General features: G+C 45.5%; 6 protein-coding genes and 1 non-coding gene across 15 annotated transcripts in view; 4 read left to right on the top strand and 3 right to left on the bottom strand.

Moving 5' to 3' along the window:
* The window catches only part of MAPK1IP1L (mitogen-activated protein kinase 1 interacting protein 1 like), a 16,294-nt gene extending 4,351 nt beyond the window's left edge, over positions 1–11,943 (top strand). The window contains exons 2-5 of one of the 3 annotated variants that reach the window (XR_009274822.1): positions 6,987–7,014; positions 7,954–8,667; positions 9,396–9,534; positions 9,814–11,943. Coding sequence is in view for 2 of the 3 variants with exons in the window: in XM_058806336.1 (XP_058662319.1) it covers positions 6,991–7,014; positions 7,954–8,667; positions 9,396–9,407 (750 nt within the window). In the remaining variant the exon portion in view is untranslated. Of the gene's footprint in view, positions 1–4,826; positions 4,957–6,986; positions 7,015–7,953; positions 8,668–9,395 lie in introns of those variants that run through there. The other 2 variants (XM_058806337.1, XM_058806336.1) reach the window with 2 other exon arrangements.
* A 10,608-nt stretch (positions 11,944–22,551) lies between these two features.
* On the top strand, positions 22,552–27,616 carry LGALS3 (galectin 3). The gene is made up of 7 exons (XM_058807491.1): positions 22,552–22,599; positions 25,129–25,176; positions 25,313–25,335; positions 25,599–26,042; positions 26,191–26,279; positions 26,612–26,780; positions 27,374–27,616. Exons 3-7 carry the CDS (start codon positions 25,318–25,320, stop codon positions 27,527–27,529), a joined length of 876 nt encoding a protein of 291 aa, XP_058663474.1. The 5' UTR covers positions 22,552–22,599; positions 25,129–25,176; positions 25,313–25,317; the 3' UTR covers positions 27,530–27,616.
* A 929-nt stretch (positions 27,617–28,545) lies between these two features.
* On the bottom strand, positions 28,546–45,181 carry DLGAP5 (DLG associated protein 5). 2 transcript variants are annotated; one of them, XM_058807280.1, is made up of 18 exons: positions 44,938–45,181; positions 43,631–43,833; positions 43,110–43,202; positions 42,607–42,691; positions 40,856–40,954; positions 40,052–40,125; positions 38,125–38,417; positions 37,575–37,693; positions 37,375–37,495; positions 36,861–36,946; positions 36,157–36,317; positions 35,339–35,431; positions 33,748–33,952; positions 32,526–32,736; positions 32,113–32,170; positions 30,825–30,978; positions 30,425–30,474; positions 28,546–29,761 (listed from the first exon to the last, which is right to left on the bottom strand). In XM_058807280.1, the coding sequence occupies exons 1-18, from the start codon at positions 45,176–45,178 to the stop codon at positions 29,639–29,641; spliced, it is 2,469 nt and encodes an 822-aa protein (XP_058663263.1). In that variant the 5' UTR covers positions 45,179–45,181; the 3' UTR covers positions 28,546–29,638. The 2 variants fall into 2 exon arrangements, with proteins under 2 accessions (XP_058663263.1, XP_058663262.1); XM_058807279.1 differs by having other exon boundaries at positions 33,748–33,949; positions 44,938–45,178.
* Positions 45,182–56,034: 10,853 nt separating this feature from the next.
* On the top strand, positions 56,035–96,582 carry FBXO34 (F-box protein 34). Of its 6 annotated transcripts, none has more exons than XM_058806610.1 (6): positions 56,035–56,119; positions 70,761–70,839; positions 82,926–83,025; positions 84,961–85,132; positions 85,389–85,592; positions 93,831–96,582. In XM_058806610.1, exons 5-6 carry the CDS (start codon positions 85,516–85,518, stop codon positions 95,911–95,913), a joined length of 2,160 nt encoding a protein of 719 aa, XP_058662593.1. In that variant the 5' UTR covers positions 56,035–56,119; positions 70,761–70,839; positions 82,926–83,025; positions 84,961–85,132; positions 85,389–85,515; the 3' UTR covers positions 95,914–96,582. The 6 variants fall into 6 exon arrangements, with proteins under 6 accessions (XP_058662593.1, XP_058662590.1, XP_058662589.1 ...); XM_058806607.1 differs by having other exon boundaries at positions 84,721–85,132; XM_058806606.1 differs by lacking the exon at positions 84,961–85,132.
* A 3,749-nt stretch (positions 96,583–100,331) lies between these two features.
* Positions 100,332–119,015, bottom strand: ATG14 (autophagy related 14). The gene is made up of 10 exons (XM_058807227.1): positions 118,798–119,015; positions 114,131–114,193; positions 113,952–113,994; positions 113,463–113,544; positions 109,146–109,383; positions 107,902–108,131; positions 107,278–107,395; positions 106,168–106,258; positions 105,970–106,055; positions 100,332–103,091 (listed from the first exon to the last, which is right to left on the bottom strand). The coding sequence occupies exons 1-10, from the start codon at positions 119,013–119,015 to the stop codon at positions 102,785–102,787; spliced, it is 1,476 nt and encodes a 491-aa protein (XP_058663210.1). The 3' UTR covers positions 100,332–102,784.
* Positions 119,016–121,117: 2,102 nt separating this feature from the next.
* On the bottom strand, positions 121,118–131,006 carry TBPL2 (TATA-box binding protein like 2). Its single transcript, XM_058807242.1, has 7 exons — positions 130,717–131,006; positions 127,268–127,656; positions 126,457–126,544; positions 126,142–126,233; positions 124,908–125,075; positions 123,408–123,502; positions 121,118–121,684 (listed from the first exon to the last, which is right to left on the bottom strand). The coding sequence occupies exons 1-7, from the start codon at positions 130,765–130,767 to the stop codon at positions 121,605–121,607; spliced, it is 963 nt and encodes a 320-aa protein (XP_058663225.1). The 5' UTR covers positions 130,768–131,006; the 3' UTR covers positions 121,118–121,604.
* On the top strand, positions 130,578–130,649 carry TRNAG-UCC (transfer RNA glycine (anticodon UCC)). The gene has a single exon. It is a non-coding gene; the product is annotated as a tRNA-Gly (tRNA).
* Positions 131,007–139,798: the final 8,792 nt, after the last annotated feature.

Raw genomic sequence — 139,798 nt, 5'->3', positions numbered from 1 at the left:
CCATGTGTGACCTGGAAGGAACTTTAAAATTTAAAATTTAGTTACTTGGGGTTCTTCTGTCTGTCACTGTCTCTGAGTCTGATAATGGAGCATGTGAATGCCTTGGGCAATAATTGTAACAATATAATTAATATTCCTGTAAGGTTCTGACTGGAATTCTTTAACTAGTGTTGAACAAGCTGAATGGAACATAGGTTCCAGATTTAAGTACAGATGAGTTCATCTGTTGTCTGAATGTGAAGGGTAATTTCAGTTTCTTTTTGATGAAATGAAGGTGGCAGTACCCAGATTCAATGTCTGTTTAAAAAACATCCCTGAAATAGGGCATCCTTTCTGCAAGAGGATCCTTGACATGCTTGGCATGGGCTCAGTTATCCCAAATGTTGCCAACAAATGTTGCTCTTGTCTGCTTGCCAAAGTAAAATAGCAACTAAATCTCATTATAAGCTATGCTTAACTACTTTTTTTTCATAAATCGTGCAGCAGAATTGTTCTCTTCATTTTCATGGCACAGAAATATTTGGGAATGATCTGCTAACAAATATTGGGGATATCAGCTGATATTTGGGAAGCAGGCCTGTTTCAGCTGTGTTCACCCACTGCTGGACTTGAATTTACTCCTCACTTTTGTGACAGATCACAGGATTTTCTTCTGAGTTCTCCTTTAGTTTCCTTTCTTCTCTTCCTTCTCTCCCTCGCAGCAAATGTTCCAACTTCTTGTGGGGACTATTTTCAGTCTGGTGTAGATCTGGTTTTCAGTTGGTCTTATCCCATCTCTCCATCTGCCCAAAGAAATGAGGATTCTCTTGACCTGTTTTGGTGGTTTTAAATAACCTGATTATGATGATGAGGATGATTATTATTATCTGTGCACTTGTGTAAAAGGTTTTTTTGGTACTTGTGTATATTAATTGTTTTCCTTTATTTTTGGGGTTATGATAAATAGCTTCTCTGTCCGTAGAGGTAAATTGAACTACAGTACCACCAAAAATCCCCTGCCAACTTATTATTATTGAGTGTGGTTGATTGCAAAAATTATTGAATTCTTAGCAGAAGAGGTATTTCTTGAAGAGAAATTGAGTTTGTAATAGATGTCTCAGACTGCTGAGCTGTAATAGCAGGAGCAGAAACCACTTCCCTGATGTAGTTCAGTTGGTTTCTCAATTTTAAACAAATAATCCTTGATCTGAAATGTTCCTCATCTGAGACAGAGAGTTCTTACTTGAAAGAACAACTGCTGTTATAAATTAATACTGGAGTTATAACAAACCTTTGTATTCATGCAGTTAGGCACTGAATTCCATCAACTTTGCAGATACATATTTCTTAAAAGATTTATTTAAATTATTAGGTGTTTCCTGACAGGTTTATTTAAATTACAAGGTATTTCTTGAAAGGTTTATTTAAATTACAAGGTATTTCTTAAAAGGGTTATTTAAATTATTAGGAGGAACTTGAAAAGTTCACTGTGTTTCCACAGAGGTCTGGGTTGTTCCATGTGGTCGTAAATAACTTGGGAAATGAGATGAGCAGTGTCCTGTTGATACAAAGCCATTCAGGAAAGTAAGGAAGGATTGGGTAATAAATGAGCAAAAATAATTCAATGGCAATAAATCTGCTGTGATTCAGAGTAGATAAATGTAGAGTGGTGCATATAATTTCACATATAAAATGCTGAGCTGACCCTTGACACTGAGGAGTGAAATATTGCCCCAGAAGTGTCAGTTCCATAGGGATCTAAAAGCAGCTGAAAAATGAAGAAATGTTAGGAAGGAAATAGAAGACAAACCAGAGCATAATTATGATACTGTATAAATCAATGGTTATCCCACATCTTCAATTCTCTGTGGTTCTTTCTTGTCATTCATCCCAAAAGATACAAAAGACTTGGAAAAGCCTCAAATTGAGGCAGGGAGAATAATCAGAGGTAGGGAATAATCAAAGGTAGGGAAGAGCTGCTGCACCAGGGTCAGGGGAATAAGCTGGAACTCAGCCTGGAGAAGGCAGAGATGAAAGAAAATGGTAAAAATCTGTAGGATAATGATCAGCATGGGCAGGCTGGGTGAGAACAGACTTGCTGATTTCCTCAGCTGCAAGTGCAAGTAGTAAAATCCAGGTTTAGAACAAAAAAAGGAGGTGGCTTTTGTGCAACAAATAGCAGCCTGTGGAGTGCCTTGCCAGTGGGTGTTGTAGGAACAGCTCTCAAAAAAAGTGGGCAAATGAGACATCCCCTCGTCTAAGTGAGGAAACTGGATTTGTGTGTTTGTGGAAAAGGAATTATTTGAGGGTTATTGCTCCATGGAAATTGTCTACAGCTGATTCAAATACAGATTTGAATCATTGAAGTGTTGGGGTGAGAGTCATTGCTGTTCTTGTTCTTCTCTACTGGTCATAGATAAAATGGGATGCTGGGCTAAATGGCCCTTGTCTGATCAGAGCTAAATATATAATATAATATATAAATGTACAATGTATATAAATAACATAATATAAATATATAATTTATATAATATATATTATATATAAATATAATATATATAATATAAAATATACAAATAATATAATGTAAGTCATTCCTATTCTTGTTCTTCTCTACTTTAAGACAAAATGGGATGCTGAGCTAAATGGCCCTTGTGTGATCAGAGCTGTCCTGAGGTCAGGAGATTGTGTAGATAGTAACAAACTTAAAATACAGTTTCAGAGAAGATTGTACAAATAATATAATGTAAATAAATAATATAATAAAAATATATAATAATATAATATAATATAAATACATAATACAATATATAAATATAAAAATAATATATAAATAATATAATATAGATATATAATTTAGATTATGTGTATTGTATAAATATATATAATATAAATATATAATATATACAAATAATATAATGTAAGTAAATAATATAATATAAATATATAATAACATAATATAATATAAATACATAATACAATATATAAATATATAAATAATATATAGATAATATAATATAAATATATAATTTATATTATATGCATTATATAAATATAATATATATAATATAAATATATAATATATACAAATAATATAATGTAAGTCATTCCTATTCTTGTTCTTCTCTACTTTAAGACAAAATGGGATGCTGAGCTAAATGGCCCTTGTGTGATCAGAGCTGTCCTGAGGTCAGGAGATTGTGTAGATAGTAACAAACTTAAAATACAGTTTCAGAGAAGATTGTACAAATAATATAATGTAAATAAATAATATAATATAAATATATAATAATATAATATAATATAAATACATAATACAATATATAAATATAAAAATAATATATAAATAATATAATATAATATAGATATATAATTTAGATTATGTGTATTGTATAAATATATATAATATAAATATATAATATATACAAATAATATAATGTAAGTAAATAATATAATATAAATATATAATAACATAATATAATATAAATACATAATACAATATATAAATATATAAATAATATATAGATAATATAATATAAATATATAATTTATATTATATGCATTATATAAATATAATATATATAATATAAATATATAATATATACAAATAATATAATGTAAGTCATTCCTATTCTTGTTCTTCTCTACTTTAAGACAAAATGGGATGCTGAGCTAAATGGCCCTTGTGTGATCAGAGCTGTCCTGAGGTCAGGAGATTGTGTAGATAGTAACAAACTTAAAATACAGTTTCAGAGAAGATTGTACAAATAATATAATGTAAATAAATAATATAATATAAATATATAATAATATAATATAATATAAATACATAATACAATATATAAATATAAAAATAATATATAAATAATATAATATAGATATATAATTTAGATTATGTGTATTGTATAAATATATATAATATAAATATATAATATATACAAATAATATAATGTAAGTAAATAATATAATATAAATATATAATAATATAATATAATATAAATACATAATACAATATATAAATATAAAAATAATATATAAATAATATAATATAGATATATAATTTAGATTATGTGTATTGTATAAATATATATAATATAAATATATAATATATACAAATAATATAATGTAAGTAAATAATATAATATAAATATATAATAACATAATATAATATAAATACATAATACAATATATAAATATATAAATAATATATAGATAATATAATATAAATATATAATTTATATTATATGCATTATATAAATATAATATATATAATATAAATATATAATATATACAAATAATATAATGTAAGTCATTCCTATTCTTGTTCTTCTCTACTTTAAGATAAAATGGGATGCTGAGCTAAATGGCCCTTGTGTGATCAGAGCTGTCCTGAGGTCAGGAGATTGTGTAGATAGTAACAAACTTAAAATACAGTTTCAGAGAAGATTGTACAAATAATATAATGTAAATAAATAATATAATAAAAATATATAATAATATAATATAATATAAATACATAATACAATATATAAATATAAAAATAATATATAAATAATATAATATAGATATATAATTTAGATTATGTGTATTGTATAAATATATATAATATAAATATATAATATATACAAATAATATAATGTAAGTAAATAATATAATATAAATATATAATAACATAATATAATATAAATACATAATACAATATATAAATATATAAATAATATATAGATAATATAATATAAATATATAATTTATATTATATGCATTATATAAATATAATATATATAATATAAATATATAATATATACAAATAATATAATGTAAGTCATTCCTATTCTTGTTCTTCTCTACTTTAAGACAAAATGGGATGCTGAGCTAAATGGCCCTTGTGTGATCAGAGCTGTCCTGAGGTCAGGAGATTGTGTAGATAGTAACAAACTTAAAATACAGTTTCAGAGAAGATTGTACAAATAATATAATGTAAATAAATAATATAATAAAAATATATAATAATATAATGTAAATACATAATACAATATATAAATATAAAAATAATATATAAATAATATAATATAGATATATAATTTAGATTATGTGTATTGTATAAATATATATAATATAAATATATAATATATACAAATAATATAATGTAAGTAAATAATATAATATAAATATATAATAATATAATATAATATAAATACATAATACAATATATAAATATATAAAATAATGTATAGATAATATAATATAAATATATAATTTATATTATATGCATTATATAAATATAATAAATATAATATAAATATATAATATATACAAATAATATAATGTAAGTCATTCCTATTCTTGTTCTTCTCTACTTTAAGACAAAATGGGATGCTGAGCTGAATGGCTCTTGTCTGATCAGAGCTGTCCTGAGGTCAGGAGATTGTGTAGATAGTAACAAACTTAAAATACAGTTTCAGAGAAGATTGTACAAATAATATAATGTAAATAATGTGGATATATATTAACCTAAGGGAGTAAAATGTAAGTAATGTGGATATATATTAACCTAAGGGAGCTTAAAAACCTCTTTGATCTGGGCTTTCTGTACAAACCTCCATCCCTGGGACCATTCTCTGTTTAGAAGTCAGTTCTTCACCATCAGCAAGGGCAATACAAGGATTGTGTTTGTGGGGACCAACTTTGCAGTAGTATTTCTACTTTTCACTTGTCTTTTACATTTTTCCTGCTCTTATGTCCCTACACTCTCCCCTAAAGCTTTTTAGCTGCTCTTGGTAATCTTTTTAAACATTTCCTCACCTGTGGTTCTGTGTTAATGTCTCATTGGTCCCTAATTTTTGGTGCCTATTTATGTGGAAGTGAGGAGAGGTTGGGAGTTGGATACACATGAGTGACACCTCTGCAGTCAATTACTGCAGTTGGGGAATGTAAATGAAAACACCCTCTGCCCTTGGTGTTATTATTTATTCTGAAATAACTGGAGGATAAGCCATCAGCAAGCTGTAGTTCTTTTATTTTGGGCAGTGAGATCTGTGTGATTCCAGCTCTGAGGTCCCCAACATGAGAAGGACCTGTTGGGACAAGTCCAGAGGAGGCCATGGAGCTGCTCCAGGGCTGGAGGCAGGCTGGGAGAGCTGGGGGTGCTCCCCTGGAGAGGAGAAGGCTCCAGGGAGAGCTCAGAGCCCCTGGCAGGGCCTGAAGGGGCTCCAGGAGAGCTGCAGAGGGACTGGGGACAAGGCATGGAGGGACAGGACACAGGGAATGGCTGCCAGTGCCAGAGGGCAGGGATGGATGGGAGATTGGGAGCAATTTTGAGGGTGGGCAGGCCCTGGCACAGGTGCCCAGAGCAGCTGTGGCTGCCCCTGGATCCCTGGCAGTGCCCCAGGCCAGGTTGGATGGGCTTGGAGCAGTCTGGGACAGTGGCAGGTGTCCCTGCCCATGGCAGGGGGTTGTAACCAGGTGATCTTCAATGTCCCTTCCAACCCAAACCATCCCATCATTCTCTGATTTAATCATGTTTTGGTTTAGAGGTATTGACTTCACCCACAAGAATCCTGCTTTACCTTTTCCAAATCCCAGTTTAGAAAACACCTGGAATCCTTCCCAGGCATCCCTGTCTGGGCAGGCTCCATATGAAGGCTTAAAATCTTTTTTGCTATTGCAATGTGACCCATTTAGCTCCTGTGTCACACCTGTCTGAGAGGAGGCAGGTGGAGGCTCAGGCCTTCCCTTTCCATGGGAACTTTATCCAGAGAAAAGTGTTTGGGTCACTCTGTGAGCACAGGGAGGCAGCTGGGACAGGGCTAAAACACAGAGAGAAGATTTATTCCCCTTATCTCACCAAGTGGGGATCCCCAAAGCAACACCTGGCACAGGTGTCCTGATCCCTGCCCCAGGAGCTGCTGTGCCCCACATGAGACAAATGTAGATGTCTCAGTTAGTCTTGCTTAAAAATACCTTTATTATTTTCAACAAATTTCACTTTATCTTACCTTACTTTTCAGCACAATGTCTGGAACTGATGATTTTTCGGTAAGTAACAGTTTTTCTTTCCTGAAGATCAGCTGTCACCATCATATTTTCTGAAAAATCTCTTTACCCAGGATTTTTCTCCTGGGAAGCTGAGAAGCCTCAGAGAAAAAAAAAAAAAAAAAAAAAAAAAAAAAACTATAATTATCTGATTTGTTCTCCTGTGTTTTGCTACTTTGGAATGTGGTTGGAAATTGTTTATCCAACATGTGAATTGTTTTTACTTATTGGCTAGTGATGACCAAGCTGTGTCAGACTCTCAAGAGAGAGTCATGAGTTTTTTATTATTATCTTTTTAGCTTTCTGTCTGTATCCTTTCTGTATTCTTTAGTACAATTTAGTTTAGTATTCTTTAATGTAATATAGATCATAAAATAATAAATTAGCGTTCTAAGAGCATGGAGCCAGGTTCATCATTCCTCCCTTTGTCGAGGGTCTCAGAAAATACCACAATCAGCCAGTTGTGTTGATTATTAAAAGCTGACATCGTTTTTTGAAGGAAAAGGGGAGCTGACAGCTGAGACATCTCCTCTGTGTCACAGTAATGGTGTTTTCCTTTTGGGTAGAGGTAGCAATCAATCCCTGGACTAAACATCAGAAGCTGCTCGTGGGTTCTCTCCTGTGGCATTAACCAAGGGGCCGTGCTTTCATGCCATCGGGATAGCTGCAATGGAAATTTAGGGAAATGTTTTCAGGTTTGTGCTGCAGCTGCCTGTTGTTCCGTGTGCTGGGGTCGCCTTTTATCTCTTGGGTTTTTAACTGTGGCCTGTCAGAATGCCTCTGCTGCCTTAGCGATAGGAGCTGCCCAGAAATGAATGTAATCGTGTGTGTGCAGCCACCAGAGCTCCTCTCCTCCCTCGGCAGCTGGGCTGTGTGGGGGGGATGGCTGCAGCCGGGAATGCCGGCCCGCACATTCCATCCTCACTGCCCTTTGTCTTTCAGTTGGCAGATGCTTTACCAGACCAGTCGCCTGCTAAAACCTCCAAAGTGAGCAGCACCAAGCCTGGCCAGCAGCCCGGGCAGCCTCCGCAGGGCTGGCCGGCTTCCAACCCTTGGAATAACCCCAGCGCCCCCCCTATGACTCCAACGGGACTGCCACCCAACACCTCGGCTTCCAGCGTGCCCTTCGGACCTCCTCCCACGGGAATGTATCCTTCAATGCCCCCGGGACCGCCTGCTCCATTTCCTCCTCCTCCTACCGGACCCTCCTGCCCTCCTCCTGGTGGTCCATATCCACCCCCAACTGTGCCAGGTCCTGTCCCACCAGGGCAGTACCCTCCACCAAATATGCCCTTTCCAGAGCTTCCACGACCTTACGGAGGTCCAACAGAGCCAGCTGCGCCTCCTGCTCCTGTTGGGCCGTGGGGATCCATGCCCTCTGGGGCGTGGGGACCAACAATGGGAGGGCAGTATCCTGCTCCCAGCATGCCATATCCGCCCCCAGGGCCATATTCTGCTCCCACCCAGACTCCAGGGGCTGCGCCGACGGTACCGTGGGGGACGGTGCCGCCCGGAACGTGGGGACCGACACCGCCCGGCCCATTCCCTCCGCCCACGGGATCATATCCAGCTCCAGGACTATATCCTACGCCCCCTAATCCTTTTCAAGTGCCATCTGGTCCTGCTGGTGCTCCATCAATGCCTGGTGGTCCCCATGTGAGTATTTCATTTTGGTCTCAAGTTACTCTAAAGTGTTTCACTTTAAAGTGGGGAAATTCAGTAGTGTAAAACCTGTTAGTGCAGGTAAGGAGTTTCAGCACATCTCGAGTTTTGTTCATCAAGTCAGTGGCATAACAGCAATCTAAATATTAAATGTACCAGAATGGCTAAATTATGTTAATTTATATTTATTAAATTATGTCACTATTATGTTATGTTATATGTATAGTATTATATTATAGTATATTATAGTATACGTATAGTATATTATATTTATAGTATATCATAGTATATAATATAATATGATATATAATATAATATAATATTATGTAATATTATGTAATATTATGTAATATTATGTGGTATAATATAATATGGTATAATATTATACCATAGTATTATTTTATTGTTATATCTCACATTATATACATTTATATTATTATTTTATACATATCTAAAAATAATTATTTTATTATTATAGTAGTCTTCCACTGCTTGGAAAAACTCTGAAAGCCAAGAAAAGGGGGAAAGTGTTGTAATAATTCTGAAAGAGGAAATATTCTCATCCCTTTAATCAAGAATAATTGTTCCCCTTGCTGATACAGCAATAAGGAGAGAATAACAGAATATAAGGATGAATTTGTGATTAATTAACAATATTTGTAACTGTGAGTGAGCTGCCATGTGACAAGCCTGTACTGACCATGCCTTATTGTCTCTTGCAGCCTTACCGCTGAATACGTCCTGGGCAACAAAATACTGTAGTTTTCCACCTTCATCCACTACTTACAGAGATTTTTACAGTTTTTGTTTCAGTAATGTATGGGGCTATGAAGAATATTGCCTCTTGTATGTGCATTTGAGGTATGAAGGAGCAGTTTACATCAATTTACCTTGCTCATATGCTGGCATAATTATTTGGTTTAATCAAGTGAAATACAAAGAGAAGAAATCAACTAACACACCTGTGGTTCTTATGTTGGCAAGTATTCCTTGGAAAAAGAGGAGTTGCCATGTAAGGATTATAAAGAATCAGGCCCATGGAATTTTAAAAAGTTAATTCTTAAATTAATGCTTTAAGTCTCGTTGCCAGACTCCTGCTGGTCATTGAACGATGGATAGTCATATTTTGTCTATTTTCAGGTTATTCTAAAAAGTCAATAGAGAAAGTGTTTCAACATTTTAGTCAAGAAACCTAATTTTTGAACGTGCTACAGTAATTCAGACTAACAAGACAGAGCATGTGAACTCGAAGGCTTTCTCAGCATTTTGTACATACTCAAACCAATTGCTTGGTCTGGACTACGGAGGAGAAGAGCCACGTTTGGAAGCCTTGGTGTGACTTGTCAGCACACTGCTGGGGTTCACAAACAGGCATTCCTGTGCAAGTGAAATAACCTGGATGTGCAGTTAACTTTGAATCAGCAAAATGTGAGTTTTATGCATGCAAATGAGGACATCCTGTTGCCAGTTCTCATTCTGTGGTGGTTGGAAGTTTGGCTTGGTCTGTGTAAAGAGAAACTGATCCCCACGTAGGTACTTCCCTATTTCTGACCTGGGTTCTAGTCATTTCAAATTTGACTTGGCTGCTGGGTTGTGTAAACCTGGCAGACTTTTTCAGAGTCCCTGGAAACTGAACTTGAGCTTAAAACCCAACCTGAGCATTCCCTTCCCAGCAGTTTTTGGCACAGTCGTGTCACAGCAGAGATCCCCGTTGGGCGCGAGGGGCTCTCGTTGGCTGTCCCTGGGAGCAGCCCCTGTTCCCAGCTGGGTGTGTGCATACCTCACAAAGTAGGAGGAATTTGGGAGAAATTGAATGTCAGGAAGCCTGTGCACTGCTGTGCAGCTGCCTCTCCCCAGGGGCACTGCCCTGAGCTTTCTTGTTCTTGCCATATCTGTGCCAAGCACGCCCGCGGGGTTTGCCGAGGCCGCGGCTCTTGGTGGTACTTCATGGCCTGCACTCGGACCACGGACAGTCTGTTTCCTCCCCAGCTGGGGATCTCCTGACTTAGCCTCTGTGGGTAGAATTAGGAACAGATTTTGCTTCACATGGTAGCTCATTAGGGAGTCTTTGTATCATGGAACTGTGAACACGAGTTAATTCTCTTCCAGTGCTTTCGTGGCTTCCTGCATGCGTGCGATGGACACAATAAAATAAAAGCACATGGGGTGACCTGGTGGTGATGCTCCTTGGTAGTTGCAGCCTTTATGGCAAAGTCCTACAGTATTTTTGCAGGAGAAAGCAGCCAGATGAGCTGTGGCTGCTTTAATCCAACATCATGAAAGCTGATAGCAAAGGAATGTCTATTTTTTCTTTTAGGAAGACAATACTGGAGCTAAACAAAAATACTTTAACACTTCAACTTAAACCCCAGCAACTTAACCCTTGGAATAAGTACCAAAAGTGCAAGTCTTCACTAACCTTAAAAAAAACCCCAGTTACCCCCCAAGCAGACTTGGCAAGACTAATTAAAAATTAACATAAGCAACATTGACTGCATTTGCTTAAGTGCTTTTTTGATACCTGCAGCCTTAGACTGTAAATCATTGTAATGAAAAAAACATTTATTCCAAATGAATGGATCATGCAGTAGCAGCCCTCCAGTTGGAATTGCACTGGCCATATGTCTCTGCAGGGAATGGGAAGAGGTAGGAAAGGATAAAGCAAAAGTAGCAAGTAATGATTTTTGGAAAGGGGTTTTGTAAAAGTAACTAGACTTCTAGGTTCTTCCTGAAATAGGCAGGATTTATTACTGGAACATTTAGGCTAAAATTCAATATATATGGGATGTTTTTCAATGTATATTCGTATTTCTTGAGGTCATGAAAACTGTTTCATAACCCCTTTGTTTTTGTGAGCAGAGTTCTTTGCATAGCAGTGAAAAGGGTATTCCTGTTAATCTATTGTGTAAAAACTCAAGGTGTCACTATATACTGTGTAGTAACTTTATCACATGTTATGTCAAGTGTGAGCAACTTCTGGCCTGAAGCTTTTGCAATGGAATTTGTACATTTCTATGCATCATTTTGAGTTCAATTGCTGAGGAGTTTGTTTTGACTTGTGCTTTGAGGTTGACATACTGCATTTGTTTACAATACGAAATATAAGCAATCACATCTTTAAAGTATAGATTATCACCTGCTGCTGTATTTTCTTTAGATGAAACAAATATTGCTGTATGATAGTGAGAAGCTATAAATACAGGATTTGATATTTTTTTGAAAATGCTGTCACTTTTGTATAAGATTAGACATTAAACGTATTTTCAAGACTGTTGTGTTCACTGTTTTTCAATTCCTGCTTTTGACATGCCTGTGTAGACTTTTGCCTTGAATGAATAGTAAAAATAGGACATCCTTGATTTGCAAAGCCTGAATATAAAATCAGAATTACTTGACTTCTGTGAGTGTTTTTCCTCTTCCTTTTGTGATATTTGCAGCCTGTACATGAGGGATATTAAATGTGGATGGGACCATGGCTCTGGTGTAGCATGTCAGCCCCAGGTACTGCCTGCTCACAAATTCCTTGGTAATTAGGAGAGAAAATATCTGATCTTGCTTGCTCCAGAGGAGGAATGAGACTGGTTTTTACCTGTGAAGAGTTGTGTGTGTGTGTTTTCCCTGCCCCTGAACCATTCCTGTGCCAGATTGACGCACGTGGATGTGATAAGTGACCCCCAATCCCCTGTTCTTACACACTTGCCAGGAGTTTGATGGGATAAAGTGAATAACAGAAACTCCAGGGCTTGGCATCAGTGTGAGCTGCTGAATTTGGGCATCACTTGTGGCTGCATTTCCCTGTATTGGCTTGCAGAGCAGTCACACTGAGCTGGCCAGTGCTGCTGCCTTGGTTCACACCTTCACCCTTCAGGGCAGGTAAAAATGGCAGCAGTGAGCAGGAAATAATGGAAACAAAAAGCTCTTTTTAGGCCATGGTCCAAAAATAATCCTGACATCTGTTAATAGAGCAGTGCAGTGTGTGGGCAGTGCTTTGTCCTGACTGTTCAGCTGTGGGATTGTCCCTTCCTCTGGATTTCCCAAATGAATTCTGTCTGCAGCTCCTGTGCGCCAGTGAGGACATGGCCATGCAGATCCATTTGTGTTAATTGCTGCCCTGCAGACCCAGGAAACTTCAGCTGAATATTTTTGAGGGACCAAGTCCTGTGAGAGGGGGCTGGGAAGGGGCTCAGCCTGGAGAAAAGGAGGCTCAGGGGGGACCTTGGGCTCTGCACAGCTCTGAGTGCAGTCTGGGCTCTGCTCCCCGGGAACAAGGGACAGGATGAGAGGGAATTGATCTGCACCAGGGGAGCTTTAGATTGAATGTTAGAGGAAATTTCCTCCTGGAAGGAATGGCCCAAGCCTGGCACAGCTGCCCAGGGAGCCCCATCCTGGAGGGATTTAAAGGCTGTGTGGATGTGGCACTTGGGGACAGGGGTCAGTGGTGGCCTTGGCAGTGCTGGGGGAATGGTTGGACTCGATCTTAGAGGGCTTCTCCAAACAGATTCAGTGGTTCTAAGTGTTATTTATTTATATAATTCTTAGGAGAGGAGTAAAAGCTGTTCAGGGCTGTTGCAGAGTGGTCAGTGCAGGGTTCATCCCGCTGTGGATATGTCAGTTCTGCTCCTCTCCTGTGAAGGAGGTGCCCAAACTCCTGTGGGTGAGCCCAGCTCCACTGCTGTGCCCAGCCACCAATGGATCCACTGCCCAGCCACTCCAAACTGTCCCAGGAGAGAGAGGTGGTGATCACAGGGTGGTTTGGGTTGGAAGGGGCCTTAAAAACCATCTCATTCCACCCCTGCTGTGGGCAGGGATTCCTCCCACCTTGATAGGAAGGGTGTCCTGAGCCTCAGTGCAGTGAGAGCCCTTCAGCATCCGTGGAAGGATGAAATGGTCCCATGTGTATTTTTATTAATATTGGCTGCCCTATTTCTAAATATCAGAATTCCAGTTGTTGGAGGGCAATTCCATACACACCAAACAGCCATTTATTCACCAGGCACTGGTGTCTGAGTAATGAAAAAACAAAAGTTTCAGCTTTCACCCAGAGCTTCCAGCCAACTCCTCCACACTCCCAGTGTCCCACCAGGGTGTGCTCACCCCAGGCACAGGGGATGAGCAGGGGGATCTCAGGAGGATTGGACCCCAACGTGTCCCTGGGTTGGTGTTGGAGGTGTTTGTGCCCTGCAGGGCAGTGAGCTCTGCACCCACAGCCCCCATCCCTGGGCAGGGGTCTGGAGAGGGCTGGTGCCTCCACTGGTGTGATAAATCCTCTATTTCACTCACTGCTGGCCCAGCTTCCCCATTTCCAAGGGTGATGTAGTGGGATGAGCTGCTGTAACTTTTCCTCTGCTCTCACAGGCCAGTGGAATGAGTTAACTAAAAATGCCAGCTGATAGCAGAGAGGGGACGTATTTTTGGTCACTCTTACCTGCAGAACCTCTCAGGTTTGTTGGAAGTTGTGGCTGCCCCACCTCTGGAATTGTCCAAGGCCAGGTTGGATGGGGCTTGGAACAACCTGGAGTCCCTACTCATGGCAGTGTTGGAATTGGATCATCTCTAAGGTCTGATCCCACCCAAACCACCTGGGATTCTGTGATAGTTTTGTTTCTGAGGTCCCCTGGCTGGTCAGGCTGTGCTGTTTGGTGGCAATGGGACTTTGCATCCCCTGAGCTGCCGTGCAGTCCCAAGCTACACCCAGGTCAGTGCACAGCAGGAACAGTTCTCTCCCTGTTATCACCTTCCAAAGGAACCCTCCCTGTTAAATGAGACTGGGAGATAAAATCTCAGTGCCTGTGTTCTGTGCCCTTCCCAGCTTTCTCATGACAGCACAGGGAAGGGCTGTGATGAGCAGCCCTTGGCACACCTCGGGTTTCATTTCAGGTCCCTCTCCTGCTGGCTGTGCAAGATCTTACCTGCTGCTGCACATTCATGTTCTTGTGATTAGGGGATGGAATTCCTGTAGCAATTAACCCCTAGACTCCTGCATCAGCTCAGTTTCATTCCAAGCGGGAACCAGGAACTTCCCAGTGTCCCTTCCCACCAGAATCACACATCACTCTTAGGAAGTAGTGCTGGTTAAAAGCAAATATGGAATTTATCCATTCTTGAAGTAAATTCAGGAGATGATAAAAGACACTGGATTTCATTTGGGAATTCCTGGGCTTGGCAAGAATGGGGAGTGGCATGAAGCTGTGCCAGGGTGGGTTAAGGTTGGATATCAGGATAGGTTCTTCCCCCAGAGGGTGCTGGCACTGCCCAGGGAATGGGCACAGCCCCGAGGCTGCCAGAGCTCCAGGGGGTTTGGACAGCAGTGCCAGGGATGCCCAGGGTGGGATTGTTGGGGGTCTGGGCAGGAGCAGGGGCTGGATCAATGATCCTTGTGGGTCCATCCCACTCAGGATACTCTGTGACACCCCTGGCCCATGAATGCAGCGTTGTCCTGGGGTAGATCCATGCTGAGAACCCAGAAGTGTGCCCTGAAAAGGGCATTTTGTCAGGATACTCCATTTTCTGAGCTGTTAAAGGATAATGAAAAGTAACCCTGTGCTGTGGTGCCTTTTGAAAGAAACCTGCTCCATTTGCACAATGTGAAATCTTCACATCCCAGTGCTGTGTGACAGAAATGGTTCAGAGGGGTTGTTTCCAATTTGCCTGCGCTCCCTTCAGTTACAGACAACACCCTCCAGCAAAGAGAAGGTGGCAGAATATCACAGTTTAAATTCACTCAAAGTGGGGAAATTGCTGCTTTCATACCCTGCTGCTGCTCTCCCTGTGTGCCCAGCTCTGTCAAGCCAGGCTTTGCTGGCACTCCTCAAGGACACAGAGTTGTTGATCTTGGAGGTTTTTTAATTGAGCTGCTTCAAAGTCCCATCAGCTTCCACACCAGGCTTTCATTTCTGCATTTCTGCCCGGATTCTGTCCTGTTTTCCCCTCAGAAAGCAACAAATATAATAATTTAGTAATAATAATATAAAAATATAAACCTGGAATACTGGGCTGATCATAGTCATGGCTCTGTGCTGCCACTGTCACCATCCTTGTTTGATGCTCCTCTCCTGTCCTGGCTGGCAGAGTAGGGAGCTGCTAAAAGGACAGTGGGAGTGGACTGACATCAAGCAAAAACTGCTCTGAGTGGGTCAAAAAAAATATATAAGGTGTTGGAAAACCATTTTTGAGTGTTGTGTGAAAGCAACAGAGGCTTTCAGAGAAAGCAACAGAGAAATCCAGAGGCCCCTCTGGATTTTGCTCTCAGTGCTGGAGCTGCCCCTCCACCACCCTGCTCATCACCACAGGGCTCTGCTGCTGCTCCCCCTGCCCTGCCAAGCCTCTGGGACAGGTGGCTGTGTTTGATTATTGATTATTTTAACACGGAATTTGATAAAAAACGGCAAAACCAACGTTTTAGTGGCATATGGTGCTGCTGGGCGAGGTTGTTAGGACCTGCAGTTTGCACAGACACTGCCTGAGCCCTGGCTCTGCAGGAGGAACACAAACTCAGGAGGTTTAAATCTGAGCCCTGCTCAGTGTAGAGGTTCACAGCAGGATGGATTCCTGTGCTCTGCAAAAATCTAGTGCAGGAAAGAAGGAAAAGGACTCCTCCAAAGCTTTTCCCTCTCCTCTGGTTTCCTGAGATTTGGCAAAAACCACCCACTGAGGTTGGATTTGTGTTTCCCAACCTCAAAGATTCTGTGATTGCTCTGTAATAAAGTTGTTCTAAACCCTGCAGAGTGGTTGGTACTGAGGCTTTCTGCTGCCTGAGGCTGAGCTGTCCTGCCTTTCTTTGCCCTTCATGTTTTCCCAGCCCCATGTGCTCAGGGTGGTGTCACACAGGGATTTTGCTCTCCTTATGGAGCATCTGTCCCAGAGACAAGGAGGGTTTTCCCCGCCCTCAGTGAACTGATGAAATCCCTTCCTGCAGCACAGCACTGTTCCTCTCAGCTCTTTAGGCTGGAGTGGTTTCTGGAGGGGTTGGCTGAGTGTGGGCAAGAAAAGCACCAAGGTCTTGGATTTTGATGGCAACGAGCCCTGGGGGCTTTGGCCCCATCTGCAGCAGCATTTGGGGTCACTGCAGGCATTGCTCCTGCAGTTATTTAATCATATTTGCATGCAGGATTCTCCATAAGAGCCCCTGGGCACCAGCCTGCAGAGGAGGATGGAATTTCTATCAAGCTCAAAGCCAGGGGGAGTGTGAGGACTTCTGTAAAATCTCTGCTGACACAAATTGCTACGAGACTCATTTAATGCTCCAAAAGCAACTTCTGCTCAGCTCTGAGTGCCAGCCTCAAAGTGCTCCTCATTTCCTCATCTTCAATCACACAAAAGCTTCAAGGTTGGCAGGGTTTTGCTCATCCACAGCCCCAGCGTGAGTGGATGGGTGGAGATTTTTGGGGTGGACTTGCAGCTCTCCAGGGCAGGAGGGGCTGGGTGAGTGCAGCTTGGGTTTCCCAGGAGGAGGAGGGAGCTCCAGAGGCAGGATTTTGCTTTGGAGCTTTATAAAAAGAATAAAAGGAGGATAAAGAGCAAGCCCAGACCTGCTGGTACACTGAGGGTTCATGTGAGCAGCAGGGGTGGTGCTGCTTATCCCCCTGGTTTTCCTTTCTTTGCCATCAAACTCGGGGTGCTGAAATTCTCAACCTTCCTCTGATGGAGCTTTTCCCCAGTGCTGGGGCAGAGTGATTCTGGGGAGGGGGAGATGGGGATGCAGCCCAAAAAGCTTTGGAATTAACTAAATCCTCAAAAGTGCAGGAGGAGAAGGAGAATGAGAAGGAGAAGGAGAAGGAGAAGGAGAAGGAGAAGGAGAAGGAGAAGGAGAAGGAGAAGGAGAAGGAGAAGGAGAAGGAGAAGGAGAAGGAGAAGGAGAAGGAGAAGGAGAAGGAGAAGGGACACTCCTCATCCCTGCTCTCAGAAGCCCTGGGATGAAATTGCTCAAGTCTGGCCTGTCCCAGAGGAGATTCCCATTGCCTGATTTTGCTGTGATGCATTTTTTTATTGCCTAGGAGAGTCAGAGGTGACTCAGGCCCTGGAATTCAGGGCTGGAGCTGTGGTGACACCTCAGGGAAGGGCCATGAGGGCTCCACAAAGGCTCCTCAAAGCCTCATCCCCAGTCTGAGGCAGAAAGGAGGAGATGCTGTCCCAGCTCCCCAGGCTGGGAGGTGGCACAGGCAGAGACGGTGGCTGAATTTAGCACTTGGGGACGGTGCCAAGCACAGCCCCCGTGGCAGATCTGCAGCCCAAACATTGCACACTGTGGGTGCTGCCAGTCCCACGCACATCAGGCCACAGGAATCACAAGGCAGGGAAATGTGGATGTGGGTTTTTCTGCTCTGGGAGGGGAAGTGCATCTCTCACACCATGGAGATTCTTGCCCTCTGGACTGGTTTCCTCCAATTAATTCACCATCAGCTTTCTGTTTATTATTTTCCATTACTGCTTTAAAGTTATTCAGTAACCCAAATGACTGCTTTAAGGTATTTCCCTTCTGGAGATGAATTATCTGTTGCACTGGGGTGTTTTTCCACAGCTGCAGTGAGGAGCATCAACCTCCCCAAGCAGGCCCAGCCACTGTCAGGCATCATTTGGCTCTTGCCATTGGAGAAACGCTGGGAATTCCAAAATGGGGAAAGCAACTCGTGCTTGGAGTGTTTGGCTGCAGTGAAGGGCAAGCTGAGAGCACGTCCCCAGAAATGGGGTGGTGTTCTCACGGCTGATCCACCTCCCTGGCTCCTCCATCTCCCACCCCTGGGTTTGCAATCTGGGGCTTCAAACCATCCATGGTACCAAGGTGTCACAGACATCTTTTATGGAAAATCCTTTCCTTAGGATTTTTCCTCCTGAGAAGCTGAGAGGCCTCAGGAACAAAATGTAAACATTGATTATCTGCTGCTGTGGAATGCAACAGGTGCATCTGTGATTCCTCTCATGGGGATGTTTCTAATTAATGGCCAATCACAGTCAGCTGGCTTGGACAGAGAGTCCGAGCCACAAACCTTTGTTATCATTCTTTGCTATTCTATTCTTATCTAAGCCTTCTGATGAAATCCTTCCTTCTATTCTTTTAGTATAGTTTTAATGTAACATATATCATAAAATAATAAATCAGCCTTCTGAAACATGGAGTCAGATCCTCATCTCTTCCCTCATCCTCAGACCCCTGTGAACACGGTCACACCAAGGAGGGTTTTGTTTTACATTGAGGATTCTCTAAAGCAACCAAGATACTTGGAAGTGCTTAAAAAAATTCAAACCCACAGAATGTATTGGTTTTTGAGGCCATGAGTAACTCTTTACCCACTTTGGAGGAGCCAGGGCTGCGTGGCCAAGCATCACAAGGCTGTGAGTGAGGAGATCTGCTGTGCCTTACATCTCCCTCAAAGCCAGGGTGTTCCAGCCCTGCTCTGCTGACTCCTGGCCATAAACCAGCCTCCCCCTCCCTGGATCCCAGAGCAGAGCTGTGAGGCTCGGTGGCCACGCCTGGGTGTCCTGTGAGTCACCAAGGGATGACTCAGGTGAGGAGCATCACTGCTGTGTGTGCACAGGGCTCAGCACCCACCCCATGGGCGCTGAATCAGGGAATCGTGGAACGGTTTGGCTTGGAAGGACCTCAAAGGCCACTTTGTCCCAAGGGCAGGGACACCTTCCACCAGATCACGTTGCTCCAAGCCCCATCCAACCGCACTCCTCATCCTTGCTGCAGCTTGGGTTATTTAAGTTAAGGAATTCATTAGGTCTGGTTTTGATTTCTGTATCCACTGACTTTTGGTCACATTTTCTTTATCCTTATGTGTTGGGTTGCACTCGATGACCTTGAGTCATTCTGTGAGTTCTTTGTCTTGCATAACTACAAGTAAAAACCTCAGGGCATTGGGGAAGGAAAAAAAAAAAAAACCAGGAAAACCTTTTTGGTTGGCGTTTGAAGCCTTTGAGTAAAACAATGAAAATAGGAATACATGTTTTCCATGAAAATCTTTCTTCCCAAAGACATTTTGAGGGAGTTTTAGGGAGGAAGGGAAACCTGTTCTGTGAGGAATTCACAGAGCCCTGTCTGAGTCACAGGCTCAGGAAGCTGCAGCTCCTCCTGCCGTGGATCAGGGATCCTCCAGATTTATGCCTTGAATCCTCTCCAGGTCCCTTTGCCCTAAAACACCTCCAAAGACATTGCAGTGTTTACTGTGGGCTGGGTGCTGTGAGAGGCAAGCACTCCCTAATTAAGTGCATTTCTCATTTACTAATATTCTTAATATCTATTACTTAATACACATGAAGTATAATGTACCCATTTCCCTGAAATACTCAATTTCCAGCCATTCCCATGGGCATCCCTGGCATTTTTACACCCTCAGGTTTGGTCTGAATCCCTGTGACAAGCATTGCATGAAGCTGCACGATGTTCAAATCCAGGCTGGGGCCCCGATGGAGAGGAGGCTGCCCCGTTTTAAGGAAAATCTTTTGGATAAGCAGAGTTGAACCAGAGGAATTTATACTAAAATTAATCAGAGCTGAAGTCAACAGATTTTTGCCTTTTTTTTTTTTTGGATGTCAGCTGCAGCGGAGCCCTTTAGCTGAGGGCTAAAAGGGGCAGTTTGTGCCTCTAATGGCAGCAATTAGAGGGTGCGTCCCTCAGCAGCCTTTGGTCAGCCCTGAGTTGCTCAGGGAGGTGGATTAGATGCTCATTGTGGGTGTCTTCCTGCTGAAATCCTCTCTTCTGTTCGATCCTAACCTATTCCATTCCATCCCATCCCATTCCATTCCATTCCATTCCATTCCATTCCATTCCATTCCATTCCATCCCATCCCATCCCATCCCATCCCATCCCATCCCATCCCATCCCATTCCATTTCATTCCATCCCATCTCATCACATCACATTCCATTCCATTCCATTCCATTCCATTCCATTCCATTCCATTCCATTCCATCCCATCCCATTCCATTCCATCCCATTCCATTCCATTTCATTCCATCCCATCCCATCTCATTCCATTTCCATTCCATTCCATTTCATTCCATCCCATCACATTCCATTCCATTCCATTCCATTCCATTCCATTCCATTCCATCCCATCCCATTCCATCTCATTCCATCCCATTCCATTCCATTCCATTCCATTCCATTCCATTCCATTCCATTCCATTTCCATTTCATCCCATTCCATCCCATCCCATTCCATCTCATTCCATCCCATTCCATTCCATTCCATTCCATTCCATTCCATTCCATTCCATCCCATCCCATTCCATCCCATTCCATCCCATTCCATTCCATCCCATTCCATCCCATCCCATTCCATTCCATTCCATTCCATCCCATCCCATCCCACTCCATCTCATTCCATCCCATTCCATTCCAATTCATTTATTTTCCCTCCCTTTCCCTCCTCCCAGCAGCACAGTGCAGGATTTCAGCACAAATCCACTTTGTTCTTTTCCATTGCTGTAAGCCGTGGAGCCCATGGAGCAAACCAGAGAAGATTCACCCTCAACCTCAAATGAAATCAGGTTTGTTGAAATTCCAGCTGCCTCCAGCAGCTTCCCAGAGCCCATCCTCTGTGAAAACAAAGCTTTTTTAGCTTTTATTTTCTTCGTGGGGAAGGAGAAAATGTTCAGAATTTAAAATCTGTGAAAAACTCCAATCACTTGTGTTTAAAATTTTAAAAGTTTAATAGCAATAAAATGGTTATAAAAATAGTAATACAATTAGAGTAATAATAATTTGGACAATTTGGATTAGGACATTATGAGACAATAGAAACAAAGAGTTATGGACGTCCAGGTACCTTTTCTGGGCAGCACGAGCCTGAAAAAGGACTCACATTAACAAAGGATTAACCCTTAAAGCAATAACCTGTTGCATATTCATACAGATCATCCATGATGCATAAATTCCATTCAAACACAGGATTCTGTCTGGGCAGAGTCAGCTTCTTCCTCTGAATCCTAACAGTGCATTCGAGGAGGGAAGAAGTTCATTTATTCTGATAATGGAGCAAAAAATTCTCTTTCTCTGAAAGATTCGGGTGTCCTGTGGCTGCTATCTCAGTGCAAGTCCTTTCTTTATAAAAAGTATCCTACATAGCACAGTTTCTGTTTTAACATTTTTATAACCTAAAACTATATTTAACACACTACTTAAGAGAATTAATACAGCATTACTTTCTAACACAGCACATCTAATATTCAGTTTAATATTTGCCAAAAGCCAATCATAAAATACACATTTTTCACAAAATCCAGTTGCTGTTTTCCTGAGCTGGGGGAAGGGATGGAGCCGTGAGGGGTGCAAGGAGAGAACATCTGGGCAGGGCAGGGAAAGGAACAGGAACGGCCGTGCGGGGCTCAGACGGCCAGGAAAACCAAATATTCCGTGTTAGCATCGCCCGTGGGTGATGTCAGGGCTGGAAAAGGGGAAACACAGGGCTGGTGGGGGCTGTCACGGGTGTTGGGGCTGTCCCGGGTGTTTGGGTTGTCACGGATGCTGTGGGCTGTCACGGGTGTTTGCTGTGGGCTATCCCAGCTCTTTGTTGTGGGCTGTCCCGGGTGTTGGGGCTGTCCCGGGTGTTGGGGCTGTCCCGGGTGTTTTGCTGTGGGCTGTCCTGGGTTTTGCTGTGGGTTGTCCCGGGTGTTGGGACTGTCCCGGGTTTTGCTGTGGGCTGTCCCGGGTGGTTTGCTGTGGGCTGTCCCGGGTGTTTGCTGTGGGCTGTCCCGGGTGTTTTGCTGTGGGCTGTCCCGGGTGTTGGGGCTGTCCCGGGTGTTTGCTGTGGGCTGTCCCGGGTGTTTTGCTGTGGGCTGTCCCGGGTGTTTGCTGTGGGCTGTCCCGGGTGTTTGCTGTGGGCTGTCCCGGGTGTTCCCGCCCCGTTCCCGCCCCGTTCCCGTTGCCGCCCCCGGGCGGGTCCCGGTGCGGAGCCAGAGCGAGCGCGGAGCCGCCGCACGCAGGTGAGGGATGGGGGGTCCCGGCGGGGAACAGGGGGATAAGGCACAGAAATCCTTGGGAATTAAGGGTTTGGGGCGCGTTCGTGCACCCTAAAAATGGGATGAGAGATGGGACGGGGGGGGAACCGCGGGCGCTGCGGATTGGGGCGCACGGAGAGACCCGGGGGGTTTTGGGGGTGATGGAGGGATGGGGAATGTGGGGGAGACCCAAAGGTGATTGTAATTCCTGGGGGGGTGGATAGCCCTGAAACCTTCTCTGGATTTAGGGATAATGGAGGGATGGTGGCTGGGGGGCAGCCCAAGGGTGTTTGCAACTTGTAGGGGGCTGGACAGCCCTGCCCCAAAATCCCTGCAGGGTGAAGAATCGTAATTATAATATAATATAATATAATATAATATAATATAATATAATATAATATAATGTAATATAATGTAACATAATGTAATGTAATATGATATAATATAATATAAATAATATAATAAGAGTATGTAAATAGTATATATTATAATAATATGTTATTATATTATTTATATTTATTATGTGTGTTATTTATAATTATTGCATCACAATATTATATTATAGCATACTATTATATATATTTTATATATATTATATTGTAATAAGTTTATATTGGAAGACAGACTGGACTTGATAAGAAATGCTTCTTAATGTGAGCCATTTTTATTTTCCTATTCCGCCAGTTACGTTTAGGGGTGAGCGGGTTTATTTGAATTCTGCAGGAATAGCAGAATTCAAATAAAACAGCAGAATTCAAAGGGGAGAGACCTGATGTTTCTTTCCCAAATAGAAGGTTTTTTCCACTTGCTGTGAGCGTAGGGAATGTTTGGGGTCAGCTCTGGGATGTTCCCTGCAGCTGATCCCTGCTGGGGCAGGCAGAGCTCAGGGGAGCTGGAGCTCAGCTGCCCAGATGCTGCTGGAAACCAGAGCTCAGGTTCTCAGTGAGGAGAGGCTGAGGGAGCTGGGCAGGGGCTCAGCCTGGAGCGAAGGGGGCTCAGGGGGATCCTTGTGGCTCTGCACAGCTCCTGACAGGAGGGTGGGTCTGGGAGGGATTCAGGCTCTGCTCCCCGGGAGCAAGAGACAGGATGAGGGGAAACGGCCCCACGTTGCACTGGAGGAGGTGTAACTGGATATTGTGGAAAATTCCTTCATGGAAAGGTTGCCCAGGCCTGGCACAGCTGCTCAGGGCAGTGCTGGAGTCCCCATCCTGGAGGGATTTAAAACCTCTGTGGCACTTGGGGACACAGTGCTGGGTGCGCTGGCTGTGCTTAGAGGGCTTTTCCAGCCCCACTGGAGCTGTGATTCCCTGCAATCCATCCCTGGGGAGCTGCTGAAGAGGGTGGGGATAAACCCCTTCCATGGCAGCTGGCAGACAACCCAGAGGGCATTTCCAGAGCTCCAGGAGCTCCAGCCCTGCAGGGACAGAGAGGAGGTGACACCGGGCTCCAAACCTGCTGCAGAGGATTGGGGTGGCAGAGCTTTAGTGGGTTTGGGGATTTTGGTACAGCCCCAAACTGCCCAGATGTGTGTGGGGACACGAGGCTGTGCCAGCCTGTCCCTGAGGGAGCAGAGCTGCTGCTCCAGGTGTAACAGGGGATCATGCAGGACCCCAGGGCAGCAGCACAGGGCACTGTGAGCACACCTGATCTGGCTGTGTGGGCACCCCCGGCTTCTCCTGCCAAACCCAAGGGGTTTAGGAAGAGCCCAGAAAGCAAATAAAGCTTTGGGACTCTGGCTCACTGCATTTCTGCCTTAAAAACCCTGAGTGTTTTGCAGGGAGAGGAGAGATTTGCTGGCTGTGAACTGGGGGTTTGTTATTCCCGGGGCAGGGCAGCCACACCTGAGAGCTTTGTGCATCTGAACAAAGCTGTTTCTTCCAAAGAGAATTTGCCTTCTCTCTGCTTTAAATTTGGAATTTTCCTTCTCTCCCCCCGTTCCTGCCTCTCCCTTTTCCCTTCTCTTATGAATGCTCCCTTTGATGGGAGGAGCCCAGCTGGGGCTGTTCCTGGGCACAGGCAGGTGTGTGTTCTCTGTGTGCTTGTGGACTCACAGAACTTGCAAAGCAGCTTTTATCTGCTGGCCCTCCCATGGAACGGGGCAGTTGTGGATGAGAGGGAGGAGAAATGGGACCTGTGTGGGTGCTGCCACCCTCCTGTGCCCATTCCAGACCATCCCTCCAGCTGGAATGGGACAGTTGTGACACATGGGAGGACAAAGAGGACCTGTGTGGGTGCTGCCACCCTCCTGTGCCCATCCCAGGCCATCCCGTGTGTCACAGGGTGTCCCCAATGTGCAGGGCTGGGTTTGCACCCTCTGGGCTGATGCTGCCCCTGCGCGCCCCGAGGGTCCTGTTTGGGGTTTTTTTATGGGAATGGGAATCCTGGATGGTGCCTCAGGGCTGGGGGAGTGAATGACATCCTGGGAGTGCTGTGAGCTGTGGTGGATCCATCCCAAGGGCTCACCCCGGGGTATTTGGGCTGCTCTCCCAGCAGTGCCTCCCGTTTATCCCCCAGGTGTTGGAGCAGGATTTGTTCTTTGGAGCTGTCAGCTCTGCTGGGCAGGTACGTGATGGCAACTCAGCAATTCCCATCAATTCCCATCAACTCCCACTAAACTGAACTCCCCTCAAAAATTCTGGGTTTTGGATGGGACAGGTTAAGAATGACTGACACTTCTTTGTTTTTTGTTGTTTTTCAGGAAAAATGTCAGACGGTTTCTCTGTAAGTATGGATTTCTCTAAAAACCCGTGGGGGCTGTGGCTGTGGCCTTGCAGCAGAGACCTTTGGCTGGGATGGGAGGGAGCACATCCTTGCTAAGCTGCTCAATCCCCAGACCCTCTGCATTCTCTCAGCAGTTTTATGGAAAAGCCCAGGGAGCAGCGAGAGCTGAGCTCTTGCCCTTGGTCACTGCAGGCTCTGGAGAGCTCGGTGTGATGCCAGCAGGAACCTCCCCCAGCTGACCCTGTCCTCTCCTGTGTCCCCAGCTATCTGATGCCTTGGCCAACAGCAACAACCCAGCCCCCTGTGCGCCCCCAGGCCAGGGCTGGCCCTCCTGGGGGAACCAGCCAGCAGCTCCTGGAGCCTTCCCAGGGTATCCTGGAGCACCTGGAGCCTACCCTGGAGCACCTGCAGCCTACCCTGGAGCACCAGGAACCTGTCCTGGAGGACCTGGAGCATACCCTGCGTACCCTGGAGCACCTGGAGCTTATCCTGGAGCACCAGCAGGACCAGGAGCGTATCCAGGAGCACCTGGAGCATTCCCTGGAGCTCCACCAGCAACAGGGCCGTATCCTGCCCCAGGACAACCACCCAGTGGCCCTGGATTTGGGCCTTCTGCTCCACACGGAGGACCAACAGCTCCACAGGGAGGACCAACAGCTCCTCAGGGGGGACCAACAGCTCCTCAGGGAGGACCAACCCCTCCCATGGTAATGGCTCCGTCACTATGAGGGTTTGTGTCCTCAGGGGCTGATGTTGCTTGGCCAAGGGAAGGGCATGGGGCTGGCTGTCCCCAGGGGTGGCATTGTGCTTTTGAGATGGCTTTTTTGCTGACACCAAATGCCTGTTGTCTCCCAGAAAGTGCCCTTTGAGCTGCCCCTGCAGGCAGGACTCGTCCCTCGGCTGCTCATCACCATCACTGGGACTGTGAACCCCAACCCAAACAGGTACTGGGGGTTCAGCTCCCAGGGTGGGGGCACTGCTGGGTGGAACAGGGGGCTGGAATCTGCTTTCCATTCCTGAACAACCCCTGCCTGGTGTAACATCAAATATTATTACAAATTCTATTACAATATAATACATGTAATAATAATTGTAATAATTGTAATAAAAATAATAATGTAATAATAATATTACAATATTATTACAAATGTGTAAATGCCCTGTTGTTGCCCTGTGGGGTCTGTGGGGTTTTCTCTCTGCTATTTTTGGGAAGCCCTGCAACAGAGTTCAGGGCTTTTGTGTGGCAAAAGCAGCAACTCCATTCTTGTTCTTGCAGGTTTTCACTGGATTTCAAGAGAGGGAATGACGTTGCCTTCCACTTCAACCCCCGCTTCAACGAAGACAACAGGAAAGTCATCGTGTGCAATTCCATGTTCCAGAATACCTGGGGGAAGGAGGAGAGGACAGCTCCCAGGTTTCCATTTGAAGCTGGAAAACCCTTCAAGGTACCAGAAAAACCCATCCCAGCTCAGTCTCATTGCACCAAAAGCACTGAGAGGGTTTGGGCAGCAAGGCCTGTGTAAGGACAATGATGCTTTTGCACAGGGATCAGCTCCCAGGGGTGTTTCTGGGGCAGCCACCCCATGTGCTGTCCCTACAGCACCTTCCAGCTCTTCTGACCCCCTCCTGCAGCTCCAGCTGCCCAGGACATAACTTCTGCCCTGCTCTGCTATCCCATGGGTTATGAAACCCTCCTTATTTACACCGTTGTTCTGCACAGTGGTTGGACAGGTTTCTGTAGGGTGTTTTCCCTGCTGGCAGCTCCTCTCACGAGGTGTTTTTCCCTGCAAAGGAGGTTCACAATGTGGAGCCTTGCTTTGAGGGACTGGCACAGGGATGAGGAGGCAGAAACTGGGCTGGAACACGGAGGAGGGAAAGCACAGGAGAGTTTGGGGAAGGCAAAGGGCGCTGGTGCTGCAGCTCCTCCCCACGCCCCAGGGCTGGCAGCACCTGCAGCCAGTGCCAGCCTGCTCAGGTGTGTGCCTTAAAACAGAACAAATCCAGGGGGTTTGGGGCTGATGTGGGGTTTTTCTTGCAGCTGCAGGTGCTTTGTGAGACGGATCACTTCAAGGTGGCCGTGAACGACGCGCACCTGCTGCAGTACAACTTCCGCGAGAGGCGGCTCAACGAGGTCACCAAGCTCTGCATCGGGGGGGACATCGCCCTCACCAGCGTGGTGCCCACCATGATCTGACTGGGGGCACTCTGGGCAAACCCTGCTCTGGTAGGGTGGGACACAAGTGCCTTCTCACCAGCTCACTGTGAGGAAATAAAACATTTAACCTGTACAATTTGATTTAATCATATCTCGAAAGATGCGACACGGTCCAGGTGAGCTGAGCTCCTGCTGCAGGGGCAGCAACAAGGAGTTTGATTTCTGTGGAGAGGAACTTGGGAAAGCAGCCTGTGGCACTCTGCCCTGGTCCTGTGCACAGGGGCAGCAATCCTCTAGGAAGTACAGAGAAAACCTGACAGCCTCTGAGCCTGACCAGGATGAGGCATTTCAGGAGAGGGCTCAGAGCTGGAGGAAGCAAAATCTCTCTGCGACACCATGGCTGGAGAAGCCATCCCTGTCCTTCATTTCTGCCCATCTGGGGCCCTAAACCAGGAACATTTCCCACCCCAGGGAGATCCCATCCCTACGAGTGCTGGGTACTCCATGAATGGGTCACGAGGCTTGTGCTGCTCCCCACTCATCACCCCCGTGTGAGTCAAGAGCAGTTTCAAGGGTGGGGAGCTTTATTGGCAAGTTCATCCTGTGAGTCAGGCTGGTAAAAAAAGAAAAGAGAAGTATGTTCCCTTTGCTGTGAGTCACTGCAGTCTTGTCTGGAAAACAACAGTGCAACAGCCACCACTGAAGTTTCCAAAGCTTTCTCTGATGTGGCTCATGCTGTTTTATAACAGTGACTCCTTTCATGCTTTGAGTGCCAAGTTACAAGCAGAGTCCTTAAAATTCCCAGCAGATGCAGCAGTCTAGAGCAGCACACTGCTACCACCAGCATGGAGAAGCTGTGGCTGCCCCTGAATCCCTGGAAGTGTTCCAGACCAGGTTGGATGGGGCTTGGAGCAACCTGGTCTGTGGAATGTCCCTGCCCATGGCAGGGGCTGGAATTCAATGGGCATTGAGTTCCCTCCCAACCCAAACCATTCCTCAGCAGGAAAGTGATTAAAAGGATCCCTAGAACTGGAGTTAGAAATGAAGAAAATGAATTCCAGCACACATCAGCTTCCTCTTTATTCAGTGTAATCAGTACACAGCTTCCAGGTTAAAACTTAACCCCTGGCAGTGGCAGCCACTTTCTGCTGAGGGACTGAAATCTCAGCTTGGTTTGGGATCAAGGCTGGTGGAAGGATGTGTGTGTTACACTCAGGTCACTGGGACAAGAAGCCCAGTGAGGTATTTGTTAAAAATATAACAAGTGGTGGTGCTGTAATGCTTCTCCTCAAATCCACAGTCTACAGAACTGGCATGTTCCTTATGCACAAATATGTTACAGTCTGGATGGGGAATGCACAACGAACAAGATGAGAGAAGAGACTGAGCATAAACATGTCAAAAACAAGTAGAAAACATGGGTCTATAAAGATACTGAATAGAAAACTGCATCCTTAAAGGAAATAATATCAATGCCTATTTCAATACATCACCAGGAAAAGGTATTATCTGACTTAGAAATCCTTGTTCTGAGTTAGTTTCTCATATTACAAATCCACTGGTTCTTACACAGCAGGAAAACTTTCCCAGGGAAGAACTGCATGCATCCAGCCCTGCCAGAGCCAGAGCTGAGGCAGGTGTGAACACAGCAGACACTGCAGCCTGGGGGTGCACAGGTACCCCCAGAGCATGGCAGAGTGCTCTGGGGAGGGACCAGGCTGGCTGTCACCCCAAAGGTGCCATCCCAGCACATACAGGGCACGGGCACAGCTGGTGGGGTGGGCACCTTGTAATAACAACAAGCAATGAGGTCATATCAGGGTAGAAAAGCTCAAAGGTAACAGTTTTAGAACCTGGAGGAGACAGGAGATACATTAAATGATACCAACATAAAAATGCTTCAGGTTGCAGTGAGAATTTACAGCCAGAGGACACAGCAGGGATCACCAGAACACAGCCCACTACTGATGCACAGCAGAGCTTGGTGCACCACAGCTGCACCATCAAATGATACAAACCCTTTATCAGATCCACTACCATGGCCACTCTTCCTCTCTCAACACATTCCAGGGTAGCAGATTGTGTCCCAGACACCCTCTGTGGGCTTCCTCTTCATACAATTTACATATTTTGCATAGAAGTCACTTTTCATTGATCCCCAGAGGGACCAATGGGAGAAAACACGATGAGGTCACTGAATACTTCAGCTGCTGCAAACTTCTGGGCTTTGGTCTTGACTGGAGTGAAGGGGAGCTGAGCATCCAGCACTGGCTGTGGGAGGAGCAGAGTGGAGTCAGGGCTGGAGGAACACTTAAACCACAGAGCACTAAAGGACTCTGATTTTCCCCAAAAGCAGTTTTACAAGCTTATTTCCCAGGCATAAAATAAAAAGTGATTACACATGGTCTGTGCTGAAGAAAGACACTCCTTACCAAGTCAGTAATCTGTATTTTAAAGAGGATTTTTCACAAGAAAACCTACACCCAAATTCTATTAATTGCATTAAATGTGGAAGCTTTTGCACATCTGCTTTTCCCTGCTGAATGTTACTTCCAGCTCTAAATGCTGAGGTGATTAAAAAAGATTTGGGGTAGACTTAAAAAATTCCAGGAAGAAAAAAAAGGCTGTTAATGAATATCTAAAAGGAAATTTGTAAGAAACACAATTTAAAGGCTCAATCTGACAAGAATCAGACATGGTCCTGCTACAAATGTCTTGATTCATCCTACACTCTTTATGTGCAGTAAGGAACACCAGTGTGAGCCCAGCAAGGAGACAGCTGGAATGTGGTTTGTATTTAAAATTACAGCAATTGGCTTGATAACATCTTTAAGAGTTTAATTTTCTCTGTGCAGCAACTGAGTCTGCAGCAAAGGTGAACAGTCCTGCAACGTGCAGCTTGCCTTAGTCAAATAAACTTGAAGGTCAACTTACCATATCAAAAGGATTTCTGTCAATGAGTGTCAAATCACTGCAGGAAACATCTGAAAAATAAGTATATAATAAAAAAAAAAAAAGTTAGTCTGATGCTGCCAAAGCTGAAAACACAGTAATGCTTTCTGTATTTATTAAAAGAAGAAATCCAAACTCTAAAATGTATTTATTTCTTTATATTGGCTTTCTCTTTCACATGTCCCTCAGAAACTGTACAGAGAAATCCAGGGGCACTGTTTGCTCATGTGCAACTTGTGTTTAAGTCACATCAGCTAAGGGAGGTTTTTCTAACAGCACCCACAAATCAATCTGATTTCAAAGAGTAATATTCAGATTATTATAAATTTTTAGGATAACAGAGGCCCCAGCAATGGCACCCCTGCAGCTCTGAGAGAAGCACCTGGCTGATGGATCTGTGGCTCTCCAGACTGAGCAGGGTTTGTCTCCTTCTCTGGGCTGCACATGGTGATGTCCTGTCCCTGCTCTGCAGCAGACAGTTCCATCTCTTCCATGCCATCCACTGCTTTTGATTCACTGCTAGAATCTCCCAGGACCTGAAAAACAGGGATTTTCTCTGTTCCCAGCCATGTCCTTGTTATGTCAGACCAAGTCCACACATCTCCCCTACAGATTTTATGGGCAGTTCAGGAAAGATTTAACTCCAGCACTGAGCAAGGCACAGGCAGGCCCAGGCTCAGGGTGAAGGCTGTGACTCAAATCCCAAAAACCCTTTAAAGCCTAAAAATCCCTCTGACAGGATAAGGGAAGTTCTTCAACAGGAAAGAAGGTTTTGAACTTCAAGTGTTATCTGGTGACTTTTCCTCCAGACTTTTCCTCCAGAAAAACCCATGAGCAGCACTGAAAGGTTTCCCCAGAGAGGAAAATCACCAACACTCATTTTAATAGAGAAAGGATGTAGTAAAAGCCATAATAAAAAACTAGTAATCAGGATTAAAAAAAAAATTATATGTAGGGGGATGGGAGGGGAAATGACTGCTGCAGTCATGCACAGATCCAAGCAGTGACAAATAAAATTTAAAGACTCCATTTCCAATGAAAGTTACTAAAGGATGATTGACTCCAAAGCACCAACTTTCCCTGGTAGCACAGCATCACCTGAACTAGAGGCCACATTCCTGCTCTTTAAGGCTACTCAAACACAAACAATGTCACCAAGGCTTCAAACTTTTCAGGATATGAATTTCTGACACTTGGATTAGCTCTTTTAACTAATTAAGGAGATTAAGAGCCCAATCTTCTGCTGTGGAGGATGCTCTGAGTGCTGTTGCTTTTAGTCAGGGTCCATAAATACATTTAATGCATTATTATATTACATTATTATTGTACTACTTATATTACATAATGCATTATTATACTTTAAATGCATTTTAAAAACCCCCACCAGAAAGCAGGAGGTGGTGAACATTGCTTGTCCAAGTGACAAGTGTCCCCCTGGAGCAGCCAGGACCTCCAAAACACAGCTCTGAAGAGCAAGACAAGGTCCCCAAACTGCAGCAGTCCCCAGCTTTGCCCACCCAGAGGTAAAAAGCACTGCCCTGAGGAATACACAAGATTTCTAAGTGAGGATTTGATCAGAAATCCAATGGGCTGGGGTAATCAAAAGAATTTTTCCTTTGCTAGTAAAACCAGAGTATTTAAAGCACATCCATGAACAATGCATGACTTACCTTATTTCCCTCTGCTGTGCCAGCAGCCAGACACATTTCTTCTGCAGCCACAGAAATGCTGGAAGGGAAACCAAAACATTTTAATCCTTCTCAATCATTTTCATCAATCACCTTCTGACTTGTCCAACTAATGTTACAATTTGTTCTGCAGTTTTGCTGCCTTGGTTGGCACTGCTGAGCTACATCAAACTCAAATTTCCTGGGCAAACAAACTTCTGCCCCAGCAGCAAAATTACATTTGGGCAAAGCTCTTTAATATTTGCTTAAGGGAAGGAAAAGTCACAAGCACTTTGCAAACTTTATCACTGCCAAATGGAAAGGTAACATTTAATGGGTTTTAACATCATGTCTTTCAGTTCCAGCTCTAAAATGATTTGTACAAGGTTAATTAAAAGCTGCTTTAACATTCCTACCTTTGTTCAAGACTTTCAGGGAGTTTATCCAGGGGGGGAGTTTGCTCAGTGGGAAGTTGGTCCATTTTCAGACTCTGGGCTGGGTGGAGGTTGAGGGCTGATGGGGTTTGTTTTGCAGGTGCATCCTCAGGCTTACAGAGAGGAGAAGAAAGCAGAGATCTGATGGATGATCTTTGATTTGCCCGTTTTCCAGGGGTCCTTGGAAGCAAACCTGGAAAATGTATAAATATTTCATACATATTTCATTCTTACAGCAGTTTCCAAAAACTGAAATGAACTGATCACATTACAATTCTAACCAGAGACACAATTGTTTTTTGCTTGCTGAATCATCTTATACAAATATTAGATGGAAATCTTACATACACTTGCAAAGAGAAATTGAAATTCTTAACTTCCATCTCTCAAATCAGGCCATTTTAATAGAGTTTAAAAGACACAGATTCAGAACTGATGCTTAGAACAGAGTCTCTGCTGGAGTTGGCTTAAATCCAGTGTTGCTCAAAGCTTTTCAGAAGTTCCCCCCTACTTAGAAAAGGGCACATGAAAAAAATTGTTAGTTTTGTCATGAGAAGAGAGATCTGCACCCAAAAAAGGGAATTTAAAATCAAATTATGTACTAGAAATGTGAGAGAAACAGAAGTACTGGAAATACTGGCTGCATATAGGTGTCAATAAGATATAATGCTGGAAATGAAGTTCTATTTTGAGCACCTGTTAAAAAACCTGAACTATTAAACAGCTTTTACAGCAAACTGGATTATGTTACAATCTTGTTAACCATGAGCACAGATTATGAGTGGACTTTATTTGCAGATTTGAAGACAGCGCTGCAAGAGGTTTAATTAAAAAATAAAAATCCCAATTCCTGTCCTGCAGTTAGAGCATGTGAGCTGGCATTGACTTTGCTGAAGAGGTTCATCAGCTGAATCTGGGCATGCTCAGATTAGAATTTCATTATTAAATTTATGCTGGGAAAACATGAACCAGCTATTTCACCTCTGCCTAAGCAGGGATTTCATGCTGCCATAACCACTCAAATCAGCACATTCATGTACCCCAGTTCACTTTGGAGCCCTGATGTAATCAGGCACTGGGTGAAACAGTGTGTCCAGTCCTGGAGTTGCAGCCAGAACAAACAGCACAATTCCTCTCCCCAGTGAAATGGATTCAACTCTTTGGTCCTTTCAGATGACAAAAATCACAATTAACTGTCACCTACCTGAAAAGTTTTTCACAGGGCTTTCAATCCTGAAAAATCCTGCTTCAAAAACCACTTTTTCTGTCTCTGGCAGCTTCTCAGCATCTCCCCCCTGCTTCATCCTGTCCCTCATGGCTGCTTTGACAGAGGCCAGGCGGCTCCGGGCAGCAGCTCTGGCAGCAGCTTCCAGCTTGGCCTTGGGCACCGCACCTGGCACTGCCTTCTTCTGCAACGACAGAAACCTGGCTCACACCTGCAATTCTGCACAGGAGCAACTGCACATGAGCCTCTGCACAGGGGCTGCTGCCACAGACACAGCAAGGAGCAAAAGGAGGCTCAGAGGGGACCTTGTGGCTCTGCACAGCTCCTGCCAGGAGGGGACAGCCAGGGGGGATTCAGGCTCTGCTCCCAGGGACAGGAGCAGAGAAATTGGATGAATTTGTACCACAGGAGGTTTGGATTGGATATCAGGAGAAGTATTTTCACTGGAAGGGTTGTCCAGCCCTAGCACAGCTGCCCAGAGAAGGGTGGAGTCCCCATCCCTGGAGGGGTTTAAAAGCCATGAGATGTGGCACTTGGGGACAGTGGTGGTGGCATTGCCAGTGCTGGGGGAATGGTTAAATTTGGTGACTTTTCCAACCTCAACAATTCTACAATTTTATGCATCAAGGCCTCTGCCCATCCCCAGAACTTCTTGGGCTGCCATCCAGTTGTCATCACAGAGTTACCTTAACAGCATCAATATTTTTTTTTTCAAATGAATCTGCAGTTCAAAAATCCTCAATGTAACTTTTTTTCCTGATAAATTCAGTAAGATTTTGGAAGCACTGGGATGCAGGGACTCCTAGTGGCAGGGACACAGTGTAACCACAGGACAGACTCCAGGCAGTCAGTGAAGCCTCTCGTGGCATTCAGTTTTCCAAGGGAAGTTTTGTTTTGTACCACCTGAAGAGTTCTGGCATTTATGGGCAGCTCCCACAGACCACATTCCCTCTGTTTTCCCATGCCTGGAATTTCTTATCCATCTTCACCTCAATTTTATAATTAGTTAAGCAGTCTCAAGGAACTTAAGAGTTTAGGCAATGCAAATACAATTTATATTCAGAAGCAATTCTATATTTCAAACTAAAGAGGAGATAAAACAACTCACATTACAGCTTATTTTGCAATAAGCACTAACTTATTTTGGAGAATGTCAGTTCCATTTGTGCTTAGAGAAGCAGCAGTTTAAAGCCACCCATGGTGCTGGCTTAATGGGACGCCATTACAATGGAGCACTCCCTGCTCCAAACTGGCACTCACTCCCAAATTCCTGGGTGGTTTACTTCCCAGTTATGTCAGTGGCCCAGATAAATTGTTTTACATCTGAAGAGTAAGTTTACATCCTAAATTTAAGAGCTTTGTCTTACTAGCATAGAACCCAATGACTCCAAAAATACATTGTTAATTCTTAGTTCTAATCTTAGCAGCCAAAAGAGGCAACTGGGACTAAACCCGCCAAATAATACAAGAGAGGTGAGGGAGAAGGGAGAAAATCCCTGAGAGGAATTTCACTTAATATTCAATCTATCTAAAGAAGTCATGCAAGATGTGCTTTAGGGGCTATTCATACCTTGACAACTGCTTTGCTTGGGACATCAAGTGGCTGCCAGTCATTGCCTTGGAGCTTCACCAAATTATCAAATTTTTTATTCACATCTTCAATCTGTTGGTCACATTTAAGGAAAGCAAAAGAATACACTGTAAAATAACCTTTATTCAAACAAGCAGTCTTCCATCCTGCAGGAAACAGCTCTCAAATACTTCTGAAGAAGCAGATCAAACTTTTATACTTTCTGCAAAGAAGTCAAAATCTGTGACTAGGACCAAACCTGTGACTAGGACCATAACAAGTCCATCTCTGCATTTAATTTAATTACTTACAAACTCCTTTGTTGAGAGCTCTTTTGGTAATTCAGATTATATTTCATTGTGAAACTAAAGAAAGCATCAACAGAGGAAAAGAGATTAAGGTTTTCTACCACCTAAGCCGAGCCCTAAATAGAGTTATTGTAATTTCTGCATTATTCTCATACTGAAGAATGGGACCCCTACTTTTCAGGTGAACTTCAGGAATTCTCCAAAAACTGGGAGGTAGACATTGTGACTGTATCCTCACTCCAAAACAGAATAAAATTTGGCCCAACATAATTATTCCAGAGACAGACAAGGCACACAGCCCGAAAACAACACAGAACTGGTAAATGAATTATAACTCATAGTATCTCAACTGGAACAATTCACTGTCACCAAGTGTTAAAACAAAAACCTGCATTTTTTACATTAAAGATAAAAAATAAAACCTGAATATTAAAAAAAAAAAAAATCAATACTTGGTTCATAAATAACTCCATCAATTTTATCCTACTAAGTTAACAAGCAAGTACATACCTGAAAATTAACCATATCCCAAAATCCATCCAGGTCTGTACATGTTGTTTCTTTTTCACCTCGTTTAAATTCACAATTATCAACCAGTCCTTCAAACTGTTTGAACCTTTCTCCTATGAGCAGCCTTGTCTGACCAACTGTGGAGCGAATCAGGTCTTTAGCTGGCAGCAAGAAGAAGAAAAACACAGATTTCTTGGATAAATAAGTGTTTGAGGAGCCTGGAATTTGTTGTCCCACCTATTGCAAACCTGCAATTCAATTCAGATGGAGCTTTCCTGCCCAATTAAATGCTCTGAAGTTGCTTCTTACAAAAAAAAAAAAAAAATTCTCTCTCAAGTGTTAAAGATAAGCATTGCTGGAGTCATCTGTATTTTCCCAGATAAGGGCACATATTCCACATTAAAAACTAATCTTATTTTTAAAAACCAGCTTGGTTAAAGTTCCTACATTTAAATATTGACTGGCAATAGAACAACTATTTTGATGTGCACTTTGTTCACTTTATCAATCACCATCACTGCAAGTGCTACACAAATTTTAGGAATAGGAGATTTTGCATCTTGAGGCAGATCCAACTCTAAACTTTCTCTAGCACAGCTTTGCAGATTATTTTTTGCTATTTTGCAAACAGCACATACATGTCCTTCTCTCTGTCCCATTCAGCTCCCAGAACCCTTCTGGTGCCCACTGCAGCTCACTCTTACCATCCTCTGGGATGTCCAGCTCAAGGTTTCCTTCCCACTGCAGGCACTGGGACAGCAGCCTCTCTGTCTCAGCCCGAAGAATATTTCTGAAAATACAAGGATAGAGAAAAAATAAGGATTTGGAGAATTTCCTGACTTGTGGTGCCTGTTAATGATAATATCCTTTTGCTCTCAGAGAATCCACAGCCTCTGAGCTGAAGATTGGATTGTTTTATTTTGCTGAGTGGCTGAGGTGCAATTTTTTTTCTACTGCTTTCAAGCTCATGATCCTTAGGAAAAGGTGTTAGTCTCCAGAATTTTACTTTCCTTGCACTTAGGTGCAAGGCAAACAGGTACAAAAGTTACCTTTTGTACCTTAAGGTATAAAAAAGAATGCAGGAATATCTGCCTACTCAGGTAAGAGCTGACAGACACCAATCAGCATTAAATTAAGCTGATCTTTAGAAGAAGTCTCATTTTTCTTATTAAGAATTTTCAAATGGACATCAGGGAAGTGAAACAAGTGAAGCCAAACCTGAAATAGGGCACATCATGCTCCTGCTCTCTTGTATCATCTGACTTCACTGCAAGTGCTGTTGAGACAGGAGTTGTGCTGTTTGATCTCTGAGTGGAAGTTCTCTCATCTGATTCACCTGCTGAAAAGTATGAAAGGAATTTGTTCACAATCTGGTGATAATTAAAAGCATCAGCATAAACTAAATGTGAACTTCCTACCTCCTCCTTCCAAACTTGTGCTCATTTGCTGTTCTTGAATGCCTTTAACAGAAGGTGAAGGCTGACTTTTTAAATTAGACTTTTGTGCTTTAGTTTCACTGGATTTTTCAAATATTTTGCTGGAAACAAAAGTACATTTAGTTAAGACACAGTGAGAAAGTGACATCAAATATGGGCGAATTTCACAGAAATGCAGAGTTTAGAAGGCAAACCTCCACAGAACACTAAATAAATAAATAAATCAGTGCAGATGGATACAGGGCAGAGTCTTTGACAGCTGCTACTCAAGCATGGACAGAATAATGGATTATATCCCTATCTGTTATATTATATTGATTATATCCATATCCATTATTATATCCATATAAATTCACCCATTTCTGCTGTTGTGTTAAGTCCATATTTAAACAATGATAGAAACCATAAAGATCAGGTGTTACAACACCACAACACTTTGTTAAAGAGTGAATCTTTTTCTACAGAAAAATGATTTTTGGTATCCCCACAGAGGTTCACTTGCATTTTAGGCCCCATTAGAAGGAAGACTTACATGGGAGATTTTGAAAAATTCCAGACAGCGCTGGGTGTCAAAAAAGCATTTGCCCTTGAAGGAGACATGGGTGTCACAGTGTAGGTTGCCAATCCACTCAGAGGCTGAAACACAAAGTTTTGAGGAGCAAAGGAGCGTGTTCTGGGTCTCCTTGGAGAAAAATTGGTGTTTTCCACTGAGGTTTGTTCTTGCTGAAGTTCTACTGGCATTGAGTGCTTGGAATCAGCAACAGAACTTTTCAGCTCTGGTTCCACTCCAGCATTTGTCTCCACTTCATGTTCAGAAGAAATTATCTGTAACAGCATAGATAGACAAATCATCAAATCATGTGTTTGCAATAGGCATGGGCTGAATTATAACAGGAGTGTCTGACAGCCACCAGGAAGGGAACAGCTTAAGGTAAATCAGCTCCTAAACCAGCACACCTGGACACAAGTGATGAGTTACCAACAAGTCCAATCATTTTCTGACACCTGCAAATAATTCTAGAGACAGAAGTAACACTTCACTACAAAGAATGCAGCAATCCACTCCAGGGGCTAAAGCAGAACACCTTACCAACCAAAACAATAATTAAAATTGACAAATGCTTGCTCCCTCTGCTAGAAATAAAAGCTTTAAGGTGATAAAACCCTCAAGAGCAGAATTACTGACTCCAAACCCAACTGGCACTGTTGAATAACCATAGTTTATGCACATACTCCAATCCAAAGACTGAATGCAAACTGGAATAGGCTGATAGCTGAGGAATGCAACCCAAGTGCAGTTAGCACCACAGAATGTCATTAAAAGAGGAGAAAAAAATTAAACAATAATTCACATTCTTATGAGATGAGTGACCAGATGGTCACACAGAACACATTTCTGAGCTACCCAATTGAGATTGTTAGCTCAAGCCAGCCAGAAAAACTTTGGGTGTTTCTCAAGAAAATATGCATCTTCAACCCACTGAAAGTCTTGTTGTACTTCAGTCACCTCTGCTAGGAATGTAAACCTTGAATTTTGCTTTTAGCCAACATTTCCAATGAGCTGCCTGTGGTTAGCAACTGGCAGGGACTCCTGCCTGTGAAGAGGTGCTTGTCCAAGGCAGAGAAAAGTGCTCTCACCTCCTGTTTGGGTGTGGTTGCACAATCTCAAACACTCCAGAGCACAGCTCAGTTACAGGAACAAGGTGGAGATGGGAGGTGTGAGAGGGAAGAGTGGAGCAAAAGGAGGAAAAAATCAGGGATAGCTGTTGCACAGAAATGCATAAAAAATTCTGGAAGTGATGACACCAAGAGCCACAATGATTGCCTTGAGCTGTAAATCATGCAGAGAATAGTGCTCTCCTTTGCAGAGAACAGCATTTCCAGCCTTATTTTTTGGTGGTTCAAAACCTAAAATTTAGGTTTTTATTAAAACCCTAAATTTTAAAATGTGTTTATTTCTCAGCTTCTAGAGTCTCATACTGTTACCTGAGCAGGAAAATGATCCATTCAGAATACACTTCAAAAATTTACAGCTGCTTGATCAAACCAGCAAAGCAATTTTATTTTTTTGACTAGTTAAAACATCAGATATGTCATGCAAGAACTTCTTGTCTATTTTAAATCATTGTCCAGATCCTGATTAGTAATCAGATAATTCATCAGCCATGTCCATATCCATGGTGGGGTTCTTGGGGTTGTCCTGTGAGGGGCCAGGAGTTGGATTGGGATGATCCTTGTGGGTCTCCTGTAAGTCACAGCATTCTGTGATTCTACATGAGCACTAAATTTGATCTTAAATTTTAAAATATGGCATTATAAATACATACAAGTCCTTCCCAAATTCGAGCTTATTACTGAAATTATTGCTTTTATGTTTGAGCACTTCAGCTACAATGACACAGTTATTGGCTCTTAAATGAGTTTTACTGTTTTTCCATTTCAACTATTACATGACCTACCTTTATGGGTTCAGGTTTTACTGTTTTCTTCTGCTTTCCTGTTGTGTTTGCTGCCTTTCTCTGTGACTGGTTACCTACAAAAACAGACACTCCCAGAGGTCAAAAAGGCAGCTGATTCATGTAATCTTTCACCAAAACACTGCCATAAAAATCCAGTTGCTAAAGATAGGGATAGACTGCTTTATTTCTTGGGTGGGAGGTGGCTACAGGGAAGAAATAGCATTGCAAAAGTTCATTCAAAAAAAAAAAGCCTGGCCTAGGATTTAACAGTGTAGTAACAGATGTATCACAAAGAAAACAAACTCATTAAGCCATCAATCTTTACATCTTGCCATATAGTAAAAATAAAAGTCACCTTATTTCTTAAAAGGTTGGAGAGAGAGTGTCAAGCCAATTTGAGTTTAGATTTTTAATTTCAATATGGCTTAGGAATTCTGTTGGTGAACTGAATTCCAGTAAACAGGCAAACCCAGACAGAGAGAAATTCCTCACCTGAAGAACAAAGGCTCTCATCTCTTCCAGAGATGCTCCTGCTCACACATTTAATAATTTTATGGCCATAAACAGCCAAAGTGCCAATCTGTACCAGTGCTGGCTTTGTTCTCTGAGTCTGTAATTACCATGTGGACATGGATGCTCCACACTGATGGGCTTTGTGGGAAGTGTTGGTTTCAACATGTTGATGTAGAGCTCCAGACAAGAGTCTGGGTGATGCAGCACTCAGGCCTTTTCTTAGATGATAATTTGGCAAGATTTAAATGCAGTCTAAGGTACAGCTGAGCTTCACAGCTCTGCCTCACTTACCAGCAGCAGCAGCAGTTGGTTTCAGCACCTGCCTGGCTGCAGCAGCAGCTGCTCTGGTGACTCTCACACTTGGGGCTGGCTGGGCTGCAGGCTGCAACACTGCAAGAGAGATTAACCCAGAGATTCCAAGTTTAATGAGGAGCTGCACTCAAGTAATAACAAAGTTTCCATTTTATAGCAATCAGGAATGCACCAGCAGTTATCAGTTGCATGGGTTTGTCAGAATGAGCAGGGTTGGGTCAGTTCAGGGCACAGCCAGGCCCTGGCATGCAGGCAAGGCACTGAGGGATCCTGACTGGAGGTGCTTTTCCTGCACAGCTCCATCTGTGTGTTTGATGCCATGCACAAACTCCTTTATCATAACATTAATAAGGAATGCTCCCCACTGCTCCCTGCAAGCAGAGTCAAGGCCCTCCCTGTTTTACAGATGAAGTTTTTTAGATCAATATCTTTGCCATGGTTATTGGCACAGCTGGAAGCTAAAGCAAACCATTGGTGTAACAAAGTGATGCCCTGGCCATTATATGAAAGATTTCCAAGGTTAGAATTTAATGCAATCTAACAAAGTACTCTTAAGACTAATTTGCTCTGAAATATTTTATAAAACATGACAAGTTCATGCACTGTATCACCCATCATCATCATCATTTTCATCTTTGTATTTTAGCACTGTTTCTAACAGGCTTTTAAAATGACAGCACTTTCCTGCACAGACAAATTTCATGGGAGCTCTTTATTCCATTCCCTGCCTGTCTGAAATCCCCACTTGGTAACTGTTCATGCTATTCCTGTCTTTATTGTCAAGCTGTGATTCTATACAAGCTAGAATGAAAAGTTGGGCCAAAAAAATCACTGGGTAAATAACTAAACATTGGATTTATCAAACATTCACTTCCCAAACATTTTTATATTGGTGTTTCAAAGAATCACAGAATGGTTTGGGTTGGAAGGGACCTTAAGGATCATCTCATTCCAACCTCCCTGCCATGGGCAGGGAAGTTTAAGTACATATAATGCATATCCTTGATTCAGTACAAAAGAAATAATCAATTTTAGAAAGAAATAATCAATGGATGACCATTTTGCAAGAATTAAACATTTTAACTGTTGTATCAAATACTAATAATACATCTTTTCAGTATTCACCAAGGGCATTACTGAAATTAAAGGTCTGCAGCTTGCTGACTTGATTAGATTAATGATGTGAAAGTCATTTCACTCTGAATTACTGAATATCTTGCATTAACATCAACATTCCACATGACTTGGTTGTATCCACTTAAGGATCTCACTGAGCTATGAAGAAGAGTTTCTGATCCAAGGCATTCAAATCTCTTAAAGGTGGCACAGGTTGTTTATTTTTAACTGCTGTTTTCTTAAGAAATACCTGTAATTGTGGCACAGAATGAGACACTACCTGTGATATTCTTCCTGAGGCAAACCTCTGTCAGCTCCAGGAGCTGAGACATCTGGCAGTTGTGCAATTTGCCTACTGACCTGTTTCTTTTCCCTCTCCCAGGGGCAATAATCAGTAACCAGGACTGTCAGGGCCCTGCATTCCATTTCCCCAGCCTATGGAGGCAACAAGCTCCTGTGAGCCCTGGAGCCACACACTTGATAATTCACCAGCTGCTGCCCTTGGTAGAAATGGCCATCTTAAAACCTCCTCCTTCCTTCCTACACCCAAAAATGTGCTGTGGGTCTTTCTCCCCAAAAATACCCAACTTTCAGGTTCAGCTGTATTTCCATACCTTTCTCCTTTTCAGCCACTTTGGCTGCACTCATCTGTTTATGTCCTGCCTGTGTAGAGTGTACACTCTGCCCATGGGCACTGACCTAGGAGAAAAAAACCAAGTTTTTTGTGAATATCAGATTTCCAGAAAATCAGCAGCCCAATTTCTTTCCTCATCTATCTACCCTAGATTATAGTGAAGAAAAAAGTCAAATAATTTGGCACAGAGGGCTTTAAAAAGTAGAGAGACATTAAGGATAACTTAAAATAGATTGGTTTAGGGATATGTTATTGTGCATTATCCAACTAGTTAATAAACTGTCAGAAAAAGAGTGAACAAAAATATTTAAGCAACAGTTTAAATATATTGAAAAACCTGACTGACAAACAGATCCAGAAAACCTGTGCTCTTTTCTGCTTGTACTGATATAATCAAACTTGTAAAGATACTACCCTGAGTCTGAAATTTCATCCCTTTCTCTAAATTTATTCACTGAAGTTATAGATACATAAAAAACAAACCGTAGAGGACTTAGGTGCAGTTGGTATCATGGTTTTCCCTTCTTGGAGCTTGGCTTTTGACCGAGTAATCCTTCCAGAGAAAGCAGGAGCTGCCTGAAAACATCCCCAAGGAAATGAGAGTTTATTAACTCCTTTTCCCCTTTGTCACTGAGACTGAGCAAGAAGCATAAATGTGAAAAACAACATGTCTGTGCAAAATGCATCAAGTGTGAAAGCTTTGACTAAATATGAACAAGTTACTGGTTCTAAAATAACACAGCTCTTTCATTTGTGGATGAATCATTCCAATTTTTGAACTGAACATAATCACAAACACAAAAATCCACATATCATTAGTACTATTTCCAGCTTTGTTTAGAAAAGAGAACGAGCCATATTACTCCCCGATCATAACATTAATAAAGCATTTGCAAAATAAGCAGTTTATTTGAAATAACACACACATCTTGTACAAAAACATCAATTTAAATGGCGTACACATAAGCAATTCATTGAGATATGAAATATTTTCTCATTGTTACCTTCTCTCTTGGCTTTGCCACTGCAGGTTCCTCAGCAGCAAGGAACCCAGGTGCAGCTGGTCTGTAGAGCCCAACCTTGAACACCCCTTTCTTGGCTCTCTCCCTCTGCTCCTGCAGTTTGCGAAGCTCCTTCTCCTCCTTGTAGCGCTGCAGCATCTCCCTGCGCTCGTTCATCCTCCTGGTGCCTGCACTTGGGGCTACCCCTGCAGCACACATGCAGGAAAGATGGGTGAGGAAATCATAAAGATGGTTTCGGAGCCAACAAGAAGTCAGAAATTTCCAATAAACTTTGCTAAGGTAGAAGAGGAACTGACTGGAATCTCTAGCGAGTTTTAACCCTTCCCACTAAAAGGGAATTCAATGGTAAATTTCAGCTTACAAATAGAATTCCCCAAATATCCACCTGAGGATTACTAGAAACTCACTCCCATTTCACAGGCTTGCAAGGTTACTGGTATGAAAATTAATACCTCATCTTCTTATTTGGTTTATTTGTACCAGTTTCTCTATTCAAACACTTGCAACGTCATTGAAAACTCAGCTTTAGATACCAATAAATGAGAATAAATGAGGCAGAAGTTACATGAAAGAATAAAACATTAAGATGTTGCCAAATTTGAATTATGTCTACCTGAAAAATTATTATCCACTTAAAGTTGAAATTTATTAAAGATAATCAAGACAAACTTATTAAATTTCCTATTTGATAATATTACATACAGACTGAACTCCTATTACTATCCTCCAATAACTTGTTAACATTTTTAAATATTAACTTAATTTCTTAGACCACAAGCATCCAGGGGGCAGAATTCATCATATATGCAGGCTCTGTTTTCTGGGAGGAAAAGAAGTTGTCCAAAACTAGCTATTTTCAAAATGCAATCATATAATGCATTTATCCATTAATAATTTTATATATAATATAAAATTGCCCATTGCTAAGCACACTTTAAGTACATGACAGGCATGTGTATCAGATGGTATTTTAGACTGGAGTTTTTCTCATCTTAAAGGACAAAGCAATCATAAATGCACCTCTGTTGAATATTAATAACAAAATGCATTCTTCCTTTAGCTGCTGCAGACAAACCAGAGCAAAGCTTCATTCACACCACAAAGGTACAGCTGTATTAAGATTTTATTGTCTTGATTTTGACACTTGGAAAGGCTGATAGGGTTTTAAATCTTCAACTTTTTTGTCAAATTGAAATGTTGACTGTTATTAGGTTTCTGTGATAACGCTACTAAACCTACTTACAATTTTTAACACGTAAAAAAAAAATCTATAGCAATTCTTTACTTACTCTGTTTCCCATTGCTGCTCTCTTGAGAGCACAAGTCCCTGGTTTCCTTGAGCTCAGAAATTCCCCTGTCCTTGGGGAGCTGAACATTGACATCTGCCAGCCCCAGCTGCCGGCCCTTTTCGAAGAGCTTGTGCCTGTTCTCCTTCTGGAGGATGGACTTCCTGCGGGCAAGCTTGGTCCTGAGGGCTTCTGTACTCAAATCCTTCTTGTATCTACTGGCAAACTGGGAAGTAGCAGCCATCCTGATGACCTTAGACAACAAGCAAAACACTGTCATGATTTGTTTTCCATTTTTGTTAATGTTATGAGCAAAGCCCTGAATTCTTTATTTCTGTACATGACCAGAAAAACTCAAATGACAATTTCAGCAATGACTCTTTCAGCAATTTCTCATGATTTTTATTCATTCCAGGGACCAGTTTGGGTGTTGAGTGTCACCCAGTGTGGCACAGAATTAGGAGGGGACACTGCCCCCATGGCTGGGATTGGCTGGGCTGCTTTCTCCACAGCTGTTTTCCATATTAAGGAGATGAGCAAGTAAATGACAGAGCTGTAGGACAATACTTGGAAGCAACATTCCATTTAGATTAGACCTATCTGATAGCAAGGAATTTTGCCATCAGAACCAGGATGTTTCCAGGATGTAACTGCAATAAAGAGTAGTTATTTCAAGCAGAATTTTTCCCATCTTTTTTAACTTGAGGAAGCCTTAAGCCAATTGTCAGCTGGTTTGCACTTGCTGTGCTAACAGTACCTAAAGGGGCTCCAGGAGAGGTGCAGAGGGTTTGGAATGACAGGACAAGGGGAATGGATGTAAATAGACAAAGGGCAGGGTTAGGTGGGATATTGGGAAGAAATTCTTCTTTGTGAGGGTGGTGAGGCCCTGGCACAGGGTGCCCAGAGATGCTGCTGTAGCTGCCCCATCCCTGGAAGTGTTCAAGGCCAGGTTGGATGGGGTTTGGAGTACCTGGGATAGTGGGAGGTGTCCCTGCCCATGGAGAACAAGATGGGCTTTAATGTCCCTTCCTACCCAAACCATTCTGGGATTCTGTTATCCCCTGCACCCCCACTGAAACCTGGCTTGTCAAGGGTTTTCCACCTCAGCCATGACACATCTCATCTCCCACCACTTACAGAAAACAGCTTCACAGTAAGCAGTAAAGTAAGCTTTTACAGAAAGGGTGACAGAGCTACACTATGTGCTGGTGTTCACAGGGCTCTGAGGATGAGGGAAGAGACGAGGATCTGAGACTCCATGTTTCAGAAGGCTGATTTATAATTTTATTATATATATTATATTAAAACTATACTAAAAGAATAGAAGAAAAGGTTTCATCAGAAGACTGGCTAAGAATAGAATCTGAAATAATCATAACAAAAGCTTCTGTCTTGGACAGAGAGTCCAAGCCAGATGGGCTGTGATTGGCCATTAATTAGAAACAACCACATGAGACCAATCCCAGATGCACCTGTTGCATCCCACAGCAGCAGATAATCATTGCTTACATTTTGTTTCTGAGGCCTTTCAGCTTCTCAGGAGGAAAAATCCTAAGGAAAGGATTTTCCATAAAGATGTCTGCAACAAAACTAAACACCCAACAGTTATTAATTCATTGGCAATTGAGTCATTTACTGAGGCTCTCCATTTCAGGACAGCATGCTCTGGAACCTCAGTGAACTGAAAAGCCTTGACAGTGGTTATACAGGATTTCTTAAATTCCATCTCCTCCCCATCTGTGTGCCACCAAAAGCCAAAAACTCAACCAGCAGCCCAGCTGGAAAACCCAAATGTTAGAAGAAAAAAAGCAGCAAAATAGAAATAATGCAGAAATAAAGTGGATTTATTTATGGGAAAAGCAGTCAAGGAGAGAAGCTGAGCTGTTGGAAGAAGGAATTCAGCCCAAGCCTGTTCAGATGCCATCAGTGGCAGCTCCCTGGTCCCCACTCCATGGAAGTGTTCATGGAGGGAGAATCTTGCACAGCACCAACAGCACCTGCACAACTCCCTGGAATTGCTTAGAACAGAAACCAAAATTGCTTGGACAGAAACCAAAATCAGTGCATTGTGCTCCTTTTTTTTCAGGAGAGAAAAACATTCAGTGGAAATTAAAGACTAAAGGGGAATAAAAAAATCAAAACCCAAATCAGGGGCTGGATGTCCTCCACACAATCCTGGAAGAGCTGCTCCACACCAGCACCACCTGAATTGTGAATATCTTGGGCTTCACCCTGCATCTTGCATTCCACTTTTCAGAAACTGATTAAAAATGCCAGTTAATGATGAGTGCAAAAAACCTCCACTGCAGTTCATAGGTCATATCTGCCCTGCTTTACATATAAGTGATTAAGGGAGGTTAATTAATGAGCATCTCCAATAATCATATTTGAACTGATCCTGCTAGTAATCACAGAGTCACTCATGACAGAATTGTTAGTAATTCCATGGCATTACAGAAAGCCATAATGAAAACAGTGGGAATACATCTCTACTATCTGTGTCCTAGAAGCAGTAGCCTTTTGAGCCCAGTGGATGATAAATATTCCTCAAAGCTGCAATTTAGTCTCTACATTCATCCTTTTTCAGGACAAAGTTCCTAAATTTACCCTTTAAGAACAGCAAGGTTACCAGTGATTTCTGTGGGCTCATTAAAAATGGATGTCATGCTCAATATCCCAAAGATGAGTTCAAAACAAAAATACCTGTCTGCTCTTCTTCCCAGGTTACTGTTCCTGAGGAGGATCTTGCCCAAACAGGAGCCTAAATGATGAATTGGTATTTAAATTGACATAAACTCAAGTAAAGACTCTTAGCAAGAAAGGGACAGAGGGCTTACACAAAGGATATGTGACTGGCTAACATATAGTACCAAAAATTAAAGGTGATCATTAATTTTGATAAATAGCAGCAGAGGAAAAGAGACAGTTTTGACCAATAAGAACAAAACAGCAATGTGAGCATGAAAACATTTAGGGGCTCTTTTAGGCTGAATAGTGAGAAAACAGAGCAGGACATGACCATGAGCAAGAAAGGAACAGAGGGTTTGTGACTCCTTGTGACAAAGGACTGTGAACAGAATCCTTGTGACAAAGGATTTGTGACTGGCTAACGTACACTAACCAAAACTTAAAACTGATAATTTATTTCCATAAATAACAACAAAGGAAAACAGACACTCTTGACCAACAATAAGAACCAAAGAGCAACCTGAACGTGAAAACATTTTAGGATGAACAATGAGAAAACAGAGCAGGAAGAGCAAGTATTGCTATTTTTAAAGCGGTGTCCTGTGTTGACTATATGATGCCTTTATCCCCAATTGTCTCGTTCTGTTTTATGCTGAATAATAAGTTTTGCACTTTTAAGACGTGTTCCAGAGAGTGAAGGGGGGGAGAGAAATAGTGTGAAGTTTGTTTTCATACTCTGCACTCCTCCTCTGCATTCCTGCTGCTGACTGTGTTGTCTGCGGATGGACAGAGAGCGGGACAGAGCTCTCTTTTGCTTTTAGTTACTTTAGCTAGCTGAAGCAAGAAAGTTCCCCAGACTGTAGTTTTTTCCCTTTTCTTTAGACTTCTTGAAACCTGCTCTGGACTGAACACGCAGGGGAGCAGCGGCACCCACGGGCCTGGCCTGCGACATTGCCAGCACTGAACAAACTGAGCAAAGACTGACTGAGCTCAACTGCAACCCGGGCAGGGGGCTTTTCTCAGTTTGTCATCTCTTTTAGAGCAGCAAAGAGTTTTATTGTTTAATAAACTTTTTTTTCCCTACTTTTCTTCAAAAAAGTAGTTTCTCCCGGACCGGTTAAAAGCAGGGGCCGGTTGAACCTGTTTTCCTACAAAAACTCCTTTAAAAATCCTCTCCCAAATTTGCTCTGAACCAAAACAAATACAAGCGGGTGGAGACTGAGTAAAACTCAACGGTTCCGAGCCGGGCCCCGGGGCCCAGCCCAGCCCCGGCCGTGCGGGGCCAGCCCAGGACCGTCCCCTCAGCCCCATCCGCGCCAGCGCCTCCGGCTGCTCCCACCGCAACTCAGCGAAGAAGCACCGCTGCCAGCCCAGCCCCACGCCGGGACTCTTACGGAGCACACTGCCGGGGAGTCACGGCCCCTCCGACCCCTCAAAGCCCCTCCAGGCTCCCAAGCCCCGCCGCGGGACCCCCGGTCCCCCCGGGCCCGCCATTACCTGCCCCGGCCCCGCGCGCTGCACAGCCCCCTCCGCGCGCCGCCCCGCCTCGCTTTCAAATCTCACCCGCCAACGCTCATTGGCCAGCGCGGATGCCCGGCTCCCATTGGCTTCAGTGCGGCAGGTGATTGACAGCGCCGGAACCCCAGAGCGGGATGCTTATTGGTCGCCCCATGGTCACTCTTCATTTCCATTGGCTGCTTTGGGATTTTCCCCGCCCATTTTTGCCGCTCATTGGCTGGAGGAGTGAGGGAGGTGAAGCCTCTGAGGGCGCGGGGGCGTGGCTTGGCCTTGGCGTCCCGCGGGGTGCGGGGGCGCTAAGATGGCAGCGGGGGTCGCCTGTGCCTGAGCGAGACTTGCGTCCGGGGCTCTGCAAAGCACTCAGTGCCACCGGGACTCAGGGACAGTGATGAGCGCTCCCACCACGCACAGAATCCCAGAACGGAGAGAGCTGGAAGGGACACAGTGGCTCATTTGGTCCCATCTCCCTGCTGCAGCAGGGACGTCCCAGAGCACAGCATTGTGCCCAGTGAGGGAGGCTCCACACCCTCTCTGGTCTCTGCTCAGGGCTCAGTCACTGCACAGGGAAGTTCTTCCTCACGTTCAGGTGCAACTTGAGGGCATCAGCTCCTGCTCGTTGCTCTGGTGCCATTGCTGGGCCCCTGGAGCAGAGCCTGCTCTGTCACTGAGCCCTTTGTGCAGGCAGGGACAGACAGGGATCGGGTCCCTCTGGAGGGGTCCAGCCCTGCACCCTCAGCCTTTCCTGGGCAGGGAGATGCTCCAGTCCCGCTGTCGGCCTCCCCTGCACCCGCTGCAGGAGCTCCACGTCTCTCCTGAACCGAGGAGCCCGCAAGATTTGTGTCCACACCTGAACACCCGCGTGGTGCCACCTCCTGAGGAACCCAACCACGTCTGAAAGGACCATAAACACATAATTAAAGTGATTTTTATTAACAGCCCTTTATTCCCTGCCCTACCCGCACCGCACCCACCCCGCGGTTTGCTGGGGTGAATTGCGTTTAACACAATTCTCAGCTACTGGAGAGTTCTGTGTTTGTTTTCAAGTTACAACTTGGCAGATTCAAATGCTGACGGAGGAACCATCCGCTTGGTGGCACTGCAAAAATGGGGACGGACGCTTGGAGAAAGGAAAAAAAAGCGTTTGGAAAGGAGAAACTGCTGAATAGCAGGAGTGTGGTCAGTGGCAGCAGCCTGAAAATGCGGGATCCCCTCTGGCGTTACACAAATATATCAGTAATTTTGTATATAAAGGCGATTTTAAGACAGCAATAAATGGATTAAGCACCACAGCAAGAACACAGAGCTGTTCCCCATGGCGAGGATCAGAGTGAGTGGCTCTGGGCATCCCAGATTGGAGCAGTCGGGGAAAAGTCACCCCATTTCTGCACAGACTGACAAAGGGCACAGCAAAGGTCACAAATATTGACCATCCAGCCTAATCCTTCAGTCATTTATTTGCTAGAGATAATAAAAGACCAGCATGGAGGTTATTGAGTGCTGCCAAAGTGATGGCTTGAAAAAGATCCAATTAAACAGAACCACAGGAGCTCAGATCTGTGGGGTGCACAGAGTCCAATCCAATGCAGTCCTCAGGGTTTGCTGATTTTTTTTTACTCCACTTTTTCTCCTATGGCAGTGGAATTTGAGGACATCAGCAATTCTGCCTTATGTCAGGATATAGTCCAGTGATGTGAGCCATGCTGAAACAAAAGTTTTAAGGAGAAAGTAAGTTTAGGAGTGTCATAACTTCAAAATTGGGGGTTTTTTTTCTTACTGCATACCTGAATATGCTGAAACAAAACTTGTTTGCTCCTTGCAGCATCTGGACTGGCACCTTTGTTCATTCCCACTCTTGTGGGTTTCCATACAGAATTTGGGAAGCTTTGCTACAGCCTGGGCTTAATCTCAGGAGCTCAGGTAACAACAGGAGTGATAACACAGCCGTGGAGCCTTGAGGAACCTGAGCACCTGCCCTGGGTTTGCTGTGCACCTCTGCAGGTGTCACCTGAGCCAGGTAGGTTACAGCCAGAGTGGGTTTCCTTAAAGTGCTGCACAGACACCTTCCACTGACAGTATTTAGGTCACCACAGGGGCCTCAGTGTGTTTGAATAATGCCAAGATTTTAAAGTGTTGCAATATCACTCAAATTAGGTGTTTTCCAGCCAAATTCCGGATTCCTACTGATTTTTATTGTGCTAAGAGAAATAAACATATTACCATTTCATAGAAATAAACAAGGGATGTGAATTTCTAAACTCATTGTCCTGTGCACATATTAGCCATGCCTGAAAGGTTAAACTCCTTGTTCTCATACAGACCTGATGATTTTATGATAATATCCCACTTTAGCCATAGAGCTTTGAGAACCAATTTGAATTTCTTTATTTCTTGGCAATAGAACTGTCATTATCCCATACATTTGGTACTGGGGAGATCATTATGTGGCAATCTGCTAACTTGCTCTTTCTACTCTTCATTCCTTCACATGGAATATTGCTCTTTGTGAAGGTGATTCTCCCCACCCTTGCACAAATCAAGTGCAATATGGAGTGTGGAGGGAAATTAATCTTCAAATTTAGGCCTGAAATAATTACATTTTCTGATCATGTTTTGGTGAAAGTACAGGTAAATGGAGTTATCAAGCTGTGCCCTACAGCCACTTGCCTGCAGTCAAAGAAAATCCTGTGTAGGCAAAATAAGACACTGCAGAGGGCACAGGTTGCCAAATTCAATTGATAACCTCTCAATCAGGGATTGAACAGCAAATTCATGATGATGCACTGGCTGCTCTTCCCACTTCTGCTCAGGCTTTTCACCTGAAGTGGTTGCTAGTTTAAAAACCAGAACAAATTCTAGGAGCTGAAAACAGAAGTGAAATTCCTGTCTTTGAGCACAGGGAACACAGTTCAGCCTCTTGCTCTGTTCTGTGTGGTTTATTTTGCTCTGCAGCCCATTTTCACCAGGAATGTGAGGAAGCCACCCCCAGTGCCTCAGCCTGTCACCTCCTGGGAGGAGGGCATGGTCCAAGGTAGAGAGAGATGGTTGGACTCTCACCTGGATGAGCTTGGAGAGTGTCTTCCCTTTTCTGGCTGTTTCTCCACCACCCAGATCAGCAGAGACAAAAAAATAACATCAAACACAACCTTGACACCCACAGTGTTAAACAGAAATTATTATTGCTCCGATCCTTCAAAGTGCTCTGACAGATCCTCAAACCCCAACGTGGGCCTGGGATCCTGAGCTGATGGAAACACCTGCACTGGCTCTGAAAAGTTGTTGAGTTTGCTGGGGTCCCCAGGATGAGGTGAGAGATGAGAATTTGACTCTATGCTCTTAGAAGACTGATATATTATTTTATGATATTGTATTAAAAGAATACTATACTAAAACTATACTAAAGAATAGACAGAAGGCTTAACAAGAATGAATAATAAAAATTCCTGACTGACTCTTCAAAGTCCAACACACAGCTGATGGCGATTGGTCATGAAGTTAAAACAATTCACATGTTTGGATAAACAATCTCCAGGCCACATTTTAGAGTAGCAAACACAGGAGAAGCTGAAGCTTCTCAGCTTCCCAGGAGAAAATCCTGGGCAAAGAGGATTTTTCAGAAAATATAACAATGGCACAAAGTGATCTAATGCACCCCTCATTTGATGTTTCCTGCTCTCTGCTCCCAGGTGGGAGTTTCCACTTGCCCTTGGGAAGTGTCTCTCTCTGGACTATAAATAGAAGGACAAGGTACCTGACTCTGGGGATTCTGTTGCACTCTGGCAGCTGATACCCAAAAGCTGGATGTTGTAGCGCATTTATAAGCTCCCGGCTTTCACAAAAATGCAAATCAGCAATGTCAGCATGCAAAGTGCACTTGGGAACACAGCCTGAGTGGTTTTATCTCAGCATATCTGCTCATCCTCTGTTATTTACGGGCTGTTCACACCAAATGTTCCCTCACAAACCTGCTCCAGCACTGCAGGTGAAAGCATCCTCAGCTGCCTTCTTTCTTCAAAGCCCAAGGCTGTGTTCTTAAGGATATCACACTTCTTTCCAAACAGACTCAACCCTTCTTAGTTTTCTTCCAGAGGCAAAGAGGGGAGTGGGAATTAACCCCAGAAGAAATGCTGGATTCAACCATAAACCAGCGATAAGCTGAGTTGAGACCAAACTCTTTTTTGTTTCTAGAGACTTTCAGTGAGTTGCTTTGGGGAAATTGTGTTTTTTACCCCCTTGAGCAGAAGCACATGAAGAAAGCACTTAGTGGGGTGGGATTATATGAAGTCTCAGCAGCAGGAAGTAGGTTTGAGTTAGGCCAAGACCATTACATTTTCCTCTGAAAAGAGCATCCTTTTCCCTACTTGCACAATAATTCCAGTTTTTTGGTTGGTTTTTTTTTTTTTTTTTTTTTTTTGGGGGGGGGTTTTTTTTTTGTTTTGTTTTGTTTTTTTTTTTTGGCAGAAAACCTATATCTTTTTTTTGGCCATTGTGTCTGCATTGCCCTGGGGCAGAACACCTCCAGTGGAAGCTGGATGGAGCTGCTGGAGTTGTGCTTCATGGTTAAAATTAATGCACCCAGTAAGGGACAGTTCCTTCTCTTGGTTTTGGGAGTACAACACAAGCTGTGAGGAATATGACTGCTAATCAAGATGGAAACAATACAAGAGCTGTAAGGACTTGGTTAATCCTCTTTGCTCTGACAGAGTTAAACTTCTCCAGGTCTCTGATAAGATAGGACTGGGTTTCTTTATCTATTTTTTTTTTTTAAATGTTCAAGGCTACTGAAATGCAGAAGGACCAGATGGCCATTTAAGCTAAACAATGTGCAAAATCTTTCTTATATTATCACTAAGTGCCCCGAGGGGGTGGAGGAGAAAGGTTGTTTAATCATTAGAAGTCACTTAGCAGCAAATGGCAGTTCACTGTTTTTATCAATTTACAACAAAAGATTGGGGCCATATCTCTATGAGGCCTTTCTTAATATGACAGGGCACCTATTTCATTCCCCTTTAAGTCACCTGGGGATATCTTGCATCTCACTGCATGTCACCCAACTGTGGGGCCATGCAAGTAAAAGGGTTTTTTTTTTTTCCATATGCATTTGGTCCTGTACCAAAACACAGACTTTTCCCCTGGAACACAGGAAACTACTGTGTCAGCAGCAGCTGAATCCCCTTGTTGTTCTGTGGTTTGTTACAGTTCAGAGGAGAAAGGACTGGAGGGGTGAGAACAGTAGGGTCTGTTTTCTGTCCTGTCCTCATCTAATATTTGACCTTCAGCAACTCATCTTACCTCTGTCTTCCCTCCCACCCTCCATTTGTATGTCATAGTCAACAGGGGCTGCAGAGACTTCATCTCAGCCATCTGAGGCACCATGTAAATGTGATCCTGGGCCTTGGCTAATTAGCTCTGTCCCTGGTCAGGGCTGTCATGGCACAATGCTGTGCTGACACACTTAAGCTGCTTTTTAGCTTGAGAGCAGTCTCAGGATCTCCTCTCAGTAGTGAAACCAGAGAGTAAATAGTGCTGCCCTCCAGCAGGTCAGGGAATCGTAGAGTCAGGGAATTTCCTGAGTGGAAAAGCACCCACAAGGTTTATCCAGTCCAACTCCTGGCCCTGCACAGACACCCCAACAATCCGACCCTGGGCCTGAGAGCTCCAAACACTCCTGGAGCTCTGGCAGCCTCGGGGCTGTGACCATTCCCCAGGGAGCCCGGGTAGTGCCCCACCACCCTCTGGGGGAAGAACCTTTTCCTGATATCCAAACAAAATGTCCTCTGAACAGCTTCCTGCTGTTCCCTGGGGTGGAAAGGAACCAGGCCTTTTCAGTTTGCTGCCTGCTTCCATCATCTAACTGGAAACAATCTGCCAAAATCTTTTAAGGTGAGGGGAAGCTCCTTCTTGTAGAAACCCTTTTAGGTTCACACTACCATCTGATGCCACCTCTTAATTCCCCTTTTCCCAATGCCTTCTCTTCGTGCTTCTTGTTGTCAATACCTTTGGTTTCAGAGGATTTCTCCAGTGCCCTTTCTCTCAGCAGGCTGAGGCTTCTTGAGATGTGCAGAGGGAAGATGGCTGGGGTGACACTTGCATGACAAATCACTGCTGTGGATACATCTACAGCAGGAACAGCAGCTCTTGTTTGCCTCTGCCAAGGACAGATGACAGCAAAGGGCATTTAGTGATTGTGCCGAGGAGGAAACGTTGGCAAAACAAGCTGGCAAGGCTGGCACCACGCTGGTGGGGTTCCAGCACGGAGGGACACTCCCAGTGACCTCCCTGCAGCTCTCCTGGGATGGACAGCCCAGGGAGATGGTGGAATCACCATCCCTGCAGGTGTTTAAGGAAAAACTAGACGTGGCACTCAGTGCCATGATCTGCTTGACAGGGTGGTGTTCTGTCACGGGTTGCACTCGATGATCTCAGAGCTCATTTCCAACCTAATTGATTCTGTGATACTTCTGGCCCTGCTGCCGGGACTTCAGTAGGTTTCAAAGCCAGGAGCTTTTTCGAACGACTTTTTGGCCTCCTAATTTTTAGCCCAGACTAAATTCACTGCTAAGTTGCCGGTGGGCTGGGAACCGGCACCCCCGTGTCTTCCAGTGCCACGTCGGTCACTAAAACTCTCGGTGAGCTGCGAGCCCGGCACACCGGGGAGAGCGGGCCACCACGGGGTCAGCAGCCCCGGCAGCTGCCTTGGAACCCGCTGGCCTCGAACAGGCACCGGCGAGGAGCGAGGAGCCGGGAAGCGCCCCGAGCCGAGCCCCCGGTGCCTGGCGCGGCGGAGCGGCCGGTGCCTGGCGCGGCGCGGGGGCGGCTCCGCGTCCCTCCCCGGCGGCTCCGCGTCCCGCCCCGCTCCGCCCCGGATTGGCGCGGCCGCCCGGCTCCTCCCGCCGCCGCCGGGCGCAGGGGGGATCCGGCCGAGCCGAGCCGAGCCGAGCCTGGCGGCTCCGCCACGGCCCGTCCTCCGGCCCCGCTCCCGGTAGGCTCCCGCGGGCGCGGCACGGGTGGATGGGTGGGCGCTGGGTTCGGCGCGGTGCGGGCAGGTGGGCGGCGAGCGGCGAGCGGGGCCCGCCCGCAGCGCCCGCGCTCCGCCGGCCATGGCGGCTGCGGGGCCGCCGAGGGGCCGCTGCCGCCCGCAGCACGGGGCCGCGCCGAGGGCACCGCGCTCTGCCCGGCTTTATTTTACCCGCTCGCTTTATTCTGTCCGCGCCCCGCTCCCGGCCTGCGCGGGCGTTTTGTGGTGCTCCTTCCCCGGCTCTCCCGGCCCGGCGGCTCGGGCAGCGCTGCCCGGCTCGGTGCCGTGTCCCCCGCGTTGCCCGCTCACCGTGCGGGGCTCGGAGCATCCCCGCTCCCCGCGGTTGCGTAACGCGCCCGTCCCACGCGTGGCCGGGTGCGCCGAGCCCCCCCTGTTTTCTGCGGGTCGGTCTTTTCGCGGATCTTCTTTTAAAAGCAAGTCCCCTCTAAAACCGCGTGTTTTCCCCCCAAATGTTGATCTCCCGAGTTGCGGTCACTTCCTGGTGGTGTTTTTTCTGCACGGCTTCCCCCCTGGTTCATCCATCGATCAGAAGGGAGGGGTTGTGAACTCGCTAAACATAAACAGTGATCCGAAAAGCGCTGTAATGGTTATTAGGTATTGTGCTAATTCTTGAAGGACGCCTTCACGTGGGGATGGCGTAAGAACCTAAGGAAAGGTTAAAAGTACAATTACAGTGGAAGTGATTTCTTCTCGGAATTACTTCCTCCAAGGCCTTACTGGAAAACAATAAGCGTAGCTTTTAATTTCTTCAGTAAACCGAGATTATTGACTTGTGCCATGCGGCTCCCGGTTGGAAAAATCTGCTTGGATCAGCCGGACAAGTGGGTCTGAGGCTCGTCCTGCCAGGTGCTTTGCACAACGCCCAGCAGCCGCGTGTGTCTCTGCTCCGGTTTTAAATAACCGGCTTGGATGGGGCTGCAAAGCTCACCCCAGCAGCCCGGAGCGTGTTGCGGGCTGTAAAAGCCGCCTGCGAGGCTCTGTAAGAGCTCCAGGGCTGGCCCTGCCACAGCGCTCGCATCCAGCTCTGGTGGCTGGAGATATCCAGGGGAGCTGTGGAACAGGAGAACGTGCGGCGCAGGCTCCAGCCGAGAGTCTTAATGAGTGTTTGCGTAGTGCTTCGTGTTTTCTCGGATGAAAGGTTTTACATAATTGGCCATTATAATTGTCTGTCACCCCTAGAGAAGAGCCAAAAAAAAAAAACCCTAAAAGACAAGCAGGGAGGTAGGTAGTCGTCTTAAAAGTCCAAAGTCTAAATGCCTGTAGGTTGTGAATGCTGTTACTTCTGGGTGTGGAGACAGCAAAATGACTGAGTAAAAAAAAAGAATTAATCTAATTCTGTCCTCCTTTTGAGCCATTTGATCAGCATCATTGGGACAAATGACATCCTGTTTGCTTTTGAGCTGCTTGTTCTTCAGTGCCCAGAAGAATTCCTAATGTCACTCTGGTTCTACCGGTGTTAATGTTTTTGTTATTTTTTTTTTTCTCTTGAAATCTTAACTGGAAGCCTTTTATAGTGTTTTGATTCCTTTTAAATAAATGGCTAATCCCTTGCTGCAGGGGATGGGAGTGTTTTGAACGCGGCATTTTTGGGTCCTGAGGGGAGGGGGAAGGGAGCGCCTTGTGTTGATTTCCAGCAGGCACCCGCCTTCCCCCAGCCCGAGTGAGTGAAAGGGCCTTATTGACTGATTTGGAAGGTAACCTGCCCAATTCTCCTCTTACATGCTGAAACCCATAAATTTGCTGTAGCACAGAGCCTTTGAGGGGAAGAAATGGAATGTCAAGGAGCCTGGGCTTCATCACGAGCAGCCTGGTAACAAAGGCACTGTCTGTTAATTGCATCGTGCTTATCAAAATCTCCCCTCCTAATGACAGAGTAACAATTTAATAGGTGTGAAAAGTTGTGGGATTTGATTTAATACCACTGTCTTAAAATCATCCTGCATGCTCAGTAGGACTAAGTTGTCGCTTTCATATTTAATTGGAAAGCAACCAGAGGCTGAGGAGAAAGCTGGGGATGTTTCACTTGCACTAAATGCTCTTTAAAAATCTTTTCCCCATTTGCAGAAGAACTGTGAGTGCCTTGTTAAGTGCTGAGCTGTAGCTGAATGACTTAGAGCTTATAAAACATCTTTCTGTGTCTCTTAAATTTGGAAGCTCATCTTGAAGCTCGTGCTGTGGGTGTTTATCACGGGCTGGTGTACAGCTCCAGGAAGGACTGTGGTTTTGGGGTGTGGAGGGGCCAGCTTGGGTTTGGGTGGTGTGAAGGTGACAGCTGTGCAGTGCATGCACGACCCTGCCTGGGTAATGACACTCCCTGAGGTTCCAGGTGTCAGCACCTCCGTCACCATGTGTTATTTTCATTTTTTGGTATAATCCTCCAGCAGCATTTTGGTATAATCCTCACACACACAGAGGTTGCTGTATTCCCAGCAGCTGGGGCATATTTCAATATTCCTGTTGCAGGTTTGATACCAGGTTTCAGAGAAGAGAGCATCTGATGGTTGAGTCTATAAGGAAAACACAAGACTGATCCCAAACCTATAATGAAGGATAGCATAGCCTGGGAAGCATCTCTATTGTCCTTGTCTGCTGGAATTTTTTGTCTCTTGTGGATTATTTGGTTACTGGATTTATCACTGGGTGTTCCAATCCATAGATTTGAGCTTTAGAAGGAAATTCTGGTTTAGTGAAAGTTGTGGGTTAGAGATCCTCTTCTGTAAGCTCTGCAGGAAGGAGGGCACAGGAATGCTGCTTTGGTATGTGTGGCTGCTCCATTTTTATTTGTACCATATTTTGCTGGCTTGTTTTCTAAGCTGTTTTGATTCTATTAACTTATTAAACTTAGAGTCTATTACAGTCAGTGTGACAGTCTTTCTTTAATGTAGGGGTGTTGTCCTTTTTTTCCAAATATCCTTTTTTCATCCCTAAAATATGAAACCAGCTAATTGTCCATAGTTCAGATTTTGCCTGTGAGATTTTTGTTTGGAATTCACATTGTAGCTGTGGACTTAGTGTTTATTCCCCAAATAACTTTTTTTTTTTGTGTTTTTTGTGGAAGGCAATATCTGTGGAATATCTGCTCTATCACTTGCTAATCCTGCTGTTGCAGTTTTATGCCTAGAGCATAAGTGGAGCTGTATTTACCACTGTAGGCATGGTGGTTGATTTATTTAACTATTTTAGGTATCAAACACAGAGAAATCACAGCAGGGCTGTCTGGTGGAGGTACAGGATGAGCATCAGTGGTACCATGACCTGGCTGTCCAAATTTGGGTGTCAGGGAGAGATGGATTAAATATAACTCAGGTGTGTCCCAACATGTTGCAGCTGCTCCTCCTGTTGCAGTACAGGGCTAATAGGAATGTTTACATAGATCACCTTCCTACACATCCCAGCTTCAACCACCTCTTTAGCAGCAACTTGCTGCTGGGCAGCCCCATGACTCCTTCAAGCTGTTTGGAGAGTAGAAATAAACTACAGAGGGACACATAAATGGCTGTTAATAAAGTGTCAGCTTTTAAAAAAAAAAAAATTAGAAATGGCTGACTGGTATCTTGGGGAGCAGAAAATAGAGCTGGTTCTTTTTTGTTCAGTGTGATTAAAAAATAATCCTGCTTTAGAAGCTGCTCTGTCTGCAGCTCCCAGCAAAGTGATGGCATTTGGGTGGCAGGGAGGCAGAATTGCTGCCAGTTAAAATCTTGCTGTCCTAATGTGCCATTCCGTGCAGTGCTTGGAATATACCGTGTTCTTCTGCCTTGCAGCAAAACAACTAGTGATTAAAAATTCAGCAGATGCTGTGGTTCACTTAACTACTTGTTCTTGCATCATTCAGGTCATATCACACAATTAATGTTGCTAATGTTCGATCTAGCTTTTTTTTTTTTTTTTTTTTGCTCTAAGAATGGAAATTATCTGAACTACCATGGGATTTACAGAACTGTTTTGGCAGGAATTGGGCTATGCAAAGTAAGTTATTCAGGACTGTTTTTGCCCTTCCTCTAACTTGGAGAATCTTCTTTTGATTTCAGAAATATTATTTGTTCGTGCCAGACAGGGCTGTAATTTCTGCAGCTTTTCTGACTTGAAAAATCAAAGTGTTTTCTAAAGATTGCTTTGAGATAAATGAAACTCCCTAGATGAGAAGGAAGAGGGGGAGAGCATGATAGGTGTAAGTGCTTGCTTTCTTACTTAAACTCAGTGTTTCATTTGGCCACAGAAGTATTTTTGTAAGAGAATTCTCATTTTGTTGCGGGCAGGCTTTCTGCTGCTTTCAGTACATCCACTTTTAACTTGTACAGTTTTGGTTAATAGCATTCAATCCAGGGTGTCACTGACTTGACTTGGAAATTAGCATTAAATTTTACCTTCCCCTCCCTATGTTCCTTTAATTATGTAAGATTTGGGTTCTTTTTGTAACACACACAGATTCTAGAAATCTTTTCTAGGCTGCCTGAAAGTAATATTCATGTAGGAAGAGACTTGTAGTTTGTTTTTACTTCCTTTACCAGTTTTCTGCTTGGAAGCTGGTCTTTAGGAAGAAACTTATCCACTTTCTTTGTGGTCAGTGCAGTAACTTAGTGCAGGGAGAGCAACCAAAACATTCTCAAGACTCTCCTGCTGCTGCTGGGTGGTGCCCCCTAAACTGGATGGATGTGTTGATAGGAGCCTTCATGGCCTGTGCTGTTCTAAGAAAGATAAAATGCAGCCCAAAATTAAAATTGCTGGGTCTTGCAGTGTCTTTGACTTGAACTTGCTGTGGTGGGACAGCCCTGGAGAAATTAAATTGAGAATATGGAACACGGGTGGAGTGTTTTAGTTAAGGACACACACGAGGTTCACCCAGGGCTGAGGGAAGTGTGAAACAAGGGGTAAATCCATCCTAGGAATGGGAAAGGGGAATTTGTATCACACAGCATGTGATGGGATGTTTGTGAACCAGGATTTGGAGAAGGAATAGACAAACCCAAGAGTCTTTACTGGCACATTTTGTTTGGGCTTGCAGTTTGGGTGACTTTTTGTGATCTGTCAATTAGCACATCAAGAGGATGTATTTTCAGCCAAGGAAGACATTTTTCTTTGGAAAAACCTGTTTGGACTATTAACTCTAAATGTGCTTTGAGAGAACTTGTCTCAACCAAGTTGTCAGCAATCAGTTTGAAAAATGAAATCTTAAATATGTAAACCTTGAGTGTCCTGCTCAGAATGATGGAAAAGGAGGATTCAGGCTGATTTTTGCATATTCCATGAATGCACATATCCAATGTGCTGTACTTCCAGAATTGATATTCAGGATAATATGTTTAATCTTCAATTGCAAAAAAAAAATAGCTTCACACATAGCTAATTCCATCTGCTGGAGGAATAAGAGTGAGGCTAACTTCATCACTTATTTGGGACCTGCTTTTTGCTGTGCTAATTACTATGTATGAACTTTGCAAATTTGCATAATTTTTTGGCAAATCGAAGCGGCAGCCATTTAATTTAGAATTTTTATTAACTTTAAACATCCCTAGCAACTCCTAAGCTACTTCTGGTTAATTTTGTGGTTTTGGTGTTTTTACAGGGTTTGATTTTGAAAGCTTCAGGAGCTTTTGTCTTTTCCTTGCAATGACTTTATATAAGCAACAGCAGCTTGCTGCCATTTCCAGTAACTTTCAACCTGCAATGTGACACAAAATTCCTTCTGTCATTCAGATTTAAAAAAGTGTTGAAGTGAAGTTCTTGTTAAAAAAATAATTCCAAAAAAGTCAAATTAGAAGGTGGGTTTTGGTTGCTCTTCTGCAGTGTGAGAAGAGCACTTGAAATATTTTAAGAGTATATGTATTTGCAAAAGTAACCTTGGGGAAACTGGGGCATGTCAAGTCTGGTCCTAATTCTGGTAAAAGCTGGTCTTATGATGTGAATTTTTAAGCTCCAAAGAGTTTGGATGTAAATTCACCATTGCAGATAGCTACTAAATGTTCTTTCTTTCTCAAAGGCTTTATTTTGACACATTTGCAGCTTCCCAAGTTGTCTAGCCATGCCTTTTCCACTTGGTTTGCTTTTGTTTTTGTGACCTCCACCTTTCACTGATTTTGCTGGTTGGCAGTCAGTGGAGGTGGATAATCTGTAAAATATTGAAACAGTTGGAATTTTATAGCAGAAAATACTGTCTGCTTTATTGGAATGCTGTCATTTGGAGTCAGCTGTTACATGCTGATTTTCTTTTGGAGGCAATAGACTGGATTAATTTTAAAATTTGAATTATTTGTGCCCACGTTCTGTCTCAGTACCATCAGAAACTTCCTATGTTGCTCTGTGCTGTTGCACTCCTGAGTCTTTGTCCCTCTTTTCTCATCCCTCCTGCTCTGTTGACCACTTAAAAATGCATTTTCCTCCTTGGGATGAACGGGGTTATATTGCCAGACTCTTTAATTCCTCTCTAATTGGCAGAAAGCCAAGCATAAAATCTTCTTCATAAGTCACCCTAGAGGTTTCTTTGTATGTGCTATTATTTTCTTTGCGTGCTAACATCACTGAAAATACTTCTTTTTTTTTTTTCCCTCTCCCCAGGTCTAGACCAGGCATAATTATATTTGTGTGTATGTGTAGGCTTGAGTGTTGCCACGCTGCAACACCCAATTTGAAGTCCTTGGGCAGTTTGAGACCAAAATTTCTTGCAGCATCAAAGGCAGCACTATCCCCTCTGCATCTAGGGAGGTGAAGTAATTTTCTGGTGTATCTGAACTTCAAAGGCAGGCTCATGGTTTGTGCCTGTGGTCTGCCTTTCTGAGATGTGTCATACTGCAGGCTATGTTTTAAAATAGAGTTTGGACCCTGAGTTCAAGCAGGACTTGTGTATAAATGATAGTGGCCAGTGTTGGATTGTGATTAATTATGTTCATGTGTTTCCAGAGCACCCCAGTTCTCTTTTCATTTATTGTTAGTTTTCATGTTTCTCTTTTCTTGCCTGATTTATGACCGGAGATAGCTCAGGGATGCCACTTGCTCGGTTTCTCGGCTGTTTAGGCTTGTAAGTTTTCTGTGAGCTGTTTAGGTGGCCTGGAAAGGCCCAGGGATGGCCTTGAAGAGCCCGGCGCTTCAAAGGACGAGGAGACACTTCTGATCTTGTCTCGGTCTCGGTGTTTATTAATTGTTTATCTAAAAGATTTTCTTTCAGCCCGACAGAGGTCTGCACAGCAAGTCAGCCATGGGCACACTGCTGAAGCCCCCGGGCGGTCACTTATCTTTATACCCGAAGTTACGTGTACAATATTTATCATTTTTCCCCAATACCTTCTACCCTTATTAACCGGTGCACTTCTAGTAATAACCAATCCCAAAGTGCCACCATCACCACAGAAGATGGAGGCCAAGAAGAAGAAGAAGAAGAACAGGACACGCCCCAATTCCTCCATCTTACTTTTTTAGACCCCCCTGTACCAAAATCCTAAACCCTGTGTTTTACACTCTAATTAACTTATCCCTTCACCATTCACCCAGTGAATTCCTCCCATCCTCATACAGGTGTCATTTCCTGTGTAGGATCAAAGTCCAGCCACCAGACACTTCTGGCAGCATTCCAGGACTCCCGAGCCCCCCAAGGGTGTTCTCGGCCTCTCTGCACCTCCGTCCTGAGGTGCTGAGATCCCACAATTTATGGAACTCTTCATTGAGATCTTTGTTCTGAGCCTCACCTTTATTGCAAAGTCTAAAAATCCTTCCCATGGTGAAGCCTTTGCTCTTGTGTTGGGTCTCTTGATGTTTTTGTGCCTTCAGAGCTTCTGTGCTTCCTCCCAGCCTGACTGCTGAGGCTGAGACAAGCTCCCTGTAAATGTACATGCAGAACTGCCCCTTTTCCTCCTGCTTTGCCATGATGTCTACTGTGACTTTTTTGTATTCATTTTTTCATTCATTTTCTATTCTATTCATTTTTCTATTAATTCTGTTAATTTCTGTTCCCTCCTTGGCCTCCTGCACGTGTCCTGGTGCTGGGGAGAGGAGGATCCACTGCTGAGCAGGGAGAACATGCAAGGCCTGGTACCTTGAGACAAGTGTCAGGCACTTGGGAAGGGAATTCTAGAAGAAACCTCACCCTTAAGGAAATCTTGTTGTCTGAAAATTGGTTTGTACACCTCAATTTGACCATCAGGAGCTTGCCAGCAGGTGTGGGACAAACAGACTTTTAGTTCCTTGCATTTTTTCACTTTATTCCTCTCTAAAGAAGGATAACACTCCACCATTTTATTTTTTTTTCATGAGGTAACTTTATCTTAATAAACAGATGAATGAGGTGATGCAAAGAGTGCTTGTTTTTGTGGGTGAAATCTCTGTGAATCTGCAGCTCCTTCTGAAACTGGGGCTGTGGGAGGATTACTGATAGCAATGAATCCATCTTCCATGTGTTAAGAAAAAAAAAAAAACCTCCCTGTATTTCTCTTAAAGTGCTTATGGATTTTTTTTTTTAGATGCAGTAGGACTGCAGATGTAGTCATATTAAAATATAAAACATTTCACTTGGAGTTGGTCTCTCAGCAGAAGGAGTTGGAGACGTGACTTTGGTGGAAGTTGCTGGGAATTCTGTTTCCAATGCAGCTCTGCAGCCTGTGCTGTGGATGGGAGCCCAGAGCAGTCTGAGTCATGGAGAGGACATTCAGGGGATGCCACCAGCAGTGGACTGAACCAGTTTTCCTAATGATTGCTTTGTTCAGCTTTAGCTGCTTATGGCCTTGTTGAGATGGTGTCAGCTGATGTGTCAGCTGGAGGCCATGGGGTAAATTGTAGGATAAAGAGCAGTAGTTTACATACCTTTGTAGCAAATGTCTCTGCTGCCATTCTGCACACTCTTCTTGCCTTAAAAAGGTTTTTTTCAGCCCTTTTTCCTGTTTGGATCAGTAGATGTATGGAGCAAGGAAAGGGTTGTGTGTGGATTTTACGAGGTTAACACATCTTCATCCCTGACCTGGCTGAATCCTACCAAGTGAAAGCACCAGTGCATCCTGCAGGGGTGGCCCATTGTCTTTGGGAAAATGTTTTCAAGAAATTGGGAAAAACTTAATTTTCACTTATTTCTCAACAGTTTTTTCCTGAGAGAAATTCACTCAATAGAGTGAATTAACTGAGTGAAAATTGCTGCATCTCTAGTGGACCTATACAGAGCAAGTTAGTTGATGTTGCTTTAATGGTGGTTTTAAGGTTATTTTAATATTTTATTTTAAGGATTTGGGGAATGCCCCCTACCCCCTAGCTGTCCCCTTGGGTCACAGATAGAGATTTTACTGGGTTAAATGTAAGGCAGAGGCTGCTGAGAGAAGCCTTGTCTTTAATTAGACCAGTGGGTATCACTGGGGTGGAGGGGAAGAGATGAGTGAGCTTTTGAGCCTGAGTAAATGTCAGATTGTATTTTAGCAGAATTGCAGTTTGGAATCAGGGATTCACTGAGTTCCCATTTGGCTCTGGGCTGTCTGGGGCCTTTTTGCATCTTCCATCTCTTAGCTGCACTTATGGGAAAGTTGCATTTACCACTTTACAGACACAAAGCAGAGCTCTTTAGGGGAAGGGAGGGTAAATGACCCAGGTAAAATGAGCCAGGCTGGAGTCAGTAAAACTACCCAGAGTGCCAGCAAGTGATACCTGTGTCCTGAGTTTAATCTATTCCCTTCCCAGTGGTCATGCCCAGGAGGATCAGTGAGAGATGCTTTAACCTACAGCTACTTGGAACAGCAGTGCTTTTTTTATTCTCCAAATAAAAAGTGGTTTGCTTTTACTAAAATAGCTAAATGCAGGCATCTTAAGCTTAATATATATGTGTGTGTGGGTACCTGAGAAAGCATCCCATGAGGTAACCCTGGAACTTTCTCCTGGGGAGATGCTGAGAATATCACCTTTGCTGCCAGTCTGTGCCACTGAATTTTGAAGAGGAAATGTGAAAAGGGAAAGGCAGAAAGCAGAAGTTGTCACAGTTCATAAACGTGCAGAAGTTGTCCTTTATTGAAATTTCAAAACTATTTTGGGGCCTTTCTTTTTTTCCTTAAGAATGAATTACAGTGGAATTCGTGCCATGCTTAGGATTTCTGAAACTTTAATTGTGTCAGTTGCTAGGTGTATTGACTACAAAGCTCTAAAAATATCAAACTATTTTTTACTTCAATAATTCTTGAGTTATTAGTGGGGGGAAAAATCTTTAAAAATAGAGCTAATAAAAGATTAAAGATCATCCACAGAGAAACAGGCATGGTGCCTCAGCACCCCAAACCAAGTGTCAGCTTGCACCCAGCTTTTCTGGAAATCAGAGGCTGGAGGATCACAGCACTGTCAGCATTACCTAAGACACAGTTCTTCAATTCCAAGCTTTGAAGCAAAGATCAGCACATCATTAACCCAACCTGTAACAAAGCTATGGAGTTAAAAATGTAGCCAAATGCAGGCATGTTAAGCTTAATATACATGTGTGTGTGGGTACCTGAGAAAGCATCTCATGAGGTAGCCCTGGAACTTTCTCCTGGGGAGATGCTGAGAATATCACCTTTGCTGCCAGTCCGGGCCAAGCCAGGCTTGTTAGCAGCTTGTAAGTGACAGCCCTACTTTGCTTTGTGGGTATTTTAAGTGATGAGGGTAGCAGAGCTCCAGGGAGAGGTGATAACGTCTGTGCTGGTTTTCTTCTCGATAGGGAGGTGGCAGAGGAGGAGGAGACAGGACTAATTGCATACCTTCCAATTCCAGTTACTTCATTACAGAATAATCACTGGAGCAGCCCTGCAATCTGCTCTGAAAGCAGATAAGTGGCGTGGCTCGCAGCACTTCAATATAAACAAAACTTAAGTGCTTTTTCCTTTCTCCCTGGAGTGAAACTGTAATTTCGTTATGTGAATGTTAGCCAGGACAAAGTTGTTTTTGCAGCTGTCATGATGATTCTCTGGGCTTTGTGTTAGAGGTATGTCCCCAGTGGATGTAGCAAAAAGATCCTAAAATACTGCATTCCCATACCTGGAAGCTTCAGTTGAAGGCTCTCCAAATGTTTGCCAGGTGAAGATCTGTTCAGCTTTGACGTTGGATGTCTCAGAGGGTTTAGATATAAACCAGTGAAGGTTTGGATTATATTCCTTTCCAGAGCAATACATGTTAATTAACTTCTCTGTCTGCATTAAGCCCTGAAATAGTCAAGTGAAAGGGCCTGAGCACATCTCTGCTGCTTCAGAATACGAGTCCCTGTGGTGAGGGTGGTCACGTTGAAGCTTTACCTCATTTTAGTTCCTTGGTGTGGAAATGGTGTTAAATGCAGCCCATGTGATGCACAAGAGAGGTATCAGGCAGAGATTGGGAGAGACAGATTTTGCCTCTCTTTGAAATGGGCTGAAAGTGAATTTGTACTCCAAGCTGAACCCTGGGAAATCATAAAATCCCAGAATGTTTGGGTTGGGAGAGAACTTCAAGCTCATCTCATTCCAACCCCCTCCCATGGGCAGGGACACCTTCCACTATCCCAGACTGTTCCAACCCCATCCAGCCTGGCTTTGGACACTTCCAGGGATCCAGGGGCAGCCCCAGCTTCTCTGGGCACCCTGTGCCAGGGCCTCATAAAACACCTGGAGCTGCTGTTGATGATGATGATGACTTTCAGGTACCTATTTAAGGCCACAAGATCACCCCAGACAAGTGCCTGGACTTTGCACAGTGTAGAACCAGCCAAACCTTAAACTCTCTTCAGGCTCATTTTTTCTGGACTGCCACAGAACCATTAAATCTGATCCTTTCCTAAAAGGACAGCTGAGTGTGCAATGTGAGCCACATAAAATTCTTTGTCTCTGCTTTGGACTTGAATGGAAAAGTAGTTTGTTTTCCCATTAAATTGACCTCAAGTGTCGCTGCCCCAAAGGGGGTCTGTTCTTGGCCAGGGGCAGAGCGTGCTTGGCTCTCCCTGTGCTTTGCTGCAAGCCTGACTCACTCCAGGACCATGGGAGGATGGTAATGCACTAAGGCAGGTATTTGTTAGCAGGTTAAATGTTTTGGGAAAGAAAATGTAATATATACTTTGTGAAAGTTAACGGTTTTGTAAGTTGAGGTTTGGTTGTGTTGGTGGTAACTTGGCTGATAGCGTTGATGGTGTAGATCCAACTGCAGCACTAAGATCTGGGAAATAAATAAGGTGAAGTGGTGGTGAATTTCAAAGGAACAAAGAATGCAAGGCCTCCTTAATTGAATCTTACATTTTTAGGGTGGCTTTCAGAGGGAAGAGCCCAAATATGCTTTGCAGACCAACCTGTGCATTGTGTACTGTAGTGGGTCCATGTAGGGATCCATGTAGGGACAGCGTGACTTATTTAATGAGATAAACTGCATCATGTTCCTTTTTAAAAGAAGTATTTCTTTATTTGTATTGGGAAAAATACATTTTTCCTGAGAGTCTGTATCTGATCAGACACCTGCATCCCTTTCTAGCCACTGATGTTGCAGGGACAGGAAGCTGGCAGGTTGGATTGAGTGTTCCCAAAATAAAATGAGGTTCAGGCCTGGAGTGTTACCTGGCAGGGCTGCCTGACCCCCACCTGCTGGGGATGTTGACTCACAGTGCTCTTTGCTCATGGTTTGTTTAGGAGAGAGTTTTAGGATGTGAGTCTCATGTGGGAGCACAGGTGCCATGCTGCTTTTTTAAGAGGTTGACTGCCTTGACTTTATAGGGAAAATAAGCAAAAAAATGGGCTGTGATATCTTTCAAGCTGCTCCCAGGGTAATCCAGGTGGGAAGGGACTCACCTAAGGACAGGTGGGTAGTCAGGAAGCATCAGCAAAGCCCAGCTCCTTCCTAAGAGTGAGCAGACCTGTGAACAACATCACATTCACCCAGCCTTGGCTCTTCTCTGGCTTCTGTTTGCCTTTTAGTGGCCATGGGGTGCCCCAGTGCTTCCTTTCTCTCTTCCTGGTGTTTGGTGGCCCCTGTGATGTTGGAATCAGCACATGGGAGCAGGTGGGCACTTGGGGAGTGTCCATGGGATTACACTGGTGTGTTCATGGCCTGGCCTGGCTGCACTGGGACTCCTCATGTGCTTCCATATCCAGTGCTTAGTCACCATCCATCCTCACTGCAGAAAATGAATGGAAGACAAATTGTTACTGGAGACTTTTCTAGGGAAAAAGTTTTTAATGAGTACCTGAAGGGCCACAATCCCATGGATTGTGTGTGGTGTCATGTAGCTGTGAGCGGGTTTTCCTTATTGCAGAAGCTGGATTGATTCCTCAGGCTGGATAACATCTGATTTTTATATGAGGGAGGGGGAAAAGTTGTGTGACTTTAATCTGAATTTACTAGGTACTTAATAGGAAAGACCTCTGCCCTGAGTGGCTTGCTCAGCCTGTGTTGTGTTGCAGCAGCTCCATGGAGATGAAGCCTGCTGGCTTTATTTTACTCTGAAATCCATTTGGCTCAAAATTGCTTCCAGAATTTCATCCTCCCTGGTACTTCAGACTTGTGGCTGGGTAACCTGCTGAGTGTTGAGGCTTGTGGCAAAGCCTGGGTGCTGTGGTGGCCGAGAGGTGACACCGGCACAGGGAACTTGTCCTTCAGGTGACAGGCAGAGGCGCATTTCCGAGAGCTGTCTGCTTCTGCCTGTCTCATCCCTTTATAATCTGCAATTTGTATTTAAAAGCAGAGGGATTTAGGTTGTTTTCTGTGCAGTTGTGGCCTGTGGGAGCAGTGGGCTGTCGTGGTGTTTGGCCCTGGAGCTGCCTTGGTGGCCGATTGGGTAAGCGAGCGAAGGTATTTGCAGCAGGCGCTTGGAAACGGGGATAATTCAAGTCTCCATCGAGCTCAGGCTCAAACAGGTTGTGGAATTTATTTATACAACACCACTGGGGTGTGTGACACTGCAGAGCCAAACAAACAGAGGTTCCCAGCCCCGAGGCTTGTGCTGGGTGTTAGATAACGAGGGATGGGGTAATTACAGCCAGGGACATGGGCGGAGGGGTTCCGAGTGGGTGAGGGCTGCATCCGTGTGGAGAACATGAAATGTGCCTCCTTAATGGCAGTGTGAAGAAACTGTGGGTGCACCTGGGGTTATGGCAGGGCTGGAGGTCAGCTCTGCAGGAGGAAGTGTTGTCTGAGCTGTTGGGGAGGTGTGGATTAATGAGGGAAAGCGGAAGGAGGCGAAATGAAACCAGCCAGGCGTGCGGGGAGCGGCCGCGTTACGTGGAAGCTGACGTGCAGCAGCCCTGGCACTCCAGGGGCTTGGGGAATCTGGGTGTCACCACAGCCACTGGGAACCCGCACCCCGACCCCAAAACATGTGTGCTTGATGGGAACAGAGGAACAGGTAAAGAAAGGGTCCAGTGTGGTTTCTGGGGCTTGGCTGTCCCTCCTCTCTGCTATCTGTGCTCTCCTGGTGCCAAGTTGGCTTCTGCCCAGCCACTGGGCTGATCTTGGGGTGTACTCGATCAGTCAGCACTGAAGATCTTGAAGTGGTGGTTCCCCACATCAGCAATGCATGGATTGTTGTTCCCATGTGCCCTTTGACTGGGCAAACTGGATCTTTTGGGTTTCAGGAGCTGGGTAGTGGTTGTTAATACCTTTACTGTGTCACTAATTTCCTTTTTCCTTCCCTTTTGCTCTCCAGAAATGCCATTCTCCTGAGTGTGTAAGGAACCCACAGAAGTGTAATGTCTAACCCTACATGGAATAACAACTCTTGGAAGGTACCACCCTTTTTAACTCCATAGCTTTGTTACAGGTTGGGTTAATGATGTGCTGATCTTTGCTTCAAAGCTTGGAATTGAAGAACTGTGTCTTATGTAATGCTGTCCCTTTGCAAGGGCTGACAGTGCTGTGATCCTCCAGCCTCTGATTTCCAGAAAAACTGGGTGCAAGCTAGCACTTGGTTTGGGGTGCTGAGGGACCATGCCTGTTTCTCTGTGGATGATGTCTTTAGGCAGCTCTGGTGCTGCCTTAGGAACAGATGGTGGTTTCTATTCAGAGAGCTGAGCTGAGCTTTCTTCATACTTGGTGGCCATCCTTGGAAACATATTGCCCTTCTTTTTAGTGATGCATGATGGTTTGCCTGTTTCTCCAATTCAGTGACCTTCTGGATTGTCTTTCTTGAGGCTTCCAGGCATATTTATAAAGAATATTGTGCTGAAGTGCAGTTCCACTTTAACATTTCGATTGAAATGTCTTGGCTGTTCGTGCTGCATTAACCAGCTCTCAGGCGTTGGCTTGTTCTGCTGTCTGATCCTGCAGTGATGCCATAATACTGAATTTTGGACTGCCCTGTGCATTGCCATGGCAACAGACTGATGTCACACTCTCAAGGACATGACTTCAGTGCACGATCATGCAGAGGCACAATCAGATTTGTGGAGGAGAAAGCTGACTAATGCACATCTCAAAAGCAAACAAGGAGAATGCAGGTTACAGCTGACCAACCAAGGTGCCTCAGTGTGCAAACTCCCCACTTAGAGGAGGGGCTGATTTTGTCCCTGAGACAGGAGCAATTGTCTTGATGAGCTTCTCTTCACCATGGAGAAGCAGAGGACTTGCAGGTTTCTTATATCTTTAAAACAGGTGGTGGAAGAGATCATTGTTTCTGGGGTGGGGAAATGCTCTCTGGTTTCAGAGCTTTGAAAGGGCACTGCTTTCTTTTCATTTTAAAGAACCTCTCAGTGGTCTTGTAAGCACCCTGAGAATACTTTGACTTGCTTGATGTTGTTCAAACAGTTTAATTGGTTTTCCAAAGCTTTTATTTTATCCATAACATTGGAAGGTGAAAGGGGAACTCCGCATCTGCATCATGGTCACATTTTCCTATATCCTATTAGCAGATTCCAAGATTGTTTAATGTGATCTCCACCCATTTCATTTGGCTGCAACCTTTGCTCCCATGAAAACAAGGCTGATTGTTCTGAATTGCTGTGTGTATGTGCTTTGGCAAGGCATGAAGGTACCTACAATAACACAACCATTGTCTGGAAAAAAAGGCAGTTTGCAGTAATAACTACAAATAACAGGGTGCAGTCCAGGGGCAAGACAGATAATGGTCCTTGTCCCACCCACTGCACAGGGCAGATTCTTAAACATGGTCACCCCTCAGCATGACAGGGCTGTGGGCTTTAGCCTGGGATGTGAATACTGGGAATAAGGGACTGAAATATTTGCAAGTTGTTCCAAGTTTCTCTTTCCTGGCCTCGGTTCCATTGCTCATATCTACGGATGGGGAGACTGAATGACTTTTGCACAATGCAGTGTTTTATTTGCATGCTGTGAGCAGTTTAACAAGTGTGTGTGTGCTAAATGAAGCATTCCCACTTTCAGTGAGCAGCTGATGCACCCTTAAAATAAAAAAAAAAAGATTAAAAAAACCCAGTGCCTTTAGGTTGAACAGTGGGGTTTTGAAGGGTGACATTGTGCTGGTGGGTCGTGCCAAGGCTGAATGTTAACTAGAAATGCTGTGAGATGCAGCAAATAACCAACTCACACTCCTTGGTGCTAAAGTAATTTTTGCTCATCTCTGCACTTTGTGGGTAAAAGCTGTTATAATACAAGATTTGGAAGGAACATAATTGTTTTAAATGTTCAGTGTCACAGGAATTGAGGACATTTAACAGAAACTGGCATTTCTTGTAGCAGTTTGGTTGCCTCCCAGGACAGGAAACTGTGAAGTGGTAGGAAAAGAGTCAGGGAAGGAGTTTAACAACCCTCTCTGTAAATCATGATGCTTGAATTCAGATCCTGGCCTTGAGCTGAAAGGACTGGGAGCTCTGCAGGACCCAGTGATTCAAGCTGCTCTGCACAGAACAAGAAGATAATGGTGATGGACTCTCAGGAAGGCAGCCTTGCTGAAAAGAGAGGCTTTGTGATACAGTCAAGGGGAAGGAAGTCTGGAGAACTCAGAAAAGGAACAGATGTTTTTGGTGGTGGGGAAAAACTTAACTATCCCTGTAGTTTGCTCTTGCAGCAGAGCCAGCAGGAGGAACTTGATACCAAACAAAAGTAGGCACACCCAGGATTTAGCAGAGGGATCCTGGAAAGCTGAAAATCAGTGCTTTGGTGCTTTTCTGTTTGACAAATACCTTATGCAGTGGCATCTGGCAGACATAATAATGTGTGTGTGTGCAAAGGTGTGTGTAAAACAGCTTGAAGGTGTTAGATGTTTCTCTTTAACAGCAATAAAAGAAATATTGATGTATGAAGTGATACCCAAAGTGGGGAGCCAAGAGAGATGCTGTTCTCTGAGAAGGAAATAATGACAGAAGATGCATTAAAAAAGAGGGTGAGGTTTTTTTCTAGGGTGTGTTTATGGATGGTGATGACTTGAAGTGTGATAAAACAGTTTGCTGATCCTATGTATCAAAGTACCAGTGGCAATGATTTTTCAAGCTGTTGAAACTTGCATCCACCAAGAAATATATATCTATTTCATTCCTCCTAATAGGTTAATCCACTGTAATTGGCTGTGAAATCAACCTGGGGGAATTTCCCCATCTGTAAATGATGCACAGCCTCTTTGCTGTCTGCTTGGCAACTGTACCTTCAGATAATTAAAAACTGTTTTTTAAACCCACTTTTCTTTCAACTCTTGTTTTTCTGCATCTTGCTGCTTCTCTGAGAGCTGTCACTCACTATTCTGGCCAAGGTGTAAAAACAAAGATAATGTGCTTTTAGGAAAGGAAAACTGCAGATGATCTTTTTACTTTTTAAAAAAAGTATAAAAACTACAAAACTAGGTGAATGTGAGGAGCTTTTTAGCATGCATGTCACTGCTGCATTTCTAAAAGTAACTAAACTTTCCCAGTCCAATATTGAAAATTTTGGCTTTCAGAGCTCTGGTGCCACTTGCCCTGCTAAAATCAATATCCAAGCCTCCATGGTTCACTGAGGAAGCAGTTCCAGTCCCCAGAAATGGCAGGAGCTGCTCAGCACAGGGATCCTCTGGTTTCAGCACAGACTTTCATTGCTCTGTGGTGTTTTGAGAGGCTGAAGGGTGGGATGCAGCTCCAGTGAATTTCCAGATTCCTAACAGTGCGAGGGACTGTTTTTAATAGTGATGATAAAAACAGCTATTCCCAGTTGGAGGTTTAGTCAGTGGTATAATTATCAGAGCTATGAAATAGTGCAGGGATGGCTTGGGATGGAAAAAACTAAAGCTTGAAACTTATTTTCTTGAGGGAGCTGTTTGAAATGATTTCCTGCAAGCTCATAGGGAATTGGTGAGAGATGTCAAAGATTGGTGATTGCTTTGGTAATTCAGGGTTTGGGCTGGCAAACTGCAGCTGGCTTTTGCAGAGAATTGGTTGTTGAAGGCCAGGGGGATGAGTGGGAGCTCTGGAGTGGCACATTTGGTTTGTAAAGTGCTGAGGGTTTCCACTGCAGGGTCACAATCCCCAAAGCTCCAAATCTGCCTCACTCAAACCATCCCTTCTAAACCACAGCTGTGGGCTCCTCATTTTCTGCTTCACTTCTTAGAGATTTGGTGGGGTTTATTCATATTTTCTCCATTTTGTCCAAGAGGGGAAAATACTGTTTGTGCTGGAGGGAGCAGTGAGAATATTGGGTTAGAGAGCAATGTAGGTATTTTTTCCTTTTTCTGTCTTTATTATAAAGTTGTTTTTTGGACCTGTTAGAGCAGAGGCCACAAAGATGCTCTGAGGACTGGAGCACCTCTGCTCTGGAGCCAGGTTTGGAGTGTTCACCTGGAGAAGAGAAAGTTCTGGGGAGACCTTGGAGCCCCTTCCAGGGCTGGAGGGGACTTGGGAAAAAGAGGGAATGTGATTTTTTATGTGAGCAGATAGGGGTGGGACAAAGGGGAGCAGTTTTAAAATAAAAGAGGATAGATTTAAATTAGATATTGGGAGGAAATTCTCTGTGAGGATGGTGAGGCCCTGGCACAGGGTGCCCAGAGCAGCTGTGGCTGCCCCTGGATCCCTGGAAGTGCCCAGGGTCAGACTGGAGAGGGCTTGGAGCACCCTGGGATGGTGGAAGGTGTCCCTGCCATGGCAGGGTATTAGAACAAGGTGATCATGAAGGTCCCTTCCAACCCAAACCATTCTAGGATTTTATGTTTTCTGTGTTTTTTCATAAAAAAAAATTCAAGTCTTGTAAAACAAACCTGATTCTGATGTTTCCAGTGGACTTTAGAAAAGTTCATGCTTCCAAAGTGGTTATTAACATGGAAAGGATTGCACCAGAATTATTTCTGGTGTCCTCTTCTAGGTGTGTACCACTGAATTTTGAATTTTGAAGAGGAAATGTGAAAAGGGAAAGGCAGAAAGCAGAAGTTGTCACAGTTCATAAACGTGCAGAAGTTGTCCTTTACTGAAATTTCAAAGCTATTTTGGGGCCTTTCTTTTTTTCCTTAAGAATGAATTACAGTGGAATTCGTGCCATGCTTAGGATTTCTGAAACTTTAATTGTGTCAGTTGCTAGGTGTATTGACTACAAAGCTCTGAAAATATCAAACTATTTTTTACTTCAATAATTCTTGAGTTATTAGTGGGGAAAAAAATCTTTAAAAATAGAACTAATAAAAAATTAAAGATCTGTAGAATTGGTAGGTTTCCAGATTAGCTTAGATTTTGAACAGTCCTTTGAAATAATCATAATGAAATAAGATATTGAATTTAATGTTGGTCTCTACTGCAGTTTACCAGCCAAAATCTCTGAGTTTTGTGAAGCAGAGTTGGTTCAGCAGATGTTTTGTGTACAATGTTGAGAATTTCTGTAAGCCCAGGTGCTGCCTTGTCTGGGAAGGATTTGTAGTGGCTGCCTTCTGATTTCATCTTGTGACACGTCATGGCCAAAGGGCTCATGTCTGTGCTTTGGCTGCTCAAAGTCCTTTCTGGTCCCTTTAAAGGGGTTCTGTGCTTTTTTACAAGCTGCACAGCAGTTTAGGGTGGGAAATACCCTGATGCTGCTTTGGGATCGTTCACCTGTGTTTGTGTGAGCCCAGCTCTGCTCAGCCATGCCCTGTTCTGCTCCTGCTGCTGTGTCTGTGTTGGATGAGCTCTGCAGGTGCCTGGTTTGGCTGAGGGATGTCCAGGGGTCCCCTAGGGTTGTGATGGTGTGCCCAGTGCTGTTGTGGGTCTCCTCTGCCTTGCTGTGCTGTTCTCCTGTCCCTGGTGAGGGTTCCAGCTTTGTCTTGCTGCCTGTCACACCCTGGTGTCCTGTTTCTTTCCTTTTCCTTGCATGACCTCACACTGCAGGCCTGGAGCTGTAGGAGGGGTGCTGGTGCTCATTCCTGGCAGCCCCAAGGATGTCAGAGGGTCCCTCCCAAAGAGGCCTGGTGGCAGTGGAGCTCTGGAGACCTCTGGTTGTAAAGGGTGGCTGCTCCCTGTGCAGGAAACTGGGGCTGAGAGTCACCTCTGCAGAAGGTGTGCCCTCATTCACTGAGGAGCTGTGTCACCAGGTCCAGGAGTTGTATGAGAACGTGAGAAGGTTGTGTGGCCTTCATGGGAATGAGGAACCTCATAAAGTTCAGCAAGTCCAGGTGCAAGGTGCTGCTCCTGGGTCAGGGCAGTGCCAGGTGTCAGTACAGACTGGAGGAAGTCCTCACACCTCTGCAGAAGGTGTGTCCTCATTCACTGAGGAGCTGTGTCACCATGTCCAGGAATTGCATGAGAATGTGAGAAGGTTGTGTGGCCTTCATGAGAATGAGGAACCTCATCAAGTCCAGGTGCAAGGTGCTGCTCCTGGGTCAGGGCAGTGCCAGGTGTGAGTACAAACTGGGAGAAGTCCTCACATCTCTGCTGAAGGTGTGTCCTCATTCATTGAGGAGCTGTGTCACCAGGTCCAGCAGTTGTATGAGAACATAAGAAGGTTGTGTGACCTTCATGGAAATGAGAAACCTCATCAAGTTCAGGTGCAAGGTTCTGCTGAGGAACCTCATCAAGTTCTGCAAGTCCAGGTGCTGCTCCTGGGTCAGGGCAGTGCCAGGTGTCAGTACAGACTGGGAGAAGTCACTGAGGACAGCCCTGCAGAGGAGGACACTGGAGTTGTGGTGGATGAAGAGAGGGCTGGGAGGGAGCTGTGTGTGCTCACAGTCAGAGGCACAGCTGAGTCAGGGCTGCCTCAAACAGGAGCGGGCAGCAGCCAAGGGGTGTGATTGTCCCCCACAGGGTGCCCAGAGCAGCTGTGCCTGCCCCGTCCCTGGCAGTGTCCAAGGCCAGGTTGGATGGGCTTGGGATAACCTGGGACAGAGGGAGGTGTCCCTGCCCTGGACCAGGGTTGAAACTGGATGGATTTGAGGTCCCTTCCAACCTGAACCTCTCAAGGGTTCTGTGAAGTAGGATGTGTTCAGACAGCTCAGAGACTCAGAAATCTGCATTCCAGGGATCCCAGTGGGGTCTGCAGCGCCTCTGCCAAGAAGTCAGAAGTGAATAAAAGAGGGACACACTGGGAATGGCCACTCTCCATGCAAGGAGGAGCATTCCTGGCCCTCCTGAGACTGACATTAACAACAAGCTGTGAGTGATTGCAGTGGGTGACTCCTGTGCAGGGACAGACACCCTGACAGGGTGGCCACAGGAGTTGTTGCCACCCAGGGACTGGATTTGGAGAGGTCACAGAAGCACTGCTAAGACAGCTTAAAGGTCAAGATAAAGTTCATGAGATTGCTGATTGTTGTTGTGGACCAAAAAAAAAAAAAAATTTATTGATGGCTAGAATAGTAAAATAATAGTGAGAAACAAGCATAAAACCAAACATCTTCTCTCCAGTTTCACTGTGGGGCAGGACCTGCTCTGCTATGGAACTCTCCTTATCCTTCCCTGGCCTTGGTGGGGTTTTCCCTCATTTTCTCTCTGTCAGGTGTTTTTCACCCTCTCTTAAATGTTTCCTCAGTGGGTACCTGTGGTGGGACATGAGGAGCAGTTTTGAAAGGGCCTGGGTGCAGTAGAAGCTCTTTTAAAACCTGACATGAATTAGTGGTTTTAATTTTTTTTTTTTATTTTATTTTATTTTATTTTATTTTTTTTTTTTTTTTTGGTCTTAGATTGTAACCTGTTCTTCAGGAGCTTTTCTGCTTTGTTTTTAAGACACAGCTGGAAAGCCCAGTGAATCCCAAGCTTATTCAGAGGCTGTGGGTGGTGGTGTGTCCTGTTTGTGGGTGGGTGGGTTGTTTTCAGATGTTCCTGAGGAATCTGTTCTGGTGCAAGTTTGCAGATGTAATGAGGCACTTTGTTCCAAAATGTGCCGTGAAAAATAGTTTGAACTTGTTTCTGCATGAAATGTGTCCTGAAGTTGGGGACACTTGGAGAGCTCTTTCCCTAAGTGTAGAGCAGACTTTTCTGTAAACTGCTGACCTGTAAATTGGGGATTTCTGAGTTCAGCATTTTTGCACTGTCCTTGCAAGGTGGAAGATGTTTCTCTGTGAAAATGTGACATTGGGGCACCAGCAGTGCCCTACTTCAGACAAAAGTTTGAAAAGATTTAAGGTTTTGTGACAATTCATGAGACCTTGATACTAAAAATACTGAAAAATGCTTTTATGTGAGAACAGAGTGGATTCAGGAATATGATAGGAAAAATTTGGGCATTTTGAATGACAGAAATCATGAAATCATAGAATGTTTAAGGGTTGGAAGAGACCTTAAAAATCATCTCCTGCCAACCTCCTGCCATGTGCAGGAACTTCTCCCACTAGACCAGGTTGCTTAAGGCCTTATCCAACCTATCCAAATATTTGCAAGTAATGGCACAGTTACTTCTTAAAGCTCTTTTTTTGGTACTGTTATATTTAATCTAGTGTTTGTGCTGCTGAGTAAGGTTTGCTGAATTTGGATTTGGAGACCCTTAGGAAAAATCTGGACACTTTAGAGATGCCTAATGGATTTTGGAACCTCTCAGACCTGCAGTGGACTGGAATGAATCCATGTGGAGGAAACTGCATGTTCTACTTTGAGTCATTTGAGTGGGTTTGGTTTGCTTGGGTTTTTTGGGGAGTGTTTTTTTTGGGGGTCTTTTGTGCCTCTGTCACTGCTGAAAAAGTGTCCACAGTGGTATAGGACAGAGAAATGCACATAATAATCTTTTGGTTAAAGGGTAAAATTCTGTGTAAGTAAATAAAAATAAATTACCTCTTGTTCTGCTACACTGTGTAGATCTGGACCTGTATCAGGGAATATGGGGTGGTCTCAGAAAGGAGAATTGGCAACCCAAGGGCTGGTTCCAACCAAGTGAGAGCCACAGAAACCTGGGAAAGCCATATTTCGTTCAGTGAATTGAGTTTTAAAGCTGATGAAATTAGTGCTTAGCATTGAGTCACCTGTGTGGGGTTTTCCTTGTTGGCAGAGTTCTAAAGAAGGAACTGTATTTATTTATTTGATGGATATTTAGAAATCAGCTTTAGGTTTTTTCTGCTGTTTTAGAAGCCGTTTCATACCCCATGGAGAGATGTGCAGGATCAATTATTCCTGTGCATTTTGTGCCATGGTTTAGGGGGCCTTCTTCCCTCTGTGGGGTCCTGTATGAGATTTTTGCTGTCCTGGTGGCATTTTACTTTGTTACTATTTGCCAATCACAAGTCCAGTCCTATGCTGGAGTACACAGATGCAGAGATACACAAAGATACACTTTTGCAACTGAGTTTATTTCTGTTGTATTACAAAATCTGCCCTGAAACAGGAGAGGGAAACTTGAGGAATTAAAATGGGTCACTAACAAACTGTTCCTGGTGAATGGTGAGGAATTTCTGTGGGGCAGGGCATGTGATGGTCACTTTATGAGCTGTCACAACAAAAACAAATCCACCCTCTGCATGCCAGAGTGAGTCAAGTGCACCTCTCCAGCCTGGATCCCTGCTACCACAGGCAAAACAGGCTGATCAAATGATTGTTGGGGTTATAATAATAATCATCATCATCATCATCATCAGGATTTTTTAAAGCAAGCTTATGTTGTGTTCTTGAAAAAGATGGGATTCTTCTTGCTGGTTTTTACTGGCTTTCTCTAAAGTGGGACAGGTTGGCTCTGTCCTGGTGTTCAGGCTGATCTTTCACAGAGCCAGTCTGGGTTTCTGCCTCTGGTGTTTGTCCTGAAACTCCCTTTTCACGTCAGTTCTGCATCTTGCAGCCCTCTCCACCCATCTTTGCATGTGCAGGAGCAATCCAGCGAGACCTCAGCCTCCCAAAACCAGGGCACCACGTCTCCAGAGCTCTGGGAGTGCTGCTCTACTATATTTGGAACCAGCTCTATTGCTTCTATAATAGGAAAGCTTCTGGAAGCTTTCTCCTTCCTCTCCCCCCCCCCCCCCCCAAGAAAGTGGCCTTTCACTGAGCTTTCATGAATTCACAATCTGCATGGCAAAGCAGATGGACTTTGAGAGGCTGAATGATTCAGATGTGGCTCGTGGGTCATGTGGGGGTGTTCAGGGCGGGTTTTTGCCGGTGCCCCATGAGCTGAGGGTGCAGCAGCCACAGCCACACTCACAGGGGCTCTGCCACCCCCACTCTGTCATTCAGGGCACGTGACAGTGCCAAGGGGTGCCAAGACAGCTTTCTAGAAAGCAGAATGATGTGTGAGCCCCGTGTGTTTGTCACCAGAGCTGCAGCAGCACTGCCCAGGGAGGGATTGACTGGTTTTGTTTCCCTCTTGGATCAAGCAGAACAAATCTAATGAGGCAGTTCTTAACTTCTTCCCAGCTGAGCAGCGAGTGATGTCCTTACCCAGATTGTGCAAGGCAGCTGAAGCCTTTCAGGAATAGTCAAACAAGGGAAACACTTGTAATATTATTTTTCCCAATACTCATGCAGGGCTAAGAGGGTGCAGCAGAGCTTGTCTTTATTTTCTTTTTCCTTTCTGAGATTTTCCTTTTGAGGGGACGACTTAGTGCTTCCAACTCTTACCCCACCTAGTGAGGAAGCATGTGAGCCACAAATGTGGAGCCTTTCATTCTTTCCTGACATGATCTTGGGAGGAAAACAGGTTCTCCCTGTTGTGCTTCATTGGAATAAGCATTTCACATGCTTATCAATACAGCCAGGAGAGCTGTTTGACAGCAGTAAGGAGTCAAATGTTGCCTTGGAGCCCTACATGCTCATTTCCCTGCTTCTGAAACACTCTGCACTTTGCCCACTGTGCATTCAGAAGTGTTTCTGTCCACTAAAAGGACATAAAAACCACACATTTTCCAGCATGATTCCAGGTGTGGATTGAGTTTCTGAGGGCCTTGTCCTGCTGGGCATTGTGGGTTCCTGCCAGGTCAGGGGTAGGTGGGTTCAGGGAGCAATTTGGGTTAGTTCTGTCCTGGTCCAGCTCCTTGGGAGGCTTCAGGTGAGAAATCAGACAGGGGAAGGTGTGAAAGACTGAACAGGCTCAGCTCCTGGAGTCTTTCCTCACAGGAGAGGTGCTCCAGACCCCTCATTGTCTTTGTGGCCTCTGCTTACATGGGAATCTTCAGTTTTCATTTGAATTGCTGCTCTGTCTGGTGGGATCCAAGGATGGGAGCTTGGAGGAGCTTTGGGAAGGAAGGGCTGGAGTGAATTTGGTGAGGAAATGAGCACAGGGCAGTGGTAACCAGCTCCTGCTGCTTTGGCAGCTCTGGTTCCTGGTGCTTGGCAGAAGTGCCATCAGCTGGTGTTGGTGTGGGAGAAGGCACAGGAAACTCCCCCACACTAATTCCAGCTGGAGCCCCTGTGGCACTTCCATTGCCCCTAGATCAGATAATGCCAGATCAGATGGACCATCAAACAGAGGGGAGGCTGAGCACACAAGGTTTCACAAGGCACATGATGCCTGTGATGGCTCCTTTGGGGTTAAAAGGCAGTTCTTCAGGTGCTTTAAATATGCAGATATTACCTGAAGAATGGTTAAAAGCAATGGTTAGGGGTTTGAGAGGGTGAGGACCTGTGTGTCAATCCCCTCATGTCACACCTGGCCTGGGAGCTGCTGTTGGGATGGGGGAAGACCTTGAGGCAAAGCCTCTTTGTTAGGAGAGTCTGGTGCTGTCAGAGGGGTCCTGAGGGATGACTTGGCTGGGGGATGGCAGAATTGCATGTCTGGTGAATTACTCTTTTGGAGACAAGGATCATATAATAACAACCTAGGATTGAGCTCCATGGTGGGAGAATGGGCATGGAACTGGTTCTTGCAAGAAAACAAATACCCTTATCTTGTTATAAAGCCTCAGCCCTGACTTTTCCTATCCTAATGACTGTTTTTGTTACTAACTCCTCTGAGTTCTGCTCTGAATCACTTGCTGCTGCTTCCTTCTGCATCCTGAGTGTGCTGATGCTCTTTGCCCAGCTGATCCAGAGTGACATCCCCATGGAACATCCCAAAGCTTGCCCTGCATGGAGGTGGGGTGGTCAGATGTGTTTTTACACATGTTTTTACCCGCAGGGTGATTGTTGCTCAGCTCCAGCCCCGAGGCCAGGGCCTCCTTTCAAGAAATAAATTTTCTGAGAGGATGTGCCCACCCTTTGAACTGCTTTGTTGATCAGTTACTGTTGCTACAGCTAAAACACACTTGCACTAATCAAAATATCAGAAGCTGTGGTGAATTGCTACACAGATGGGGAGACCTTGAGTGCAGCCTGGTTGAGTTGATACATTTGTTTTTGTAGGCTGCAGCAGTGCTCAGACCTGGTGATAAGAGAGGGAATTTTGCGGGCCCGTTCCCTGGGCTCGGTCTGTGGCTGAGAGGATGTGTTGCTTTCTGCTGCCAAAAGCAGAGTCCTTCCCACATCTTGTGCAGAAAGGCATATGTTTGGGGGTGGTTGCAGAGAGGGAGAAGAACACCATTAGGGTTTTAACTTCCTCTTCTGTTTTGTTTCTCTGTGCATCTGTATTGCAGTTTTTTGGGCTGTACCTGACTCTGTGCAAAACTTAAATCGGCTGCAGCTCCTTCTGCTAAGGATCAGCCTTGGTACAGAAACAGTGGTAGTTAAAAAGCAGTAAGTATATCTGCTAGCTTAAATGCTGGGGGTTTTTTTCTCTTTTCCTTTTTTTTTTTTTTAATTCACAAGCACAGCTTTTTACTCTTCACACAGTAGGAATTTGTCAGGAGCTTGCTGGCATTAATAGTCTATTTCAGCTCTTTTCTATAGCCCAGCAGCTACAGAGGGGGGGAAAAAGCATGCTTTGTATGGAGCTGTGGTTGGGTCTGTGCTGCAGTGCCCATCTGAACTTGGCTGTGTCTATTTTGTCAGCTTTTGCTTCCCTCTAGTAGTTGCTGGTCCCTTCCTAAACTCACGAAATCCCACCATACAATGCCTGTGCTTGGATCAGGGTTCTGGCTGCTCCTGACCTGAACCAATTCTCTTGATGGTTTTGCTTCTCGAGCTCTTTACTGCAAACAAGATATCTTTGAGTTTCAATTCTTTGTCTGGCTTTTTATCTTTTACTTCTCCACTGATCTCCAGAGGAGTAGGACTAGGACAAAACGTGGTATTCTTGACCAGGGATCCATGGAGAGGGTGTAAGCTGTTGGAAGAGTGAGTGGCATTCTTGCAATGGCGTGGTTGCATTTATTTGGGTGTGGATATAATCATGCTTCTGTGATACAGTTCCTGCTGAGTTTGAAATGCTAGTGTTAGTAAAGCCAGACAAAAGCTTGGAGAAAAGTCAGAATTTCAGTGCCTTTTAGTGATGGTTCATGGGAAAGTAATGATTTTGTGTTTGATTTTCCTAAAGCACCGGGCATATGCTTTTTACTTCTCTATGAATTACTGTTTGTGAATGTGTATCTTTACAGCATGAGAACATCAGAAACACCTGGTTTTGTGCCTAGGTTTCACTCATAGAGGTAGGTCCTTGTTAGAGACTCTGGATAGTCTGATGAAAAAGGTGTTTAGCTACAAAGCTTCAATTTCTGCTGTTGCTGATTGTGGCAGCCTCATTGCTGGTCTCCCTGAGTCCCTGGGGTAGAGGACATGCTCTCCTCCTCCTGCTCTGCCTCCATCTCCTCCACCCCACATGTTTCTTAGCCTTGTGTAGAGCTCAGCAGAGATTTCTTCGTGAAGACTGGAATGTGTTTATATAATATTTTATATATTATTTTAGGCTCCTGCTACTCAAATGTAGGCAAACTCTTAACCTCTTATTCGCCATCATTAAACGAACCGTGGAATTGCTGTAGCAGACATCAAGTCAGGTGGATCTAAACCAGCTTCTGTTTTTCCTGCCTGGAGGGTTCATCCTTCATCATTTTCCTGGCAAGTGTGGCTACCTAGAGCAGGTTTTCCAGGCCAGGAGTGTTTAGTGGGAGCACTGATTGTGAACCACACTGGTGAAGCAGTGCTGGGCTGGGCGTAGTGGGGGCTCCTCTGTGTGGGAGGCATCGGGAAGGGGGTGACGTGAGAGGCTCAATCTCTGCAAAAGCAGGGCTAGGACAGCAGTAGGAACGCTGGGCAGAGCTGCTGAAAAGGAGAGAACAACCTGCTGCACTAAATCACATCTCCCTGGGGACACAGCTCCATAGTTAGCATCCTCAAATGGCATTCCTTTATTACGGCATCATTGTGCACAGGCCTCTAGAGAGGAAGCAAACGGTCTCTAAAACAATCTGCTGGCAGCTCAGGCTGGAGTATTTGAGGTTTTCCAGGGCTCTTTTGCTGTGTCACTCTTCCCTTTAATGTTCCAGCTCGAAGGTTGTTGTTGTTTCTCCATCAAAGTGCGTTCACGCGCCGGTAAGGGTGTCTGCTCCAAGGACAAGGTGGAGAAGGCAGCAGCCCAGGGAGAACAAGAGATACTGCAGAACAGCTTTGTTCTGGTGTAATCTGCCTTATCTGCATGTGATGCAAAGACAGGGCAGTTTTCACAAGACTTGGAGGCTGCGTGGTGACATGTTTTCTGTCCTTTTATAAAATCCACCACGTTATTTTGATTAGAGCGCTAACGTAACTCCTGGCAGCCTCAAATCTCACTGCTAGCAGCTACTTCCCTGCATAGCCTGATGTGGTGCTAACAAGCAGAGAGATCTTGTGCGTCCTGTTTACATGGAGCTGGGAAGACAGCGTGTTCCGTGGGAGGTGCCAAGGTAGAGCTGCAGTTGGATAAAAGGTGAAAAAACTCCGTGTGTGCAGACAGGCTGTGGTGGGGTGTGCTCATTTGTGTTTGGTGGTGTTCAGGAACTCCAGCTGCAACACTTGGCATGATGATGTTGTTTTAAATCTGAATATGTATCTTTTATATCTATGCATGCATAGCATGTTTGTGTTTGTATATATTTATATTTATATCTGTTCTCTCTCATGGGAATATCCATGTCCTGATCATCTGCTCTTGTCACCTCCTCACGCAGCTCTCTGTTGTTCAGTTTTTAGGTGGCAGAGACGCGGTGAAGCTGAGTGTGGGGCAAGCAGAGCTGATGGGGGAGCCTGGGGTGTAGCCCAGGATGGACTGGCTGTGACGAGGACGTGCCTTAGCCTGGAGAGGGCGTTACCATGAAGAGTTCCTGCAGAGCTGGCCTCCACAGGGAACCGCTGAATTCCACATCCTCCACCTTCCATCAGGTCAAACGGTACGAACACACTGCCTGCAGCTCAGCCTCAGCACTGCTTTTAGCCTTCTCCTTGTCCTCTCCCATTGTCTTGTGCTGTCACTCAAATATTTGCACGAGATTCTGACTTTCAGGTGGTGTTTAGGTTGTAATGGCTTAAGGGCAGAAATGTTCTTTGACGTTTTTATTTGATCATGACAACTGCAGATTCACTGCAGCTGGTAGGGTACTTGCAGAAATCCTTGGGTTTTCTAGCAACAGCTGTAAATTAGTTTGGGAAACATGACTTTGAAGTAAAACTTAATTGGCGAAAGGCTCATCAGAGTAGGCTTTAAAACATGCAGGCAGCTTAAAGCAAGTGGAAATGCTGGCAGTCATTGTTGTGGTTTGTCTTACTATGGACTAAGTAATTAGATTAGTTTGAGCTCACATTTTGCATTGCTCACTCTCCTGTGTCTCTTATTAAGGAGAAATGCACGATTGGTTTCAAACACTTGTGCTTATGTGACAATTAAGTGAACGCCTCTCACTGTGCCTCCTTATAGGAACACCATGCAGAACAACTTGTCCTCATGCAAATCCAAGGACATGCCAGTTTGTTGGAGTTCAAACTACTGCAAAATATATGTGTATTTTTTTTTAACTCTTTTTCTGAAACCAAGGCTCTTAAACTTCCTCAGTCTGGAGGAAGAGCGCCAGCTTTTTGGTTTCCAAAGGCTGAGTGGGTTTAAAGCAAACTTTTAACCTTTGTTCTTTGTGGTTGTGTAGACAGCATATACTTGCTATGTTAGTCTCATGGTAATTTAGTGCTGGAAAAGACTTCCTGGGTCACCCAGCTCCTTGTTTTCCCAAGCAGCATCTCATAATCCCTTTTGTGAACTTAGTCCAGCCTAAAAACATTTACATCTTTTCTTGCATCTTTTCTTCTCTCCTCCTGTAGATCAAGCCATTACTGAAGATGACAGATCTTGCTGTGCAGTTAGGAACCTTCTTTTCATTCCCAGGCTGAACATTCATGACAGTTTATAGACTCATTTGAGTTTCTGTTCCTTTATTTCCCTTCTGCCTAAGGACTGCTGCTCATTTTCAGTGGTTTAGCTCTTCTGCATTCTGTGAGAGGGGGTTGTAACCCTCACCTGTGGTTTTGCTGAGTGACCCAAGTGTTGTTTAGCAGCTTCCTGAGTAGCAATTGCTGCTGTTCTCAGTGAGATGCCCCTCACAGATTATTCTCAGTCCTGGCTAAAAGTGTGTGCTGTGCTCTGGACTGCTCTGCCCGGAGGGCTTCTTCATCACCTCCACTTCTTATTTCATGGATATCTCTGTGGTGGCCAGTTCACCTCAGTTACTTCCAAAATTTGGTGTTGGTGTCTCTCTTGCTGATGCATCACTGCCTGCATTTCCAAACCTCCTCAGTTTCTGTTACTCTGAGCTTTGTGTCTCTGCTGTTTTGGAGCTGCCTCTGTTTCTGTGGGTGCAGAATTAGTGCTGAGGTCGTTTTTAACAAAGTCAGATGTTCCCAGGGCTGATTCTTGAGGCATGTCTTTGGTTTCCAGGCTGGTATTTTCTTATTCAGCATCACCTGGGGCTGTCTCCTGCTAAGCCAGCTCCTTTGTCTGTTTTCCCATTCCTCTGCCAATCTGTCTTAGCCAGTAAATCTCTTTGTGCTCTCTGAAGTCCATGTGAGGAAGATATAGTAGATTGCTCTAAAAAGATGGCTTTTTTTGAGAACCTTGAGGTTAGTCTGGCATATTGAACTATTCCCTCTTCCCCCTTTTTCTGTGTGTCACATTAATCCTCTTTGCTTGCAAAGCACCTTTATATTGGAGTCAGAATAGGAGCCCTGGAGAGGCTGTGATCATTCTCCTTCCCTTTCTCCCCTGCAGTGCCCCCTCCAATGTGCCACATGTTTATTATCTCCTATTGTTGCCTTTCAAGAGGTTTATAAATCCTGTTTCTTGGCCTGCAATGAGCCTATCTGGTTTGGATTCTGAAACTGGGATGAGCCAATCCTCACAATTTTTATGAAGCTCTCTAATCCCCCTCCTGCCAATGCTCTTGTTCAGATTAACGCCTGGGCTTTTGCCCTCATCATCACCCTTACCTCCCCTCTTTAAAAATGGTGCAAAGTCAAATTTGGTATTTTGTGTTGTACTCTTGATCTCTGCCCTGCCCTTGCTTGCAACCCTGTTTCTCCTTTCTCTCACAAACTGAAAAAAAACCTTTCAGTTTTTCTTTGTTGTTAAATATCTCTGCAGTGACTTAACACTGCACCAGTTCTCATGTTTATTCCTGGACTTTTTGGTCTCTAAGATAGAAGTTTCCAAGTGACGTGACCTGAAACCTGTGTCTGCTTCTGGTATCTTTCACAAAAAAGGATCAAATCCAGTTGGAGTTGCTTTGAGTCTTTTGTTTGGGATGTGTTCTTAATAATGAAACCACCTTCTGACTCCTGGAGAATGCAGTGTGCAGTGAAATCCTGAATTCATCACCAGTTTCTTTCAGTCTTGAGTTTCAGAAGGGCAACCTGCTTTCAACTCTGCTTCTGCTTGTTTTTATTTTGAATGCTGAGTCTGTTACAGATTGTGTGGTCCAAGGTTAATTTCTGCAACCTTTGATGTGTTCTCATTGCATATGCACAACAATGAAGGCTATAAATAGCATCACTCTGTGGAGCTTCCTTAACACAAGGAATTTGTTGCACTGTGATATGAAGAAAGGTTCTCTTGCACTTCATAAATCAGGAAACAAATTAATAAATGTAAAACACTTCCAGAAGGACACTTGGCACTTACCTTTCAGCAGAAGCCCTATAAAATCAGCAGTTTTTGTTTTGTTGTCCCTCTGTGATTTCCCCTCATCCTGTCCCACCACAGCCACGTGTGCCATCCCATCATCTCTGGATGCAGCTGATAACCTTGAATTCCAGATCTTTCAGTTTATTTTGTTCCCTTTTGCTTTGTCATGTCTGGTGTGGTTGGGCAGCAGGGCTTTGACCTTCCTGAGGCTCAGCACAGAACTGCTGCTGCATCTCTCCCTTCATGGTGAGTGCTTTTATACAAAAGCCTGGCAAAGCTGTGGCACTTCTTCCTGTGCAAAATGTAGGAAGTAGCCAAGGCAACTGTGCTTTACTGAAGGGTGGGTGTGTGTTTAGTGTAAAACATGTTCAAAACATTGCTGGGTGGGAGCCCTCAGAGTGGAGGGGTCTGTGTTGGGCTTGGGGGTGCATTCTGTCACCCAGCACCTCTGTGGGATGCTGGGCTTTGTGGGATGGATTTCCTGGCTGTGCTGGGTGCAGCTGTGTTTGGGGTTGTCTCCCCCAAAATCAGGTTATCTGAGCACCTGATGCAGGTGAACAAGCTGGGGAGGGACCCGGCCGTAGGAGTTTGGTTCTTACAGAGCATTTATCTCCTCAGCTCTGCCCCACGGTTTTGGCATTCCCCCCTTGCCCCAGGCTGGCCACTGGAGCAGAGAGCTCTCCTTCAGCAGCCACATGCCTTCTGTTTGCCTTCCAATCCCTCTCTAATCCTTGCTGGCTCTCCCTTTGCTGCAAGAGGCATTTTGGAGCTGTTGGGAGCTGGGTCAGGAGCAGTTGCTGCTCCAAGGGGAGTGGGCTTTCAGGAAATCAGATGCTTCCACAGCTGCCAGAGTCAAACCCAGCCCTGCTCTGGAGCTTCCCAGCCCTCCTCTCTGTGAGCTTGGAGCCTTGCCATGCTCCAGAACAAACTCCATGAGTGCAGGGAGCCTTCCATGGCGGTACTTTCCCCAGCAGAATCCCTGGAATGCCTTTGAAGCAGCTCTCTGTCTGCTTTGCCTTGCCCTGGCAGTGCAGAGGGGATGGAAATGGTGCTGGAGATGGAGCCCAAAGGACCCACCAAGCCCTTCCAGAAATAACAAGTGGTTGAGTGTGGTTAACTCCCACTCAGTGCTCAGTCCTTGCTAATTGTCAGTGTCCTTTCTGGAGGAGGAAAACTCCATGGACAGAGAGCTGGGATGCCAGGGAAGAGGAATGCTTTGCCAGAGGTGTGGGGTTTTTATTGTTGTATTGTTGTTGATTTTTTTCCTTTTTTTTTTTTTTTTGGCTTCTGCCTTGTGTTAGTATGTCCTGAGGGGTTTTTCAGAGTTGTAGTTGGCACTGGGTGTGCAGTCAGCAACGTGAGGAGCTTTTTTCAACTGGAGTTGGTGTTTACAAGGAGAAATCCATAGGAAAGTTGGGGGTTTGGATGGAAATTTTCCCCCTAATAAAACCTTCCAGTGCTTTGCCCAGAAAACTTGCAGTGTGAATATGGTGTTTGTGAAGATCAGGCTTTTTTGTCCTTGCTGTTCTTGCTGGCCAGAGGAAATCTTTTGGCTTCACAGGGCATCATCAAAATCCCTGAGCTGGGAGCTGAAGGGGGAATTAAGGCTCTCTGTGGACCTTAGAAAGGAGTTGTGAAAACTGAGTCTTTTCTACCAGTTTTGCCTCCAACTCTGGAGTTTCCACTAAAGCAAATATATTATTGTTTTAGGCTGCTGTGATTTAGAACATACATAAACACAAAAGGATGCTGGAAGAGTCTGGCCAGCTTGGCAAGTGGAATCATGGAATGATTTGGGTTGGAAAAGACCTTAAATCCCATCTCATTCCACTCCATTGCCATGGGCAGGGACATTTCCCACTGGGCCAGGTTGCTCCAAGCCCAGTCCAGCCTGGATTTGGACACTTCCAGGGATGGGGAATCCACCAGTGGGTTATGGGTGGGGAGAGAGGGGTGTGTGAGTATCTGAGCTCATAGAAAAGAATAGATTTCTGTATCAGCAATGTGTAGTAATCAGCTTGATAAAAGTGCAGTGGAAACAAGCTGTAGTTAGGACTTACAAAAACAGCAGTCTCATTCCAGCAGTGCAAGTATCCTGTTTTTCAGACATGGCTGATTAGAAATAGAAAAACTGGCCCCTTTATTTCATCAGCTTAAGGATGGAATAACAGTATAAAGGCAGCACTGCTCGTTGTTTCAGTGCTGATCATTCCTGGCAGAATTCTCTCTTATCAGCAATTTAAAACCACACATTTGGGATTGAAAACCTTTTATGTTTGCTCCCGTGGACTTCTGAAGAGTCGTTGTCTCTAAAGATAAAATTAGAGAGCTTGATAACTTAAAGGGTGGAGGAAAGCAAACAGAATTATTCTGGAATGGAGTGTCATAGGGAATATGTGACTTCACCTTTTAACAACTATTTTTGGTGGTTTTAAATATTTAAAAGCTTACCTGCAGCTGCCACAGCTCTGTGCTTGCCAGCACTGAGAAACGGGGGAGTCTGTGGGTGGGGACTGGGCTCTGCTTCATCTTCAAAGCAATTTCTGCTGGGAAGCCTTGTTCTAATTGTGGGAGCTAGAGATGAAATGTGCTGCTGGTGTGCAGGGAAGGAGCTGTGATTGCCTGAAAGTTCATTCTCAATGTCCACAGCAAAGGGCCTGTGAGCTGGGGGCTTGTTTTTTCCAAGTGACACTTTCAGGTAAGGCTCATTGCTAAAGTGGCTTTTGAAATGAAAGTTCTCTTCCCTGCTGCTGGAAAACTCTGAGGCAGGTGGCAGCTGGTCTTGTGGAGTTTGCAGAGCTCTTTATAGCTGTCTGAAGTTATTAGATGAAGGTTTTCTTTAAATCCAGATCCATTAAAACATGTGCAATGAACTGAATGCTGAATTCAAATGAGGCAATTATTCTGGCAGTAAAACTTCTGACTAAGGCATAATTTTGTTATGTAAATTATAACTTTTCAACCTTAAATGGTATTGTTGGCTTGGCCAGGGACTAACTGAAACATAGGAAATATAACCTTAAACAAGAAATCTGTAATAGGTGAGGCAGAGCTTTACCCTTTGTCTTTCTCCATGGACCAGAAATAGCTGGGAGCAGCTAAACCAACTCTGCTGGCTGAACACGTCCCCTGAGCCTGTTGGGGTAACCAGTTTGGTTCTGGTTTTATTCACATAATCCCTGCTCTCACCTCCATTTGCAGCTTCTCTTAATGAAGGGTGTTGAGCTGATTGTCCTGCTGGATTCCTCAAAACTGCTTGAAGAAAGCCTTTTAAAAAACAAGCTCGGCTCATCTTTCAAACACCTTGGCACAAAACTCATGAATGAAATTTGATCTCCTGCCCCTGGCTCAGGAGATTTCAGCATGCAAAGCCGTGTTTTAATTGTGTTCACCTCTTCTCCCCAGGGCACGGTGGCGAGCAGCCACTGGAGCTTTTCCCTCCCTAGTCTGGGAAATGTCCTTCTGGAAGGGAAGGGAGGGGAGGGGAAGGCTGCAGGCACTGTTCTCTGCAGCACTTTGCTGCAGTGCTTCACCTGCTGCTCCTCTGGGCTGGGCTTTGGCCAGGTCACCTCAGCAGCCTGACCCTGCTCCACTGTGAAGCACAACCAGAGGGAGGCAGCCCCTGTGAAAAATGAGGCCAAAGCCAACTCCAGCAGCCTCATTTTCCCATTTTTCCCCTCCATGCAGCTATTCCAACGCCCTGAAGTTCTATTTTTATGAGATTATTTTAGCTTTTAGCATCCGACTGAGGAGGCAAACAAAGTAGCTCAGTTGCATTTTGCAGAGGAGACTAAACTGGGAGGTGACCCAATTCCAAGGAGCTGGAATTGGCACACAGGCAGAGAATTAACCCAGGGCTGGGTGGGTGGGTGTGTCTGCAGCACTGGGATCTCTTACCCACAGTCTCTAGGTGAGATGCAGGTGGTTGTGGCATTGTCTGGTTGCAAGAGTCAGGTGATGATCTCCCTGAAAAATCCAGAGGGAAGGAACATGACATCTGCCTTTCCAGCAGCTGCTTCCTGGCCTTCAAAGCCCTGCTTGGACCACAGAGGTGTAGAAAGGTGAGCTGAGCCCTTCCTCTTGATGTACCTGCCCAAAATCTCTGTGCCTGCCCTCCCCTGTTGTCACTAGAGCCAGAAGGAGGAACCAGAGAAAGCAATCTTCAGTCAGCACAGCTGCTTCTAGTCCTGGAGCTTCCTCTTCCTGGGCAGCATCACTTATAAATTTGTTGGACTTTATAGACCAACAAATTGAGGTTTTTAGTTAAAAGCTGGTTTTAGGCCAGACACCTACAAAGTTGCCACACTTAAGAAACTGTCATGGTGTGGGCTCTCAAGGGGAACACGTTCAGTGCCTCAGTGTGTCTGTGCCAGCTCATGATGAACATGGCTCTGAACCTGCTGCTCTTCACTCCTGAGCTCAGATCATCCCTGAGGAGGAGGCCTTTGAGTGCAGCAACTCAAAGATTACCATGGAAACATAACCTATAGTTAGTTCTGTATGTGCTTGTGAGATGCTCCTGGGAGAAGAGCCTGGAGTCTCCTGTGGTTGCATCCTGTGTGCAGTGCCCTGGGCTCTGCATTCCTGAGTCTGAAGGGAAGGTGACTGTGGAGGTGTGACAGGACAGAGGCGTCTGGGGCTGCTGCTGCAGTGTCAGCAGCATCCAAGGGTTTTTTCACAGCTCCTGAGTGTGAAATCCCATCCTTGAGAGTGGGTGTCCTCAGCTGGATGTCACGCTGCTGTCACTTTGGGGGGACATTGATGAGTACATAAGGACCCTTATGGGAAAGTCACCAAATTTGCCATTATCAATGTGCTGAAGGAAAGGTTTCATTGCCCAGAGAAGCTGCGGCTGCTTCATCCCTGGAAGTCTCCAAGGATGGGTTGGATGGGACTTGGAGCAAGCTGAGATAGTGGAAGGCGTCCTGCCCGTGGAAGGAAGTGGAACAAAATGAGCTTCAAAGTCCCTTCCAGCCCAAACCACTGTGTGATTTTGGGTGATAGGAGGAGATGAGATATCCCCTGGGATCTCTGATTAATATAATTACTCTTGCTAATTTCTCTTTTGAGCTTTAACCACATTTTATCTACTGAAAAGAGCGTGTGTGGTAGCTGATGTCCAGATAAAGCCTGGGACCCGTGTGTGCTTTGCCTTGGATCAAGGAATGAGCAGGCAGGAGGATGGCTCTAGCTCAAGAATGAACCACTAGCTATGTTTTCACAACTGATACAACTTAAACTGGAGGATTTCTCCTTGCAACTGCCTGGAAACAGATTTCTCTAATGGGAAGTTCTCTCCTGCTGCAGGAAGTTCTTCAGGGGTGGATATTGCAGCCTTGGTGGCTCTTTTCCTTTCTCTGTGGTTCCTCTTGAGGTGTGGGCTGGTGCCTGCTCTGGGCCACCTTCTCTAATTCCAGACAGGCATGTTTTGCAACTATAACTTCTTCCCTCTCTGTTTTTCCAGGGTTTCTGGTATGCACTTAAAGCCATATCTCAAGTTACAGAAGAAAGAGCGATCCCCAGAAATAAGCCAGGATTCCCTTCGAGGCCACCAGGGACCAGCACAAGGAGAAAAATTCACCAACTGCACCAAACTGAGCGTTTTCCCAAAACCCTCCCTGGTGGCTCCATCTCAGAAGCTTCTGGGGATTATTTATCCAAATACTATGTGCAATATGAACGGGAAGGGCCCGGCGGACGCTCCGAGTGCGAGGGAGAAGAAGAACACCCTGTCTGCCACGATCCACCAGGGAGAAGAAGGGGAGGGACCTCTGGATGTGTGGGCTGTGGTGAAACCTGGCAACACCAAGGAGAAAATTGCCTTCTTTGCAGCCCAGCAGTGCAGCAGCAGCACCCGCACGGGCTCCATGAAAATCAAGAGCACGTGGGACATCGACGGGAGGACGGCCAAACGCAGGAAAAAATCAGTGGATCTTAAAAAAGCCAAAATCCAACTGGAAAGAATGAGGGAGGCCAACTCCAGGTGCTCCCAGGCGGAGCCGTTCGCCTGCGGCATCGAGCACTGCTCGGTGCACTCGGGCGGCGACGGCGCCGAGGGCGCCTTCCCGGGCCGCTCGCTGTCCGTCATCGAGATGGTGGCGTTCCTGGAGCAGCGGGCCAGCGCCCTGCTGGTGGACTGTGCCAAGAGCTGCACGGGCACCAGGCTGAGCCCCCAGCCCAGGGCCGCCGTGCCCGGCCCCGAGCCCCCGTCCCCGGGCGGGCCGTGCGAGGCGGAGGCGCAGGGCGAGCCCGTGCGCGTGCTGGACATGGTGGCCAGGCTGGAGTCCGAGTGCCTGCGGCGGCAGAGCGAGGCCGGGAGCCTCTCCCGCAACAACAGCTTCCGCAGGAACGTGGGCAGGGTGCTCCTGGCCAGCAGCACCCAGCCCGAGGGAGACCTGGGCAAGGGCGGCCCGCCCCAGGGACAGGCAGGGGTGGCAGGGGATGGCTACGGGGGTCGCTGTGGTGACACCGAGCTGTGGGATGGCGGCGCCTCTGCCCCGCAGCCGTTTCCTTCGGGGCTGGATACCCGGGTGGGGAATGTGAGTTCGGGACTTGCCCAGGCGGTGTTGGCCATGACAGCTGGCAGGAGTGACACTGACACGCGGATGGAGCCCCCCAGGGCCCTGCTGGCCCCGTGTCCCGCTGCTGCCAGGCTGCCACCGGAGCCCCTGCAGAGCAAGAGCGCCACTGTTGATTGTACGTCGAAGGAGCCTGGAATTTTCCCAAAGCATCCTGCTAGGAAGGAGCCCTTGTGCATCAGTATATCGGTCAGCAAGACAGAGGAAGGGTGCAGGAAGGAGAAGCTCTCTGGTTCTGGTGAGGATTCACTCCCAGGGAGGCTGTTTTTCCTCCAGGGTGAGCAGCCTGCTGCTCAGGAGCAGCAGCCACGGCGGGAGGGTCCCCAGGAGAAGCCAGGGGAAGTAGCCCAAAACGAGGATGAGGATGCTCTGGCATCTGGTAGATCGTGTGTCAGCAGCAGTGTCCCTAAAGAGCCATCAGCCCCTTCTGCCCCTGCCACAGAAGGAGCTTTGCAAGTACTTGATGCCTCCTGCCTAAAGCGGCAGGTTTCTCATGACTTTCTGGAGACCAGGTTTAAAATCCAGCAGCTTTTGGAGCCTCAGCAGTACATGGCCTTCTTGCCTCACCACATCATCGTGAAGATCTTTGGGTTGCTTCCCACCAGGAGCCTGGTTGCCCTGAAATGCACTTGCTACTACTTCAAGTTCATCATTGAGTACTACAACATCAGGCCGGCCGACTCGCGCTGGGTGCGCGACCCTCGCTACCGGGAGGATCCCTGCAAGCAGTGCAAGAAGAAATACGTCAAGGGGGACGTGTCCCTGTGCAGGTGGCACCCCAAGCCCTACTGCCAGGCTCTGCCCTACGGGCCTGGCTACTGGATGTGCTGCCACCGCTCCCAGAAGGGCATCCCTGGCTGCAAGCTGGGCCTCCATGACAATCACTGGGTCCCCGCCTGCCACAGCTTTAACCGCGCCATCCACAAGAAAACCCGAGGAGCTGGAGCAGAGGTGGAAGAGGAATATTAGTGCACAAACACTTTCCTGCAAGATTGAGATTGGGAGAGGAGGAGGAGGAGGAGATTCTCATGCCTTGTGCTGTTTACAGTGTATATAATTGTTGTGATTTTTTTTTTTCCCCCCCCACAGGGCTATGAAACTGCACATACTCAAACACAAGAGCCTTTACCTTTTAGATTAAAAGAGAGCTTTTAGTCCATCTCTGTAAATAACACTATAAAAACTAATTGTACATACAGAGTCTACAGCTGGCTGAACAAGGTAACCCCTACAATGCAGCTATCCCAGTGTTGCGGCTATAGGTGTGTGTGTTTTTAAGTGTCTTGTTTCAAAATCTGTATATCCTGTATAATATATGAATGTTTCTGAGAAGAAACTCTAAATAGGTAAAGGTCAACTTGTTTAAAGAAGCTGCAGACAACTTAACTGGACAACCTGAAACTTAGACTATAGAACAGATCCATTATAGTAGCGTGGCAGTGGATTAAAAAAAGAAAAGAGAGGAATATTATTGTATAGTCAGAATATAAAAAAAAGTTCTTGTCTACCTTACCCATGTTGTCTGGTTGGGTTTTTTTTTTTTTTACACATAAATAAAATGTGCATTCTAGATCTGCCTTACCAGACTTTCTCTTGTAAGACTTTTGCCCCAAAATAAAAAGATGCTGTAAAACACGTGGCAGAAACTTGGTGCTGTGCTGTAGTTCAGATGTGCAATGTGCTTTCTCTGGGAAACCTCTCCTCCTACTAACAAAGGAACAAAACCCCCCCAGATCTCTAGTACTTGGAGAACTCCCTGCTGTAACAATCACAGATTCCAGCTTTTCCTTCTGCCTGCAGCAGGGGCTCCTTTCATTGGGAATTCTGGTGCTGGGTGCACTTTCTGGTCCTCCTGCTCCTTGGCTCTTGTGTGGCACCTGCCCTGATACCTGGATGCTCGAGGATGCAGTGTGGGTCCAGCAGGATGAGTGTGGAGTTGCCTTGGCTCTGTGGTGTGCTGGAAGCTTTCCTATCAGCTGTGTGGAATTTTTCCCTTGCAGGAGACTCCTTGCAGTGCTTTGCCTGCCCTGCTGCAGCCCTGGCCTCTCCCAGGGCCGTGGGTTGCTGCTTTCCAGGGGAGTTCAGAGCTTTGTGTCGGATGAACGGCGATTCCTGACGCTCAGAACGGGAGCACAGAGTGTGGCAGAGTTTCCCTGGATCCTTTCCTGTCCTGCAGTGCTGTGAGCCTGACCTCAGCCTCCTGCTGCAGCCCTGGCAGGGTGGAAGGTGGCAGTGGAGCCTGGCCAGGGCAGCAGCTGCTCCAGGAGCCCAGCAGAGCATGGCAGCCCTGCCTTTGCCCTGCCACCTCCCTCCTGTCCCCTCTTGGTGCTGTTCCTCTGCCCTTCTCAGGGCACGCATGGACTCCTGGCTCTCACCATTCCAAATCTGACCTGGTGCCACCTTCCCATGGGGTCACCTCTGCTCAGACCCCGAGGAGCTGCTGGAAAGGGCAGGGATGGGGTGGCCCATCCTGTTCTCTGTCCTTTGCTGCTGGATCGAGGTGTGGAACGCTGCTGGCTGTGGGGCCAGGCCGAGCCAGCCACCCCCACCTGCCCCGGGCTCGCAGGGAGTGACTCACAGGTTTGGAGCATGAGGAGGACAAAAGGGTTTGAAGGCTTTTGTTCTTGCCTTTAACAGTGGGAGAAGGAAAATCAAGCCCTGACAGCCTGAAATGTGGGTTTGGTGAGCTCAGGCTTTGCAGGGAGGTTGAAAGGATGTGCTGGGTTTATATTTTGCCTTCACCTGCTCCTGCCACCCACCGGGTGTCATCCACCCCTCCCGGAGCTGCTCAGCCTCCCTGCACTGCAGACACGATGACAAGCAGGAGGAATGAAATTAGGAATCTCACAGAAGGGTGTGGCCGCCTTGTAACCGGGAAGAGGAAGAGCAGATCCCTCCTCAACCCCTGACTTCATCCCCTAAGGGGGCTCGGGTTCTCCCAAACCCCTCTGCTCCCTCAGCTGCACCTGGAGCAGCAGCACAGCCACCCCCAGGCTGTTGTTTTGCCAGAGCCATCGGCATCAAAAGCCTTCAGCTTCATTCTGATGAGGGGAAAAGGGAAAGAAGCTGCTTTCCTGCTCCCCCACACAAGACCCTGGAAAACTTGAGGCTGACAGCAGCAAGGAAAGTCCCTGCGAGGCTGGAATGGAGTGGCAGAGGAAAATATTTTGTAATTAGATAAGGGGCCAGTGAGGTCATTTTACTTGGAACAGGGTGTGAGATTTTGGTCACCTTTGTTGAACAAAGGGAAAAATGAGGATACAAAAATATCATGAGGCTATTTTGTTCCTGGAGCAGGTAAAGCTAGAGGACAATTTGCTGTCCCTACCCCATCCCTGCCCTGCCCCCAGGCTGCCTGGGGAGCGTGGGCTGGTTTATACATCATGTATTACATTGTCTGAGGGAACTGTCCCTCCTGACAGCATTGCTGTTAAAAATTGTTTCACAGAGCAGGATTTTACATCCAGAAATGAGTTGGTTCTGAGTGTTGCCATGCTGAGCTGCCTGCAGGCTTTTTTTTTTTCCCTGTACCATTGTAAAATGCAGATTTCTGTTTCCTTAAGGGATGGTTCAGGGAGAAGCCAAGTCTGATGAATGTCAGGGTTTTGGGTTTTTTTCCTAAGAAGCAATTTAAAAAAAAAATAAAATCCAGTGTTGGATTTACAAATTTCAGTGTTTAGAACTGAGGATGAAGGACTGCACCATGTGCTTGACTTCCCTGCCTGGGAGCATTTGGAGTGTCTGGACTGAATTTCCAGATAGGCCTGCAGAGAAGTTGTAACAACATTTCCATTGTCCATAAGCTTCCAGTTTTCATCAAGCTCTGGGGCTCTCCTGGCATGGACAGCCCTGTGAAAGGGCAGCTGCCTGTGCTTGGGCTCTTGCTCCATCCTGGCTGTTCTGCAGCAGCTTTTCCCTTTGCTGGGCCCTGGTCCCTGTGGAGAAACCCTGGGCAGCTGCAGCAGAGCTCAGTTCCTGCTGTTGGACCCAGGGCCTGCAGAGGCTGCCCTGTGCAGCCCCTGGAGCTGTTGGGAAAGCCAAGGAAAAGCTCCAAGGGCTGGAGCCAGGCTGGGAGAGCTGGGGGCGCTCCCCTGGAGAGGAGAAGGCTCCAGGGAGAGCTGGAAAGGGACTGGGGACAAGGGATGGAGGGACAGGAGCCAGGGAATGGCTCCCAGTGCCAGAGGGCAGGGATGGATGGGAGATTGGGAAGGAATTCTTCTTTGTGAAGGTAGGGAGACCCTGGCACAGGGTGCCCAGAGCAGCTGTAGCTGCCCCTGGATCCCTGGAAGTGCCCAAGGCCAGGCTGGACAGGGCTTGGAGCCACCTGGGATGGTGGAAGGTGTCCCTGCCCATGGCAGGCGGTGGAACAAGGTGATCTTTAAGGTCCCTTCCAACCCAAACCATTCTGGGATTTCCCAGCTGCACAAAACTGCCCTGACAGATTCAACCTGAGGCTCAACTGCCCCTTCTTGCACGGTGGGAATGGTGCTGAAGCCTCACCTGGGGCTGTTTCCCAGCTGCCTTTGGCTGCTCCAGGCAGTCCTGGGCTAGGGACAGGTGGGGACATTTTCAGCTGCTCCCCTGCCACAAACCAGGGTGGGCAGAGGACAAAAGCTGCTGGTCCTGCCTAAGCAGACTTGGCCTGAGCATTGTCTGCAGGGGCTGAGCCAGGCCCAGACCTGGCTTTGCCCGTGACCTGGCTGTGCTGTGACCAAGGCCATGAAGTGCCAGCTGTGTGTGCAGCAGCCCCAGCTGGCTGCTGCTCCCAGCCCTGAGTGTCCAGCACCAGGAATCACAGAGCCATCGGTGCTCCCCATCCCATAACCACAAAAAATGGAGTGGGAGGGGTGGTTTGTCCTCCATTGTGTGCTCACAGCAGCCTGTGAACCACCAGCGCCCCTGGGCAGAGCCTGCTGGGCCCTTTCCCTGTCACTGACACTGACACTGCTTCACTTGAATAACTCCATCCTCTAAAAGATGGATGGGCACCTTCCTGCACCCTGAAATAAGCCTGTAATGAGGAGCTTTGCATGCAGAAGGAATCCCCCACCTGCAGAAACATCCCCTGCACACCCAAGAGGTTTACATGTACACTGAGGGATGTGCGTGTCTGTGCTGTGCAGGACTCCACCCCTGCTCCCATGGAGATGCAGTTATTTTATGTAAGAGTATTTTTTATAATGGATATTGCTTATTCCACCTCTGTATGATTGCACTGTAACAGGTCTGGTCCCTGTGATGCTTCCAAGGCTGGAAATTCTTGTGTACTTTGCCCAGCATGGTGAAAAACAAACCACACAGAAGTAACAGTCATAAATATACAACTTTAAAAAAAAATTACTGTTAAAGATTTATTGCAATAATACAATAAAATTTAGAAGAAAAAAAAAAAAAAAACAACCCAAAAAAAACCCCAAAAAACCAAACCATTTGTGTTTAGTTACATCTTAAGTCTGGAAGTTGTGAGAGGGGGGCCGTGAGTTTCCCCAGGTGACAAGGCCACCCTGGGTGTCCCACCCTGACCCTGCACAGGCACCTGATTTTCAGCACAGGGCTGGGCCCTGCAATCAGGCTCCTCCTTGGCAGCCCAAATTGGCCACCCCAGGTCACTGATCACCACCAGAAATCCTGGCCAGAACTGAAATTCCCGTGTTCATGCTACACAAAAAGTTTTGTAAACTCTCAGCTGGCTGCCTTCAAATATTTATAATTATGGATATTCCTACCCTCCCTCCCTCCCTCACCCCCCCCAAATAACCTGGGAAACGAATCCTGGTGATTGCACTCAAGGTTTGGACACACACAGTTCTTCCTCAGCTACACATGTGCAAAACACTTTTAAAAAAACCACCACAACCTTGTGTTCTGTTACAAAAAAAGGTTCCATGAAAAGCCCCACCCCAACACATTTGAACACCCCCACGGTGCCCTTGTGCACTCTCAGAGTATGACACGGTTGCAAATAAATTATTTTGGAAAACATGGATAGGAAGAATATGGCTTAGAAAAGTTCTTGTGTTGGATTTTCTTTCCCCAAGTTCAGTGACAGTGCACGAAGCCGAGTCATGGCCTGACCTTGCGGGGCTCAAAGCACAAAGGCAGCAATGAAAAAGGGACTGAAATGCCTATTAAAAAACAACAACAAAAAGGTATTTAGATGGTGGGGTCCAGTGCAAAATCCACGGGGAAGCAAAGGGGCTGGGCTGTGAGCCCAGGCTGCAATACTGGCGTGTGCTGGTGGCTCAGAGCTGTGAGTGCTAAAGTGCTGAGAGCCAGGAGAGCCCAGCCTGGCAGTGGGGCTGGGGCACGGCCCCCATCAGCTGCAGCAGCCCAGGGGCCTGGGCTCTTCTAAAACAAACCCAGCTCTGGGAGCAGTGGCAGGAGAGGCTGGCGTTGTCTGACAACGTGTGGAGTTAAGGGTCTTTGGTTTAAAAAAAAAAATAAGAGAAAAAGAAAAATGAGAGGAAACTACTGACAAAGGATGCCCGGCTCAGGGCTAAAGAGAAGCAGCTGCCGTGGAGGGGTGGGTGGCACATGGGTGTCACTGCCACCCCTCCTGCGTGGGGACAGGGGCAGCACTGGCCAGCCTGGAGAGGGAGAGAGAAATCCAGCACAAACACCCTGTGAGGTGCTGGGAAAGCCAGCCCTGGAGCTGGGAGCAGGCAGGTTGTGGCCTCTGTCACCACGCTGTGTCCCCAGGAGCTGAGGGGCAGTGCCAGAAATCCTCAGGAGGCTCCTCCTTGGCTGGCCCTGTGGAGGAACTGTCCCAGCCCTAAATGTAAACGTTGGAAGCTCTGCTGAGCAAACCAGCCCAGGGTGTCCCATCCTGCAGGGCAGAGGAGGAGGAGGAGCCCTTGCTCACCAAGTCAGCATCCACCTCCTGGGGTTCCAGGAGCCAGCTGTGCCAGGGGAACCAAACCAACTTCTTGGCAGTCAGTAAACAACAAACCCCACCACGAACATACAGTAAAATAGGGTTACAAACACATGTAGTGTGGAGAGCACGTGACTTCACCAAACTGGCTTGAAATGGGGTTTTTCTAATGCTAAAAAGTGGCAGCATGGTGTGGTAACCGATGGATATTATTGCAACAATGCAATTCTGGATCAGCATCCAATGTGGGTCTAGCAAGAGAATGTCCAGTGTTTCTTTGGTGTATGGTATTAAGAGTACAGAGCCTGTGTGCCTCAGCACAACACAAAACTTCTACACCTACCAGTGGAAACAGCATGAAACAAGCCAGTTTTCTATGGCAAAACTGGGTAAAGATTCACAACCAAATCTAAACCAAGAGCAATTTGCTGTGTGAATTCCCTGTCCATGCTGATCATTTGTATTAAAAATATGGCAACAGAGATTAGAAAACATGTTAAAAATGCATAATTTTCATGTCCTGAATGAAAAAAATTTAGAAATACGCATTTTTGCATTATGCAAGACAGATTTAAAACACACACACACACAAAGGAAAACCCTGTAAGGAGTTAAGAAAGTGGGAACTGCATTTGCACCGCTGTCCAGACCGCACCCTGAGCAGCCTTCCTGATCCAAACACTCCAAAATCTGATTCTTCTTCAGAAAGTAGAGCTGGAGGTCGCTGGGTCCTTTGCCAATCCTCGATGCAGACAGAACCAAGACACCAAGTGCCCTGGCAGGATCCGTGGGCAGCACGGAGCTCGTTTACTAAACGGGGCCCTCACAGTCGTCTTGGGGAAATAAAAAGGTTTTCTCTGTTTACAAAACAGAAGTCTGACCTTTCCTTTGTTCCAGGCACTACTTAACTGAATAGGTAAAGGTTGGTTAGAGCCCAGTCAGGGAGGGGTTGCTGGCACAGCCCCGCTAGCGGTGCCCGGTGTAGGCCTTGAGCCACGAGGTGACCGAGGCGGCGGCCGACGAGATCATGCCGCCCGCGCTGCTGCTGGCGATGGGCTGCGACACCTGCGTGCTCTGGCTCTGCAGCATCTCCACCTGCTGGGAGGGGATGTCACAGAACCTGGGGCTGGGCAGGTTCTCCCAGTCCGTGCCCAGGTCCGTCTCCTCGTCGCTCACGCGCTCGTCGCCGCTCTCGTCCGTCTCGCCCGCCGCGCTCGGCTCCACAAACTCCATGGAGTCCTCCAGGTCGGCGCTGATTTCAAAGGGGCCGGACCTGTGGGGAGGACACCATCAGTGCCTCTGCCCTCCCACCCACAGCAGCCTGGGCACAGCAGAGATGAAGTGCCCTGTCTCTGCCAGCTGGCAGAGGGAGCTTGGTGTCACCCCCTTGGATGTGACACAAACACTTGGCCCAGGAAGGGACAGGGTTCCAGACCACGGAGCAGGAACACAAACTTGGTGTCACCCCCTTGGATGTGACACAAACACTTGGCCCAGGCAGGGACAGGGTTCCAGACCACGGAGCAGGAACAGTGGGAGAGCAGCTCTGCTCTGGCAGGGACAGAGAAACACAGAGCAGAGCAGAGCAGAGAAAGCTACTGGTGATAACTCAGGGCTTCACTGAGGGGAATCCTGCCTTGATGTGGAGCAGCTTTAATTTCCAACACCAGGCCCAGCCAAGCCAAGAAAGCTCAGCTCTGTCAGGCTGTACCTGCACCTCCCAGGTTTGGCACAACCCAGCAGTGGAGACTTCCCACTCTGCCCCAAGCAACACCTCAAGCTTTCTCACTCTGAGGTTGGCCAGACACTGAACAGGCTGCCCAGAGAGGCTGAGGGGTCTCCTGTGGGGACACTCCAAACACAGAATCACAGAGTGGCTCAGGTTGGAAGTCACCACAGGGGCTCATCTGGTCCCATCTGCCTGCTCTAGCAGGGTCATACCAGGGCACAGAATTGGGTCTGAAATGGGTCACAGATGGCTCTGGAATGTCCCCAGTGAGGGAGGCTCCACACCCTCTCTGGTCTCTGCTCAGGGCTCAGTCACTGCACAGGGAAGTTCTTCCTCACGTTCAGGTGGAATTTTGGGCATCAGCTCCTGCTCGTTGCTCTGGTGCCATTGCTGGGCCCCTGGAGCAGAGCCTGCTCTGTGTCTGAGCCCTCCCTGCAGGCAGGGACAGTGGGCAGTGCTCTGAGCAGGGCCATGGCTGCATCCCCAGGGTCCTGCAGGGTCCCAGCTGTGCTGTCACTCAGAGTTCCCTGCTGCCACTGCCTGGTGGGAGAGGCGATTGCATCCTGCCCATCCCACTGCTTTGGGCTGCCTGTATTCCAGGGAAAAAGTGAATTCCCCACAACAAGCAGAGTCCCTGACAGAGCTCACTCCAAGCCACAAAACTGCCCTGTGAACATGAGCAGGAATTTGATGGAATCATGGAATCATTTAGGTTGGCAAAGACCCCCAAGATCACTGAGTCCCACCATTAAACACAGACAAGAGTTTATCCAGCCTCAGTGGGAGAAGGAGCCTTAAGCAGTGATTTGTCATGGGAAATATTAATCCAGATAATTAAAGCTTGGTAAAATTATAAGCATATGAAACCAGCAGCATATAAAGGAAATTGTCAGGCAACCACAGCTTAGGTATCTAAAGGAAAACAAAGAGAGCTGGTTGCTGCAAACTTTGCAGCCAGCTGAGAAATGAAAGGCAAACACTCCTCTTTCATCATCTGGACAGCAATGGGAGCTCTGCCTCCTGGCAAAGCCTCCTGCTTCACAAGGCAACACAAGAAGGAGTCATCGGGGTTGAGGCCAGAAGGGACCATTAGATCATCTCCAGTGACCTCCTGTCTAACAAAGGCCCCTGAGTCCCACCCTCCTCCCTGTCCTGAGCCCAGCAACTCCTGCCTGATGATGCATCCATCCCAGGAACTCATCCAGCCTCGAGAGGATGACAGAAGGAAACTGAATCCCCACCTTCATTCCTGTGGGTAATTACTGTCTCTGCTAAGTGCATGTGCCTCATTTCAAGCAGCTCAGGCTCTCTGCTCCCAGTGGTGTCTGTAAAGCCTCTCAGCAGCCTGCTGGGTATCTTATCCAGCTCTCCTGTAACCCTTCCTTTTACTCTCTGCACCCAGCTGATGCATGGGGAGCTCTGGGACACCTGCACAGGTGCCCACTGCAGCCCTGCACCCTTCAGAGCAGCTGCTTTCCTTTGAGGACACAGCTCTCCATCCTCTGGCCACTTCCAGCACTCTATTTCAGGCAGCAAGCACAGATTTTTGTCAAAATCTTTTACAGAGATGTGGCTCCCCATGTCTGTGGGCTGGCTCAGTAGGGACAGATCCAGAGAACACAAGGAAGTGGGAACAGGCAGCTCCTCTTAGTGGCACTGCAGGTTTTTGAATAAAACCAGATCCATACAAGAGAACAAAGCAGAAAAGCAGATTTCAGAACATCACTCACTGTGTTTAAGGGGGGAATAAAACATCAGGCACATCAAACAAATATTTGCAGACTGTCTTGGGCACAAGTGACTTGTGTCTGGGTTATCCCAATGGGGAAATCAGTGTTGTTTGCTTTCTTATATTTAACTTGTAAAAAAAAGAAATAAATTATTAAACCTGGTGTGTGCATGCCAGAACTGATGTTCTTTTCATCACGTTCTCAACTAAGAGAACAGTTGTCTTTAATCTTAATTTACATATAAATGAGTATTGTTTAAAGGGTCAGCTTTGGTCTAGGCAGTTCATTGACTGCAAATATTCTGGGAAAGGTTTGCCTGGGATTCTTTTCAGGGTTTGTATTTCTGGATGCTCTCAGGTATTTGCATGTTGGCAAGGTGTGGGCAGGGTCACACTGGGAGCATGGCAGAGCTGCCTGGAAAGGAGTTCCTGCTCCTGGCTGTAGGGGAAATGAGTCCATCATCACTGCAAAGCCTCCAGCTGAGCCTGCCATAGGCAGGAGCACAGCAAACACACATCTGTAAATTTAATTCCCTACTCAGGAGCCCCTTTTTCTGTCCAGTCTTTCCTCCTCCTGGACCTACCCTGATTTCTGTGCTGAGGACTGATCTATAGGCACACCAGAAGAGAATTTCCCTCACAAGTAACAAGGCAAAGGCATCAATTCCAAAGTTGATATTTTGCTTTTCTTACCTGCCCAAGTTCTCGGTGTCTGGGCTGACCAGGTACATAAGGTTCCTGAGGGTATGCAGGGGGTGCAACAGATCTAAATTTACATGCTGACATGGGGAAGGGAAAAAAAACAAACCATGATCAGGTCCTGAAGGAAACCAGCAGGCAGAGCTGATATTTAAAAAGCTATTTAAAGATATGAAATGTGCATCCCCCTACCTGAGAGAAGCAGAGGTGAAGGATGTTAGCATTCAGCTTTTTCACTGCCCGTGTGAACCTGTGTCTGCTGAGATTCTCTCCACAGAATTCACTGTTAAAACACCACACACACAAAAACACACAGAAAACAAAATGCTGTGAAAATACAGCATTTACTGGAGGCATCAGCATTCCATGCCCTGGCTTCCTAACAAATCCTGGAGTAAAAATCCTCGCAGCGAGCACTTGTTCAAAGTCTGCAGCCAGTTCTAGAGTGCTGAGGAGATTAATTTTAAACCTAGCAGGACTGTGAGCATTTTATCAGCAAGCTCTGCTTGCCCTGGCCTCACCAGTTTGCACAGGACAGGTGGTGGGAACTGTAGGGAACTCAGATCCACCTGAGCCAAACTGTTTCAGATCTCCTTTAAAGTCTTGCATCACTTCCTGTTCCCAACCTTTTCCTTCTGTGAGGGCTGAACACCCAAACAAAATCAGAGAATCACAGAAGGGTTTGGGTTGGAAGGGACTTTCAGATCACCTGGTTCCAACCCCTGAGCCACAGCAAAAAGCTGAAACCCTACACAACTTTTGTGCCCTCAGTTTGACAGCCATTATTTTAAAACACTTTAAACAATCTCAGCAGCACATCTGAAACCCGTGGTGCAGATCCCAGCTGCTCCACACAGACACCAGAATTCTAACAGTGCTCTGTTATGGGGTTTGCTCCTAGGATTTTTATGCCATTGGAATGACACTGCTGCCATGCCATGTTACAGCACTTGTCCCACAGCACAGGAGGCAGCAGAGCTGTTCAGGAGCTGCTGGACTGGGCTGGGATTCTGTGGAGCACAGTGAAATGAAAAGTGCCATTTGTGCACTGCCATATTTCATCCTGTGAGGATGCTGAATATGTCAATTAGAGAGGTGTTATTTTCAACTCTGATGGCTGCTCTCCCTCTCAGGAAATAAAAAAGGAGGGAGGGACTGTTAACTGTGGTCTAAAATCCTGCTAGCTCTCTCCTCAAACAGCACAAAAATCCACAAGCCACCTATATTATCAAAAGCTGCTCCAATTAATGACTTTTTTGCTCAAACTAAGGTCACAGATTCCCCTGCTGTGTTTTTACTTGCCTGTTGCAGAGCTTCTTGGGAAGATTTACATCAAGTATGAGAGACAAAGTGTTAACAAGCTGAGTTGCATAGCACAATGCTGCACTGATAGTATGAGCAGGGTTATTATGTTCCATATCTGAAAGAAATAAAAACAACATGAAATCTTTGTTTTAAATGAAGTCTTGGTGGGTGTGTTAATATGTTCCTGGAGTCTACTCTGGAATATGTCATTTCTAAGCAAGGAGAACAGCCTGAATCTAGCAATCATTTCCAGTGAAATCTGTCAGAAGTTGGAAGAAAATAGTAATTCTTGGAATTCCTGTTAAGATGATGACATGTGAACTGTGTCAAAACTGTGAATAATTAACTTCCTCTATTTCACTGTGCTGTGCATCCCAGTGAGAATTTCATGCAGAAGAAGATTTCAGCAGACCAGTCATAAAATCACAGAATGCTTTGGGTTGGAAGGGACCTTAAAAACCACCTAGTTTCAACTGGGCAGGGAATCTTCTCCTAAAATCCCTAATCTGGCATTTATTTCTGGCTCAGGCTGAGAACAAATAGACCAGTTTATTGCTCCTCATTGCCTTTTGTTGGCACCCAAAGTGTCCCAGCTGCCTAAAACCATGCCTTGCCCCTTACCAGGTCCCTGTGTAGTCTTCTTCTCCTCCACCCAGCTGTAGTAAGCAGAGTAGTCGCCGTTGTTGGGGAGGATGATCCAGGGCCCCGTGATGCTGATGCTGGTGTCCCCGTTGTGGTCGTCGCACACCCACCTCCCCGACAGGTACGTGGTTCTGCGTGCCTCCGCCAGCTTGCTCACAGTGCTGGAGGTCATGGCATTGTCACTCTCTGAGGACACGTCTGCTGGGTCCCTGCAGGGCCCACAGGGGGTGCAAACAAGTGGTTGGCAATGGAATCAGACACACACTCGGCAGGCACTGAGCTGGGTTTCACCCAGGGCAAAGTGCCAGTAGGAACGCTCCTGTAAAAGTCCTCAGTCCCAAAACTGCTGTCATTTGTTCATTGTAGGGTTTTTGTTTGGCTGGTTTTGTAGAATCCAGGAATGGTTTGGGTTGGAAAGGACCTTACAGACCACTTCTGCAAAAGTCCTCATTCCCAAAACTACTTTCATTTGTTCATTGTGGGGTTTTTAATTGGCTGTTTTTGTAGAATCCTAGAAAGGTTTGGGTTGGAAGGGACACCTCATCTCATTCCACCCCTGCCACCTTCCACCAGACCAGGCTGCTCCAAGCCCTGTCCAGCCTGGCCCTGAACACTTCCAGGCATGGGGAATCCATATTTTAAGGAACTTTAACACTGGAAATGCAGCTCATATCTCTCAGTGGGGAGATGCAAGCACCTCCAGATTCAGATGTTCTGGGGTTTTTAATTGGCTGGTTTTGTAGAATCCAGGAATGGTTTGGGTTGGAAAGGACCTTATAAACCACTTCTGCAAAAGTCCTCATTCCCAAAACTACTTTCATTTTCTCTGGAATTTTAATACCTGTTTTTGTAGAATCCTAGAAAAGTTTGGATTGGAAGGGACACCTCATCTCATTCCACCCCTGCCATGGGCAGGGACACCTTCCACTAGACCAAGCTGCTCCAAGCCCTGTCCAGCCTGGCCCTGAACACTTCCAGGCGTGGGGAATCCATATTTTAAGGAAGTTTAACACTGGAAATGCAGCTCATATCTCTCAGTGGGGAGATGCAAGCACCCCCAGATTCAGATTCTTCCATCCTGGACCTCCATTTGTGTGTGAGACCACAACTCCTCCTCCTCACAGACCCTAAGGGAGCCAGACCACCTACCTCAGACTGACACAACTCCCTTGTGGGTGCCTAAAACCAAGCAAAAGGATCCCAAAAGGACAAGCCTGCCATACCTCATGCTTGTCTTCACCTCCTCCATGGGGAAGATGACCGAGGTCAGCTCCAGGATGTGCGCGCGCCGCAGGTTGGCCAGGTGCTCGTACTGCGTTTTCAGCTCGTAGGATTTCTTCTCCACCAGGTCTCCCAGCTTCCTGTTGTGCTTCTGGATCTTCTCCTTCTTCTCCTGGTGCCTCTGAGCCCTGCGATAATGCTTCTGGTTCTCCTCTTTAATCCTCAGCAGCCCCTCTGTGTCTGTGAGAGCAGCAGCAGATGTTATCCCTTGAAAAAGGAGCTGGGAAGGGCTTGTAGGAAAAGCTTGAGAAAAGCTTTATTAATATTTATGGAAAACAAGATCTGTGGCAGCTTAAAACAGAAAACCCTGCTAAACTATGAACTTCTTCCAGCTGCTCAGTGGTACAACTTTTTAATCTCCTCTGGAGATCTCCGAAGAGACTGCAACTGGGATTATTCTTTCCCTATCTTTTACCCAGCTATTTCTGGATTTGGAGCACAAAAGCCAAGATTTCCCAGTTTAATTAAACTCCTGAGCTAATCATCCTGACAGAAATAGCCTGACTGTACATGTTTGCATCGTGCTGGCCAAAAAGCCCTGCCCTGCTTGCAGCCAAAATCAAGTGCAGATAGCATCTTCACTCACCAGTCCTGGCACCTGTGCTGCTGCTGGTGTGGGTTATTTGGGATTCTCTCATGGATCCCAACAGTGCAGCTCCTTGTTCCCACAAGGGAACATTTGCTATCTCCCCATCCACTCACAAATGGGAGTTGTGCTCATGGGCTGAAGGGCTGCAACTGCCTGGATTCACTCCACATGTGAGGCTTGGAAAAATACCCTGCAAGAGCATCTTAAAGCATCCCAGGCTGGGCCTGATGATCTTAAAGGTCTTTTGCAACCTTGATGACCCCAAAATCTGTTAATTCAGATATAAAATAAGTGGCTGCAGTAATGAGAGTCAGCCACTTCTGTCTTTTAAAAGCACAGGGAAAGATTTCTTGTGCTCTCCCCAAATTCACATTTAAAACTCTCCCTGTGCCCTAGTCTGAGGTGTGCCTGCCCCTGCAGACACAGAGGCTGCTCTCTCTGAACATCAGGAATTATTTCCAGTCATCTGATCTGCCGCAATCCATGGTGTGTCTGGTAGGAAGGAAGATCTGGTGTGTGGGAGATGCAAAGTCCCAAATTAAAGGAGGTGAGAAAAGCTCCTCCATGAAGATAAGAACTAATAATCCTCAGGTTTATATAATATAAATAAGTGACCCCTGATAGAGGAGCAGTAGAAAAATCCACTTTTCTCTGAGCAATGCCAGAATCCCTATGTGTCAGCTATAATTCCCTTCCCTTTAAGCAGTCCTGTAACATCAACAGAAAATCAATTAACACTTGCAGTCATATTCCCAAACTCTCCCTTTGCAAAAAGAACAGGAGACAGGATGAGGAGGAAAAGGTCCAGCTGTTCCATTTTCACATTCATGTTTGACTTGAAAGGCTACTTTTTCAGAGTGAACTCCCTTCCCTGCAGGTCCAACAGCAATTATTTGGGAATAGGGGAGACACTGCACTGAAATTTCCTCTTCAGCAGTCCCAGTGCACACACAACTGTCCTGCCCTCCGCACAGCACCTCTGCTTCATGAGGGGATTAAAAATCTGTCCCCAGGAGAATTTCAGCACACCACTGTGTCCCACACACCTGCACTGCCTGATAAATGCAAGCCCAGGCACACTGATCTCTGCCCAGAGAGCTCTGCCAGGGATTTGCAAGCCTGTCTCCTTGAACTGCTCTGCACAGAAAGAAGGCAAACACACAGATTTTAAAACATTATTTTAAGCACCACCAGTTATTGAGGTCTCCAGGAGAGTCAACTCCAAAAGCAGGAACCCAGTGTTCTAGAAATGGTTTTTATTTCAGAAAATTAAACTGTGCCACATCCAATAGCAGAGAAACAACCTTTTCACACTTTTTAAAGTGACCAAGTTGGATCCTGGTCTGTTGGCTACTCACAGCTAGAATTCATTCCTGGTCTCTCTCCAAAAGCAACTGAGCTAACAATAGGTTAGTTGGGCAATAGTCAGCTCAGTTTTTAGGTTACATCTGATCAAATTCACTGTGAGTCAAGAGAAGTTGCAAAAGTTGCAGATAATAAATTCCACAGAAGAGTGGGAAAATGGAGAACTCCACTCCCTGGTTGGTCCTAACTCTGCCACCTCCAGAGCAGAGCATTTTGAGAAGAGGTGACTAATTCCTGAAAGTCACACTGATTTCCTCTTCTCCTTCCTTCACAGGCAAAAGACAAAAAGTCATAATCTAATCTCCATAACAATAATCTTCTACCCACTGAAAAGCTTGTTTTTCTTCAACTTCCTCTTCTCTAAACCAAACATGAATTTTCTAAGCTGTTCTATTTCATTTCCAATGCTCAGACTTTCCTCAGATGATTTGTATCTTTCTTAAATTGTTTAAATTGGACACCAGGCTTCCACTGAAGCAACAACAACACCTGGCACAGCAGGATAACTGCTTCCATCTTAAATACAGCACTTATATTAGTTAACCCAGAAAGAGGCCTGAACCTTTCTGGAGCAGCACAGGATTGATAATTTTTATTTAATTTGCAATTCCCCAGATCCCTTCCTGCCAAATCTCACCACCATCCCCCATTCTGGGTTTATGTTTCTCTTTACAACAATGTGTACCCTGATTTTGTCCTTTCCAGATGATGCTGTCTATTTATCTGCATGTTTTGATTTTGGTCCTGGTCTCCACAGAAGTCATTTCACCATCCAGCCTGGCTTCCTCCATTCCACCCTCTATTCTGCTGAGCTATTATGGGAAATACTGCCAGGAACTGGGCCAGGAACTGCTGAGCTCCACCTGCCTCACCTCCTCAGCTTGACCAGTGCCACCACTCTTTGAATGAAGCTTTTCTAACCTTTTGTGATGATGACCTTGCAGGGGTTATACCCACAGCAAATTTTGTTTGCTCACAATTTCAGGCAGTGCCCAAATCCAAGCTACGTGCAGCTTCTGCTTCATCCTCCACTGCAGCACCTGATCCCCACTGAGGGGTTGATTTGACATGGATATCATGACATAAATAACAAAAGGTGGATTTGACATGAATACCATAACCAAGTGATGGCTGTTTTTACCTGTCAGTTACCAGCAGAGCCCCCTGGGTGTGTGACAGGATTCCTGTGCCATCACTCTGAGGTTCTGCCTTGCTGCACCCTTTGGAGGCAGGAACTGTTCTCAGCTTCCTCACACACCCTCACAGGCTCCCAAGTGCTCCACAGACCACCTCAGCTTCTTCCTTGGCTTCCATAAAGCAAACCAATGTGTAGCTATCTGTTTCCTCTCCTTAGCCTGCAACTGAGTCCTCTCATGATGTCAAATTTAACCAGGCTAAGCAGCTGATCCCATTGTCTTTGCAGGAAGATGAAGCAAAGGCAGCACTGAATGAATGCTCAGACTTTTCTGCACTGTTATTGCTCTTTCCTGTTAATTAACACACTTTTCTGCTCCCTCACCTTTTCATCACCCATTCATTATTGTTACTACCCATCTCCTTTTTAATTGAAAATAATTTTGCATCTCAGCCTTTTTGATTTTTCACCCCAAGCCCGTGCTAATCCTTTATGACTCTTCTCAGGTTCTGCCTCTGCTTCCACTCTCTGTATGGCTCCTCTTGAATTTCAAGCCATAAAAATATCCCAGATTCAATCAATATGCTTCTGAATATGCTTCCTCTACTTCCCTTGCATGTGGATTGTAAGGAGAGCTGCACATTCTCTTCTGAAAAATGACCCTGCAAATTTAGTGTAAAACAATCTGATGGGTTTCAAAAACTGAAGTTTTTGAATGGAACCTACATCTTAATTTCAGTGACTCTTGCTCAAGTAGGACTTTAGGATTTTCAGACAGGTGTGGGTTAAAATTCAGCAGTTTCAGGAAATCTGTGACAGCTGCAGAGCTGTTTGCTCCTCCTTATCAAGAGGAAGTGATCAGAAACACTACACTGAATAAAGCCATCTCTGGGGACACAGCCAGAGTCACAGGCTGCTAAGCATTTGCTCTTAAAGCTGCTGCAAAACCATCTCCATCCAGCTGAATAATGTCTGCTGTTTGCTAATTAAAACCCAAGCATAAAAAGGCCAAAATCCACTCACTGATTTGCCTTCAAGTTGATTTAGGAAGCAACTCTTTGGAAATTCACCATTTTTTAAAAAAACTAATGCTCAAATTCACCTCAATTGATTTTTCACTCTTAGGCACAGGGAGATTTTCCACATCACAAAAGCACAGACATTACTCACGTCTTGTCATTTCATCATTTTCCTTGCAAATGGTCTGTTTCAGCTGCTCAATCCTCATCTTGCAAGACATTATTTTCCATCTCTGAAAAAGAACATTCAGCAACTCTAGGGCACAAATGACTTCAAACATGCTGAACTAATGATTAACAGCAAAGCCAGCAGCTTTAGTGCAAAAAGTAGCAGGATGCTCTTGAATGGATCAAAGAACTAAATATTTCATACAGTGTTTTGTGCACAGAAGAATGCCACAAACAAAATGGTGCTTAGTATAAAGTGAATCAGTAAAAGAAGTTATTGAACAAATATCTAGTGAGAAATGAAAAATTCAGACAGCTTGGAGCACTCTGCTGGCAGAGCCCATTTCAGTTTTGCTTACAACAGGCTCTTTGGTAAAGCAGCACAACGCCCTCAAGGTAAACTGTAACTTTAAACTATGAGATCTAGGAATTCAGAGAGTTTAAAAACCATGGGACACTTGGAGCAACTCACCAGCTGATCAGTTATTTCTTTCCCTTCCATGGCCTTCAAAACACTAGAGGAAAAAAACATGATTGAAAATTTTATGACTATCTGGACTTCATCTGTCTGCAGCAACAGTGTGTTAAAAGAGACTGTTTCCTTTTATGAGATCTCTTAGCTTTTATATCAATTTAATAAATACAACTTACTGTTTTTGGAATTCTCTCTGTTTGGTTTTAAGATGCATCAGCCTTTCTTTCTTGTCTGAAAACCTGGAAGAGATTAAATTCTTTTATTGATATTTTGTACAATTACAGCACTGTAAGTTGTATGAAAAAGAGAATAAAATTGAAGCCTGGAGATTCTCCAAACCTCAGCTATCTGTCTTGATCTGGGGGAGTTAATGGCTAAATGTGTAAAACTCCTGCAGAATTCTAGAGCATGAGTCTCACTGGAATTGCAACAGAGCCTCTAAGCTGGAGAAACATCAGAGTGTTGAGCTATCAAACAAATAGCAAATTTCTGCTATTTCTAGATTTATAGCTTAGCAAGAGCAGTGTTTAGTGTGTTACAAAAAACATGGAGTACTTTAAAAGGCCTCCAGTCACTGGAGAAATGAACAGCACTATCTCACACAGCCCATGACCCACATGTCTGCTTCAGCTCTGCTGCACTGGACTCCAGGGTATGGGAACTGATCAGAAAGGAATTTTTTCAGACTCATCACCCTGTGTTTTCACCCTTTCAGTATACAGAAGCCACGTTCTGCCCCCTTATTGTTCCACAATTCATTCTATTTTTCTCTGCAACACACAGAATTGATGATTTCATCCTACCAGAGCTGTGACATTTGGAGATTCTCCATCCCTGCAAGTGTTCAAGGCCAGGCAGGATGAGGCATGAAGGTGCCCGTGGCAGGGTTGGAACTAGATGGTCCTTAAGGTCCCTTCCAACCCAAACCATGTGATTTTATGATTTACCTTAATTTCATGGACATTTAAGCTTTATTTAGAAAGAATAGTACAAAAAGGCTTGACAGGATGACATCTTGGATTTCCCTCTCTATTACTCTGTGGATTTGATTTCAGGCAGAACTTCAAAATGCTTCAGTTTTTTCCTTCAAGTGCTGAAAGCTTGGTGACTACCTTTGGATTCACAGTGTGTGTGACCACCCTCCCAGATGACATTAGCATTACAACAACAAAACCACTGGCTGCTGCTTTTGTAGCCAAGCAAAAGAATCTGCTTTCCTTCCAAAACAAACCCAAACCAAATGCAGGTGCTTGGCACCAAAGCCAGAGGCCACACGTGAGCTGGAGGAATGTGGTGCAACTGGAGGCCAGCTGCTCAGCCCAGCTCATCCCCTCTTCCTGTGTGTCCTCACCCCAGGAGTCACCCTGGAAATGACAAAAGGCCCTGCATGAGCCTCCTGTTTACCAGAGAGCAGAGCACACCTCCTGCACCCCGACCTTTGGCTGCCACCAGAAATCCCCTGGCCCAGAAACGCAGAGCTCACCCAGGCAGAGCACTGGGCTCACCTGGCAGTTCTTGGTTTCTGAGCTGGATTTGTGGGCACAAACCCTGAGTGAACAGAATCACCCAATCCTGCCCATCACAGCAGCAAAAAGCTGAATGATCTGCCAAAGAACAGAGGAATAAATGAAGTTCTGGCTGTGGAGGGAAGACAGAAGTGTTTGTGGAAGAAATTGCAGCTCACCACGCGCTCCGGCAGCAATGTCAAACAGCTCCTACCAACCCCTCCAGCAGCCTCCTCCCAAGCAAACATTTCCACTGCTTTATATAGCTCTGATTTCAACTGCACTGCATTCTGCAACTCCTCCTTCTTTATACATCTTTAGCCTTTCAATTTGGCAAAGAAACAAAACTTGGGATGAATTATTATAGGAACTCCCATCAAATGTAAATTGAGAGGAGAGCACATCTTGAATTACCCATGGAATGTTTCTCTTTCCTCAAGTCTTATCACATTAAGGTGAGATTTTCTGTGGTTGCCTGGCTTATTTCCACATGTTCATGATTAGAGAGAAGCAACCAGAGAGAGGGGCTTCTACATATTAATCTACAGGAGTTGATTAATGCTGAAGGAGCTGAGGGCACACTATTCACTATAACTGCTGAAAAAAATCACTTTTCCCAACCAGAACCCATAGCTTGGAGAAATTAGCCCGGCTCAGACATCACAATTACACTGAGTTTGGCTTTTGCCATCTGCAGATGCACAAAGCAAAGCCATTCAGCAGTCTGGGGAACACACTCTGAGAATTAATGCACACACCAGGCTGGAGGACACTCCCAGGAGGAAGGAGAAGCTCTGAGCTGAGACCAACACCAAGATGCCAGCTTGGCTTTTGAACACACAACACATTAGTCATGAAAGGAAGGATGGCAGTGACTGTTCTACTGCAGGACTTCTGGACTACTCATCCTTAATTGTAGCTCTCCTGAAGTCATTAATCTTAACAGCTCCTCAGTCTCTCCCCCTCACAGATACAGGGTGTGATTTTTGCCAGACAGATGAAAAACTTCCAGTTTTACTGCAGTTCTTCTAAAAGTTAGCTCACAAAATAGTCCCGTGAAATCTGAAATAATTAGAACATGAAATGGTTTGTCTTCATATAAGGAAAATTCACAAGAAAATTCTAAAAATAAATCACTGTTGGATAGAAGGAGTAATGCTTGGTTTCTTTCTATTTAACCAGGAAGATAATGATCCTTTTCCTCCATCTGCAACAGTTCAAAAAGACAAATGGGAGGCCCAAGTGCCCCCAAACACTTCCACATTCTGAATTTCTCACACTGAGCCACTCAGCAAAGCCCCTGCTATGACACTCCTCCAGCAGTGGCCAATCTAAAATTAACCCAGGCACTACTAGAAGGCATAAAATAAATAAACAAACAAACAAGGGTGGCTGTAAACAGCAGCTGAAAGGCCCTGCAAGTGAACTGCACCTGTCCCTGCATGGGTCTGCCCTGGGCACCATTTCAAACATCTCCCCCTCTCCCAGGGCTCACACCACAAGAAATTCAGAGACACCCACACAGAGCAAACAAAGAAAACTGACCCCTTCCCCACTCTTAAATCATTAATTCCAAATATTAATTAGAGAATGCAAACAAAATGTTTCAGGCATGGTTTAAACATAATCCCATTATCTTCAAAACCCAAGCTTTTGTCCCTACACAGAGTTCCTGCAGCCACTGAGGATATTTAGGTTGCTAACATTGTGTTATTCACACAGGAGTGCTGTTCCTTTAATTCATTAAAATAAATTTGGCATTTTTAACGAATTGCACTACTGCAATTAATTGATGGAAAAGTTCTGAGCAGCAGGAGAAACAAAGCCTGGGGAAATGGAGTGTGTAGGAAGGCCCCAGGTTAATACAACAGCAGTGACCCCCAGAGATGGAACCGTGATGTCCGGGAAGAGAAGGGGGAAAAAAGACCAAAAAAAAAGAAAAAAAAAAGAGATTTAATCCTTGCAGTTAAAAAACACAAGGTAAATATACAGCCTTTCAGACAAATGGGGCAGTGAAAGCTTCTCAGGAAGATGCAGTGACAACTGTCAGACAGAAAAGCTGATCCTGTCTCATGTGAGAAGATAAAGAGGGTTTTCTCTTACACTGCTGCTTCTGGTACTTTGGCTAAAGCTGCTTCTTTATGACTTCATTTTCCTGATGGGCAGAGACTTCTTAAGCCTTGGTTAATACAAAACAACAGGGCTTCAACTCTAACAAAGGCTACAATTGAATTTCTATAATTAAACCTGATGTTTAGCCAAAAACTTAAGGCTGCAAAAGAGAACAGGAAAAAACCCAAACTTGGTTTATATTCCAAGCTCCATATCCAACCTTTTAATAGAATCTGCAGAAAACCCCAAGCAGTTCTCACACAACTCCACGTTTCCCACCTATTTTAGCCAGGCTAAATCCAGTTTGTGGTTCTCCAACACAGCTTTTTTTTCCATTAAAAAAGGGAACAGACAGACAGACTTCAGTGACAGACTAAAGTCTGAGATCTTCAAGCTGACTCACGCTGGCTGACAGCATTTCCCCACCGCCGTGGGTGCTGGTGGGTGAAAGGCACCACTGTCCCCGTGTTCCTGGGGACACAAGGAGCCTTTGGAGCGAGGACACGGCCACCCCACACCCTTCCCAAAATAGCCCCAGGAATCGCTCCCAACGAGGCACCAGGAACACGGTGCCAGCCAAGGATCAGAGCCCTTCCAGACATGGCCCTGGGGACTTTTGAAGAATCTGGGCTGGACAGCAGCGCTGGAGGAGCCACCTGAGTCATTCCAGGAGGGAATTTGTTTATGGGCACAGCGCTCACCCACGGAGAGCCAGCGCTCCTCTTGCCACGCCATGAACTCAAGTGGATACTTTTTTTGTCCACGTTTATGGGTATACACACAAGAAAATGTTTATTTTCTTTCTTATAAACCTTCCTAACTTTGCTTAACGGTTTAGAAAACGACTATTTCAAGAAGTGTTGACGAAAAGAGGTAAATCGTATGAAGCAACACCGAACGGGTCTCTGTGCCCTGAACTGCCTGGAGCTTCTGTGGCTACATCGCCACCGACACATCTGCACCTGACCGAGTGTTACTCGGGGTCACTCCTTAATTATTATTATTAAAAATATTATTTCAAGGCTCGTACCGAGGGTCCTGTGTCCGCCCCCAGTCTCAGGGTGGGCCCGGCGGCCCCCGGAGCGTTCCCCACCCACACCCTGAGCCCCCCGAGCCCCGGGACAGCGGGGAAGAGGCACAACGCGGCCCCCATGCCCGGCCCCGAGGCACAGCGACCGCAGCCAGGCAGGGAGAGCCCGCCCCGCTCCCCTCAGCGCCGCCGGTACCTCTCGGAGTCGCGCCCGTCGAAGAAGACGAAGTCGCCGCTCTGCACGCACTTGGCGCAGGTGAGGCGGCGGCGCGTGGTGTTGCAGAGCGGGCACCGCTCCACCGCCACGTAGAGACCCTCGGCGTCCTCCTCGGCGCCGCGCAGAGCCCCGGGCCCGGCGGCGCTGCCCCCGCCCGGCCCCGCGGGCTGCGGCCGGCGGCCGCTGGGAGCCGCCATGTTGGGGCCGCGGGTCACGTGGGACGCTGTTGCCGGGCAGGGCATTGTGGGAAGGGGCGCTGAGGCGGCGGGAGGGAGCGGGGGAGGGCGCGGGAAAAATCTTGATTTTTAATAAAAACTTCGCCCTTGGCCTTCTGCGGGAGGAAAGGGAACACCGCTGGGATCGGCACAGAGCGACGGGGGTGTTGTATTCCGGTTCGTGGGGCTTCACAGCGGGTAGCCGTACCATAAGCAGGCAGTAACGCTGCTGTGGGGACTGCGGCTCCCAGCGAAAGCGCGGTCGTGTATTTACAGTAACATCCAAATCGCTTTGTCCAAGCGGCAAATACCGAGGCGCATCCTGAAAACCGACAGAGGGAGGTTGCCACAACCCAGCCTCCATGGTGGGGCGACGATGAGGAGTTTAAGACAGAGGATGAAGGAGGGTTGAGGAGAAGGGACCTTAAAAATCATCCAGTTCCAAGCTCCTGCCCTCAAAAGGAGCCCCTTCCACCATCCGAGGGTGCCCAACCCCTGTCCAGCCTGGCCTTGGGCACTTCAGGGATCCAGGGGCAGCCACAGCTTCTCCGGGCACCCTGTGCCAGGGCCTCACCACCCCTTTCTGAGTAAATATTTTTTTCCTGCTAGCTAATATTTCCTAATAGGAACCTACTCTCAGTTTGAAGTAATTTCCTCTTCTGTCTGTAGGCCATTAGAGGAGACAGAGGCCACAGAAGACAGAAAACTTAAGCAATACCCCCACATGCCCCTTCCCAAAAGAAACACAACTGCAACAACGCATTACCACACATTACCTTTTTTTTTTTTTAAGAGCAATTCCCAGCCTCTATTTCCCCCCTTCCTAGTGTTATCAAACACTCAGCAGGAACAACACTGTGGAGGTAGAACCAAGATACCAAGATTGTTGTTTTTAAGACAAGAGTTACCATAGCAAACATTTACCTAATCAGTAGCTCAGTGAAAAGGCACAGAGCCCATTTCTTATCTCTAAGGCTTTATCTGTACTTCTAAAGAACACTAATTTTACCACTGAAATCATGTGGCAAGCTCTTAAGCAAAAAACCGTGATTTCTTGAAGAGGGCTCATCTTAGATAAACTTTTTTCCCCCCCAACACCTCAATAAAACGAGAGTGTTTTCACTCACAAAACATTATTCTAACTGAAGCTCATCAGCTGCTTCTACAGCTACAGTGCAAATAAAAGTCCAGCCCATGGCTGTGGAAAGCCTCCAACGTTCAAAAGCAAACAGAAAAGTAAGCCTGTGTTTAAAATAGGTTTGAGTGTGGAAATCCAGAGTTTGACAGAGACACTGATAACAGCTAAGACCAGCTTATCATGAGGAAGTTCACAAAGTTTTCCAAAGTTTGCAGGGAGATAGATATAAAACCACTTGTGAGAGACACATAACAGATACAGAAGATGAAGCCACACCCTCACCGACTCAGAAATAAACTTTTGTGGCAGCAAAATTCAGCCCAGCAAGACCCTGTTGGGAGGTGAGCCAAGTATTTCCAGCAAGGACCGAAGAGGATTTTGGGCTGGGTTACACTTAAATCATCTAAGAGCAGCCTCTAGTGGTGTTTGCAGACAGGTACCAACACCTTCAGCAGGGAAGGGCACAGCAGAACTGCTCTGGATTGCTTCCAGGGGCTTTCCAGAGCAGCCATGGGACAGGCTTTGCCCTGTTCCTGCTGGGCAGGACACCTTCTGAAAAGAAAGGCTTGACTTCAAACCAACTACAGAAAACTTCATTGGTTTTGCTCCAAAATTACCAAATTACTGCCATTGGCTGAACTCTGGTTAAAAAACAGAGATAATTAAAATTGCCATGAGCATCCAAGACTTTTTGTATTTTCCTTAAATCCATTTCTAACAAAGTTCCAAACCAACATATTTTGTCAGCACCAAACTCCCATCATCTCCCATCAAGTGGGGACCATTTGGTTAAAATCTAACTTGTCCCATGTCAAATTAGATAATTTAATTAGTTACACCCCTCTACCCACAGATTTTCTAGGTGTGTCCCAGCAGTCAGGACATGGAATGTCTTCTCTGTGAAAGCAAACCCTCTACCCTCAAACACAAGAACTTACCCAGCCAGTGGGATCAGAGTGATTTTAACACTTGTGTTCTAAACACCAAAATCAGCTCATACAGGATTTTGTAAGCCATGCTATAGACATGTTGAGCTTAAACATGAAACTACAACACTGCAGGAGCAAATCAAGACACTTAGAGCTGAGGATTCTGATTAATCCAGTTTGAAGTGCAGTGTGGATTCACCTGTTCAACAGGGAAGGAGACACGTGGCTTCTATTGCAAAATATTTTTAAGTGCCACCTTAACATACATTCTATTAAAAGTGCATTAATTTATCAAGTGCTTTAACTTGACAGAAATTGTCAGAACTCAGATAATCTGAAAGAAAAGAACATTTCACAAGCTATAGAAAGGCATCAGCATATGTGGCATTCCGAAATGAATAATTTGCTTAATAATCCACAGATGTGTCCAGGAATGCCCTTGGTTCTGCTCCAAGCACAGCAACACAAGTCCAGGGGTTGTTCTGGATTGCTCTGGGAGCTGTGTCACGATGGTTTCTTGAAGCCTCTTAAAATGGGGTAGATGTTCTCAAATGCTTCATAGATTTCAGAACGGTCTTTTGCTCCTAAATGGACATTTAAGATAAAAAAGACCATGAATTAAGAGTGCTGAACTTAAACTAAATGCAGTTCAAACCCAGTAAGATTACAAACCATGAAGAAACCCAGGAGACTGAAAGCACCTTACTATTAAAGGCAGAATTTCTATCTGCCACCTCAAAGAGCATTTTCCAGCTTGCTTAGCTTTAAGACTAGTTTTGTTTAACCTGTGGAACCAAAACAGCAATTTTCTGCTCTTGACAGTTGCAAAATATTGGCTTTGAAGATGGGAAAAAAAAGCAACTGAGCACCACCATGGTGTTATCTGCTTAAAAATAATAGCTCTGTTCATGAGGTGAGTGGAAAGGCAGGAACAAGAGGTGAAAGGCCTTTATTTCATACTGGGAGTTGTTCCACAGTTTGAGAACTCTCCTTTTCCAGCTCTGAGAAGCAGTTTTAATTTTACGCTGTGTGTTAGGACACCTTTGATTTTAAATCCTTTTCTGTGGTACTGGTAGTAAATCTTTAATACCAAGTTTTGCACACAAACTGCATTGCAGTAGGCAGGAATATTCCCTGCCAGCAACACTACTCATGCTGGTCCAACAAACATCAGCCAGGAGAAAACTGCATTCAAATAAACTAAAAGTGGAATTAAGCCCTGCTTAAGTTGGATGTGTAAACCTTTACTCATGTCCTCACTTGGACATGAATAATTCATCTACCTTACCACAACTTTTACTTTCAAAAGTAAAGTTACTTTCTTGATTAAGGGAAAAACAAAAACCCTCCTCACATCTCAGCTAATTTGTCATTACAGCTGGCCCAGGACTCACAGCAAAGGGCTGAGTGTGCAGCAAGGCCATTACAATCAGTGTACCCCAAAAATGCAAGCATCAGTGGAATGGAACTGACCAGTATGATTTTACTGACCAGTATAATTTTACTAGACCTAAGAAAATTGTGGACATTGGAGGGGGAAGCATTTAAGCTTTGTCCTGCGTGCCCCATCCTTCAGCTGGCTGAGCTCATTCCTGATTTATGGTTGTGAGAATCTCTGGCTAAGGCAGGCACTTCTGCCTTCCCCACTCCCAAAGCTGTGTTGTGAACATGAATATCACATTCAGAGCTTCTGGGAACAAGCACCATTCACCTTTCAGTACATCTGAATGGAAGCCTTTACATGAGCTTCACAAAAAGGAGCTCAGGAATTCACCTTTTTTCAAAAAGTCACACCTGGGATCTGAGGTACAGGTATCTGCTGAGCACACTGACTCAGCAAGGCTTTTGCCTCACGATTTTTTTGCCAAACAGTCTGGAACAAGCTCTAAGATCTCCACCCTTTCCTCTGATAATCCCCACTAAATGTTGTCAGTGAAGTGTTTTAAGAAGTTTGTTTCCTGTCCAAGCAATTTTAAATTGCTTATTGTGAGGTTCCTATTTAAGTGCCTGAGTAGTTGCTGGCATGGCAGCATCCTGTTGGCATCCTCTGCATTGGCTCGTGGCATCAGGCTTTGAATAAAAAAATACTTAACATGGAAATCTGAGACTCTGTACATGAAATAATACAATATTCTAGTGCAACAATACTGATGTTATCTGCAGAAAACACAGATAAAACTGCAGCAGCCATTAAAAAGATCCCTGAGTGGCTTTACTGTGGCAAGATACTGATTTTTAGTTAATTTTTAATTTAAATGCTCTCAGAAAGTGAAGCAGCGGGTAGAGACACAGAGAGACAGCACTTACCAGTCAGTACAACTTTCCCAGACACAAAGATCAGCAGCACTATCCTTGGTTTGACCATCCTATAAACCAGGCCAGGGAATAGTTCAGGTTCATAGCTGTTCAAAGCAAGCAGGTGACATCAGTAAAATGCAAAAGCTGTTTCAGCGTTGTATGAATAAAGTGCTCCTTAATTATAGTAGCAGTAAGGTAATTAACCACACTGATTTTATCTAGCTGCCCTGAGGAAGGTTCAGGTCAGGTTTTGGACATCTTGAAGAGATGGAGCTGGTGGGGGATCTTCATGCTGAACTTTAAAGACTTGTGAGCCACTTCTGATTTGTCATAACTTTGGAACTTTTATTGTAATCTTCATACAGTCCTCAAATCATGGAATGGCCTGGCTTAAAAATCACCTAATTCCACCCGCTGCCATGGCAGGGACACCTTCCACTATTCCCAGGGTGCTCCAAGCCCCATCCAGCCTGGCCTTGGACACTTCCAGGGGCAGCCCCAGCTTCTCTGGGCACCCTTCACAGTAAATCCTTCCTAGTCTGCACAGAACCCTTATCAGGAACCATCCTGTGCAACTAAGACAAGATAAGAGCCAATGTAAATATTTAATGTATATCTAGCTCCTAAATGAAATGCAAACTATTAGATGCAGTGCTAATAAAAGACAACTGAATTTTGGCTCTGTCAGTGCTGAAATCATCCTTTCCTGATGGCAATATCTAGTTTTGAACAAGCTGATCTCACAGGTACAACATGCCCTCACTCAGCTACAGCTTTTCTTTCAATTCTTGGCTAAAGAACATCCAAACAGAACCAAAACAATATCCCAGAAAACACAGTATACCTGCAATTCTGTATTTTGCAACTGCAGTTTGGCTTCATGCCTGAAGGTTGGAAACCTTATCCCTGCAGACAGGAATTTGCTTTGCTGGGAGTTAAGAGGCCACATTGGTATTAAAACCCACAATGGAGCTGATGCCTCAGGTTTGAGCTTTTCTATTTCTCAGGTTCTGTGCTGCTTTAGTGTGTGGGTCTGGGCTCCGTATCAGGGGATGGTGAGCTCTGTGCACAGAGCAGGGAGACAAAACAATTCCTGCTCCAGCTGGGCACCAAGGACAAATGATCCAAATCCCAGCCCAGGAGCACAAACACCATGGGCTGGAGAGAGAAAAACAAGCAGGGTGGGACTGCAGGGGCTAAAGCTGGAATGGGACAATGAACTGCAAGGTGCAAATGGAGCAAAATTGAGCCAAGGGAGAGACCCCATGAACAGTCATCCCTTTTGTGACCGTTTTGGCTCATCTTGTGTGCAGCCCTGGCTGGGCTCTGGTGCTGCCCAAGGTGGATCCATTGATGTCTCCTATTAAATCCCAACTTTATTCTTTAGCTCTGCCCAGCCTCTGTTCTAGGTCAGCCTTCACAAGGCATCAGAGCAAAGGCACAGACCAGGCTCAAGTGGCCTCAGGCCCTGCTGCCAGGTGCACAGGGCTGTACCTGATCTCCTCCTACCTGCTGAACTGCTGGTGGGTGAGAACCAGGCTCTCCAGGCGGATGGGGAACCTCACATCACAGCTCCCCACCATATTCTGGATCTTGAAGTCCAAGAACTTGGCAGGGAAGCCGAGCTTCTGCACCACCCTTGCATATTTCCTGGCTGCCAGCCTCGACTGCTCTTCACTGAGGGAAGAAATCTTTGTTGTAATCTCCAAACAGCCCTCAAATCACAGAATCCCACAATGGCTGGGGCTGGAAGAGACCTTAAACCCATCTTGTTCCACCCCCTGCCATGGGGAGGGACACTTTCACTATTCCAGGGTGCTCCAAGCCTCATCCAACCTGGCCTGCAACACTTCCAGGGATGGGGCTTTTCACTGAAGAAAGAGCAAAGGGGAAAAAACAACTTTTATTTGTGCTTTCCTCTGCTCTTGAGGTGGAATTCAGTTTATAGCCACCACTGTGCTAATCTGCGTTCCATAAAAAGAGATCCTGCCACTCAAAATAGCAAGGCTCCATCCCCAGAACTGCTGTAGGGAAATAAAAGAGTAAGGCACTTGTTCATTCACCTTCCTGTGGTCTGGCTGAACCCACTGGAGATGTTTCATCACTCAGCAGTTCCCCTTTTGAGAGGTTTCTCAGTTCCTCAAAACAGCTCAGTGCTGATCCAGGGGTTAGACTGCAGGCATCATTACAATTCACCTGCCTGGGGTGGTGGTAGGGGCTGGAGAAGAGGTCTCCTAAGCATGAGTTAATTAATTCTAATTGATTGTTTTGGGATATAAAAACCAAGGCAGACTCTGCTGAACTTCAGGGGGAAAAAGCTTCAGAGTACAGAAAGAAACTTTTGCTTTCCCCAATTCCCATTTCCTCTAGAGGCAGATGTGTTGACTGGTGAACACAGACACTGAAGAGAGACTTGACAGACACAAGTTATGTCCTAAACACTTTAAAAATCCGTGAGAAATGCAAATAACCCCTTAACAAATTCTGGGAATTTCAGCAGCTTTTCTACTGATGTCTGCTCAGCTCACTCTAAATTCAGGGACAGAAGTACACAGTTCAGAAATTGCTAAGGTGCCATCATGAAGAAAGGAAGATTTTCAATATCAGTGCTTCACTTTTCTTGCAGTTAGTGCTTTGCTAGATGTTTTAAGCAAGACTTTTTAAGTAAGACATTCTCCTTCAAAATACATGCATAGCTGCAAGACCCAGACCTTTAGAGGGAAGGGAAAAACCAGAAAAATACCTTTTTGCTCCTGTGCAGACCATTTTTCCTGAACTGAAGATGAGGGCTGTTGTTCGTGGTTGCCTGATTCTCATGATGACAGCAGCAAACCTCTACAAATTCAAAGGAAAACCTGTCAGGAATTAAGCTGTATTTCTGTTCAGTCTTACAAAAATTAACAATTCCAAAGCTTATCACAACACATATTTGCTTTTTAAGAGTTTCTTTCCCACTTGAAGTTATTTCCCACCCACCCAGGAGCAGGAGAGTTAAGAGCACAGTCACAGGATCACTGGGAAAGGGAAGTGAGGGTAAAGCTTTGAGTCCAAGATTTACCTTTGGGTTATACTCTGCATTTCTGGCATGCAGAGCTATGTTCTTCAGATCCAGTTTACAAGCCAAGTTTACAGTTGACACAATATTCCTGTGGAATGAGGGAGGAATTTTCTCATTGCAAAATCCAGCCACTGCAGAGCCACCCCCCCAGCAGTACAGTCACATTCCAATTAATAATTGCCATCATCTGATTTCCTGCCTGTCTCTTCCCCACTCAAGCATTAAGCTACTTCTGGCAAAACTTAAGTAATTCAATCCAAAACTGCACTTTGAGATAGAACAAAGTGTGAAGTTATTATTCTCTGAATTAAAAGTTTGTGTGTCTTCCAAAAACTGCATCACTGAAGCCTTTCACAGCTTGGGATTGAACCATTACTGACTATTTAGAGTTACTACAGCACCTAAGGTAGGCAGGGCTGGGTTATTTTCTACAGGTATAAACTATTCCAGAGGTGCTCTATCCTAGACAGGACAGCATCTTTTAATGAGGCCAGAGGTTCTGTTTCTCCTTTTGAAAAGGCAGAGTGACATTTTTAAACCCCTGGAGTCATCCTTCACATTGTCCTTCCTGGAGGAAATCCTCCTTCTTAAGGATCTTCATATTTTTATCCAATATTGTAATTTAATTTTCTCCACCTCTCCCCATCAAGAGGGAAAAAGACCCCTAAAAAACTACTTCTGTAGTTTTTGGCTTATTTAAGGCCAAGCCATGCTTGCTACATTCTCCAAGTGAAAAGTCAGAGCAACACCTTGCAGTTTAAGCCAAACTCTGACTATGGTGTGTGTGCCACATGAACAGCACATAACTTACTGCAGCTGGGGGACTATTCCAGAACTTTCTGAGGCAGATGTTGCCGGGGTGATCGGAGTCATCGGAGTCAGGGGAGGACACACGCCAGGAACTTCAGGAGATGGCTCAGCTGCACCTGGATGTGACAAGCTGCTCTCATCCATGAAAACACCGCTGTCCTCCTTACTTGGGAGTGACCCATCAAGCTCTTTTTGGGTTTCCTGACCATCCTCAGAGAGGCTTTGTTCTTTGTTGTCTTGCGTGACATCTGGGAGAAAGCTGAGGTCCACGGAGGAGAAGTCTGTGTGGAGCTCCTTGGACTCACTTAACTGGGAAGATGCTTGAATTGGAAGTTCTAAATCATAAGGGCTCATAAGAGTGAACAGATGAGGACTAGTGGAGAAGTCATCCTTGAATTAAGAAAAAGTGCCATTAAGGGTCTTGCATTAAAACAAGGAGAGTAAATTAAGATTAATCTTCAATGAGCAAGTTTCAATAATTTTCCCCCAATATATATTTTAGCAAAGACTAGTTTTAAGGTTGAAAGTGTGTCCTTTGCTTGTCTGTGAGTGTATGAAAATCCAGGTAGCTTGTATAAATGCATTTGCACCACACTCCATGGGCACTCTAGAGAATTCCTGAATAGCACTAATTGAGAAATGCAGGTACAACACTGGCACTTCACCTTTCACAGCCACTGTCACACCACAACCACATTATCACACTCCTGAGTTTTTCCTAGGAAGACAGACAGCATTTTCTGGCTGTCTTGATCTCCCATTCTGTAAATTATTCCGTTTCCTCTCCCTGCTAGCAGGGGACAGTGTCAGCTTTGCTTTGTGCAACAGAGGGCAGCAGCTCACAGAACCAGCAGCAATTAATTCCTCAGCTCCTGGAGGCCACCAGCCTGAGTGAAGCTAGAGATGAGAAGATGGGACTAAAAAAAGCCTCACCACAGTCAGCAGAACCAAGCACACAGCACACCTGCAAGTAAGCTCTTCCATACTGATGATGTCCTTTATCAACTATTTATTATTAAAAGCTCTTAAAAAGCATCATCATGTCAATGAGGCAAGAGTTTCAGGACAGGATTTATTCCCTCTCCAGTAGTGCATAAACCTCTTTCTGAAGGTGATTTCTGCCAACATCCACAGCAGGTGACAGCTTGGACTAAAGAATCCGCACAAGAGGTTTTGTGTTTAATCAGGCATTTTTAGGTTCAAAAGCCAGAAGGACTTGAAAAATCCAAGCACAAATCAGAGCAGGGAGTGTTGCATGAGACTGAGCCCTGGAGTTGGCAGCAAGTGCCTGACCTCCAGCAGGAGCAGGATTTCCAGATCAATGCTTCCCAGCCCTGAGCTAGTGCTGCTCTCTTCTAGGCAGCTCACTTGGCAACCCAGCCATGCACATGGGGACAGCTCTGCTCCTGCTTTGCAGCATATCTGCCTGCAGACACTTGGAGAACTCTGACAAAGTGACAAATCATCCAGAAAACCCTCACTAGCCTGAATACAGATGCAATCAGAAAAGTACCCACAATTAAAACTGCTTCTAAAACTGACTTCTAAATGCAGAGCCCCACAGAAGATCTGTTGGGCAGGAAGCTCTTGAATAAATCTATGTACTCCTTTACCCTTTAGAAAAAATGGTAAAATATGTAATTAATAGTTACAAATAAAATATTATGTCTATTTTAAATAGATCTTTTTCAAGGCAGCAGCAAATGAAGGAAGTCACAATCTCAGCAAGAATTCCAGTGGATTAAGGATTAGTTGTGCAGGAGCTCATTAGGAAGGTTTTGTAGGAACCACAATGTAGAGAAAATGATACAAATAGCTCCCTGTGAGACTACTCACATCATACTAATGGGCATCAAGGAATGAACATAACATTCAGTAAAAAAACCACCCACAAACAAACAACCAAAGCCAGTTTGTGACATATCTTAAAAAACCTGATGGAGAAACGAGTGGTACATGAGGCTAGAAGTATCACACAGCTGTGAAGTTTTCAAAAAGTAGAGTCAATTGCATAGAGCAAGTAGAAACAGAAAGCAAATTTTCCTTTCTGATCAGGTTTGCACCTAAGAGGTGTGAGGAAAGCCCTGACAGGGTTAAGTGCTGGGGAATATTTCCTTCTTGTCAGACAGATGCTCAGAGGCTGCAAAAGGGGCACAAGACCATGTTTGCATTGGGCTGGCTGCCAAGGGTTATTGCTATGGACTCTGGGTTAATTAACTTCACCAAGGCCCCACCAACTGCACAGCTTTGGCCATCTCCTAGCAGCTCCAGGGAGGAGATTTCACCCACAGATCCTGTCTGAGATCCCTCCGTTTGGGGCAGTTTGAGGGGAAACAGCCTTTTTCACTTCCACTGCAGAAATCCCGCAACTCAGGTAGACACAAATCAAACCCAGCTGCCTTAAGCAACAGACTTGGATTATTTTTTTCCTCCTATCACACATCTGCTATTATCAAGGGTACCAGCAAATGTGAAATATAAAAAGCTCACCAGGACTTGTAAAAGCTGTATTATACATTGCCACATTATGTACTTTGTGAGGGCACATTCAGAGGGCTTTACCCACTGCCACAGGATCGTCTCTGGATTTAAACAGCTTGCGCTAAGCCTGTTTTCTGAGCTGAAAATGAGTTTACAACAGGATGCGAAGAAGTTTTGTTTCCTGAGTAACGAGGATGCTCAGCTGTGGAGTCCAGCCCTCTCTCAGTTGTTCCTACAGCCACCTGAGATCAGGACGAGTCTAACTAAACCAAAACACTTGGCTTGTGCTTTGAATTACACTGCTTAACAACAGCTTTTCCTGTTGAAAATTAAGCATTTATGCATTTGCACAAGGCTCCTTAAACAAAACAGCATTTTTATTAGAGAGTTTCTTTGGAGTCCTTCCTCAGCCCTCTGAAGAGCACATCTTACTGGGCAGGCTGGGGGAGCAGAAAAGGTGAGACTTACACGTTGTTTATAGTAGGTAGAGGACAACCATTCCAAACCCCGAAATAATGAATTTTTGCAGACATTTACTAACATAGCGAGGAGATGCGAGCTCCTGCCCTCTCAGTGCCCACCCACGCCAGCACCCGGGCTGACCCTCACAGGCAGCATCATCCCTCTTAGCAGGGAGTGAAGGCAACCTCCTGCTCCAGAGAGCTCCTCCATGCTCCCGGCAGCTCCGGGACAGCAGGGATCCCCTGGGATAAGGAGGAAACCCCCCGGGACAAGGAGGAACCCCTCAGAACAGCGGAATTTGAGGCTCACCCAGCAGGAATGCGGTAATACCGCAGTTGAGGCGCGGCTGCGGAGCTATTTCCATCGCAGCGTTGGTGGTATAGTGGTGAGCATAGCTGCCTTCCAAGCAGTTGACCCGGGTTCGATTCCCGGCCAACGCAGCTACTTTTTGTTCCGCTTTATTTTATTTTTTCCCCTCCTCGGTTGATATTTTCCTTCCTGCCTTACCTGCCCGCTGCAGCTCTCCAGGTACCGCTCCAGCGGCGATACGCCCTCCATGGGCACAGCCACCGACACAAAGCCCTCAGCGCTGCTCCTGTCCTGCTTTTAACGCCGGGACAGCACCTGTGGCTTGTCAGGGAGCGGAGCCCATCACAGCTGGGAGCTTTACCCTCATCAAGCAGCCTTGGAGCCTCTGCTCTGCCCGCACGGCTGTCTGAGAGGGTTTGTCCCATCCTGCAGCATTAGAGAAATCAGGGTGCTCTTCTCGTGTGCTTTACTGGAGCCTAAAAACACAACCTGTGCCTCTGAGCATGCTTTCCTCTGCAGGGTTGAAGAGAAATGACTCGGACCTTGTAGTTAGTAGTAGTCAATGTAGTTTAGACCTTCCCAGGTGATGCTTTTTAGCAAGTGTCACGTGCCCCTTAATTTCTTCCACCTGCCTCATTGAGTGCAATGAGGCACATCTGGTCCTTCGAGAGGAGCCCCCTGCAGCTAAAAGTGTAAACTTCAAACTGAAGGCGTTGTGATGAAATGGTTTATTCTCAGTTGGGTTAACACTGCTTAGGGGGAGCAGGGAGAAGCCTTTAGTTTTACATTCACTGTCCTCCCCATGCAGGCATTTCCCCTCTGGAGAGTACATCTGCCCTCTGTGAGTGATGATTTGGGGCCATTCCCTTTTCCCATGTCCCGGTGTGAGGCAGCACGTTCCCAGGAAGGAGCTCACGGCTGCTGGATGCTGTGGGAGGCTCACACTGCTGACACAGTTTGGCTTGGGTGCCACTTGAGTCAATGCCAGCAGCTGCTGCCTGACTTGTTCCTCCTCTCCTGTCCTGCTGCTGTGTGGGGATGGATGGATGGATGGATGGATGGATGGATGGATGGATGGATGGATGGATGGATGGATGGATGGATGGATGGATGGATTTCTGTGGAGGCACAGCTGGGAACAGGTCCCTGTGCCTGCTAGAGCTGGTGGATGTTGTGATCACTGCACTGTTGCTCTGCCAGACAGGATTTTGCTGTGAGATTTGCTTACAAACAGCAAGCTGAGCTGAAGAAACCCTTTGGAAGAAGATGTCAAAGCTCAGACATGCAGCAGGTCCTTGGGAGGTGCTGCCAGGCTCTTCTCACTGCCCCACAGGTGCAAAGGCTTAGATTAATGCCCTTTATCCAAGGAACAGAGCATACATGAGCATCCTTCCCTCCTCAGGCAGCCTGCTGGGCTTGTTTGTGGTATTTCTGGGAGTCACTTTACAAGTGAGTAATAAAAGGTGCCAAATCCTCCCAGCTCCAGAAAAATCCAGCCTCAAGCAGGTTGGTTTGCATCACACAGCCTGTCCTGGAGGCAAATCAGGCAGCAAAGCAAGGAGAGCACTCAGGGAGGTTGTGCTTTGAATTTGGGAGGCTGGTGGAGCTAGCTCGGGTCAGCTCAGGATGGTTAAATCTGAAATGTCCCATTTAGGGCTGGCAGGTGATTGGGGTGCTCACAGACAGCTCTGTGGTCTCAGCTGCCTTTGGGGGCACAACAGGATGGGGCACTGAGTGCTGGGGGGCTCTGCAGTGCCAGCCCAGCTCCCTGAGAGCCCTGTGGGCCTGCCCTGCCCACAGAAATCACTGAACTGAGCACAGGGATTGTGCTGAGTGTTGTCCTTGCAGTGACATCTCAGGGGGCCAGGAGGTTGGTGCTCCCCCAGCGTGTGACACTATTGCTGTGCTCCAGTTGGGAAGCTGGAGGTGCTCCTGGGGCTCCCCTGGTGTGGCCCTGCCTGTAGCATTGCAGCTGCAGTGCTGTGAATTTCCTCAGCTAATTAATCCTTCATTGCAGAACCCCCTGGAGAGGAGATGTGTTCATCCTGGAGCCCCTGGGAACGGATTTGTCTGCATTTTGTGAAGCTGAGATACAGAAGGTCAAATTATGGTGCTCAAGTGAGTGAGGCTACATCACAGAGAACATAAAATACAAATCTCTTGATACTGGTGTCATTTCTTGCCTTGAATAAGGACAAATGGCAGGGCCACAAGGAAGTGCTGAGATTTTTGGGTGAGTCATGGAGTTTGGTGTCTCAGATTAAATGGGTGAAAGATTATTTACCCATTTGAAGAAGGGAAGGTGTTTAGAAAGAGGAGAGAGCCTCTGAGGATCCAAGAGCCATGCTGTGTTTGCAGTTAGAGCTTTCAGGGTTGCTTTGCTGTAGGGCAAAGGGTCTTCTGGCCATTGCCCTAAGGAGAGCAGGTATGGCTGTGCCTCAGGAGGGCTCTGTGCTTGCAGCCTGCTCTTCCAAGCTGGAAATCTGCAGTGGGGGAGGCTCCATGAGGGGTTGTGCAGTGCTGGGAGCCCCAGGGAGTGACAGTTCAGGTGGTGGGAGGTCCAGAGAGCAGTATTCCAGTGAGCTGAATCCCTGGGCTGTTCCCACTTTTGTGTCTCTCCTTCTTGGTCAGCAGAGGCATCATTCCCTCTCTGCTCCTTCCTTCTTCAGCAGCAGACTGACCCCTGCCATGGGCTGGACAGATGTTAACGCAAAATGTACCACTTAGAACTCATGAGACCTACCTGCTTAATTTCACATCATCCAAATCAAATGATGTTAGAAAGGCAACTATTTTTCCCATGTCAATTTTAAAAAATATGATTTCTCTCTCAAACTGCCTTGTGTTCCACTTACCCCCCCTTTCTTCCCTTTCCCTCTCTTATTTTCCTCCCATTCTCTTTCCCCCAGCTTTTAAACTCCTTTGGGAAGCAGCAGCCATCCTGAGTCAGGGCAGGAGGAGCCCCCCCCCGGTTCTGTGACCGCCTGATGAATCACTGCACTACAGACTTACTGTCGTGAGGAATTGCCATGAGCCTTAGTTAGCAAATTGGTTAATTTGACTTAAAAAGTTGATGATGAGCTCAACAGTAAGTGCTTTGTGTGTCCCTTGCAAGAGTCATTCAATATCACTCTTCCTTGGATAACTGATTGGGGGAGGCTGTTCCACAGAGCTCCTGCTTGCTCACCTCCATCATCCTCATCAACATTTCTGTGGCAGGCACTGCTGCATCACCTGGATGCTGGAATCTCGTTAGGGGATGGGACTAATCACAGGAAACTTCCAAAAACCTGCAAGGGACAAGGAGCAAGTCATTAAGGAACCTCTACCTGTTTAATTCATCAGCGCTCTGCACAGCTGCATTCTATTCTAGCGTGCCCTAAATGCCTTGCTGCTTGCTTTGAAGTTGGTTAATCTGGTTTGGCTTTATCTTATCTTTTTTAGGAGCCGGTTTCAGAATGAAAAGCTTGTGACTGACAGTGTTCTGCTTTCTGCTCTCCTGAGCTTTATGTTAAACCTTTATGGCTGTAATTGTCTCAGAAGAGTGGAGTTTGCCTCGTGTGTAGCTTCCATCTCCTGGTGCCTTCTCTGCCTGCAGCATTAAAACTCTGCCTTTGGAGCACGTAGAAGAGCAACTGAGAGCTGGAACCATGCTCCAAGGGAAAAAAAAAAATCAATATATTATGCACAAGGTGTCTCCAAATTCAGCACTTTGTAATTAGTCCAGGAGCCAGCACTCCTCTGTCAACAGCAGGATGCAAGTCTTGTTGTGGAGGTTGTTCCTTCTGTGTGGTTTAGCCTTGTTTTGGTCCCTGTGCCTTGATTGCCATCGTGGCAGGGATGTAAATAGAGTGAGGTGCAGAGGGGGAACTTGGAGAGGGTCAGGGAGAGGAGCAGGTGAGCTGCAGTCAGGTCAGTGGGAGCAAAGGATCTGCATGGAGCTGGAAAAGCTCTTGAGAAATGCCTGCAGCCATCAGAGAGAGATGCTGGAGTGCCTTTGGTCTGACGAGTGTGACCATCGCCCTCATATTGTCTATCCCATAATTCTCCTTCCAGACCTGATCAGTGCCTGGCAGTATCAGCAGATACTGAATTTATTGCTGGGAAAGGAAAGAAGTTGCCATGACTACTCACCAAGTAATAGTGAGTAATTTGGCTTTTAATTGTGAATTATTTATCATCATCATCACGTTGTGCTGGTGTAAACACGAACAGAATCAGGTCCATTAGAGTTGATACCTGGGTCTGACTTTGCCTGTGTAAATCAGGAGTAACCCTCTGCAGAAGTGAGGTTACAATGGCTGGGAGCCAGAATCCAGGGTCATTTCCCAGAATTATTTATCATAATTATCATCAGGTTGTGCTGGTGTAAACATGAACAGAATCAGGCCCATTAGAGTTGATACCTGGGTCTAACTTTACCTGTGTAAGTCAGGAGTAACCCTGTAGTAGAAGAGAGGTTACAATGGCTGGGAGTTGAGCCAGAATCCAGGGTCATTTCCCAGGTAATTTCCCAGAATTATTTATCATCATAATCAGGTTGTGCTGGTGTAAACAGGAACAGAATCAGGCCCATTAGAGTTGATACCTGGGTCTAACTTTACCTGTGTAAGTCAGGAGTAACCCTGTGGCAGAATTGAGGTTACAATGGCTGGGAGTTGAGCCACAATCCAGATTTGCTGGGTGGTGGGAAGGGCTGTAAGTTCCCATTTAACCCCTAGTGCTCTGTGTCCCTCCCTGGATCAGTGATGCAGCCCCAATCACACAAAGGTAGGGCTGCCTCTTTGCCCTGCTCACACTGGGGCTCTCTTACTCCCTGAGAAGGGCAGAAATGGGGGAATTTGGTACTTTTTGCAAACTTTAGGGGACTCTGAGCATTTGTGTGCTGTGCCTGCCATGTTCACTGGTGGAGACCAGGGTGTGTTGGCTTTTGGATCAGGGAAGAAAATCATTTCTGTCAGATGGGAAAGGGGGAAACTGGCCAGAAAAGAGCCATTTTTCCCTGGCTTCTACAGCTCTATTATGTGCAATGGAGACACTAACTGCTCCCATGTCTAGAATTGCTGAGAACCAGACCCAGAGAGGATTGCCAAATTTTCCACTGAATGCTAGAGGAAGAAGCACTGTAAGTAGAAGTCATCTGTCTCAACTGAAAGGCTGAATGGTGACTTGAGAACTGTACAGTTAACTTCATTTAATTTTCCTATCTGTGTCAGGCAACAAACTGATTAAAGGAAGGCATTCTGTGTGTTGTTTGCGTAGAAATCCACTCATCCTGGCCCAGCCTCATGTGGGGCAGGGCACAGCAGTCTGTTTTTATTTTCATTCTGTGTTGTATTTAAAATGTGGCCAGTAAAGGGGGGAGTGGGATGAGGAGGGTTTTAAACATTGGCTGCCACCTTAATTGCAGCCTAGCAATGAATGGCTGCAGGCTTTCTTGGACAGCTCCTCTGTGAATGTCACACACAAATCCAGCTGACACCTGGGGTCAGAAGTATTCTTCTGTGCTTTTTGTTAAGTCATCTTTCCCACTTTTGTGCCAAAGGGTCTGGCTAAATTGAATTGCATTTAAATGAGGTGAGTGTGTGATGGATCATCTGAGTGCTGCTGTTTCCCTCCAAGTTTTGTGACAAATCTCTCTAATGCAAACACTGTGTCTCATACCTTGAACTCACTGCTGCAATTAAATACTGATCCTTTAAGCCTTATCTGGAAAAACAATATGGTAACAGCAGCCCTGTGTGTTTGCAGGGAAAAGGAGAGGTGTGCACGCAGCAGGTGCTGGCAGAGCTCTGCCAATTCACTTTGCAGGGGTCACAGTCACATTGGAGACACCAGCAGTGACATTAGCATGTCCAGACCTTCAGTGCAAGCTCTCCAGGAATTACAGCACGTGCTGTGATGCCTCCACTGCTGTGTCAGCTGAGCTGTGACACCACCACAGCTCTCATCAGCTTATTGTACAACCAAATGCAAATACAGTGAGTCAAAGAAGGGTGCTGACCAACCACTGAATTCCCCCTAAAACTGAGTTTTGCTTGAGTGATCAGCAAGATAGGATGACTGACACTGGAATGAGTCTGCAGGGCACACAGCTCGGTGATTAGTCAGTTCTCATTACCTCTTCCTCCAATTAACGTCAGCAAATCGGTGCTCCTGAATCAGTGAGGACCTCAGGAGAAACACAGCTTCGCCAAAACGCTGCCAGATGTCAGCAGAAGCTCCAATCCCCTCTCCTTGATGGTTCTGTGCTTTTAGCACACATAATTAAGTGTTAACACCGTCCTGTTTGTGTCACTGCAGCCCCTCACCCGTGCTCTGCTGATGAATGCTGTTGGTTCAGCTGTGCTGGAGGAGCCTGTGCCCAGCTCTGCTGCCTCACCGTGAGCTCCTGCACTTCATCTCATTTCCATGCTCATCCCAGCCGAGATCCCTTTTGTTACAGCTTCATCACTCCATTTGGCTCTTCCTCCTTCCTTGCTGTCTTTGCAGTTTCCTTCCAACAGCATTTGGATTTATGGTCAGCCTCTGGAAGTGGAATAGGAGTTAATTTTCCCCATACTATGCAAGATACTATAGGGAATTTTTTTAATATATTTTTGGTATCTGCAGGCTGTGGAGGAAGCTCACTTGTCACAGTGCCCTTCATTACATAGGTGTTATTTTTTTCCTCTTTTTTTTTTTTTTTTTTTTTTCCCTGTGACTTGTCAGGAATAATTAAATACTGTGATTGCTTCGGCCTCCCTTCAATGAGCATTTACCCAACTCATAAATATAAGAGTAGCTCCCCTGAAATCTGTTTCCACTCAGGTAGAGTTGTGAAGGTTTGCTCAGTGATGCTCCGAGGAAAATGAGGAACCCAGATGGGCTTGAATTTGGGAGTTGGTTGTTCTCTAAAACCCAAATAGTGTTGCTCAGATCAATTAAGATTTGCCTATTAGCATTAAAAATAAATTCATCCACAGGTATTTTCACAGTTCCCTTTGCTCCCAAGTTGGCATGGGCAGTGCTGCTGTCCAAAATAAATGAAGTGTGTGAAGGCAGACAGTTTAAAGGCTTTGAGGAATTTCAGACCTTTAACATCTCACTCAGCTTTCACCTAATTTGTTAATGGGTATGTTTTTCCCTGTGGGAAAATAAAGCTTTTCTCTCTGACATTTTATAAAGGACCTACTAAACCTTCTTTTGTCCCTTTGGGTAAAATCAGTTGAATTGGCTTTTCTGGTGCCTTTCTGTTTTCCCTAGAGAATCTGAGTTGGTTCTTAACCCTTTCTGCCCTCCAGGCCTTATGAACAGGATGACAGAAACCTTTAAATACCTTACAAGTCTAGGCACAATGTGGGCAGCTGTAGGTTCACTAGGGATAGGCTTATTACTGTGTAAAAAAATTAGATATATAGGTGAAGAGAAGAATATTTGCTCATTTTAGGTGTGAGCTAAAATAGAATCTTGCAGAGGGATGCACGGTGAGTTGCAACGTTGGGAATTTCTGGATCTCCTGGGGCACCAGAGAACAGGATGCGATTGTGAACAGGAAGGGTTTGTGAACATTTCCAAGTCTCCAGCCACCCTTGGGACGCAGGTGCGTGTCACCACCAGGGGTGGCAAACCGGGGACCTTGGCGTGACGCCCATTGCTCCAGGCAGGCGGACACATCCCCTGTGAAACCTCAGACAAAACAGCTCCATGTTCACCCGCTCTGCGGTGGCAGGAGCAGCTGGGATGGCTCCTGTGCTTGAGCGTGTCCAAAGGAGAGCAACGAGGCTGGTGAGGGGCTTGGAGCACAAGCCGTATGAAGAACGACTGAGGGAGCTGGGGTTGTTCAGCCTGGAGAAAAGGAGACTCGGGGTGACCTTATCACTCTCTTCAGCTTCCTGAAGGGTGGCTGTGGTGAGCTGGGGGTCGGTCTCTTTCTCCGGGCAACAACGGACAGAACAAGAGGACACAGTCTCAAGCTGCACCAAGGGAGATACAGGCTAGAATTAAGGAGGAAGTATTTTACAGAAAGAGTGGTCAAATACTGGAATCATCTACCCAGGGAGGTGGTAGAGTCACCATCCCTCGAAGAGTTTAAAAAAAGACTGGATGTGGCACTTGGTGCCATGATCTAGTTGAGGTGTTAGAACATGGGTTGGACTCGATGATCTTAAAGGTCTCTTCCAACCTAGAATTTCTGTGATTCTGTGCTCTCTGATTTCTGCGGGCAGGCTGGCAGGGTGCGTGCTGCAGCTTCCTCAGAGGTTTGTCACACATCGCTGTCCCGCGATGCCTCGCACAGCTCAACCCGCGTCCTTCCCTGGCTGCAGAGCAGAAGGTGCTGAGCCAGCCCTGCAGGCTGCTCCAGCCCTGGGACACCTGATCCCCAGGCTGAAGGAGCCCTCAGAGCATCAGGGCTGTCTGACTCTGCATTGCTTTTTTTTTCTCCCCTGTCACTGTCATATTTTCTGAAAAATCCCTTCGCCAGGATTTCTTCTCCTGCGAAGCTGAGAAGAGAGAAAAAGGAAAACCAATATTACCTCATTTTTCTCTCCTGTGTTTTGGTGCTTTGGAATGTGGTTGGAGATTGTTTATTCAACATGTGAATTGTTTTTATTTAATGACCAATCACGGTCCAGCTGTGTTGGGACTTTGGACAGGGTCACGGGTTTTTAATAAGTATCTTGTTAAGCCTTCTGTAAGTATCCTTTCTCTATTCTTTAGTATAGTTTAGTATAGCATTCTTTAATATAATATAAGTACATGAAATAATAAATTAGCCTTCTAAGAACATGGAGTCAGATTCTCAATTCCTCCTTCATCCTGAGGACCCTGAAAATACCACACTCCCCATCTCTCACTTCATATTCTGTTTGCTGCGTTTCAGGTGCTGAGGAGGGACATGTGTTGGTGTTGCAAAGGTTTTTCTTTGCAAAGGAAAAATTCTTCATTCCATAGGTATTGATGAAGAAGAGTATTAATTTTAAACCTGCCCTAGATTAATGTATAACATAAATAAATAGCATAATAAATAAATATATAGCATAAATAGTGAGCAGGTGCTGTGAATGATGAATGGGAGAAAAGGATTTGGGCTGTCACTGCTCCACCACACAGGGAGAGTTTTACAGGAGGTGTTTTCTGTCACATTTCTGTATTTGCTTTATTTAATAACCATTAACTTTCCACTCAAAAAAATCATCTTCTGCTAGGATGCCACCAAGAAAGAAGAAGACAATTTGGAACTTGCTTTGAAATGTGATTCTAATGGGAATTCAAAGCATGGTTATTATTGTGCTGCTTG

Source organism: Ammospiza caudacuta, chromosome 6 (genome assembly GCF_027887145.1).
Source record: "Ammospiza caudacuta isolate bAmmCau1 chromosome 6, bAmmCau1.pri, whole genome shotgun sequence".
Lineage (NCBI taxonomy): Eukaryota > Metazoa > Chordata > Aves > Passeriformes > Passerellidae > Ammospiza > Ammospiza caudacuta.
Note: the sequence above shows the minus strand (reverse complement) of the source record. Positions and strands in the feature narration are given on the sequence as shown.

What these genes read in the sequence shown, in the direction of transcription:
- LGALS3 (XM_058807491.1), top strand. An exon ending in GTGAACCCCAACCCAAACAG is followed by an intron (nt 26,280 to 26,611) that starts GTACTGGGGGTT and finishes TTGTTCTTGCAG; the next exon opens with GTTTTCACTGGATTTCAAGA. An exon ending in AAGCTGGAAAACCCTTCAAG is followed by an intron (nt 26,781 to 27,373) that starts GTACCAGAAAAA and finishes TTTTTCTTGCAG; the next exon opens with CTGCAGGTGCTTTGTGAGAC.
- DLGAP5 (XM_058807280.1), bottom strand. Translation starts at nt 45,178, where the DNA reads ATGGCTGCTACTTCCCAGTTTGCCAGTAGATACAAGAAGGATTTGAGT. An exon ending in CACAAGTTTGGAAGGAGGAG is followed by an intron (nt 37,496 to 37,574) that starts GTAGGAAGTTCA and finishes CATACTTTTCAG; the next exon opens with CAGGTGAATCAGATGAGAGA. An exon ending in CAAGCAAAGCAGTTGTCAAG is followed by an intron (nt 33,953 to 35,338) that starts GTATGAATAGCC and finishes CTGTCGTTGCAG; the next exon opens with AAGAAGGCAGTGCCAGGTGC.
- FBXO34 (XM_058806606.1), top strand. Translation starts at nt 85,516, where the DNA reads ATGAAGAGTTCCTGCAGAGCTGGCCTCCACAGGGAACCGCTGAATTCC. An exon ending in ACCTTCCATCAGGTCAAACG is followed by an intron (nt 85,593 to 93,830) that starts GTACGAACACAC and finishes CTGTTTTTCCAG; the next exon opens with GGTTTCTGGTATGCACTTAA.
- ATG14 (XM_058807227.1), bottom strand. Translation starts at nt 119,015, where the DNA reads ATGGCGGCTCCCAGCGGCCGCCGGCCGCAGCCCGCGGGGCCGGGCGGG. An exon ending in TTCACCTCTGCTTCTCTCAG is followed by an intron (nt 106,056 to 106,167) that starts GTAGGGGGATGC and finishes TCCCCATGTCAG; the next exon opens with CATGTAAATTTAGATCTGTT. An exon ending in GACACCGAGAACTTGGGCAG is followed by an intron (nt 103,092 to 105,969) that starts GTAAGAAAAGCA and finishes TCCTCCCCACAG; the next exon opens with GTCCGGCCCCTTTGAAATCA.
- TBPL2 (XM_058807242.1), bottom strand. Translation starts at nt 130,767, where the DNA reads ATGGAGGGCGTATCGCCGCTGGAGCGGTACCTGGAGAGCTGCAGCGGG. An exon ending in GTCTGCACAGGAGCAAAAAG is followed by an intron (nt 125,076 to 126,141) that starts GTATTTTTCTGG and finishes TTCTTCCCTCAG; the next exon opens with TGAAGAGCAGTCGAGGCTGG. An exon ending in TGGGAAAGTTGTACTGACTG is followed by an intron (nt 121,685 to 123,407) that starts GTAAGTGCTGTC and finishes ATGTCCATTTAG; the next exon opens with GAGCAAAAGACCGTTCTGAA.